Raw genomic sequence first — 142751 nt, 5'->3', positions numbered from 1 at the left:
AGCTCAAGGTGGGCTATTTTGCGAATATGGTGCCAATATGGTCCATAAGGACTCATACCGAAAATGGCATTACCATAACCCATGTATCTTGAGGCTGCAGAAGTAGGACGAGTTAAGAAAGCTTTGTCATTGGTACAAAAGCAATCCTTAACAGCTTCCCAGCAGCTCACAACTATTGCTCGTTTTCTTCCAAGCTTAATTGTGAAGATTGGGCCATGTTTGTCGGCAATGGCTCCTAGAGCTCGACAAACTGGTATTTGACTGCGGCTGAGACGGTGAAGGTGACCTATTAATGGCCAGGCACCCTCTGGTTCAGGCAATTCTTTCTTCTTCTTTATTTTGTTGTGGTGGTGGGGGCTGATTGGGCATATTTTTCGAAGAAGAATAAAAGCAAAGCAAATTGCTGCTATTGCTTTCAGGAGGGAAAAAGTTTCCATTTTTTTGAGATTCAAGCAAAATTTCCGGTCTTTATATAAGGATCCATAATTCCTTAATTATGGATATATGCATATGGTTTTAGCATTATAGATATATATTGGAAAGTCTATTGAGGCTGAAAATGCAAATGATTGCTACTTTCCTAATTAACTTTTAAATTTTATTTTAAAATTATATTAATTAAAATTTTACTATTTATGAACATTAATGATTATTAGTAGTTTATATGATAAATTTTAATTTGAAATATTTAATTTTATTATTTTTATATTAAAATTTTAAAAATAAATTTTTAATAATGATTATTTAAATTATTATTTGATATATAAATTTTTTTAATAATCATTCATTTATAATAATAAATAATATTTTTCTATTAATTAAGGTAATATTCACAGTTTTTACATTTTATGACGGAAAGTGGAAACATATTTGCCGCCTAATTAGTATTCAAAGTTTGGCTGTGGGCTGAATGAAATCCGACACTTTTTAAAATAAATTATGGATCTCTGAAAAAGAAAACCCAAAAAAAAAAAAACAAAAAACAAAAAACAAAAAAAACAAAAACGTCACCATTACGTACGTTGTTTATAAAGGACTATGATCCTTTCATGAGAAAAAAAGTCGGGAAGAACACGTCAACTACAGCTACCATATAACCCACGTGTTTTAAGAGTATTTTATTATTATTGTTTATTTTTTATTTTATGGATCCATATATGCAAAAATTCAAATCTTTTTTTTTTTTTTTTTGCTTTATTAGATCTCTTTTATGTTTTGAAATATATTTTCAAAGTAATTATAACTTTCTATATATTCATAATTTTTCTTAAAAATTTGGAAAGTAGAAATTCCATAACCAAATCTTGAATCAAAATCTTTTTCGAAACCTAAATTCATTAGTTTAGCTCGAATACATCTAGGTTTTGGATTCGAACATGTATAAAAGACAACAACAACAGCAACAACAAAAAAAACAAAAAAAAGGAAAAAAAGGTAATCATTATCTAAAAACTGCGATATTTAATCAGAGAAAAACACGTGTATGGCTAGCATGTATCCCACGTTTTTTAGAAATATTAATTTTTCAAATTCAAATCTTATTTATTAGCTGTCTTCACTCTTGACTGGCAGGGTTGCACGCAAGCCAACAGCTTAAATCCAGCAAAATGTTATCATATACGATAATATTGCTTGAATCTGTACGATCATTTACATGTTTAAATTATGATATTATATTAAGTTTATATAGTATCATCTAATATATATATTAGATTCATATTATAAAAATTTTATAATAATAAAATTATTTATTAAATACGTATTAATTTAGTTATTTTTAGTTTAATTTTAAAAAAATCTAAAACAAATAAAATTTTTTGTGAGATTTTAAAATAATTTATTTTATTATTTGAACATTAAGTTAAATGTTAAATTTTAAATTTTAAATTTATATATATTTTTTATGAGTTAATATATCATGTGATAAATTTTAAAATAATTTAATAAATAAATTCAAATTTATTTATTTTTATATGAAAACTTATTAAGTCATATTTAGATTAACTAAATTTCACATAAATATAATATAATACAATATTAATATGATTTAACATGATATATTGTTGTTGTTAATACAATAGCCATGTGTTTTTCTAATTAATACCATATTTGGATGGCCATTATTTAGTAACTTTTTTGTTAATTGTTTAATTGAAGGAATATTACAGATGATGCTAGTTGTGTTTAATTTATTACAAAGTATATGGAAGCAAAAATAATAATAATAATAATAATTATTACTAAGTATAAAAGTTATTCCATAATGCGTTGAAGCAAAACAATATGTATATATATATTCCGTAATATATTGGTACATGGTGATAATATTAATCTATTGCTTCAATTGTCGGCAGTTCTTTATCTTTCTTCTCAAGAAGCTAATAAAAGGGAAAAAGTGTACAATAGTGATGGTGAAGTGCACTTTTGAACTCCTCCTAGAATTAGTTTTTGTAAGATTAATATTGATACTGCTATAGATAAAGATGATTGTCGAAACGAAATTGAAGCGGCGATAAGGAATGATGCTGGATTATTAATGGCTGCTGCAACATGGAATTTTTCAAATCATTTTTCATGGCTATCGGCTTAGCTTTAGTTACTCGACAAGGTTTACTTTTTAGTTCTCAATCTAGACTTTTTCATATTGGATTAGAATGTGGTTTTTTGCAATCTATAGGCCTTTTGCATAATGATTCAAATTTTTTAGTTATTGATGTTTTTTGTAGTTGAGGAGATTGAGCAAATTATGACTGATAAGGGTTTTGTTTTGCGTAGTCATGTTCCAAAAGTTGTAAACCAAGTTGCACATATGATAGCTTGGAATGCTCTTTGTTTTTCTGGTTTTAATTCATTGATGGAATCAGGTCCAGAGTGGCTTGTTTCTTTAATGGAGGATGATTTATGTAAAATTGTTGCTTAATCAATAAAATATTACTTTTTTCAAAAAAAAAATAAAAAATTAACCTTTTAATAATAACTTATAATGTGACATCCCACTTACGTTTTAATTCCTTAATCCAGTGGATTGTCTTTTGTCCTCTAGTTGTACTTAGGCATGGGCATTGACCCAAACATTTACTAGCCGGCTAAGATTGTGAATTCTAATCTAACATAGTTTTTCGTTCGATATTATTTTTTAAAAAATTAATTGTTTTTCGTTCGATATTATTTTTTTAAAAATTAGATTTTTATAACAGTTTTTTTTTTTTATTTGGCTCCATTATTTTATAGCAGTTTACTAATAATTAGTCTCATTTTTTATGTTGAAAAATTTAACAAAAATAAAGTAACATTAGGTTGTTTATCAAACAAAATATCATTTGAGACCTTAGACTTGGTATTCCCGAAGGCTCTGTGAGAGTAAAGCATATGATGCTCTTGCTGTAATTTATTTGGGGTGGCTAAGGAATAAATCAATCGTTAAATTTTGGCTAATATATGGAAGATCATGAATTTATCTTGTTATTGTGGATGGAAACTTGTTTAGGCATATTGTTTCCCATCTTATATATACATCATATAGATAAGTCAGATCAATAATTTGCCTATGAGTTAAAAATCACTGTTTTATTTTTTTAACAATTATCCAAATTAAAATAGAGTAATCTATTTCTTATCATTTATGATTGTCAATAGTGAAATTCATTGTTAATGTGACAATTACTAAATAGTGGCTTTTTTTTTAATTTTTTAATATTAAAAAAATATTAAAGAAAAAGTTAAATTTTTTATTGATATTTAAGTAAATTTCCATCTTATATGTAAATTATAAGGTCGCTCTATCATCCATGATAATAAATAGCATTATTTGAGAAAAAGGTGCCTATCATTAATGTCTAAATTTACTAATTATTTTCTTTTTTTTTTTAGACAAATAATAAAGTTTAATAGAGTACACGAGCGAAGTGGGATAAAATTCTTGATAGTTCACGTTCTAATCAGTTTGTCGCCGGTACATGGAAGTTCTTGAAAAATAGGTTAATTTAAAAATATTTTCTAGGCAAAAGGAAAAATAATATTCTTCACCAATATGATATAATATCTTTGTACTTAAAAAGACTATCACTAGCTTATTAATATTTAGTTTATACTTAGAGATGTAAAATGAAACGTGCCGTGCTCACTTGGCCTATTGAAAGTTGGTTCATCTGTATTCGTGTTATGTTTGTATCTATTTATTCATTTTTCTGCATTGTGTTTATATCGATCCAATTAGTTTTTACTGTGGATCCAAGCATATATATGTCCGTTGCCCTGCACGTGCTGAGCACATGTTGTACTCATGTCAAAACATGGTTTGTTTTTATGTTCATGCCAAATATATTTTATATATTTTTAATAATATAAATTATAGTGGAATTAATATTATTTTTTTTTTCTTGTGTAAGATTTCTCGATCATTGCTTATTATTATTATTTTTTATTTTTGAAGAAATTCTCCAAATGATGTGAAAGTTATTATTACGAAATGCTAGACAACATTTTCATTATTATTTTTTTACAGAATGCTCGAAGTATCGACTTATTTTCCAAATTACATAAAAAATTTCAATTGGCATGGGCGATTGAATTTTGTTTCTCCATTTAAAAGTTACATCCTAACATGAATTTTCAATTAATTAATATAAAACTACATCATTTGACAAATAATTTGGTGTGATTTGCTCTATTGTTTTTTCTGATAAAATTACAAGTTGATCTATATATATGTTTATTATCAAATTTGTATACATATTTGCCTGAAAAGGAAATTCATTAATTAAAACCTGCGGATATGAAAATCGAAACTGGGAATCTGGGATACTTATATAGAGGTGTTATTATTTTAATAATTTTTATTTTGTTTCAATTACTTTTATAAATACGTAGGGTCTCATTTATTATTTATATTTAGATTAAGATATTTAGCACATTTAGAATTCAACATTTGATACTGATAACTCAAGTTTATATTAAAAAATCAAATACAATATATTTACCATCTATTAAGACGACAGGTACATTAGCTACGTATATATATGGTCATTTTGGATATTATATTAGATATTCATTTCCAAAACCATACTCCATAAATTATTCAAGATATTCATTTCCACAACCTTACTCGGTAAATTATTCAACCACTATACTATATTACGTACATACAAATTCTATATATTATGGCTCTATTTTGCTTCCAATCCAATCCCAAATCAAGCATATATAAAATTAACATACTCTAAATACCCAATATTATTATACTCTCCCAGCTTCAAAGTGATTCATAGAGCTCAAGAGGAAGGCGAGGGGAGAGAACAGCTTCCAATGGTGTAGCTTTAGGCAAGGCAATGCCTAATCCTTCACTCATATCAACCGGCTCACCATCTTTGGTTCTCATATCAAACCCCTGAATCAACCGAGCCAGCACCGACTGAACCACTGTCAAACCAAGAGTCGTAGCCGGGCAAGATCTCCTACCCAAACTAAATGGCATGTATTCGAAATTCTGACCCTTAAAACCCACATCCGCATGGGTCGTCAAGAACCTTTCGGGTCGGAACTCACATGGGTCGGACCAAATTCGCGGGTCTCTGTGCAATTTCCATATGTTGACTGTTAGGCGTGTGCCTTTTGGGACGAACTGGTTGGCGATGTAGCAATCTTCCATTGCCTCACGAGGCCCGGTAACTGGACCCGTTGGGTTTACTCTTAACGATTCTTTGAGAACGGCTTGGAGGTAGTGTAGTTTGGGAATATCTGATTCGTCAACCCATCTATTTCGTCCAACGTGGGTATCCATCTCTTCTTGGGCCGCTTTTAGAGCTTTCGGGTTGTTTAGTAGTAATGACAGGGTCCACGTTAGCGTGACAGCTGTGCTCTCTGTTCCTGTAAGTAAAAGAATCTGCCAACAAAAAGACAAACGAAAAAATATTTCAAAAAAAAAAACACAAACGAAACTATGGCAGAGTACGAGTAAAATTACACTCATAAATTTGTACCTTATCGAAAATTTGAAAATATCAAATAGATGTTTAAGCCAAAAAAAAATATATATATATATAAGATAGATGCCTTTTTATTCATTTTCTAGTAATATGAAATAATATATTGATTTTTTTAAATAAATAATATATTAAATTTAACATACATATATTTGATGATTTTCATATAAACTTTTAGCCAAAAAAAAAACAAGAATTCATCGTACCTTTTATATTTAAAAGATAAGTATTATTTATAACAGTGAAATATTTGATCAATTTTACAATTATCAAATAAAGTTTATTTTTGAAATTAATTTTTTAAAATATAAAGTTAATATATAATTAATACAATCAATAACAATTTTATATTAATAGTTATTTTGCAATAATCAAAATCAATAATGATAAATAATAAAATTATACATAAAAATGAGGAATGCGGATGTCTATCCCTGTTTTTAATTAATTATACATTTTTGTTTAACCAATGATAAAATTTATATCTCATTTTTTAAAATATATATATATATATATATATATATTTTTAAATGATTAACAAGGCATTGAAAGTTATTACATACCAGAGAGGTGGCTTTGATAACAGTATCAAGGGAAAATCCAGCAGACTTAAGGTCTTCATCAGAAAGTGTGGAAAGCATGACATCCATGAGATCTCTTTCAACACCAACATCAATAGAACCACAACACGCCCTCTTTCTTTCCTTATGTTCTTCCAGCCACTTACTAAGCACCGCATCAATCTCCTTAGAAGTCTTTTTCATAGATCTCACATGTCCATGAATATCCAACCATTCAAGCCAAGGGATAGCATCCGACCAAACAAACACGCCACTCAGATATAAAGCCTGTTTGATAGCGTTCTTGAATCGGCTCACCTCGCTGTCCTTCTCCTCGAACATGTGCTGGGAGAATCGCTTCCCGACGATCAACCTCAAGTTCAAATTAAACGTCAGGTGCTCCAGCATCTCACTCAGAGGCACCACCACCGCCTCCGACTTCGTCGACGTCGTACAGAGAGGGAACAATTCCTTTATGAAGGAATCAACCTCCAAGACGCGGACGCGTTTGAGATGCTCGAGGCGGTGGGCGGAGAAGAGCTCGAGAGTGGCCATTTTGCGAATGTCCCTCCAGTATTGTCCGTAAGGAGAGAGTGCGAAGCTAGCGCTGTTGTATCCGATGTATTTTCCAACCGCTATGCCCGGTCGGGTTGCGAAAATCCGATCGTTGGTGGTGAAGCATTCCTTCACCATTTCCCAATTACTCACGATCAAGGTTCTTTGCTGGCCGAGCCTAAGTGAGAAGATCGGTCCATATTTATCGGCCATGGCTCCGAGGATTCGAGCTACTGGTTTTTTAGCACCCAGAAGATGGAGGTGACCTATGAATGGTAAAGCACCTGATGGTTCCGGGAAGGGAAATTTAGTCTTCTTCTTGCTTTGTTTAGGATGCCCTGCAATTTTATATAAAGCTCGAAGAAGTAGCAGAGCTACAAAAGCAATAATAGGTTGGAAAGCTGAAGAAAAATCCATGGCTTTGTTGTTTGAAATGGTGTTGATGTGCTGATGAATATAGTAGGTAACCCGCATGGGCATTTATAGTGGTCGAGTTAATAGTACTCGGGTAATATTGGCGTATAAATGACGTAATTAATAATAGAGCATGAGTTTTAATTAGTAAGTAATTAAGCATATATACGTTAATTCATTAGCCAAAAAAAAAAAACCTTTTTGACCACCCGAATCAACTGTCAAAAAAAAAACAAACAAACAAACAAAAAAGATCACCAAATTAATTAAGCAAAGGCAGTAATATCCACCATACGGTCAGGAGTAAGCTGAATTATACACAGTCATGAAAAGAGAAGAAACTGAATGGTAGGCACTGTTTGATAACAATTTTATTTTTTAAATTATATGTAGCTTGTTTATTTCAATAGTTTGTTAATACTAGTCTATGATAAGTAAATAATTATATTAACTATTATTGCAAGGTGGAAAAAAAAACAACATAAACAAAAAATGAAACATAATTTAATATTGTGTTAGGTCTTTAGCTTTTATTTTTTCCCTTAATATTTAAAGCTAACTAATATATCTAATAAATTTTATCTATTGCCATCTAACATTGACAAATAAAATAAGTAAATTACTTATAATTTTAAAAAAATAAACTTGAATAAACTTATTATCAACCAAACTGATGAATAGCAGAATTATAAGGTAATTTAATACAAAGTTCAAAATTTTGATATTGATAGAAATATTAGAGGTTCAAATTATAAAAATTTCCATAAATATATATTAAAATATGAAAATTTCTATAAATATATCAGAAAGTATTGAATATCTACTAAAACTCACAAAAAAAAATGAAAATTTATTTTAAAAAATAAAAATATTTATTGAAATTTTAGAATTAGCTTATTTAATCAATCAATTATCAAATTGATTGTAAAAATTGCAAAAATATTAAATAGATACTATATTTTTTTAATCAATTTAATTTATAGTAAGTTATAATGATCATAAATAAATTATTATTAATAAAAATATAAAATATATATATATATATATATATTTGATCAAAATTGTTTATTAATTAAGATAAAATAACTATTCAAATTGTATTATATTTCATAAATATCTTAATACTCATAGAATTCTTAGGTGGTTTAAAATTGTTTGTCTCTTATTTGTTTTTATATTGAAATGTGAAATGTAAAAAATAATTATTAAAAGATATATTTTTTTAATAATTTTTCATGTAATTATTAATATATTAACCATAAGAATTTTGTACTAAATGTGGTTGTCCTTTATGTTTAGTATAATATATTTTACCATCTTTTTATTTTTATTTGCTTAATTTTATTAATTTAAATACTATCAATATCAATTCTACATAGTATTGTACTTTCATGTAATTATTTTATGTTATTATTTTCTATTATTATATAATCAACTATTAATTTATAATTATAGGATTCTAATGAATTCATCTTATATAAAATATATAGCAAATATATATATATATATATATTATCAATAATTAGAACCTATCAAGATTATTCAATTTAATTCACTCTTTCTTGTTTATATCATTAAATATTTGAAAGATAATTAAAAAGTCAAAAAAGAAAATGTACTAAATTTAATAAAGATAATTAAAAAAAAAACTATTACTAAATTTAATTTGGTAAAATAATTTATTAAACATTAATAATATTTATGAACTTTTAAAAAATAAAAAATAAAAAATTTTATAGATATTTTAAAATTTTCTATGAAATTTTTTTAATGGATATTATAGATTTTTTTAACCATATTACAAATATTTGATATGCAAATTTTGACAAAAAAATTTCATGAAAATTTAAAAATTTAAATATATATTATAAAAATTATATCCTTTAATATTTAATTTTTTTTTTAAACCCCTTAAAATTTCTACAAAAATATCAGATATATATGCGGTTGCAATCACCAGGTAAAGGAAGTCAGTTAGAGCTACCAATACCATCCAAGAATCAAAATTATATCAGCATGCCATCCGAACAGATTTTCTTTTTCTTTTTCTTTTTCTTTTTTTTTTGTGCGCCACAAAAGATCAGCTGTGTTGTGTGGCTGAAATTTATGTGCAGTACAGCTACTATCTCAATCAAATTTGTTTCTAACGTACATTGCATTAGATGTATGTTTCAATGCGTTTTTATCCCTTCTTTGTCGTCAGTGTGTGTCATCATTTATTGACTAAATCTTGTTCACGCATTTTTTTGTTTTTTCCAACACAAACAATTTTCTAAATTTAGACCTTTTTTTTTATTTGTTTGGTTGATTAATTTGTGTGATTAAGTGTGATTAATACGGCAGAAATTTTTGTTCTGACAAGCAGTTAAATTGTTTTAGACCAGGTGGATTTCAAATGAATCTTAGCATCCATCGTGATACACATTTGGGTCTTTTAGTTTTATAGAAAATTTAATATTTTTAATTTGAAATATTGCATACTCAAAATATATAGTCAAATTTAAATAAATTTTTTAATATAAAATATAATATGAGATTTTTTTTTATCATATCAAAAATTAAAATTTAAAATTATATTATAAAATTGGAATTGGATCATATTAAAAATATTGAAATTTAAAAATTAGATTATATTAAAAATTATATTAATAAACTGAGATCTTTATTATATTTATTAAATAAAATCCTCCTTTAATTATAATGAGTTTAACATTCTCCACTACTTACTCTAATTTATTAGAGTAACATTAATCTTATTTCATTAATGAATCAATTTAGCCAATTTGAAAACCAATTTTATTTCATCATTCAATAGATTAAGGTAATATTCAAAACGGTATAATATAGGTTGTTTTTTGGATTGTCGAATCCAATTCATTGTGCAAGAAAAATTAAATCCAATCTAATCCAACTTTAATAAGTTTTGATTGGTTATTTATATCGGTTTGGATTGGATCCAATTTTTACTCAATTTAATGGGATTTTCAATGTCAAAATTTTGATAAATCTTGTTCAAATAAAGAATATTAACTATAATTATCCATTCTAATATGAATAAATCATTAAAAAAAAACTATTAAGTACATAGCATATCAATAACAATATGCATCTCAACAACAATATAAATAAAAAAGATTACATAACTTTTGGGTCAATGTATCAATAATAAAGATATACTATAACATCAAAATTAAAGTACTTTGTTTCATAGAACATAAACTAATAATATGAAAAAGGTCCAAATAGGCTAAATTATAAACAACCAGCAAACATATCCAAACTTTCATATGACAATAATTCAAGTTCCAAAAAAGTAATTCAAAGACTTAAAAAACTTTTAACATATTATATATTTTTAGATAAAATTGGTTTAGATTGATTATTTTAAAATATCAAAATCGATAATTAATTTAATCTGATTAAATTTTAAAATTTAAAATCTAATTCAATTTGATTGATTTAAGAAATTGGATTAAGTTATATCTGTCAATTTCATTATATTGTTTATAATTTTTGTCCATTGGATCAACTAGGATTTTTTTTCTTTTTTTTTAATTTACCAATTAGCATCTTTTTTTTTTTTTTTTTTTTGGGTGAAATACCAATTAGCATCTTGTGGTCTAAATAGCCGAGCAAGTCAATGATAGAGTAGTAAGCATCGATTTGATTTTGATTTTTGGCCATAACATTCACCAGGTGGCTATTAAATACTGTTCACAATATGTGTGTGTGGGGGGGCCTGAAAATTGGTTTGTATTGCTTCATGTCCGGACGCACGTGTATTTCATTGCTGATTGGAGGAGCACCATTACATAATATTTTCTAGCTAATTTATAGTTTGAAGAGGCTTAAACATGTATAAAAATACAATTTTTTTTTTTGGTTATATTTTAATCTACTGTCTAGTTAATAATGATAGTAATAAAGCAGGGTAAAATTTTCTTTATTTTATGAAAAAATGGAGAAAATAATGATTTCAATCACAACAAATTCATTGCAAATTATTTAAAACTCCTCCAGGTAGAAGAAAATAAAAATGTTTTGGTTTTATTAGGAATTAATCAACAAAATAATAAATAAATAAATAATTTTGAAATTGAAACCAAAGAACTAACTAGTCAATTTATTTATAATTAGAACAAAAGAAATAGTAAAAGTAATATTATACTATGAATAAATATATATTTTTTTTAAATTAAATGTTTCTTTTACTATTAACTAATTATAATTATTAGTAAGTATACATTGAATAATTATTATATTACTATGGAATTTTAGATAAGTATAACAATTATATTAAATTATTCATACTAAGAGATAAACCAAAAATACACAAAAATAAGTGTAAAGTAGCTTAAAACTAGAAAAAGAAAAATTTAAAACTCATCCACAGGTATTTTAGAGAGAAAATGAATGGGTCACAGTTAGTATAACTTTATTTTAAAAGGATAAAATAATATATCGAAACAAAAGATATTAAAATTTTTCAGGAAAAAACAAAAAAAAAAAATTTGAGGGGGCACGTGGCCCTGTGTCCTATACTCTTTGACACGTTGTTTGTGTTGACTGGTTCTTCAAATTCTAATAAGCGAAAAATAAAAAACGAGGCGTACGTTTCTGGAATTTGTGATGCAAACTTAATTATATAAACGTACGATCAAAGCGAAACTCATTTTGCGCAATTAAAACCATGTCTTTCTTATGCGTGTCTTTTTTCGATGAAAGTCTTTGTTAAGCGTGTCCTGGGGTGCAATGGGAGGGCCAATAAAGATTCGGTTAGAGTAACACACGGTGACTCAGATTTTAGTCTTACATATATAAAAAAATATTGAGTGGCCAATATCAAATTCCAACAATGTTCGTGTTTCACGTTGCATAGATTACTGGCTCCCTAGATGGCTGTCTATCTCAGCGTGAGGGTGACCTTTTCGTCCCTATAGAAGGATAAGAATCCAATTCCGAATTTCCTACCATAATAATACAAATGATATTAATATATATATATATATATATATAAAATAAGCATTCTTATATATATAATTTTGTTATAAACTAGCATAGTCCATCTCTATTGTTTTTCTAATATTGCCAATACACTATATATATCTATCATTTTTCCAAAGAAAATATATATATATATATATATATATGTATATCATTTTTAAAATTCAATATAATTGGAATCCAAATGAGCAATTCAGTTATTAGCATATCAATTTTCTTAATACAAGCTTATTAACATATTTAATTTTCGTTTAATGAATAATTATTCTATTAATTTTATTTAAGCATTTTTAAAAGATTAGTAAACTTAAAAACAAACATATATACATTAAAAAAAAAAAAAACTCATTGAAAAACAAAAGCTAAAAAAGGGCATTATACATTGTTTTGAGCTTAACATATCGAGTATATAGGAACTTTTTTGGGCTTCTTTTAATGGTGGTATGCTACTTTTTTATATATAAAAAACGAGTGAGAAAAAATATTAGTATATAAATATATATCTACACTGATATATCCAAACAACTAAAAAATGATAAGAGTAAAAAATAAAATATGAAAATTTTAAAGAAAAAATAATAAAAATAATGTCTCTTTTGACAAAAAAATTTGTTTAAAAAATAAATGAATGACTTAATTATTTCCTAGAAAGAAAGTAAATATATTAATAAGCTTGTCGGGATTTTCTTTTTTTTTTTTTAATAAACTTAAGGGGATTGATATATAAACAAAGTAACTCATTAATTTAGATTTTAATTATATTGAATCTTAAAAATAACATTATATATATGTATATATGTTAAAAAAATGACATATTATTACTGGACAGGTTTAAAGTTGATATAGTAGATTCATCCTATAGAATAAAATATCATAATTATTGGCACACACATTAACATTGATATGCAAGGTTACTATAGTAAAATTGTTTATGTATATATATGCAATGATGGATTCATTATGTATTCTTATGCAAGATCATTATAGTAAAATTATATATATATATATATATATGTGGAATGATGGATCCATTATGTGGCTAGGAGCCCCTCAATTTTATTTTATTTTTTAATTTTCTTTACTAATTTAAAAGATGTAGTTTAATGGCAATATCCAAATTATTCCATGAGCCATCCTTAAATCGAACCTGTTCTCCTCTTTAATTAATTATTTTTTTCATTTTTTTTTTCTTGAATGTAGCTTTTTGATTTCTTCAATTTAATAATCTACATATCAAATGAGATTGATTAAGTTGACATTTTCATTCACATGTATACCTATAAAGTTATAAGTTTGAGACACATCTTCACTCATTTAGATTAGAAATTCATTGTAATGATCAAAAAAATAAAAATAAACATAATGGTTCACATGCCTTCTGCTAAGCTATTGAAATATAACTAAAGTATATTTTTCCATGTCAAACGAGGTAGGTTTAATTAATATATTTCTTATACTCAAATTTATGAGGTCATGTGTTTGAAATATTATAGGAAAAATTATTATAAATGATTAAACAAAATATCTATATTTCCATATCTTACACGATTATCATTTTACCTTAATTTAATTTCACTTGCTATACTTTAGTTTAGTTTAACATTATAGCTAACTACAATCTTAATTTCAAAAAATTTTATACACATATTTATTAACGTGATAATTTTTATATGTATCTAAAATAATAAAGTCAAACTATTAGTTGAGTTTTATAGATTTTTTTTGGCTAATTTTCCTTTTTAGTTTTTAGTTTTCTTAAAATTAAGTAATAGTTATTTCTATCCAATTAATTTTAATTTATAATTTACGTAGCATCATATATATTAATGAAAATATGCATTTAACCAGAAAGAGGAAAAAATCCCTATTTTACATTTATTTTAAACTAAAGGAATATCAATAATGTCAATTAATTTTTGTCTTATATTTCTTTGTTGAAAGCTTTTGTCAAACTCCTTGAAAAGTCCCGCACCTTCGTAAAATTCGTTGATCGATACTCTTGCTTTTTTGCACGAAAAAATGCTTTGAGTGTCAATGATATAATTACTAACATTATTAAGTATTAGCATGGTATTATTGTAGTTTCTAAAAAAATCAACTATAGTTGTGTTACAGGAATAATTAGCTATACCAAAAATCAACTAAGCATTTGGTAAATTATTACTTCATAATTGTTATAAAATTAAAAATCAATATTTGAATGTTTGGTAAATAATATTGTTTAATTATTGTTACAGTATATAATGATTAAAAAGTATATTAGTTATTATCATTTTTTTTTGTATTATTATTACATTTATTAAATATTAACATAGTTTTTTTTGTTTTTCATCACAACTATAACAAATGAAAAATAAATATATAAAAATAAAAAAAATTATTCATACATATTGCTTGATATCCGTCAATAGCCAATAACAATAGGAAAAATGGAAAATTATTTTTTAACATGAATCCGTGCACCAGCAAAACAGAAGATTTATAATGTTGTTTAATAAAATGCCAATAGATCTATAATAAAACTGATATTAACTTTTTAATAAGAATTAAAATTGATATTTTAATTATAGACAATTAGGGAAGTTAACATTAAAATCTGAAAAATTAGTATTTTACTGTTTCTCATAATTTTTGTAAAATCAAAATTTTTAAATTTTACCCAATACTTAAACTAATTTTAGATTATTTGATAATCAGTTTTAGAGTTCCAAATCAATCCCAGACATAGTCTAAGATTACCAATTAATAAATCTCCTAATATTAAGGATTGATATAAAAAAAATTCTTAAATTTACATACTAAACAGCTCATTAAACAAATATTGGTCAAATAAGTTATTTTTATATTTTAAGAGAGTATAGAAATTTTTATATTCAGTAAACCAATAAATGGAAAAGTAAAAATAAATAAATAAATAAATAAAATGGAGAAGCTTCTCGATTTATTAATTGCAAAGAACAATAATGTTATAATTGTGATTCACCCCAAAAAAAATAAAAAATAAAAACGTTATAAATGTGATTCTCACCGCATAATTAGAATCTAAATGTGTGTGATTGATAAAAGAAAAGTATTGCTAATTGACAGATACGTTGCATCAATGTTTGTTTTTTGGGAACCTCTTTCATTGTGTGTTTTTGAACTGGACGTGGAGCACGTGTAAGAATTCCTCTAACATGCTGGTAGACCTTGTATGTGAGGTTCATTGATGTATTAAAGTTTGTCTTGGATTTGTGTAGTACTAATTTTGACACCCTTTGTTCTGGTTGGCCCCCTAGAGCTACAAACGAGCTGGCTCACTTTTGTCTGCCAGGTTCCAAGTTTTCTGTTATGGCCTTGTGGGCTCTTTGTTTGGTTTAACACAGTTCCCTTAACCTTTTGTAGGTATTATGGAACAGAAGTGGGCTTGAAGCCGATCCCTGTTTCTTGGCTATCTCTTTCGGCCTTGTAGGTTTATAAAACACACATTTATCAGAAATAAATAAATAAAGTAATAATAATAATAGAAGAGTGGTAGTATTTTGAAAAATAGGATGGATTTTTTTCTGAAGGTAAATATTGTCACCAAGAGTGATGTGATTGCGGGTGGTAATTTAACAGAAGGACAAAAGGCTTAACTTTCATACTTATGGGTTTGGATTTGAAAATTGAAGCACGAGTTTGGATAAACTTCATTATTGTCCCGGACAATTTTTAAATTGTACGGTACAGGATTTCGGTCCAATGGCTATGACACTGCTAAGAAACATCAATTTTAATTAAAAAAAAAAAAAAAGTGATGTGATCGCCAATGTTTTTTGATAGATTTTATAATATGTGTGAGGCCACCAATGTATTAGAGGAGAGGGAGTGGAACTTCTAAATGATGTGACTGCTGCTGGTATAACAAAGCCTTTTGAAAATGAACATGTAAGAAAAGTATTTGTAGAATAGAAGTAATGCTGCTGATGCAAGAGCTCCATTGAAAGTCCTTAGTTGGACCCACATGCAATAATGAAGCCAATGGAATACGGATGAGATTTTATTTTTTTTTCTAATTTTTTTATTTTATGTTTTTTCAAAAACAATAAACTCATTGCAAGGAAAGGTAGGATTTTTGAAGGTATGTTTTAAATTAACTTTGCCATTCAGTCGAGGGTATAGATGCTTTAAATGTCTTTATTTTGCTTGATGAGTAATAGGATTTCACTTTATTTTCAAATTATATTTATTTATTTTTATTAGATTTGTTTTATTTTATTTGATTTTTGTTAATGTTTTAAATAAGATATGACATCCTGTTATTATTGATACAAAGGAATAGGAGGAACACAAAAACCAAAAAAAAAAGAAAAAAAAAAGACAGAGTGTCTCCAAAAAATACCAACTAAGTGTCACTAGTTCTATACTGCTAGCATTTTTTGTTTTTCACTCCTAAGTAACAAAGTTAAGCAATTTAATTACCAAAAAAAATATATTAAGCATTTTTTTGACAAGTAATTCATATTAAAAAAGAACAGATATTCTACCAAAATTAATTAATCTCACCTTAACATAGAACCTACTTTGAAAATGAAAGTAAAAATAAAATAATAATAATAACAATTTTCCACGATAAAAATCCAACCACCAAAAAACGATATCCATCAGCCCCGACTGACTTGTTGATTGCCAAGGTCACAAAATTCAACATCAGTGTGGTCCAGGGATTAACAACTCCGTGGAAATGGAAAAGTTCAGGTGAAGATCAAAGTCTTTAATTTTTTGTCTCCATCCATGTAAACCATTAACGCCATGGATTTTCTCTCTCACCTGCTAGCGATTACAGGTCTCCTGGTAGGCTTGCTTTTACTGTATCTATGGTGGGTGAAAAAAACTCACAACAACGAAATCAATGGCAGAAAATTAGCTCCAGAAGTGCCAGGTGGCCTTCCTATAATAGGTCATCTCCACCAACTGGGTGCTCAAAGCACCCTTTTCCGAACTTTAGCGGACATGGCTGACAAATACGGACCCATCTTCACCATCTATCTTGGAAAGAGCCCAGTGGTTGTGATCAGCAGCTACGACGCAGTCAAAGAGTGCTTCACCATAAACGACAAGACGTTCGCTTCCCGACCAAAGTCAGCCCACGGAATATACCTGGGCCACAACTATGCCGGTTTTGGGTTCGCTAGTTATGGTACATATTGGCGGGAGATGAGAAAGCTGGTCTTGATAGAGCTTCTCTCGAGCCGCAGATTAGAAACCCTGAAATTTGTGCAAATCTCCGAGGTTGAAATTTTTATCAGAGACTTATATGGGGTTTGCAAGAGCAATGAATTTGGTCCCACTAAGGTGGTGATGTGTAAGTGGCTTGAACACCTCACCTTGAACATAATCACTGAAATGGTAGCAGGGAAGAGGTACTTTGAGAGTTTTGATGGGGAAAAAAATAGTGGAAGTGATGGAGAGGCAGAGAGGGTTGGGAAGATTATAAAGGACTTCATGGCCATATCTGGGGCTCCGGTAATTTCCGATATGCTTCCGATTCCGAAATGGATTGATTCGGTTTTTGGGAAATTGGGAGTTATGAAGCGAATTGGCAAGGATTTAGATTGTCTAATGCAAAGCTGGATTGAAGAACATAAACAGAAGAGTAAAACTGATCAATCAATTCGCAACAAGCAGGACTTCATTGATGTTATGCTTTCTGTGATTGAGGATGATTTTGAGTTCGGATTTTCTCGGGAAACAATCATCAAGGGAACAATCACGGTATGATGGTCTTTTATCTCTTACTTGACTTGGTCATTTTTTTTTTTTGGGCAAAGACAGAGTAATGGTTAAATTTTTTTTTTTTTTTTTGGGTTTAATTGTTTAATCTGTGCAGAGTCTTATCATCGCGGGCTCGGACACCACAGCTATAAACCTGACATGGATCGTATCCTTATTGCTAAACAACAAACATGTTCTAAAGAAAGCCCAAGAAGAACTTGATCTCGTAGTTGGTAAAGAGAGATGGGTGGAAGACTCTGATATAAAAAACCTGGTTTATCTCCGAGCCATTGTTAAGGAAACATTGAGGTTATACCCACCAGGACCATTAGCAGTTCCACACGAAGCAATGGAAGATTGTAAGGTCTGCGGATACGACGTCGAGAAGGGTATGCGTTTGTTTGTGAATGTATGGAAACTGCATCGAGACCCAAGTTATTGGGAAGACCCTGAAGTGTTTTGCCCTGAGAGGTTTATCACGAAGCATTCAGGGATTGATGCTTCGGGTCTGCATTTTGAGTTTATACCATTTGGGTCTGGAAGACGATCTTGTCCAGGTATGAATTTCGCTTTGCAAGTCTCGCACTTGACACTTGGACGGCTTCTTCAAGGATTTGAATTGGAAACGCCATTGGATGGAGTACCAGTGGATATGAGTGAAGGAACGGGTGTGACATTGCCCAAAACAACCCCACTTGAACTCGTATTAACCCCGCGTCTGCCTCATCATCTTTATCAATAAGTAGTAGCACTGTGTTTCCTTGTTTTTTGTATTGTGTTTTCCGTTTCACTTTTTGTGCCTTCTGTTTTGATGAACAGTACTCTGTTTTTTAACATCTAAAAATTAAGATGGGGACGAAAGAAAGCGTCTTATTCCAGAAAAAAACATGTGCTATACATATATATCCAATATTTTTGACAGGAATAATCCTATTCTTATATTTCATGAACTCCCAATAGAAATATAAGGGGATTTGAGGATAAGCTCTTAAGAATAAACAGAGTAACCGTTCACTGGATTTAGGTTGGGGATGGATGACTTCAGGATATATCTCCTTCTAATTAATTGGCAATTCAATTAAACTGTTAAATTTGTTGTGGATATATCTCCTTTCAATTGGCAATTGAATTAAACCGTTAAATTTGTTGTCTTATTATTTTTGAACCAGAAAAGGAAGTAGACCTACTTGCAAATAGTAAAAAAAGATGGACTTATTGTTTCAGTTGGCAATTGGTAGCTTGTTGAGTCGTTGACACATTTACACATATACAATCAGTTTTTCAACGGACTGTACTAAAAAGAAGATGGATTGTTGTTTTAGACTTGGATAGGATTATAATCTATATGAGATAATTTAATTTCATAGTCGTACAAAATTTCAGACAGGCCTAAAGTAGAAAGACAATGGTTTAATAAGTTTAATAGTATTGACAAATTATATATATAAAAAAGAGAACTATAAATGGTATAATACAAAAATCTAAACAGCTCCAATTCTAAATATCCTCCTAGTCCTGGACTTCTGGTAGTGTCTTTTGTCGAGTTAGAATTTGTTCATTCTGTATGATAAAAATTAATCGCCTAGCCAACATGTAAAAGAAATTCAATAATCCCCACAAGAATGAAGAAAAACTACACCAGCAAATGAATCTAACCGAGAATTGTTGAAGGAGACAAGAAAGGTCAACCACCGATAACTTAAATTAAAATAATACCTTCCAAAAAAAAAAAAAAAAAAAAGTAGACACTCTTTAAAACAAATCCAGTACTCAAAACATTGTCCTTAAATGAGTAATGAGGTGGCGACACCTAATTGGTGGCAGTAATGGAACGAACATAAATGCCACGTCATATTCATCCAACTGCATGTCCTTTCTTGCTGTCTTTCCAAAACGGCTGCCTATGAGAGAGAGAGAGAGAGAGAATTTTTTTAATTTATTCCTCTGAAATCCAATCCGGCAATCCCTCATCAAAACGCACAGCATAGTGTGTTTTTGTGATTGTGTAAGATGGGGAGGAAAAGGAGCTCTCCGGCGACTGTGATGTTTGGATGGGTTAGGAGGCAGTCCATGAAGGTCAAGGTCTTTCTGGGAGCATTGCTTGGGCTTTGTGCTTTGGTGGCATTGAGAATTACCATCAAAGATCACAAATATTTCTACGTTGCCTCTGAAGCCATTCACGCTGCAGGAATTATTGTTCTCATTTACAAGCTCACCACCCAGAAGACATGCTCTGGTAATCTTCACAATTATTTCTTGCAGGTTTTTAATTTAAATAATGTGTACCTTGTCTTTTTTCAATTGGATGTTTAATTGTTTCAATTTTTTTAATTTGTTTTGTGAATTTTCAATCCTCATGTGGGAAATTAGGACAACTGTTTTATGTAGATATTATATTTTATTAGCTGTAAAACACTTTTTTTTTTTTTTTTTTTTTCTGAAAGGCTGTCAAAAACTTCTTTTATCTAATTGTTAGTATATTAAATATACAATGTAGGCGTGCAGGGATATAATTGAAATCCCGAAGTACGAATGTTCACCGTTTATTTATTTATTTTTCTTTAGAATAAGATGATGGACCACCTAGAATAAGATTAGTACGAATGATTCTATTATGTAAGACATTTTATGCTTTTCAATTGTATCGTACACTTTTTAAATTTCTCAGAATTCGAAACTATTCAAACGGAAGCTTGCATTTGGATATGTGCAATCTAATAGTTGGACTTTTTGGAATTGGAAAATTATTTCAATCTAATTTCTAAAAATCATGCCAACTGTAGCTAATTCAATATTTATTACACAAAATTTCATTGTTCATTTCAGCGGAAAAAGGAATTTCATTGCTCATTGAGATTGAGAAAAAAAGTCCAAAAGTTTCTCATTAAACCAAGCAAAACAGTTCTTCTGATCCGTTTAACTTGGATTATCGTTAAGGTTTTTATGCGGTTGTTTAGCATTGTTTATACTTGACTTTGGCTGATTTTTGAAACCTTTCCCTTTTTTTCTCTGTTCATGGTAAATCGTAATGTAGGCTTTTCCTACAAAAAGAAATGCATTAAATCCAGTCCTAGAAGGATTTGAGCTTTATGATCCAACCTTCCCAATTAGCTATGAAAAACTGCCACTCAAAAAGGCAAATTAAGCTTGCTTGTGTTAGAAGTTAAGTTGTAAATTGCTTAGAAGCAATTTATTGAATTTTGCAGCATAAGACCGACTACCCATCTTTATTTCGTCTTGTGCCAAAAATGTTTCAATGTGCTTTGGTAGATAGGGCTAACTGCTTTACATGCCTTTTCAAACAAACACCAAACCAGAGCTTGAGGAAATCTGAGTCAGCAGACACAGTTTAAACTATAAGTAACTTCTTCTTTGTTGAACCGACTTTCAGTTCGATTAGGATTTTCCTCTAATTCTACTTGCATAATCATATAACTTTTTCTTCTTTTTTTTTGGGTAATGTTTGTAATTGAAAGCTTGTGCAACTTTTGATAGTCCCAGCACTCTATGCATGTTTCATTTAATTTGTTCTGATTTCATTGGAACAATTTCCAATTGTTTGCTCATCACGGATAAGTTCTTATTGAAGACTCTAATTCTATCATGTCATGGAGATATTTCATACCATGGTTGCGACTTGTGAGAAACCTTAAGATTGATTCGGCAATTCTATAATCCATTCTCTTCAATATGTTAAAAATATTTCTCTAATAAAGTTTCAAACCTCTCAGGTCTTTCACTGAAGTCTCAAGAACTCACTGCTATGTTCTTAGCTGTAAGAATGTTCTGTAGTACCATAATGGAGGGTGATATTCACACATTCCTAGATCTAACTACCTTCCTTTCAACATTATGGGTTATATACATGATACGCTTCAAGTTAAAATCAACATACATTAAAGAGCTAGACAACTTTCCCTTATATTTTGTGGTAAATATCTTTTGCCTTGTTAGTTACTATTGATAAAGCTCAGAGAGTATTTTTGCTTGGAACATTTAAAACTTTTATTACATTTGTGGAAGAGTTCCAAATATAGCACGGATGCAAACTAGCAATTCATTACATTTTTTTTTTTTTTTCCATTTTTCATAACAGGTTGTTCCTTCTGCTATCCTTGCCTTCTTTATCCGCCCTTACACAGTAAATTCTCATCTACGTCGAATCTTTTGGGCATTTGGTGTTTACATGGAATCTGTTTCAGTGCTGCCTCAGCTCCGTTTGATGCAAAATGCTAAGGTTTAATTTAAGCTCCTTTCCATAATTCAAACCATGATTTCACAGTTTACCAAGTATTATTAATTGATTAATCTAAAATCAAATCTTTAATTCTGCTCCAAATCATGATATATTTTCAGATGATCGAACCATTCACAGCCCATTACGTATTTGCATTGGGTGTTTCAAGATTTCTGTCGTGTGCTCATTGGATTATTCAGGTTGGTTTAGGTATTTTGCTGGTTTATTATGTGTACATTAATCCGTCGAAATTCGCAACCACATTTTAGAAATGTTACTTTATAGTAGTATTCTACTTGTTTTAAAATCAGAGTTTATAAACTAAAAGTGCACTTTGGAAAATCTTGCAAATATATGTATATGCAAATGTATACAGATTTATGCGACTAGAGGGAGGTATCTATACATGTTTGGGAGTGGCAACTCCTGGGTACTCGCGGCATTCATTGCAGAAATGGTTCAAACATTCATATTGACCGACTTCTGTTACTATTACATAAGGAGGTACACATATAACCCTTATTGTTCACTCTATTTTGTTTTTATTTTTATTTTTTTAACTTCATAACACTCACTTCTCAAGCATAACACTCACTTCTCAAGCTTTTTGACTTTTCACTTCTCAATTTTCACTTTCTTTTTCTGTTGCAGTTTCATGCAAGGCCAGTTGATAATGAGAATGCCCATTTAGACTTCAATATCTCATGGTCTCTTACAGAGTGGATGTCCTCATTTCTGATCATCGATTGTCTTTCTTTTTCTCTAGTTTATCCTTCTTGTGTTTTTTGTTTATTTGAACTTGGAGGAACTGAAATACCCAAAATTTTGGTGGTATGTTTTTATATTACAGACAGTAATATAAAAACATGTACTTCATAATGTGGGAATACCATCTCCGTTATTCAAAATCTTAACTTTATCAACTTCTCTTATAATTTTACCCAAAATTACTTAAAAATAAAAATTGAAAACCGTATTTTTGATATTTTACAATTTGTTTCAAAAATTTAAAATATTATAGTGAATTTAATATGTATATCAAATATTGTTATTATTATTTTTTATTTATAAGTTATTTTGATCCTTATAAATATTAATTATTTTTAATGATTGATAATGTAATTTAAAGCTAAATATTTAAAATTTTGAACTTGGATACCATAAAATAGTAAATTAAAATAATCGAGTAATGTAACTTAACAAAGTTATAGAATAGTAAAAGCAATTAGGATAAGATGAAGCATGAAGTTGGTCAAATTCAATTACACAAGGAAAAAAAAAAAAAAGAAAAGGACATGATGCTTGTTTTTTTTTTTATTTTTCAAACGACAAGAAACAACTTATCAAAATAGCAGATCAATAAAATTAGAAAAATTATATGAAAGTTTATTACTCAAAGACCATTCAGAGCACCATTTCTTTTTTTTTTTTCTTTATTATTTTGAGGAATATTCAGATAAGAATTCAAAAAACTATTTTTATTATAAAAAAAAAAAAGTTATTCAAATTTTGATATTATCAGAGATAAATAATAAATAAATTGAACGGAGGCAGCTCTGGCGCTGTTCGAACCGACCATAATCACCAAACTGAGTCACCCCCACTTCCCTCGCCCGTGATTTCTCAACCCTTCCTAGTCTCCGACACGAACGCGTGTCTTCCATGCACCCATCCAAATCCATCGGTCTCCCACTTTTCAAACACCGGTCTCTGCGGACCCCATCTCACGCGCCCACCTTTCGCCCCACACACCCTCATCGCTTTATTCGACAACTCCTATTTTTCCCCCACCTCTTCCACGTGTCCCCTCTCCACCCTATCATAACCTATATTATCCATTCATATTCATCCACGTGTACAGAGCTCCACCTACGGACACCTCGGCACGTCTACATCACCCGTCCGAAAAGCTGAAGACGCAACTTGACACTCCTGCTGAGCTGTTCTTCTCCAACTTGCCTGACACGTGTCGTCTCCTTGCTCCTATCCTCCTCTGCCTCCCCAAGAAAACTCGGGTCCACTTTAAACTTACATTTACACGTGTCGCAGAGAAAAGCGGCTACGTAGCTTTCTAGGCCTTGGGATTCGTAGCTTGAAAAGGACGGTAGAGATTCGCGGGGACAGCAAGATCTGTCACCACGTGTCCGTATTCCTGAACAGAGTGTCTGGGCTCACCGCTTCCATGAACAGTCCGATAAATGGGCACGTGTCGATCGTTTACATCTTCATGCAATTGAAACACGTGGCGAGTCGGGAACCAGCAAGCGTGCACCGTGGCCTCGAAGAAAAACATTCTTATTAGACTTTCAGGGTTTAGCCAGAGATGAGAAAGAAAACGTTTCCCGCTAAATAAAGGAATTGATTAGGAAATCTAATTAGCGATTAATTAGGATTAGTGGTGAGACCTAGCTTAACGCATCCTCTAAATATAAATCCAAATCTCCTACGTGTAACCAACCGTCATTGTCCTCTTCTAGTATTTCGACACGTGGTGTTCTTCCTGGCTTCCCTCTCCTCTATTTCCCTGTTTTTTTCTTTTTTTCTTTCCCCGGAAAATCTGAATCCAAACCCTAGAAATTTTTGGAGAGAGATACGTTCTTCGTATTACTATGAAACTCTAGCTTCAAGTTTTTAGTTTTCTTTCAATTTTTTTTTTTTTTTTTTGGGAAGATTCAAAGTATATATTAAAGTTTGAAAACGAAAGCAATGGTGGAGGTTTCAGAGATTGGGCTAAAAGAGGACGAGATTGAACTGGATTTAGGGCTATCAATCGGAGGTAGTTTCAGAAATTCAGGCAAATGGAAGCCGGTGGAGAGAGAATCGCCGTCTCCGTTTGATTCGAGAACCAACGGCTTCGATGCAGATCTGAGGGAAAACCAAACGACATTCTCAAGATCCAGCACGTCAACGACGTCGTTGGAGGCTGAGACGACGCCTCTGGATCCACAGACGAAGCGCGAGATCCACGCGTTTAGGAGGCAAGAAGCGAAGAAGAAGCAGCAAGAGAAAAGGTGTCGAGGAAGGAACTCAGCAGCAGTACAACAACAAGACCATGGGAACGTGGAGATTCAGACAGAAGAAGAACGGCCAAGAAAGAGAGAGAAAACGGAAAGTAGTGTTGGATCGAAGAACAATGCCGCGAAGAGCGTGGTGAACCTGAGTTCGAGTAACGGCCAAACGGAGCGTTATCCGGTTCCGGAGGTACAGTACCATTTCCCACCGATGCAGTTCGTGCCCTACGAGAACGGGCTTGCATATCCGTACGTTATGCAGTGTTGGGCGCCCAGTGGTGGAAACGAGAAAAACGTGTTTCAACCGGTGCCCTGCAAGGGCTTCAGGCCGTTTGTGGCCCACCAGAACTTGGGGCTTAGTCTGCCACAGAATGGTGGTAGCGATTCGGACCAGAATGGTAGAAGAGAAGAAGGTAAATGCAAGAAATCGACGTCCAACGGGTCTCCTGTGTGCAGTTCTTCCACGATTTCGGATCATCGTAGCTCTTCCTATGAAGGTACTTTAATTATTTCTTTTAACAAAAAAATTACTCGCTTTTTAATTTGTGAATCGAATGGTTCTTGATTTTTCGTTTGTGATGTTCTTTTATTCTTTTGGAGTTTGTTTTCTTCTGTTTAAGAACTAATCGTATTTTTTAAAAATTATACGGCTTCCTATTTTCAAAAATCCAATTAAGAAAGCATTTGTAATAGAATTTAATATATATCTATATCTATATATATATATACACATATAAATCGTTCTTTTTTCTTCATCCATTATCTTTGCTGTGAAATTTAAACCGGTCCTCTCTTTCTGAAATTTCCAGTTAAAAGTCATTTGTCTTTATTTGGTACCCAATTACGAATGTACGAATGCGTATTATAATTTCCCAAAGTCGGTGGAATCATACTCCTGTTCCACTAACACAAAAACAAACTATCTGCATATTATTGATTTCTATTCTCTACGTTTCCTTGTAAAAAAAAAGAAAAGAAAATGTTTTTGGTTTGGTTTCATCGCTCCATTATTATATATATATATATATATATATCGCTTAGTGGAATATAAAAGAAAGTTATTTCTGATATAGGATTAATAAAGTTGACTGATCGAATTGATTATTTTTTGTATTTGTTTTAATAAAACCTTGATTTACTTTAGCTAAGTTTAACTTAGAAAAATGAATTTTGCCAGGATTCTGTCACCTGGTAGATGCTCGGGTAAAGAAATTGTAGCTGCTATGTATAATTTGAGAGGTTAGATTTGTCCTTGTAACATGCATGTGCGGATCGTGTACGTTAGGTAGACTAAGAGAAATTTAGATGATCAATTTCTTATAATAGGTGATTATTTGATCGTATCTTTTCGTTAGGATGGTACTCATTGTGTATAACTTCAATTTTTGAATATGGGTCAGTGCCTTGGGATCGATCAGATCACAAAAATATTATTTGTGCAGTTGGGCAGGTGTCTATATCAATGTGTGCCATTAAATTCTCTTGGTTGGAACCGTGTAAAATTGACAATTAAAGTTTGCCACCTAAACATAGTGGGTATTCACTATTTGGTTTTATTTAGCTCAATTGTCTTTTCTCTTGCCGACTTGTTTAGTTTGTTGGCTTTTTTAAATAGTTAATTTGGTAACTGTCCATCTTCCACGATGAGTCTAATCAAGTCCTTACTGTTCCTTTTTCTTAAATTTCAGGAAACGGTAGCAGTGACACTAGAACTCAATCAAGTCATTCTTTACCAGGACAATATCAAGTAAATGGTTCACAAGCAAATGATATCAAGGGCCATTCTGAACAGAGTGCTAGCTCTCATCCTAACCCTAATGATTCTGCCAAGCTTCATGAAGATGGAACAAGATCTAATGAGAAAGTGATCCCATCACACGTCACCCAGTCAAGCCCAGCGGCAGTTTTACACAAGGAAGAATCTCTGCCAGGAAGGAATCCAGTTCCAATTGAAAAACCCATTGTAACTGCGGAAAATTCGAATCGTTGTTCCTTGAAGGAAGCCAAGATGGAAAATGGAAAGTCTCCTAAACATCAACTGCAGAGCAACGATTCCCTTTGCCTTCCACAAATGCCTTATGTATCAGCAACGGGGAATGGTCCCAATGGAAAAACCATCAATGGGTTCTTGTACAGATATACTAAATCGGAGGTCAGCATCGTCTGTGTCTGTCATGGAAGCACATTCTCACCGGCTGAGTTCGTGCAGCATGCTGGAGGCACTGATGTTTCTCATCCTCTTAGACACATTACTGTAATTCCATCTGCTTTTGGATGATCCAAGTCTGAGCCTGTTTAATCTCTCAAATCTTCTCCCTTTGGTCTCTGACTTTTGTTTCTCGCCCATGGGAGAATCGCAGAGAAATTTTCTTCCAGAATTATTGCGGGTTATAAATAGTAGTTCTTCCTGTTAAAACAAATTGGGAAGGGTTATTTTGCGTTTTAGTAATACCTTTACTTAACTGCCACTAACACAGGGTTTGACCACATTATCTAAGCTTGGTTTCTTTTCTTCTTGGTTGAACATATTTGTTATATTTTGGCACGGTGGCTCGTGGTCCAACACGTCACAAATCCCTTTGTTTTTGCTTCACGGGTGATTTGTTGGATCCTGTTCTGCATAAATTTTTTAAAGCTTTTGGAAGAATTTTTATTTTAGCCGTTTTTGGCTTGATGATTTGTTTTGAGTTAAATATTTAACTGAATAAATATTAAACGATATTGCACTCACATTAATGCAAAGCATAGTGTACAATATCTTTAGTTAAGCGCGGGTTTATATTTCTTCTGTCCACAAGTTTGTCATTTTTATAGCAAACCGAGTGGATTTGTTGTATTCTATCAAAAAAAAAAAAAATGTGGATTTGTTGTAAAATTTATTGATAAAATAATAGTTACCATTCCTTCTTGGTACAAAAAAATTCTAAAACATTGGTCCTTGTGATAGAATAATGATACAAATTGATTTGTTCGTCCTTCGCATTGGTATGCAAAAGTCTCAAACATTATTCCCCTCTCCTTAATTGTTTATCTTTTTTCTCTTAAAAATACACTAATTGGTTTCATGATTGACCAAGAAACTAAAGGTCTATTTGACCATCTGTTGTTAAAACAGTTTTTTTTTTTTTTTTTCTGTAAAATAAATTTTTTTAAAAAATAAAAAAATATCTGTTTTGTTATCGGTTTTCAAAAATAATTTTAAAAAATAAATAAAAAAATAAAATTTAAAAAGTAATAAAATGATATTTTTTACATATTTTGAAAATAATAAAATTCAAATTATTTTAATCTGTTTTCTTTATCGTTTTTCTTTAGTCTATGTTTTTCTATCCTATAGAGAGAAAGTTGTAGATAAAAAATATTACTTTAATTTTTTAGAATATTTTAAAGAGAGAAAATTATAGAGAGAGAAAAATAGAATATTATGCTTGATAAATATATATAATTTTTTATTTTTTTATTTTATCTTTCTCTTTTTAAATTTTTTTTTAATAGAACAATTTAAAAAACTAGCTATTCCTCCTTTTTTAAATCATTTGTAAGTTATATCAATTATTTTTTATTTTCCTTTTCTTAGATACCTACTATTTTTTTTTTTTTTATATTGCTTCTTTGGACAAATATTTCTTATATCAATTATTTATTTTGCTATTTTGTTCTTTTTTCCTTATTTTCCTTATCAAATATTCTCTCTCTCTCTCTCTCTCTTCTATTTTGTTCTTTTTCCTAATTTTTCATTATTTTTTTTTCTTATTTTCCATTTCTATCAAATATTTTTTTTAATTTTTAAATTTTTACTTTTTCTTTTTCATTATTTTTTTTTGTTTTTCTATAAGTTAATTTTTTTTCTTCTTTATCTTCATTTTTTATTTCCCCTTATCTCCCATTGTATTTTTTTTTTCCCTTTTCATTGTTTAGTTTTGTTTTTTACCTTTCTTCTGCAACAGTATCAAAAAGTTCTAGATATGTGGTTTGACTATGTTGATAACATATAAAAGTTAGTAGTTTAATTATTACGCTAATATGAAATTTTATGGATGTTTATAGTTGGAAATATTATGTTAAACTTGTAAAATTTATTTTTTTAATTAATGAAACTGTAATCTTCATTTTTATTTTCTATTTCTATTATTTCATTCATACCCCTCAAAATAATTTCATCTACACCTTTTATAATAGTCCCGGTTGTAATTTTCAAAATCTGAAAGGCTAAATTAAAATTAATGCAAACTTGTGACTTTAGATGAATTATTCCTAAAAAAATATATATAACTACAAATATTATATATAATGTTAATTAATAATAATTAAGAAAAGTTCAATGAAAAATAAATGTTATATTATATTTTGATATATATTTTATACTTATAATTTATTAATATATATATATATATATATTATAGCTATATATATATTATATATATAAAGTTCCTTGTATGTAAAAAGAAAAAAAAAAGTATAATGAAAAAAAAATTTTAAAAAATTTAAAAATTATTTTCAAATATTAATAACCAAATATTTCTTGTTCTCATTAAATAGTAAAAAATAATTTTTTATTTTCTATTTTGAAAACAATATTTCGAAAATAATAAATAAAAAACATGATCAAACATATCCTAAATTTTAAACTGGTATTATCGACACCCCGTATTTATCTTTTTTTTAGTACTTTTAAACACAATGAAAATTGGGCCTGAAGTTTTATTTTTGTACGATAAATGGGCCTCAAAGCCGCCCATCTAATTAACAGACAAACAAGCAACCCAAACTACTATGCAAGTGGATTTTTTTCGCTTTTTTGGGTAAAAGCTAAGCTGACTGGTAGTAGAAAAAGAAATGGTTGATCTTTACTTTTATCTCACGTCCCTACGTGTTTCTCGTATTATTTGGAGAATGTTAAAATCTAGTTACAGAAAACAAATTAGATAAGAAAGCTTCTCCGTATAATCAAAAACAAAAAGCCTATATAAGAAGAAAGGGTAGGACCCGGTAGAGAAAATGGAAATTTCCTCCTTTTCGTTGCCACAAATCATAAAATATATAGAAAAATGGAAGGTGACAAAAGAAAATGGGTTCAAATACTTAATTGCCTCCAATACTTTTAAAGCTTACAAACTTTTTACATGTAAAATAAGTAAATTGGTTGTATCATAATTTAAGTATTAATTTAAAGTAGATGATACTTTAACAAAAATATAACATAGTGCTCCTCTACTTTTTTAATACAAAGAAAAAAAAAAACAATTATGCAGACAAAAAAAAAAAAAAAAGAATGACAGCATTGCAGACATAAATTAAATTGAATTCAAAATGCACATGAAACTAAGTACATAATGGAAGTTATGGAACAGCATTAGTAACCAAAAACAAATAAATAAATGGAACCGCATTGTTTGTCAGTACGGATGTCTGCAGTGCATAAATGCTCCTGGAAACAAGTAGAACATGAAGCAGGGGATTCAAACTACAAAGCTCACAGCACAGGCCGGTAGCACCAAAAAATATTGACACACAACCGTCATATGAGAGCTCCTCCTTGCCATATATAAATTAAAAAGGAATTGCCACGGAAACCCTTCCTCTCCCTCCTCCCCCTACACCATTGTTCTCGCGCCTCTTCAGGATCCAGTAACCCTACCAAAACCCTAGAAACCGCCATAGCTGTTAGAGGTGAGAGAAGTTGCTGTGAACCTCCCACCATTTTCCCCTTCTCTCACCTCATTTTCTACGATCCAACCTTACACTCACTCATTCAGGTACCTCCCTCTCTCTCTCTCTCTCTCTCTCTCACCAAATGTTCACCGGATTTCAACTTGTTAATACTTGCAAACTGAGAATTTATCTTGTAGATCAGCGTGGCTCTCGTGGCCGTTGTGATTTGCCTGTTTGTTTCCTGGGAATTTTTTTTAAAAAATTATTTACGTATTTTTTTTTCGCGGGAGTAGTACGTGAGATGAACAAATGAAGTCCTGAATTCTTGTATTCGTATTTTCTGGATCATTCGAATTGTTTAGAACCGTAAACTTGTTACTTTATGTATATTGTTGAGCGCCTGTTTGTATGTGTGTGTGTTTTTCTTTCTCTTTTTTATTTTTTATTTTTAAATTCTTCTGGAGAATCTTGTATATGAATTGAGAAAATTTGTTATGGTTGAGTTAGTAAATATCAAGCATGGTAAATATTATAAGGTTATCTCTTATTTTTCGTCAGTTAGATTGGATGCATTGAAATGAGAACGTTGATGCTCTTGAAAATTATTATTCTTTGAAAATATTTTTATTACCGCGTTTGTTTACTCTGTGGATACCGTGTTTGAATGGATTTTGGATTTTCAACAGTAATGGCATCTTCAGTTCAGCAAGCCCCAGCTGGGATTGTTCCTCCTACTGCTGATATTGTATGTATTGATATTATGTACAAAACTTCATTCTATTTCTAATTTTGTATTTATATTCTTATAGGGTTTTGATTGTGCATTTGGTTCAATTTAGGTCGGTAATGCCTTTGTTCATCAGTACTACCTTATTTTGCATCAATCCCCCGAGCTTGTTCACCGGTTTTACCAGGATATAAGTAAGCTTGGCCGTCCTGAAGAAAATGGGGTTATGAGTACTACATCCACCATGCAAGTGAGTTCCTAACTTGCCACCCTCCTTTATCTCTGAACTTTTTCTTCCCGTAAGTTCTGCGTTCAAAGATGTGCCGCTTCTATGCAAGCGTACATGTGTACTCTTGCATTACAAAGTCCAAAATCTTAGAACATGACACTAGTATTTATGTTTTTCCTATGCAATTTTTCAGCAATAAGCTATATTGGCATTAATAGAGATTGTTATTTTGAGATTGATTCTTTTTATATGGTCATGAATTTCCTTTGCAGGCAATCAATGAAAAGATACTTTCACTTGATTATGGAAAACTTAGTGCAGATATCACAACTGTGGATGCTCAAGATTCTTATAATGGGGGAGTCTTTGTCCTTGTAACTGGATATTTGACTGGAGAGGACAATTTGAGGAGAAAATTTACTCAGAGTTTCTTCCTAGCACCACAAGACAAAGGCTACTTTGTATTGAATGATGTTTTTAGATATGTAGATGAGCCCATTCATCAGAATGAGAACCAGGTTGTGGTTAATGATGTTGATGGTCCACTTGCTCCTGAACACGGTATTGTGACACTCTTTTTCTTATTTTGTATTGCAATCTTTTGTTGTGCTTTAGTTGACTTTGAGAATGTCTTTCTTGCAGAATCTTCTGCTGTGCAGGAGAATCATGTTTCTGAACATGCAACCGCAGTGCCTGATGATATTGATAAAGAGGAAGTATACAATACTGAAAATGTAGAAGTTTTAGTTGAAGAAGAGGAAGCTCCAGTACCTGTGGCTGTTGATGAAATTCCGGATGACGTGCAGGTGGTGGATGAATCTAATTCTAAATCTGAAGTGCCAAAGAAATCATATGCCTCAATTGTAAGTGGTTACCATACTATTTCAGAGGAAAAAAAAAAGTAGTTATCATGCAGTATCCATGGTGACTTTATTCTGATTTCTGAAGATTAAATTCTTTAGAATTGCTTTTTTTTTTTTTCACTCTGTTCAAAGAAACCAGATCGGGTAGAATTGTATTTTCTACGTGTATGAGTGTATCTGTTTCATTTTTCTTCTGGGCTAATTCTGTAATACCTCTTTGTTATATGTCTCCAGGTTAAGGTTATGAAGGAGAATGCTGTACCTTTTTCAGCTCCTAGCCCTTCTCCTGTGAGATCTGCTGTGCAAAAGAACCCAGAGCAGCATGTGAATGTGACAGCTACTCCAGCACCAACCCCAGCATTGATTTCCGAGACACTAACTTCCAGTGCAAATGTTAGCGAAAATGGAAACATTCAAGAGGCTGAAGGTGTGTTGTCCTTTGCATTGTTAGATGTGGTAGTTAAATTACAGTTTTGTTTCATGTTTGGTTGATTGTTAATCTTAAGATGAAGTACTTACTGATTTCTTCCTCTGGTTATGGACAGCTGATGGTTATTCCATCTATATTAAAGGTCTGCCTGTGAATGCTACAGTTGCAGTTCTTGAGAATGAATTCAAGAAATTTGGACCCATTAAAAGTGGTGGTGTACAAGTTAAAAGCCAAAAGGTATGCTTGTTTCTCATCGAATGTTTGTCTGTTGTTTAAAGTTGAAGCTTGTTTCTCATTGAACGTTTGTCTGTTGTTTCAAGTTGAAAGTCTTCTCAAATAATTGAATTGTCTATCTATTGATATGACAGGGATTTTGTTTTGGTTTTGTGGAATTTGAGGTGGCAAGTGCTGTACAAAGTGCAATAGAGGTATTAAGCAACTTGTTTCTGTTTTTCCTTATGTTTTGATCCTTTGGCGGTGAACAGAATGGTAGGCCATAACTTTTTCCAAATTTGGAATCACATCAAGAAATATTGATAATTAAGACTTCTTTTTGGAACAATCATTCATTTTTCTGTGTTGTACTGTCATGTCATCAGAAAAGGCATAGCATGTTTTGCCTTATGTTACACTGATACTTGTGGAGGTAAATCTGTTGGTTTTATTCTTTTTCCCCTGTAAAATACTACTGTTTGTTTGTTATTGTGATTGTTGAAATTTTTATCCCTTTCTGCTTCTGTGCATGAATATTTCTCATTGGTATATGTACATCTTGGGTTTCATCACCATAGTTGCTCTCAAGCTTGGTTATATCGTTTGTCATTGATGATGCGTTACCATAATTGGTTTCTGCTTGCTCAGAAGGAATGAATAATTAATGTTTTTGTCTGCATCTATAAATCTTTTTTGGAGATACATCAAGGGATTTTATCCGATTAAGTACTTATATTTCAACTTTCTCCCTTATTTGTGAAATTTCAAATTTAATTGTAGCAATTGCATTGTTCTTTTTTCAGAAAAAATCTGCACTGTTTTAATTACTTATGTCACCACTTCTCGATGTTTTGTCAATTCTTTGGGCTTCTTATCTAATCCTGTATTTCTATGTCTGGGGACAAATTAAATTTCTGGTTGTGCAATAGGCTTCACCCATTAGTATCAATGGACGTCCAGCTGTGGTCGAGGAGAAGAGGTCTACCAATCGAGGCAAGTTTGCATTTTATGCTTGAATTTCTCTTACATTAGTAAAGTCATGATACCTTTAAAATGAACATCTAATGGGCATTTTAAAAGTTAATTGGGTTAGTAGCTTGCTATGGGCAGATAGAGAGGTGCATATGTGTTTTCATCCAGTTCTGTTATAGAAACCCCCGTTTTGACATTTAGAATTAGATAGCTATTCTATGTTCTGCTAATTGCCAAAGGCACTGTTGACTATCAGTGATTTCTTTACTAAAAGCTTATTTATTGTTTTATTTATTATTTCCTTGCTATAATTCTGTCTAGTCAAACGTGCATAGCTGTTGGCTGGATTGGGGGGATTTGATTTATTATGCAGCTTAAAAATCTATTACTGTCATTTCATAGTTTGAAATTAATATAGTGTGAGATGGATTGTGGATTGTGGGCATGTTTGGGTCCTTGTATTTTCCTTATTTTATTTTCATATACATGTCTCTTTTCATACATGCAGGGAATAATAGGGGAAGATTTTCGTCTGCACGGAGTAATGGATACAGGAATGAGGGAACAAGAGGGCGTGGAAGTTATGGGAGTGGCAGAGGTTATGGTCGTGGTGGTGACTTTAATAGCAGGGCTGAATTTGGAAACAAGAATAACAACAGGGGAGGAATGGCAAACCGTGGAGGTGAAGGATATCAGAGGGCTGAAAATGGTGGACGTGTGAATCGTGCTGGTGGGCTAGGTGTGAATGCAACAGCCAAATCTACAGCACCACGAGTGTCAGCTTCTGCTTGAGAAGCTAAGCTTGGAGAGAGGTTGATTTTTTTTCCTTTTTCTTTTAGAATTGCGCGGATTACCAAGTTGTTGGATAGCATTCAGAGGGCTGTGTCTGATCATTCATAGATGAACTACCAGACATTTTCTTATAGGATTTTCTCCCAATCCTTTTGTCCCTTTTTCATTTGTTGATTGGTTTGGGATGGATAGCGTTCAAATTCATGCTTAGCATTGCAGTGTTCCCATCAAGTCTCCCTATGAAGTTTTGCTCATTTTGTTCCTTTTTTTTTTTTTTTTTTTTTTTTTCCAAAATTTTCTTTTGGAATTACATTTAGGTCTGTCAATCGTTATTTGCATGGGTAGTGATACATTGGTTAGGTTAGTGCTCATCTTCAGTATGGATTTTATGCTGAAACAAATCATCTGTAGTTCTCGTTATAATTGAGCAATTCTAAGTAAAGGAAATTATATTGTCTTGTATATTTCAATTTTTTCTGTTCAGGGTTTATATGCTTAATTGTTACCAAATTGATGATCCATTAACCTGCTGGTGGTAACTCATGAATGTTATCTGGCTTCATTGGTTTGTTTTATTAGGTCAATATCTGGCTTCATGTTTGTTAGACAACCTTTTAAGCGATCTTGTAGGTTGTGTTTGTATTTGGTTCTGTGCTAACTGTAATTTCGACGAGTTCAGTGGTCTGTGTCCGATAAATATATAAAAAGATCCCCAGCTAAGCTCTTTTATGGGATCTTTATTTATAATTTTGAACATCTTAACCTTCGAGGATACAAGAATTGACCCAAGCCAAAGCCTTCATGAACTTGTTCTTCGATTCAACTTAGGTAAGACGATCCATCGAAGTTTAAAATAATGTTATAGTCTCTGCACAAAACATGTGTGTGAATTTAAATGTATATAAAAGTCCATTTCTTACGTATCTTGACTATTGAAATTCATTGTATTGATGTAGCATAAATCAACAAAGCTATTCTGAATCTTCCCTTTATCAAAAATAGAAAGGATCCCGATTAATAACATGAAATTAATATATATATATATAGATAGATAGAAAGAAAGAGGGGATCCAAATTCACGAGGGCTTCATAAATCAACAAAGCTATTCTGAATCTTCCCTTTATCAAAAATAGAAATGATCCCGATTAACAACATAAAATTAAAATATATATATATATATATATGTACAAATGGGCAGATTATGTCTATCAAGACAGAATTACTATTCAAAAATTATTATTTATGAACAGGAAAAGTACCGAAAAGCAAGATGCTATTCATAGATATTGTTCACTGACATAATAAAAAAGAATCACAAGATCAACAGGACATGCAATTATTCAACCAGCCCTCCTTTGCCTATATAAAGGAGTCTCTCCACCCCAAGATGGGAGGAGCAATTGCAAGAGCAATTTTGAGAGCTCTTTTGGTAGATTTTAGAACCTCTCTACTTCTCATAGTTATTGTAATCAAATATTTGAGTGCTTAGTTTTCTGAGTGAACTAGTGCCTTTTTTTGCAATCAATTGAGATACCAATTTGTGGTACTCCTCTTTAATCAAGTAAGCATTTCATTATTTTAAATTTATATTCAATATATTTTCAATATTGCTTGGTTGGTTTTACCGCTTTCAATATATATTCTTTAATCATTAATTGTTCTTGGTTGGCTTTACCGCCTCCTCATATTTTACTTCCGCTCACACTCTCTGCTCTATATTCTTTACTTATTTAACACTCTCCATATTCTTTACTTGTTATCAGAGCCTCCTCATAAGTGTTCCGATCTGTATATTGCTACTTTCTTTAGCGCCCGTAGAGTGTTATATCTGCTTAATTTATTAAGCTTCATATTTACTTTCTGAATCTTTATTTTCTTCAATTTACTCTTGTTATATTGCTTCTTTCTTTTCCTTGATGAACTATAAATTCGAGTCTGAACTAGAAATCCCATGAGAGGTTTAGGAACAGGATGAAGTGATATATGCAAAAGTAAGTTTAGGATTATAAAGTTTTAGGATTTAAATTTTGAAAATGAATAGATTATTTAGATCTAATTCTTCTACTAGTTCTAAATTAAATAATAGTTCTATATTATCACTAAATGGAAATCAAATACCAGACATAATCAACAAAGAACATTATAGTTTTTCTTCTAATGAATCAATCAATCACCACTGGAGTATTCCTCCAATACTATATAGTGAAATTTATCATCACAAAACTTGGTCTTTATCTTCATTTAAAAGTGAATCACACATTAAAACAGTTGAACAAATTTACACAATCAACAAAGATCACGAAATCTGCAAACTACTTAGTAAAGATAATATTGAAAAACATAGACAAGATGGTCACCATTTCCTACACATAGATTTAGTTCAAATTAGAATCAAACCCCTTACCAAATTAGGAACCAATTCATCTATTCTATTATGTCTTAGAGACGCTAGTTTTCAAACCTTTAATGAAGGTGTCTTTGGAGTCATAGAAACAAATTTATGCAATGGTCCATTTCATTTTGACTGTTACCCAGATTTTCTTGTACGTTTATGAGATTCATGCATATTAAAAGTGTTAACTTTAAATATAAAAAACTCAGGATATAGGTTCGACGAAGGTCGACAATCCTTAGCTCTAATTTACAAAATTCATTATAAAGTCTCAGGAACTAACATGGACTTTAAAGCTAAAAAACATAATACTAGAAGTCATACAATGTTAATCCAGAGTCAATATCAAGATCTAAATATAAAAATTCCTAAAATGATCAAATGGTCCGATGTCACTTTACCTTCTGATTGGGTATTACCTGATGTCCGGTCTCCAACCCCTATTCAAAATATTTTAACAAATACTGAGTTCATCTCACAGTCCGTAGATGGGTCAGTGAGAATCACCTTTGATAGATAACCTAGATCTAATCAACTCTTAGGAGAAACCTCCTTAAAATGATCATTTACTAAGCTAATCATAGAATCCATATCTTCTGATAATATATCTAGAAGAGATCAAGAAATTGAAAAAGATTTACACAGAATTAAAATACAAGAATTAGAACATGAATTACATAAATTAAGATTAGAAAATGAAATCAATAATCTTAAATTAAAATCAATTCATAACATTAGACAAGTTAGTCAACCTCGTTACAGTGATGAAGAGATTCAATCAATTCAATCACCTACAGTTTTAGATTTCATAGATTACCAATTAAATACACTAAATAAACCATACAAACCCAATTGGAAATAATTAGATAAAGAAATGATGTCTGCTAAAAATCATGAAAAACTAATGACATATAGACAATCCCACACTAGAAATCAGAAAGAATACATCTGGCAAAGCTGGAAACATTTAATTTACAAGTCCAATCTGATATACAATTTTTTTGACTTTCTTGAAAAATATTATGATGAATTAAAAGATTTAAAAACATTGACTAAAGAAAAATGGATTAAATCAGATCAATCAACAGTTTTATCGAGTCATTCTCCAGTTGAAAAAATAATCATTCCTCATTTAAATAGCCAAATCATAACTTCACCATTTAAAACATTTACCCACAAACGCAAAGATTTAATTAATGAACTTAGAAAGGTTATTGAACAAAATAATTACACAAATCAAAGTATTATTATAGTAGGCAAACAACTAGATAAAATAGAAACCAAAATTGATAACTCCTCCAAAAATGACAATCAACCACAACCACAACCCCTCATAAAATTTTCAGATATTACAGAAATTCCAACCCTTCCAACAAAATCAAATCAACTCAATCAACTCTTAAAAGAATTACAATTAAAAGCTTAAATATCCAAAAATGAAGCCTCCTCGTCCAATCTCGCTACTATTAACAATCACTCTTCCTCTGATTCCGAATCCAATCAATCTTAAACACCTAATCACCTTTATAGGTTTAAAAATCAAAAACCAAGATTTAATAACTTTAAACAATGGAATAATAAACCCTTACCTCCCGAATTTCAAGAATCAAATCATAGAAATCAATTCTCTGTCAGTTCCGATAAATTATATGAATGGAATATTGATGGATTAAAAGAACAAGAAATATTAAACAAATTACATCATATGTCAATAGTTGCTAATAGATATTTTACCAATCCAAACCTTCCATAACTAGAAATTGTTGAATTATTAGTTATAGGCTTTACTAGTACATTACTGGTGGGAAAAATATTTAACAGATCAATCTAAATCAAAAATCATTTATGCCACTAAATTAGATGAAGAAGGATTTCCAATATTTAATGAAACCATAGGTCAAGGTGTCCTAGATGGAGTCAATACCTTGTTGCCACAATAATTAGACATTTTATAGGCACCCCCCTGCTGTAATAGAAAGAATACATAGTCAATTAACAAATTTATATTGTTCAACTCTTAGTGATTTCGAATGGTATGTGCAAACATTTACCACCGGAATTATGATGAGAGCTAACAGTAATCAACCTTTTTGGAAAGAAAAATTCATTAATGGATTACCCCAATTATTTGCTCAAAAAATCAGAAATGTCTTAAGTAATGATAGGGGTCACATAGATTACGATTCATTAACTTATGGCAACATAGTCTCAATAATAAAAATAGAACGATTAAAAATGTGTACTGATATGAAAATAGCAAATTATAAAAGAAAAACTAAGTATGAGTTAGGAAACTTTTGTCAACAATATGATCGATCTTCAATAGCACCATCTAGGAGAGATAAAATCAAAGAAAAATCAAATAGAACACATTTCCGAAACAATAAATATTCTATCAATAAAGCCTATTACAAGACCAATAAATTCAATAAATCCATCCTGATAAATTTTACAAATCAAATAAACATAGAAAATATTCAAAAGATAAAACTAAAATCAAATGTTTTAAATGTAATAAATTTGGTCATTTTGCTAATGAATGTAAAGTTAAGCAGATGATCAAATAATTAGAGATTCCAAAAGATCAAAAACAAAACTTAATCAATGTCTTAGGAATTCACAACTCAGATAGTGAACATAGTGAAAACATCATCTATACTAAATCAAGTTCTGATGAATCCAATAATCATTCTGCATCACCTAGTGACATAGATAATCCTAATATCACTTTAGGATGTTTAGATGCTTGTTGTCTCGATACTTGTTGCAATAAATCAATTAATGTCTTAACTAATTCTACTGAAGAAGAAGATATAATACTAGAATTACTTAGCAAACTAAATACTCGAGATGAACGAATAGAATACATGAAAAAATATAAAAAAATCATAACTGCTAATACCCAAGAAACCAATCAACTTAATAAAAGTACTAAAAAAATTTGTTTAACAGAAGCCTTACAAACATTTGATAAATCCAAAACTAAACAAATAACTGTCCAAAATTTACAAGTGGAAATCAAAACAATCAAGTCTAAGATTAAAGAATTAAAATTAGAAAACCATTTAATCAAATACCAATTAAAATTTATCTAAGAACATCCTAAAAAACTTCTTTGTAATGAACATAATCAAATAGTAGATGAATCTCTCGCACAGGAAGAAGGATCTTCCCATGAAAATTGTTTAGCTTCAATTCACAAAATCAAACTTAGAAAATGGCATATACAAATTACAATAATCATTAAAGATTTTCAATTATGTTCAAGAAAGTCTTATATCTAGTAAATATTATACTAAAACCAAAGAAAAATTAAATTATGCTAATGGAAGCAAAATGGATTTACAATATGAAATCAATCACGCACATATTTATCATAATAAAATTTATTACAAAACATCATTTGTCCTTGTTAGAAATATGACAGATCAAGTAATTTTAGGTATTTCGTTTCTTTCTTTATTATATCCATTCACCACCGAAAATGATGGAATAATTAGCCACCTTCTAGGAGAAAAAATTAAATTTGAATTTATCAAGAAATCACATAATATTCAAACATTAAAAGAAGATTCAATTTCAAAAACAATTAATTGTATTCAAAATAAAACTAAACATTTACATTTCCTACAGGAAAAAATTAAATATAAACAAATAGAAAATCAATTGTCTAACTCTTATCTCCAAAACAAAATCACCGATTTTCAACACCAATTAACCAAAGAAATTTGTGTCGAAATACCTAATGCTTTTTGGCATAGGGCAAAATACCTTGTTAAACTTCCTTATGAAAAAGATTTTGATGAACAGAATATTCCAACTAGGGCCCGAGCAATTCAAATGAATCAAGAATTAATGGAATATTGTAAAATGAAATTCAAGAACTCCTCGATAAAAAATTAATTCGTGCTAGTGAATCTCCTTGGTCTTGTTCAGCCTTTTACGTTCATAAAAACGCTGAATTAGAACGAGGATCCCCTCGGTTAGTAATCAATTATAAACCCTTAAATAAATTCCTACAATGGATTAGATACTCCATTCGTAATAAGAAAGATTTAATGAATCGACTTAATCAAGCCACTATTTTCTCAAAATTTGACATGAAATCAGGGTTCTGGCAAATAGAAATTAGTGAAAAAGATTGATACAAAACTGCATTTGTAACTCCATTTGGTCATTATGAATGGAATGTAATGCCCTTTGGCCTAAAAAGTGCCCCCAGTGAAGTCCAAAGAATAATGAATGATATCTTTAATAATTACAGTCGTTTTACAATTGTTTATATAGATGATGTCCTAGTTTATTTCCATCCATTGATCAACATTGGAAACACCTCTGAATGTTTTTAGATATTGTCAAAAAACATGGCTTAGTTGTTTCAGCTCCCAAATTAAAATTATTTCAAACCAAAATTCGGCTTTTAGGCTTCAATATTCACCAATCCCAGATTACTCCAATCAATAGAGCCATAGAAATTGCTGATAAATTTCCTGATGAAATTTTAGATAAAAATTAGTTACAACAATTTTCAGGATCACTAAATTACATTGCCAAATTCTATAATAACTTACGAATCAAATGTAAACCTTTGTTTGACAGATTAAAATCTGAACCTCCACCTTGGTCTTTAATTCACACCAAGCTTGTACAAGAAATCAAAACACATATTAAGACTCTTCCTTGTCTTGGCATTCCTTGACCTGATTTATTCAAAATTATTCAAACTAATGCCTCTGAAATTGGCTTTGGAGGAATTTTACTTCAAAAAATCACACCAAATTCCCCAGAACAAATAGTCCGTTTTCATTCTGCAACATTGACTTCTTCTCAATTAAATTATAGTACTATTTAAAAAGGAATTTTGTCCTTAGTACTATGTATATCTAAATTTCAAGATGATTTACTTAATCAAAAATTTTTAGTACGTATTGATTGCCAAAGTGCCAAATATGTTTTAGAAAAAGATGTTCAAAATATAGCATCAAAACAAATTTTTGCTTGATGGCAAGCTATACTAAGAATATTTGATTTTGACATTGCATACATTCAAGGAACACAAAATTGCATTCATGATTTCTTAACCCGTGAATTTCTGTAGGGAAACGTTTCTCACCCGAGGCCTAAACATGCCATGAAAACACCAAAAGGGGTCATCTACCCCTCACCCACATCCAAATCCTCCCAAACCATATCAAACCCAATCAACTAAGGCCCAAACTTCCAAATTTGATCATACCCACATAATCACAACTGAATCAACCCACTTATCTCACCCCATTCCAGTAAGCCAAATCAATTACCAAACAGCTCTCATCCAATCCTATAATCCTTATATTTTAGTTCCCAGCCAACCATTCACTCCAATCAATCAAACTTAAGCCAAGTCACCTCCCTATTTTGATATAGCTCGTCATTTATTATTTTATATTGAACCCTCTCTCTAAAAAATTCATACAATTACTCAAATAGTCACTCAATTTCTTCCACCAAACTTTCATTTCATTCCTAAAGCCCCAAGAACAAACCTAAAATATTATACTGCTATTTTCCAACACACCAAATCAGTCACAATTACCCCTTTTTTTGACAAACAAGATAATCAAACCATTATTTCCCATAAATTTTGGATTCAAAAAATTATTGCTCTTGAAAAATGGAACCAACCCCCTTATAAATCAATATAGATTACCACTCCTGGACCTACCAATATGATTAATTACTCTTTCAATTATTTTGATTATACTGATGCTTGGGAAAATATCTTTTTGCATCAAAACGAATCATATTCCCACTCATGGTTTATTAGTTGGGATTCAAAATTTCATCACAATTTTCCCAGTTGGTTTTATCAATGGTGGTGTGCTCATGGTCCAGTTAAAACCCACTTGCCACCCCAAATTCAACATTTAATTTCACATTTTGAAAAAAACTATAAAATCAACAGACACGAATCTGGCTTTCCTATTGAACTCATATTCATGTCCAAATACAAAGACTCCTAGATATTCAAGTGGCAGTATCATCGAGACTCTGATATTGTCTACCGGATTTATTCAATCAAATGATGGGACAAATGGAATTCAAACCGTACCCACAAATGGTCATGGAAGAATTTCCTATTCTCCCCATTCAGAAAATTAAACTCGTTTCAGTCAAACATTGGTCAGCTCAACAAAATCAAAGAAAAAACTGCTTGCTTATATTTAGAAATTGATAGCAGAAGTAGATCAATTATCTGATGCTTTTGACACATCTGATGATGCTTCTAGCTAGCTAAAACCATAATCAAGCAGCAGCCAATCAAAACATGTAATTGAATCATCCACCAAATGGGCAGACTTTGTCTAGCAAGGTAGTCAAAACCCCTATGTTTTTAGTCAGATCCCAAATCATAAGGGTCTTGACTGTCTTGATAAACGAAGTCTGCCCATTTGGTAGATGATTCAGCTATATGTTTTGATTGAGTGCTGCTTGATTTTGCTTTTAGCCAGCTAGAAGCATCATCAGATGTGTCAGAATCATTAGATAATTGATCTACTTCTGCAATTAATTTCTGAATATGAGCAAGCCGCTCTTTCTTTCATTTTGTTAAGCTGATCGATGTTTGATTGGAAATGGGTTTAATTTTCTGAATGGGGAGAATAGGAAATTCTTCCATAACCATTTTGTGGGTACGGTCTGAATTCCATTTGTACCACCATTTGATTGAATAAATCTGGTAGACAATATCAGTGTCTCGATGATACTGACACTTGAATATCCAAGAGACTTTGTATTTGGACATGAATATGAGCTCAAGAGGAAAGCTAGATTCGTGTCTTTTGATTTTATAGTTTTTTTCAAAATGTGAAATTAAATGTTGAATTTGGGGAGGAATGTGGGTTTTGGCTGGACCATGATCACACTACCATTGATAAAACCAACTGGGAAAATTGTGTTGAAATTTTGAATCCCAACTAATAAACCATGAGTGGGAATATGATTCGTTTTGATGCAAAAATGTATTTTCCCAAGCATCAATATAATCAAAATAATTGAAAGAGTAATTAATCATATTGGTAGGTCCAGGAGTGGTAATCTGTTTTGATTGATAAGGGGGTTGGTTCCATTCTTCAAGAGTAATAACTTTTTGAATCCAAAATTTATGGGAAATAATGGTTTGATTATCTTATTTATCAAAAAGAGGGGTAATTGTGACTGATTTGGTATGTTGGAGAATAGTATTATAATATGTAACACCCCATCCCGAACCATGTCGGAATTTTTGCACGTTGACCGAGGTTGACTGTTGACTGTTGACTTTGACCGTTGACCGAAGGGGTCAAAAGTTGACTTTTTGATTTGGATGGAACTCTAGGTTGACTGAGGTACCTTTACGAAGTACACGTTGGCACGAGTTCTTAGACTAGTAGCACGTTGAAAACGGAGCTACGCTTTGAAAGTTATGAGCAAAACAAGTTGAGGTCCAAACTGTCCAAGGGGTGCCGGAGTTGACTTTTTATTCATGCAAAGTTGAGCTTTGACTCATGCATGGTTGTGAAATACTAGTCGATACGAGTCCATAGACTAGCGGCACGTCCGATTTGGACATGTGGTTTGAAAGTTGTGGACCTGTAGAGTTTTTCAAATACTGTATTATTTTAATATTATTTTTTAAACGCGTAACGATGTGCCACGTGTGACTTAATAAATGTGACCATGTGTCACCATGTTGAGATGCCACATGCCAACCATGCTTAATACCATATTATTTTATTGTTATTTTATATAATAATATTATTTTTTAATATTATTTAATGAATTTTTAATTTATTTCTTTTATTTCTTTTTCTTTTCTTTTTTCCTTTTTTTCTTTTCCCCACGTGGAAAAACACCTTTCTCCTTTTCTTTTCCTTTCCTTCCCTTCTCCTTCTTCCCCGAGCCCATCAAAAAAAACAGTAAGGAATTCTCTCTCTCTCTCTCTCTCTCTCTCTCTCTCCTTTGACTCTCTCCCCCTCTTTCTTTGACCGACTGTTTGGCCGGATTTCAGTCGCCGGACGGCCACACGCGCCGGCCACCGGTGAAGCCCAGCTCCCCGCGACCCCAACCTCCAATTTTCCCGGCCAGTCGCCGCCGGACGCGCCCAAATCGGGCCGGTGAAGTCGGCGGCGGCAGGTTAAGTTTTTTCGGCAATTCTCGCCGTTTCCGGCCAACCCAGCTCGACACATACCTCTATTCCATAATTTTTGACCTCTCTGAATCCATTTCCGGGGTTAGATTTCCCAAAATCCCCACCGTTTGAGAGATCCCTCAAGTTTAAATTCGGCCGAATCTTTCCGACCAAATTCCGGCCACCGCCGGTCGAATTGAACTCAATGGAGGTCGGTAATGTGATCCTCATCTCACAAGCTTTCCATAGACATATAATTTGTCAATTTTGGATAACGTTTGTGTTTAACCCCCCGGGTACCGGGTATTATTTACCCGAATAAAATATTAATTTATTTGACTGTGTGTGAATTGTGTTCTAGGAGCACGGGTGAGTCGTGGAATTGATCCCATGGTGGATCTTAGGTTAATTGCGTGCTCCAGGTGAGTGACCCACCTTTAAAAATGTTTTGGGGTAATTAATTATATTTATTGGTGTTTAATTGATATCTGCAATTATGCTCATGTGGTGAAATTTAATTATAATTATGAAAAAATATTATTTTATACGTACGTGTATGTTATTGGTGCTAAATGGAATTTTTGGGTTATTAAGAAATCCCCGATTTTTATTATTGTGAGTTAATTGTATTTATTACACATGAGCAAGTATTTTCAGTAATTAATTGTGTCTGGATTTTATATTATTTTTGGGCATAATTGGTTTGAATATTTTAAGGAAATTATTTGTTTAATTGGTGGTTTAAATTTTACAATTATGTCCACGGTATTTTATTTGTTGAACCTCGTGTTACGAGAAAAATTATTTGTTTATTCGTTACCGATGTTTTCGTACCGGGTTGTTAAATGAAAATATGTGGGATGGTAAATGTGAAAATTGGTATATTTTCCACGGTAATTTTGGAAAGAACGGTACGGTTATAATTGATTTAATAATTATTTTAGACGCATTCACACAGTATTGGTGTTCTGGTGTATATATATGGTTAGTGCGCAAGTATTATGTCTCCCGTGAGTTGCCATTGGACCGAGGGCAGGCAAGTCTTATATATTGCGCATCAGCCGCCCCCCTTCTTGGCCGGGATGAAGGTTTCAGCAGCGGTACTGTCGGGACGCCGAAGTGCCGTTTGCAAGTTTCTCTCTTTAATCTCCCCGCCAGTCGGTGCTCGGGACGCTGGGTATCAGAGGGCATCACCGGTATATGGTGTGGTGCGTCAAGTGTGAATTTTCAGATAAGATTTCAAACCCCAAAGAGTACAAAAATTATTTATTATATGTATTCACATTTTAATTACATTTGGGGTATTTATTTATTTGTTGTTTATTAAATTGTTTGATCCCTTGGTTTTCTGGAAGTACGAATAATCGGGTTTTGTGAAAATGTTTTAAAAAGGGGAACATTTCCAACGAGTGAATAGTGAGGGTTTTGAGAGAAATTATTACCTTCAAATGTTTATTTATTTATTTATTTAATTGTTCGGTATTGATTAATTAAATCCCTTTATTTGGTATATTATTAATATTAAAGGTGTTTAGTAGATAGGGTCACTCACTGAGATGATTAGCATCTCACGTTTTTAAATTCCGTTCCCCTAGGTCCAGGTTGGGAGACATTGATCGTCCGGGGTGAGCCCAACGTCTCAGTTCGTTGCCGAAAGTCCAAGAAGTATTTCTTCCCTTTTTCCTCTCCATCTTGTATTGCTTCATCTGTCATTTTATTAATTCTACATTTATTTGTATAATGTTCCGTATACTGTATTGGACATGTAGTTATTAATTATGCATTGATTTGCTGTTCTTTGAAGTGCTGTAAAATTGTGGAAACAAATTGTAGTAATGTGGGAGGAATAAGGGGATGTTTTTAGAAGTGTGTTTTCAGTGCAGAAAATTTTTGGTTAGTCCTACCCTTAGGGGAGGTGCTGCCGGATTTTTCGTTGGAAGGTTCGGTGGTATTTCCCTGGGATCAGGGCTTGTCTAGGGTTCCGGGGAGGAATCTTGGACGGGTCCTGACATAATATTTTAGGTTTGTTCCCAGGGCTTTGGGAATGAAATGAAAGTTTGGTGGAATAAATTGAGTGACTATTTGAGTAACTGTAGGAATTTTTCAGAGAGAGGGTTCAATATAAAATAATAGATGATGAGCTATATCAAAATAGGGAGATGACTTGGCTTGAGTTTGATTGATTGGAGTGAATGGTTGGCTGTGAACTAAACTACAAGGATTATGGGATTGGACGAGAGCTGTTTGGTAATTGATTTGGCTTACTGGAATGGGGTGAGATAAGTGGGTTAATTCAATTGTGATTACATGGGTATGATCAGATTTGGAAGTTTGGGCCTTAGTTGATTGGGTTTGATATGATTTGGGAGGATTTGGATGTGGGTGAGGGTAGATGACCCTTTTTGGTGTTTTCAAGGCATGGTTAGGCCTTGGGTGAGAAACCTTTCCGTGCAAAAATTCACGGGTTAAGAAATCAGGAATGCAATTGTGTGTTCCTTGAATGTATGCAATGTCAAGATCAAATATGCTTAGTATAGCTTGCCATCGGACAAAAATATGTTTTGATGCAATATTTTGAACATCTTTTTCTAAAACATATTTGGCACTTTGGCAATCAATATGTACTAAAAAATTTTGATTAAGTAAATCATCTTGAAATTTAGATATACATAGTACTATGGACAAAATTTATTTTTTAATAGTACTATAATTTAATTGAGAAGAAGTGATGTGAATCTGCCCATGCCTGCACAATCGACAACCCGCAGGGGTACCGACCCGATACGGATGAAAACCGGGATGATCACTAAGGCTCAAGGTAAGTGGTTTAGGAATAACCTTGCTGCCTTTATCCAGGGAGTAAGTCATTCTTAAGAGCACTTGTCCATACCCAAAGAACCAAGACCTGTTTTGAGCATACAAGTGGTGGAAGCCAATACGGGCCCGGATAGCGGTTTTGGTACTTTTAAGGCGTTCGAGCAGCATGAAATGAGTCCAATGCTTCATGGATTCAATACATATGTCTAAGAGGCCATGGAATCAAGCCAAGGCAGTTTCAAAGGTACACAAAAAGGGCTTGTGCGCATGGCATAAAGTTTGGCTGGTTTTTACCGTATTTTGTGCTGACTTTATTGTATTTTGCTGAGTTGGCTTTTTCTCTTTCTTCCAAGCAAGGACAACGTGTGGGAATTCATGATCAGCTTATTTGGCATCCTAAAAAGCATATTGAAACTGATTTGGAGCTTAAATTGGTCAAAAACGGGTCAAAGTTAACTTAGTCAAAAAAAAAGTTAGTAGTTTCCTAATTTGATTCTACTTTTTATTTTAGGAAATTACCATTACTATTTGGTTTTTCTTTATTTATTTTCTGGACAAATAAGTTTAGAAAATTTATTATTTTATTATTTTCATTGTAAATTAATTAATTCCTAATTCAAAATAAAGAAATTAATTAATCCAAGTTAGATTAGGAAAGAAGTGAGAAATTCGGCCACTATAGGAAACCACATGTATGGCAGGTATTTCTCTTTTGTTTTTTGGGTTTTATTTTGTTTCCTTTAACCTATATAAGGGCTTGTTTTTTAGGAAGAAAACACCATTAATAATATTCAGAATTTATTTTGTGAGATTGAATTTCTCCTTATTCTTTTGAACACCTAAAACACCATTAGAAAGTGGGTATTTTAGTTTGACTTGTCAATAGGACTTCCATCAACTATTGTGGCGTCTTCATTATATACCAATGTTTCTAATCACAGGTTGGTTAGGGGTCAATGTAACCATTAGAACTTGAACAAAATTAGATCCGGGCTAATATAATACAGATTTAGGAGCATGTCATCATAGGTTCGTATCATTTAATGATATGAATCCGTCCGTGCCCGTTCAACCAACTACCCGTTGGGGTACAGGTCCTATACAAATGAAGATGGGGCCAATCACTAGGGTACAAGTTAAGAGATTTGAGGACAACTTGGCTTGCTTTATTCATGGAGTGATTCAATCTCAAGAAGGCATGACAATACCTGAAGATACAAGACCCGTTTTAATCCTCCAAGTGGTGGAGACCAATACGGACCCGGGTAGCCATTTTCGTGCAAATTTGGACTCCGGGCAGCAAGTGATGGTTCTAACACCTCATGAAATCAATGAATATCATTAAGAGGACATGGAATCCAGCCAATGCAGAATCAAAAGCATCTAAAAAGGAATTGTACGGACAGCTTCTCAATTTGGTCGAAAATGTGCTGTTTTACCGTCGGCTTTGACTTTTCTTATTGTTTGACTTATTCCAATCAAGGGGCAATGTGTGGGAATCATTATTAATCATATTTGGCATCCTACATCGCATATGGTAGCTGATTTGGAGCCCAAACAAGCTGGAGATTGGTTAAAAAAAAAAACTTAGTAGTCAAACAAGTCAACTAGTTTCCTAATTTGATTTTGACTTTTCATTTTAGGAAATTAGTCTTTTACTTTGATTTTTATTTATTTATTTTCTGGACAAATAAGTTTAGGAAAGTTATTATTTTAGTATTTCAATTGTAAAGTAATTAATTCCTAATTCAAAATAAAGGAATTAATTAATCCAAATTAGTTTAGGAAACTAAGAAAAATTAGGCACTTTCCTTTTCTCTACTTTCTTTTTCTCAACACTTTGTATCCAGTTTTGAATTAATTTTTTAGGGCTTTTGCTTTGTAATCTTAGCCTATTTAAAGGTTTATTTTCAATGAGAAATCAAGCTTGTATTTTATACAGAAAATTATTTGTGAGATTGAATTCTCTTTATTCTTTTAAACACCTAAAGCACCATTAGTGAATGAGTGTTTTAGTTTGACTTATCGATAGGCCTTCCATCACCTATTGTAGCATCTTCATTATATACCAAGGTTTCTAATCACAGGTTGGTTAGAGGTTAAGGTGATCATTAGAACTTGAATATAATTAGATTTGGGCTAATATAATATGGATTTAGGAGCAGGTCGTCCTAGGTTCATATCATTTGGTATCAGAGTCGAATTTCGTTCAAGTTTGATCTATCTTTATTTGATTTATTTTTTTTGTTTGTCTTATTATACAATTTTGACATTAGGTTAAGGTTGCTTCTATCATCATACACGTTTTGCATCCTTTTAAAAAAAAAATAAAAATTCATTCCTAATTGAATTAGGATTTTCTAGTTTTACCGTATTTTTGTTTCCTAGTTTGTTGGTTGTTTTTCATCATTGTTCTTGTTAATTTTGGTTTTTGTTGATTTTTATTTTCTATTTTAGTCTTAAATATTTGCATTCATATATTAAAAAAAAAAAAAAAAGAAAGAAAAGCCTAACAAATAAAAAAAAAAATTGCACTTTTGTATATTGTTGGAGGTCACGGGTTTGGTGATTATTTAGTGTTGGAATTGCAATTTAGGTGTTGACTCTTGCTACTGCAGTTGTTTTATATCCTGTGAGTGAAAAAAAAAAAACAAGGAAGAAGAAAAAGCCGAATAAAAAAAAAATTCAGTTTGTTGGAGTTTGATTTGTTTGCTGGAAATTATTGGAACTGCTGTTTAATTGATTATTTATTCAATATTTTGAGTTGTTGGAGAATTATTTTTGTGCTGGATATTTGAATTATTGGGTGTTTAAATTATTTGGATTAAAATTAGTTGAAGGATTTGATACAAAACTTGAATTACAAGGACAACAACCAACACTATTCTATATTTTTGTTCGAATTGATTCTTGTTCGTGTTTGGAATTCTTTTCTAAATTTTTATTCTTGACTCTTTACTTACTTACCATCTGGTCCAGTTCTTAAAAATTCCAAAATTTTCCTTAGTATTTTGCTCAATTTTGCCTAGAAAGCCGAAAATTAGGTTTTGTTAAATTCCTTCGGTATTACTTGCTTTTCGCTACCCTTTGATTGATAAGTTTAGTTAAAACATACTTGTGACCTAATTGTTGTTTTGTGGGTGTTTTAATTAGAACTTTGAGATAATTCATTGAGTGAAAAAAGGCAAAAGTATGTGAGCTTAAAAAGGATAAAAGTTAAAACTAGTGTGAAAACACGAGTGTCGAGACATTGATTGAGTGAAACACGTGAGGGAGTGATATTTGGTGAGAATTTATTTCATTTTGCATTATTTATACTAACATGGCTGATTCAAGGTTAAGGAGAGGAGATCCACCACTAAGAATCAATGAAGAAGAATTCGTAGGATTCCATGGTGATTCATGCTGTAACAGCCCAGACCACCCACATGCGATATTATCCTCTTTGGGTCTGGGGAATCCTCTTATAATCCAGCCCTCAAGGTTTTGTCAAAATGCATCGTATGGGAAAGGTATCCGTACCAACTTATAAGGCGTGCTTCGTTCCCTTTTCCAACCGATGTGGGACTTCATAATCCTCCCCCCTTGGGGCCCAGCGTCCTCGCTGGCACACCGATTCAAGTACTGGCTCTGATACCAACTGTAACAGCCCAGACCACCCACATATGATATTATCCTCTTTGGGCCTGGGAAATCCTCTTACAACCCAGCCCTCAAGGTTTTATCAAAATGTATTGTACGAAAAATGTATCCGCACCACCTTATAAGGCATGTTTCGTTCCCATTTCCAACCGATGTGGGACTTCACACCCACGCTATTGGGAGTGGTGAGCAAACGGACATGAGGGCTGTCTTGGAACAATTGCAGCGAATGAATGCTCAATTTGACCACATAAATCAAAGGATGGATAGAATAGAAACATCTTATGGTGGACCAAATTTGAGGTAAGAGTTCCATGGAGGTCGAGGTCGAGGTCGAGGTCGAGGAGGCCAGGGATGACCTAAAGAGGAGTTTGAAGAGGAATATTTTGGAGATGATTTTGAGGAAGGAATCGATGAAACATTTGCTGTCCAAGAGAGGCTAGGCTGTGGGAGGCATAGTAGAGAGGAGGTAGATGATGATCTTGGCAACATCAAGGTAAACATACCACCTTTCATAGAGAAAAGTGATCTGGAGGCTTACTTGGAATGGAAGGAACGTATGGAGATAATTTTTTATTGTCACAATTATTCGGAGGTCAAGAAAGTTAAATTGGCAGCAATGGAATTTGGTCATTATGCACTCCAATGGTGGACCAATGAGCAAAATACCCAAAGGAGAGTTGGTGATGATTTGGTCACTACATGGTGACAAATGAAAGGAGCCATGAGGAAGTGGTTCATACCATCACACTATCATAGGTTGCTGCATCAAGAACTTCAATCTTTATCTCAAGGAACTAGGTCCATAGAGGATTATTACAAAGAGATGGAGATGCTTATGATGACGTTAAGTATGAATGAAGATAGAGAAGAAACCATGGCAAGGTTCCTTGGTGGTTTGAATCGTGAGATAGCCAATCAACTAGAATTGCAACAATATGTGGAATTGGAGGAGATGTTGCATGTGGCTATTAAATTAGAACATCAATTCAAGAGGAGGGGTGTAAGCTCATGGTTTGGAGGAGTTACAAATAGCGGGAGGTCAAATCCAAGTGCTTGGAGAAGCAATCCCGTTTATGATTCAAAGCCAATACCGAAACTAGGTGAAGAAAGTTCAAATCGGCCAAAAAGGGAGTCCAAAGCCGAATCTGTTCAAGCACCAAAGAATGAGGTAAAATCTTATCCTAAACCTTCTAGAACTCATGATGTTGTGTGTTTTAAATGCCAAGAAAGAGGACACATTGCTAGTTAATACCCGAATAGGAGGATTATGGTGCTGAAAGGTAATGGCGAACTAGAATATGAAAGTGAAGAAAGTGATGCTAAAACCGAAATTGATGGTGAAGAAGTTGGAGATGATAGGCATGTAGGGCTGATTTAAGTTTAGTAGCAAGGAGGGTTCTAACCATATATAAAGATGAGGACCAAATTCAAAGAGAGAACATCTTCCATACCCGATGTGAAATTCAAGGTAAGATTTATAGTATGATAATTGATAGTGAGAGTCGTACAAATGTAATTAGTAATATTATGGTAGATAAATTAGGCTTAACAATTATTAAACATCCAGAACCTTATAGAGTACAATGGTTTAATTATAGTAGTGAGATGAAAGTGAATAAACAAGCCAAAGTAAAATTTAGCATAGATAAATATATGGATGTTGTTTTTTGTGATGTTGTGCCCATGCATGCCGGACATATTCTATTAGGTAGACCATGGCAATTTGATAAAGATGTTACTCATTATGGTCAAGAGAATTGTATTGTTTTTATATTTAAAGGTAAGAAGGTCAAGCTGGAGCCATTGACCCCGAATAAGGTTTTTGGATACCAACTACAAATGTAACAAAGAAAGGACTATTTGTTCTGGGGAATCTAGTGTGATTTTTTGAAGTAAAATTCCTCCAAAGACAATTTCAGAGGCATCAGTTTGAACAATTTTGAATAAATCAGGTCAAGGAATGCCAAGACAAGGCAGAGTCTTAACATGTGTTTTGATTTCTTGGACAAGCTTGGTGTGAATTAAAGACCAAGGTGGAGGTTCAGATTTTAATCTGTCAAACAAACGTTTACGTTTAAGTCGTAAGTTATTATTTAATGATCCTAAAAATCGTTGGTGATTGGAGTAATCTGGGATTGGTGAATATTGAAGCCTAAAAACCGAATTTTGGCTTGAAAGAACTTTAATTTGGGAGCAAAAACAATTAAGCCATGTTTTTTGACAATATCTAAAAGCATTCGAGGTGTTTCCAATGTTGATCAATGGATTGGGAATAAACTAGGACATTATCTAGATAAACAATTGTTAAATGACTGTAATTATTAAAGATATCATTCATCATTCTTTGGAATTCACTGGGGGCATTTTTTAGGCCAAAGGGCATTACATTCCATTCATAATGACCAAATGGAATTACAAATGCAGTTTTGTATCGATCTTTTTCACTAATTTCTATTTGCTAGAAGCCTGATTTTATGTTAAATTTTGAGATGACTTGATTAAGTCGATTGATTAAATATTTCTTATTAGGAATAGGATATCTAATCCATTGTAGGCATTTATTTAAGGGTTTATAATTAATTACTAGTCGAGGGGATTCTCGTTCTAATTCAGCATTTTTCTGAACGTAAAAGGCTGAACAAGACCAAGGAGATTCACTAGTACGAATTATTTTTTTATCGAGGAGTTCTTGAATTTTGATTTTACAATATTCCATTAATTCTTGATTCATTTGAATTGCTCGAGCCCTAGTTGGAATATTTCATTCGTCAAAATCTTTTTCATAAGGAAGCTTAACTAGGTATTTTGCCCTATGCCAAAAAACATTAGGTATTTCGACACAAATTTCTTTGGTTAATTGGTGTTGAATATCTGTGATTTTGTTTTGGAGATAAGAGTTAGACAATTGATTTTCTATCTGTTTATATTTAATTTCTTCTTGTAGGAAATGTAAGTGTTTAGTTTTATTTTGAATGCTATTAATTGTTTTTGAAATTGAATCTTCTTTTAATGTTTGAATATAATGTGATTTATGGATAAATTCAAATTTAACTTTTTTTTCCTAAATGGTGGCTAATTATTCCATCATTTTCGGTGGTGAATGGATATAATAAAGAAAGAAATGGAATACCTAAAATTACTTGATCTGTCATGTTTTTAACAAGGGCAAATGATATTTTGAAACTAATTTTATTATGACAAATATGTGCGTGATTGATTGCATATTGTAAATCCATTTTGCTTCCATTACCAGAATTTAATTTTTCTTTGGTTTTAGTATAATATTTACTAGGTATAAAACCTTCTTAAACACAATTTAAATCTGCACCTGAATCTAAAAATGTAATTGTGGTGAATTGAAAATCTTTAATGATTATTGTAATTTGTATATGCCATTTTCTAAACTTGATTTTGTGAATTGAAGCTAAACAATTTTCATGCAAAGATCCTTCTTCTTGTGCGAGAGAGTCATCTACTATTTGATTATGTTCATTATGAATAAGTTTTTTAGGATGTTCTTGGATAAATGTAATTGGTGTTTGATTAAGTGGTTTTCTAATTTTAATTCTTTAATCTCAGACTTAATTGTTTTGATTTCCACTTATAAATCTTAGACAGTTATTTGTTTAGTTTTAGATTTATTAAATGTTTGTAAGGCTTCTGTTAAACAGATTTTTTGAGTACTTTTATTAAGTTGATTGGTTTCTTGGGTATTAGCAGTTATGATCTTTTTGTATTTTTTCATGTATTCTATTCGTTCATCTGGATTATTTAGTTTGCTAAGTAATTCTAATATTATATCTTCTTCTTCAGTAGAATTAGTTAAGACATTAATTGATTTATTGCAGTGATTATCAAGACAACAAGCATCTAAACATCCTAAAGTGATATTAGGATTATCTATGTTACTAGGTGATGCAGAATGATTATTGGATTCATCAGAACTTGATTCAGTGCATATGTTGTTTTCACTATATTCACTATCTGTGTTGTGAATTCCTAAGACATTGATTAAATTTTGTGTTTGATATTCTGGAATCTCTATTTGTTTGATTGTTTGCTTAACTTTACATTCATTAGCAAAATGACCAAATTTATTACATTTAAAACATTTGATTTTAGTTTTATCTTTTGAATCTTTTCTATGTTTATTTGATTTGTAAAATTTATCAGGATTGGATTTATTGAATTTACTGGTTTTGTAATAGGCTTTATTGATAGAATATTTATTGTTTCGGAAATGTATTCTATTTGATTTTTCTTTGATTTTATTTCTCCTAGAGGGTGCTATTGAAGATAGATCATATTGTTGATAAAAGTTTCCTAATTCATACTTAGTTTTTATTTTATCATTATTTAATTGATTTTTTATTTTCATATCAGTACACGTTTTTAGTCCTTCTTTTTTTACTATTGAGACTATGTCGTCATAAGTTAATGAATCATAATTATGTGACTACTATTATTACTTAAGACATTTCTGATTTTTCGAGTAAATAATTAGGGTAATCCATTAATGGATTTTTCTTTCCAAAAAGGTTGATTACTGTCATCTCTCATCTTAATTCAGGTGGTAAATGTTTGCACATACCATTCGAAATCACTAAGAGTTGGATAATGTAAATTTGTTAATTGACTATGTATTCTTTCTGTTACAAGAGTGGGGGTGCCTATAAAATGTCTAATTATTGTGGCTAACAAGATATTGACTCCATCTGTGACACCTTGACCTATGGTTTCATTAAATATTGGAAATCCTTCTTCATCTAATTTAGTGGCGTAAATGATTTCCGATTTAGATTGATCTGTTAAATGTTTTTCCCACTAGTAATGCAATGTACCGGTAAGGCCTGTAACTAATAATTCAACAATTTCTGGTTGTGGAAGGTTTTGATTGGTAAAATATCTATTAGCAACCATTGACATATGATGTAATTTGTTTAATATTTCTTATTCTTTTAATCCATCGATATTCCATTCATATAATTTATCGGAATTGATAGAGAATTGATTTCTGTGATTTGATTCTTGAAATTCGGGAGATAATGGTTTATTATTCCATTGTTTAAAGTTATTAAATCTTGGGTTTTGATTTTTAAGCCTATGAAGGTGATTAGGTGTTGAAGATTGATTGGATTCGGAATCAGAGGAAGAGTGATTGTTAATAGTAGTGAGATTGGAAGAGGAGGCTTCATTTTTGGACGTTGAAACTTTTAATTGTAATTCTTTTAAGAGTTGACTGAGTTGATTTGTTTTGGTTGGAAGGGTTGAAATTTTTGTAATATCTGAAAATTTTATGAGGGGTTGTGGTTGATTGTCCTTTTTGGAGGAGTTATTAATTTTGGTTTCTATTTTATCTAGTTGTTTGCCTACTGTAATAATACTTTGATTTGTGTAATTATTTTGTTCAATAACCTTTCTAAGTTCATTAATTAAATCTTTGCTTTCATGATAAATGTTTTAAATGGTGAAGCTATGATTTGGCTATTTAAATGAGGAATGATTATTTTTTCAACTGGAGGATGACTCGATAGAACTATTGATTGATCTGATTTAATCCATATTTCTTTAGTTAATGTTTTTAAATCTTTTAATTCGTCATAATACTTTTCAAAAAAGTCAAAAAAATTGTATATCAGATTGGACTTGTAACATTAAATGTTTCCAGCTTTGCCAGATGTGTTCTTTCTGATTTCTAGTGTGGGATTGTCTATTCATTAGTTTTTCATGATTTTTAGCAGACATCATTTATTTATCTAATTGTTTCCAATTGGATTTGTATGGTTTATTTAGTGTATTTAATTGGTGATCTATAAAATATGAAGCTATAGGTAATTGATTGAATCTTTTCATCACTGTAACAAGGTTGACTAACCTGTCCATTGTTATGAATTGATTTTAATTTAAGATTTTTGATTTCATTTTCTAATTTTAATTTATGTAATTTGTGTTCTAATTCTTGTATAAGAACACACACACTCTCTCTCTCTCTCTCTCTCTCTCTATATATATATATAGATATAGATAGATAGAAAGAAAGAGGGGATCCAAATTCACGAGGGCTTCATAAATCAACAAAGCTATTTTGAATCTTCCCTTTATCAAAAATTGAAAGGATCCCGATTAATAACATAAAATTAAAAAAAAAATATATATATATATATATATATATATATAGAAAGAAAGAGGGGATCCAAATTCACGAGGGTTCAAAACAAAAAACAATTATAGATCCCTTGGATTGCTCATATGGGTGATCATGACACTCTACCAGGGGGACAGACCGAAAGCCATAGTTATACAAACTTTTAGATTGCATATTCAGCAATCAAACAACAAAAATCGTATCACGAATACCATCAGCTATGCTTGTTACTTGACTTATATTATATGCGTGGAAATAAAACATAAGTTCTCTGAAGTCTCAAGGTGTCACAAAAAGCAAAAGATAGCTTAAAACACCTTTTTTCTGTAGATTTCCATCAATATATCTTAATGATTAACATGTTCAAAATGAATTTAACCCATATAGACACGTTGAAGAGAAACCTATAATTAATATACGAAATAAGTATGCTACACTTGGATTGACGCAAATTTCTTCTATGCTGGATGAGAGTGTACTTGTCTAACGTGAAGGAAGTAGCAATGGAACCCACAAAAAGAAAACTAGCTGCTGGACTAGGCATTGAGCAGATCCTCCAACTAGATTGTTTTAACTAGTTCTATCATTTTAAAGACCGAAATTGCAGGCCTGAACGAACTCCAAATCATAGTCAACATATTTTGTCCAAAGTGGCTTGAACTGATTCATTGCAATATCAAGCCAAGGTTTCATATTTCCGTTGAAATGCACCACTGCAGCGTTTCTAATCTCGTCCATGCCAATACTAGGGTTGTATCCGAGTCCCAGAACATGCCATGACTTGTCCAATGGCTTTGTTGTTGAGTAAAATGTGATCAAACCTGGTGGCAATGTCCCCAGTTTCCACAAGGTTCGGTTCTCATTCTGCATTTAAGATGAGCATTCATATGTTACTAATTAGCAGTGAAAACAGTGTTAAAAAAAAAAAAAAAAAAAAAAAAAGGGGTATACTATGCAGAGTGGGACCCTAGCAATCAAAGAATGTAACACTTTTAGTCTTTCCATTTTGTTTCAGATACCATAAATAGCTTCTACTCTCTAGCAGTGTAACGAGTCCCACAGAATTTGATTACTAAATAGCAAATGCATCACATCATAGAAGCCAAAACCAATATTAGAAAAATTTCAGAAAAGAAATTATATCTTACCAGATTTTGCCAGTAATGATACTGTTCTGTGCACTTTTCCCTTCTCCAGGCATCCAAATCAAAGAAGTTCATTCCATAAGCCCATGCACATGCCTTGGGATTAAACTTCTCCTTGATCAAAGGATGGGAGAAATTCATGTACTGTGCATACCGATGGAATGAACCAAAACATGTCTCAACTGCCCCATTCACCTTTCCATCCATATCAATCTTCCACAACCCTGTCAAGTCCTTCTGGACCACTATATCATCATCCAAAAACAGAATCCTATGCAATTTCGGGTACATTTCCGGCAAATAAAACCTCAGATGGTTCAAGATTGACAGATATTTCGGGTTCCTAAACTTCATATTGGTCGTATCCTTGGTTGCATTCTCGAGCTTATTCTCAAAGTAGAACTTTTGCAAGTTTGCAGATTCAAGCTGCCTGAGCACTGGCACGTAAGAAGAGTTCAAGAACTTGTAATCCTCCACCGCCTTCACTTCAATGTGCGACCCATTATAGTCCTTTAGTTTGAATATCACTTGCATTGCTCCAAGATTCATCTTATCCGTCACTACATGGAAAACATGCTTCCATGGCTCCTTTGCATTCTTCACAGCAGAATTCACCACCACCGAAGCTGCAATCACATTATCTGAGAATATAGCATAATGATAAAGGTTTGGATCTTCAAAAGCAGGCGGGGTTGGCTTTCCTTCATCTACATACTTTTCAGGGTGGGCAATTCGCTCCTCCATCAACCTCATTGCAAGGCAATGCACGCTTTTCGGGATTGATTTCGCAGCAATCAAGCTTGAGAAAGCTCCTTGCTTCTTGGCTTTCGTCAATTGCTCATTCACTTGGAAAATCGTGTCCTTCAGCTTCTGGATTTTGAGCTGATTATCGAAAGATTCTTTGGCTTCGGAAATCACCTGTCTGGTGACTTTGATGCGCTCTTTTACCTCTTTCTCGAATTGGCGCAACAAAGACTCGTCGATGGAGAGCGCGTCGGATTCCAGCAGTGCGCGATACGAGGGTTTGTTCATGAGATCGGTGTAGTTGCGCGAGAGCTCGGCGAAGATCCTGACGAGCTTCGAGTTCTCAAGCTTGAGCTTTCGCGCAAAGACAGAGTAGGCGACCGCCAAGGCACGGTGATCGTCGGCTTGCTTTCGGATCTGGTCTAGACGGGGCTTGAGAGGATCCGATTTGAGCGCCAGCACGGTCCTTCTCGTGGATCCAACTCTCAGAGAACTAGTACTCAAAACCTAATCCATCAAATTACACCAAAGAAACTTGGTTTATTGCCGTTCAGACCATGAATGCATATCTAAAATCTAGAAATTTACCCAATTTTCGCATTCACATTGAATTATTTCCTTCTAAAAAAAATTTAAAAAAAAAGTTCGTTTGTTTACCGGGAAAATTTTTCCTATAGTTAAAAAAATAAACAAATGAATAAAAACACATCAACAAATTTGGATCTAGTTACAGCACGGCTCTTCCCACGGATCCAAGTTGATTAAAAGCATAAATTCCAACAATTCTCGGTCCGTTACAAAGGAAACATTTATCAAACTGTAAATTCACAAACTAAAAACTACCTTCTTTTTTCCCCCAAAAAAAAATAATTAAAATAAAAAAATTAATTCGTAAGCGCAAATTAATTAAGGATCCAAATGGAGAGAAAGAGCAACACTCACAAAGTTAGAGAGATCAGAAGAATCTGTGCGAGCAGTGAAGAGGCAAGAGAAGGAGAAGAAGATGAGAATGGCGAGTGCCGTGGTGAAAGCCAAGGACTTGAAGGAGAAGCAGAAGAAGCTCCGAGGTGAAGTACGCGAAGAAGCTCTGAGGTTCGCCATTGTTTTGGTTCTGGTTTTTTTTTTCTTTCGCAAATTCAGCGAGAGAGATCTCTCACTCCCTTTTTCTTACCCCTTCACTCTCACACTCTGCCTTTTTTTCCTTTTCTTTTTTTTTTCTTTTTTTTTTTAAATTTGACTAAAAACAAATTGACTGACATTTAATTAATTATTTATTTATTGAATAAGAAAATATTAATTTAATTTGTATTGGATGTTGATCTTAACTGGCAGCTAGTGACGGCAACGCGGGTTTGGCCACCACCGTCGGTGCACTTCAATAATCATGTGGACCCCACCACATAAATTTTTTTATTTTTTTGATAATTTTCTTTTCCTGATTAAATGGATTTTTTTGATAGGCCAGAAATTTAGATTGTCCTATTCATTTCGTACTTTTTTTTTTTTTTCTTTTAAGTTTTTAATTTTTAATAATTTTTTCATGTCTTATGGATTTTCATCCAACTCCACTAATTGTATCATCTAATTGGTAATGTATCTAAACTAAATTTTCTTAAAATTCATCTTTGGAATAAGGAGGATTCACACTTGATACACTTAAATTTTTTGTATATGTACATTAATTAATTAGATTTAGAGAATAGATCAATATTATAGAGTTGGATCATAATCAAATTTGGTTTTTAGTTTTTTTTTTTTTTAAATCTTATTATTGTTATTTAAAAATGGCTGAAATTATAAACCTACATATTGGAATGCATGCCAAATTCGCAAATTGTAATTTACATTTCCTCAACCATGAAAGTTGAAGCAAAAACTAAATAATTAATTGTCACTGGAACAATTCCTTAGTGATGCAAATACTTTGGATACATAGAAAATGTCTATGGAAATTCATTTACCAATTAAACCCAAAAATAAATTAACACATTTGTTGAAAAGTCACCCAAAAAAAAAAAAAAAAGTAATTCTCTACAACTCATCATTTAATTCATTGTCTTCAAAAATCAAAATCAGCTCATTATGTTGCAGCTGTTTTTGATTCTCTCTACAATTGATCATTATTTAATCTTTCATCTGCAAATTTTCTCTATACAGTAAATTTCCCGCATTTTCTTTGCCTAACCTTCATTTAATATTGTACCACGTTGATGTTGTCCATCATCCTATTATACATACATACATACATATATATAAATATAATATATTATATTACATTTAATATATATATATATATATATACTTGGAGTAATTAAACATATTAATTACTGCTTTTGATTGTGAGATTGCAGCATATTATTGTAGCCAAAGGACCAAAAGTGATAGGATAAAAAAAAAACTATTATTTTTCATAAGTGTTTTCACAGTTCGTATAAAATTGCCTTGGCTTTAATTTAATTCCCTTCATAACTAATGAATTCACCTTCAATTATGCAGCTCCAACGGGAACAATCTCTTCAGGTTGAGACCCTTAAGTGGCTCACTGGCTGTTGCACCTTACTAATTTGTGTACTTTCTCCCAACTAACACAATATCATGGATTTCTCTGATTGCTTTACCCTGAATCTTTCAAAACCTTCTTCACCAATATTGTCATAGTGTTCTCAAACAAATCCATATTCAACTCTTCAAATTCAGACTGATCAAACTCCATTCGTCCTAAGTGTTGGTAACTTAATAGCATTGTTGATATATAACTCAATTCTCTCTTTGCTCTCTCACATTCTATTTGAAGCTTTTCAAGGGCCTTGTTACCATTGCTGACAACTTTATTGTACTTTTCTTCAATCAAATGGACGAAGTAGTACTCTACCACCCTTTGATTAAAATCCACTCCCAAATGGGGTATCAACATTTTTGGAGACAACTTCAATTAGATTTAAATTTGCTGCTCTAAAAGGTTCGTTTTTTTTATTTGCTAGATTTATAGTATAAAAATCAATACATAATTAAATTCATCGAATTAATTACATGTATCACTTTAGTATAAATACAATATTGTTTATCACCGACTGAGATAAATAATAAAAAAAAATTTTATTTATCGTCAAATTTTTAATGATATTCTTATCATTAGAAAATTATTTGAATAGTCAAATTGATAACTTTGTAGAGATTCTAAAAAATGATAGATATAGATTAAATTGAAAATAATTATAAAATAGATTATGAAAAATTTAAATTTGTACTCTATTTTTTATCTAATGAATCTCCATCAATATTTAATTTAAGATTGAATAGAGGGACTTTTTATGAGCTTCTCTCCAGCCTACCAGATTTCAATTTTGATTTCAAACTGCTCTAAAAAAATTTTCAGTTATTACCATGCAAACACAACTATTATGAAAACATTTAAAAATTCGAGCAACTAAACAAGCATAAGAATTTTCAAGAGTATAAAGAAATACATTCACATCATGTAAAATGTAAAGCGGTTTCTAATTCATGTTCATCCTCACATATGAACACTAATCTAAATGAAAGAGAGTAATGGTAATCGGTAGGAGGTGGGAAGTAATTGTTAACAAAATATTTTACCAAAGATCATTCAATCCAAGCCAAAGGTCATCCAGTCAAAACCTATCTATTGACAATATTTAGATATGTAGTTGGAAGAAATTTGAAATTCCTTGCATTATTAAATATTATTAAAAAATAGGATAAATTTTAAAATTATACTATAATAGATAAAACATTATTAAATATCTAAATTACAAATTTTTAGAGTAATTTTCTTAGTATATATATATTGAAACAAACTATCCTTTCCTTCACAAACTCCAAAAGTAAAAACAAATTTGTCACTGCTTTGCACAGCACTGAAATAGACCCTACGTCAGCTGGATTTTATAAGTGAAATCCTTTAATAGTATTTATTGGTAATAAATATGTTGCTCAGAAGTGATCATCAGTTTTGGTTACTCAAAATCTATTCTATCAACAAGAACATATAGAACATACATATATTGCACATACTATCTGCTTCTCTCTCTCAAAAACAATATCAGCACGTCACATGACAATGTTTAACACAATATCCTTACTCCATTATCAGAAAAGGATATGTCAATGGTTTCTGTTATATTGCTAGGTATAAAAGATTGCCCTTGATACTAAGATTCTATATACTCCAATAATTATCATTTTCACATTTGGGAGGACATCAGTTTTTGCATTGATTGTTAATGAACAAGTATCTGGAAAGTTAGTTACCAATTATGCTCAAAATATAAAATAATACAACTATTGAAAAAATTAACAGATCAATAAGATCACTTCAGAAAATAAATCTAAAAAAATAAACTTTTAATTCTCTTTATAGCTCGTCATTTGATTCTTCATCTTCAAAATCGGAATCACCATTTGGGTATTCGTCTTCAAAATCAAAGTTAGCTTACCATTTGCAACTGCTTCTGATCCTTTCTAAAGTTGATCATCATTTAATAATTTAATTCTTGATCTTCAAAATCTCTCTGTAATTGTGAATTTCGTGTATTTTCTTTGCCTCCATTTAGTATTGCACCACATCGATACTGTCCACCATAATTCTAGCAATGTAGCACACTATCTAATATATATATATATATATGTACATATGGTTGGAGTAAACTTATTAGTTACTGATTTTGATTGTGAATTTGCAACATGTTATTATAACCAAAGTAACCAAAAGTTATAGGATAAAAAAATAATAAAAAAAGAACTATTATTTCTCACAAATTTTGTCACAATATGTATAAAATTGCCATGGCTTCGATTCAATTAATTCTTTAAGCCTAATGATTTCACCTTTAGCTGCCACTCCTATGGCAACAACCTCCTCAGGGGTACCCTTGCACGGCAGTCTCCGGTTGAAGAATTCTATCAAAAGAGATTGCACTTACTAATTCGTGTACTCCCTGCAATTAAACCAGAATATATAATCTCATGAATGTCTGATTTTTTCATACATGCATCTTCCAAAACCTTCTTCGCCATGTCGAAGTCTTCTCATACAAGTCGTTATTCAACTGTTCAATTCTAGCCATTGTTAATAATTCTGAGAAATTAATATATATATATATATATACACCATCAAAGAAAGACTGATCAATCTCCACTCTTGCATACAGTTTTTTTCCAAGTGATCATGGCTGTCTTTGCTCTTTCACATTCCATTCGAAGTTTTTCCAGGGCCTGTTATCATTGCTAATATCTTTATTATTTAAGAAGGATGTAATTGTTTATAACCTCTGAGTCTGTACAATTGGTCTTGTAAACACTTGGGTACGAATTTTATAGTCCCTAGCTAGGTCCGGCCCTTATTATCATCATCACAAAGAAAGTTTACTAAAATAAAAAGGTAATTGAAAGCCATATATGTATAACAAAGAGGACCAGAATTGCTAACTTCATACTTGTATAAATGCTTTTTACCAAACCCTATAGGGCCCTTTCGGATTAAACTAGTTGGAAAAAGAATTTCCATAACTAGTTTGGTCCGATTCAAATTAAAATGATAATGTCTTCAATCCAAACATGACATGCCACGTCATCCATAATATGCCAACTTATATACCAGTCAAATAGTAGTTTTTATTTTGTCCAAAAAATAAAAGAAAATAATAAAATATTAGTTTTTCTTCTTACATATTTTAGAATGTCTATGTTTTATTTTTTTTGCCATCATATGCATATATGTTTTTACCTCAACTGAAGTTCTTCAATTTCAAAATTTAAATTGGGAAAATTCAGAAAAATAACTGATTGAAAAGGAAATTTTATAAAATTTAATTAAACCGGAACTATAAAACAATAAACCTTAAATGATATCATAAAACGGGGATGGAATATTGAATAATATAATCAAATAAGGGTGACTTAGTTAGTAAATTATTTATAATTATAATTGTGAAATTATAAATTTAAAGTATGGAAATAGAAGAATGAAAAAATATTGTAAATGTGCAAAAAAAAAAAATGATATTAATAATTCAGTATCTAACTGTGTCATAATTTGTTGGGAAAAAAAAAAAAAAGTTAGTACAATTTGGAAACAATAATAAATTCAGTAATTAATTTCCTTCATCTTTCGGTCTTAATTCATCCGTTCGGTAACTCCTTACGTAGACTCTCGGCGCCTAAATATTGGATTCATTACCAGTCCACTCTATGCGTAATTTTTCAAAGAAAATTAGGCTTAGCCCAATTTTGCACTTAAAAAAGGAATCAAAATCATTTCCACCAAAAGAGGATAAAACTCGACTATATATGTTTTTAATATAATAATAATAATAAAACTGTGTGGTAACAATCACTAACATTCTTGTTACAAATTAGGACTTTTGTACCTACCGAATTTTTCAGCTAATATCATTAATTTTATTATTATTATAATTCATCCTCATATCCCTTTACTTATATAAATGCCAATTTGGTTCCCAAAAAAATAATGATAAAAAAATCAATTATTTAACTAGCCAAGTCAAAGCCTCCTTCAGCACGCCAATAACTGACGTACTATGACTAATCTCACTAAGTGAGATCAGTTCGTGCCAATTTAAGTTAAATGTATAACTATTTATTTATCTAAATTCTAGCATTCAATCTTGTCATTAAGAACAATGGCTGTATCAATAATCAAATTGATAATTTTACATGGTAGATTAGCCTAAAGAAGCTTATATAAATTGAAGAATTGAAATTTTTGCTCCCTTTTTTTTCTTTTTCTTTTTTTTTCCCCCCAGTGAATCTAAATGTTCATTTTCGACCTTTGCTGGGTCTTATAAGTGCATCCTTTGGTGTTAATCAATATGATGCTGAGAAAATGGTAATAAGTTTTGGTTACTCAAGATCTGCTCCATAAGACTCTTCAATCATGAACAGACTAGTAAATGACAGCATAAATATTTAATGAAGGTTGCAAAAATCATCATCCTCTTGTTGTTGGTTACACCTACTATCTGTTGTTCCCTAAAAAACATTAATAGCACACTACATGGAAATGTTTAATACAATTTCCGTAACTCCATTATCAGAAAACAATATCATCATCCAATCCAAATGTATAATTCACATTGGATTTGAGCAGTTTTTACTGTGTCATTTGGTATGATAGAAGCTGTTTATATACACCCATAATTATCAGTTTCACCTTTAGAGATGGACTATCATCTTTTGCAGTTTTAGAAACTTTCTCTTTTCTTCTTCTTCTTCTTCTTCTTTTTTTTATTTTTTATTTTTTATTTTTTTCTCATTTTTCTGGTAAAAGCATGTGAGAAATGGCTCAACTAGTCTTTGTGATATTTAGCTCAGCTTATTCTATCAATGCTACAACTCTCTCCATCAGTGTTTTCGTTGACCAAGATTATCTCCTAATTACAGAACACTTAATAGCATTTCATGCAAAAACAAAGAGGTTATATATTTACTTTGAAACTTAAACAAATACATGTTGTTATACCAATTTAACATAAACAAAAATGTAACATTTTAATTCAATGGTAAACCTTCTTCCCTCTGCTCACATGGTGAAGCCACCCAATACCCTTCAATGCCTTGGAAATCTTCATAAGATAAGCCCTTCCCAGTCCCAAATTCATCTTCCCAGCTGAGAATTTCAATGCCTGTAAGCAGCAAAGTTGCCCATTACCATCTTTTATATGGTCCTTATCATGGTCACTGTAATCCGGTACTCCACCTTTCTTTCCCTCCTTTGTGTTGCTTTTGGTCAGTGACATGTGAGATTCAGTCTCATAGTCATATGTCTCCCAAAGCATATCCATTCCTTCACCTCCATCTACATTGCGTCTCTCTTCGACAAGATAACTTGCCAATGTCCTCCTCCACGCCTCCTCTTTCCTCGTGGAACCAAAGCTTCCAAGATTTGAAGCCAATGTCCGAGAATCCTCCATAGCTTTCATGGAGTGCTCCACACTATCATCAGAACTTTCAACATTTTCTCTAAATGGCGAAGAATTCACCATCCCGCTAGAAGTATATAATATAGCTTGGCTTGCAATATTTTGTTGGTTTTCCTTTACATAGTATGTAATTGTTCCACTCTTTAGCCATAAATGTTGAAAACGGCTTGGTATATTAGTTAATAAATACTTTGGTTTCTATAACAACTTGGTGAAATATATTTTCTTTACACTTGCATATTATTTGGTAAACAATTTAATATATGTAATACTACTAAAATATATAAACTTAAATAATACTGCATGCATCAAATGATGTAACATAATAATATGTCAATATATAATTAATTGAAATATTAATATAAAATAAAGATGGATCGGTAAATTCGATAAATGAATAAAAAGTAAGCCACATAAATATTATCAGATGATTACCATATCATGGCAAAGAAATTTAATGGCTCTTGTATCGTTGATAAATATATATATACATATATATATATATACATATATATAAATATATATATATATATATATATATATATATATATTTATATATATATATATGTTTCTTTTTTCTTTTCTGTTCCCTTTTTTTTTTTTTTTTTTTTTTTTGGGGTCCTTATATGTATGTGGTTTACTCCAATTGAAGTATAGAATTGCTAAACATGCTCTGTTTGTTGAGGGTTTTAGTTCCTGGATGGAAGAAGGCTTGTGTTGGCTTTCTAATGCTATTAAGAATGATTTATGTACTTCTGTTTCTTCTTGAATATAATTTTTCTTTTTAAAAAAAATATCTTCAAATTTAATGTGGAAAACTGGGAAAAATAACCCCATCGGAGAGGGAATTTCATAAAATTGAATTAAACCTAAATTCTAACCAAATAAACCTTTTTAAAAAAAAATAATAAATAAATAACACTACATAAGTCACCCTCCCCATGATCTGTATTGGGTGTGAAAGGCATATATATTATTGAACCAATCTCACTTCCCATTCTATAATAAAAGTTGTTGAGATGATAGTGATATTGATAATTCAGTAATCAGTTGTTCTGATTGGTTAGAAATTTTGAATGATATTATTCAATTTTTAAAACGATTTCAAAACTAATAAATTAATGGACGTTCAGTCTTAATTCAAATTTCGTACGGTGACTCCCATCTAAAATGGATTCAGTACCACTCCACTTTATGCATCACAGATGTGGCAAAAAAAAAAAATAAATAAAAGAAAAAGATTATGCTTATCTCATTTTGCACTTGCCAAGAATTTTAAAATAAGAGAAAAATAAATTTAAAAATAAAATAAAATAACTGTATGGTGACAATCACTATCATTCTTCATAGAAATTATGACTTCTGTACCTGTCGAATTGTTCAGCTAAATATCCATTAATTCTTATTATTATTATTATTATTATTATTATTATTATAATTTCATCATCCTATCCCTTCGTTCATAGAAATGCAAATAGATGTAAAAAATAAATGATAAAATGGCCAATTATTTAACTAGCAAGCAAAACCAAAGGCCTCCTTTAGCATGCCAATTATGACCTATAATGACTAATCACAGTTAGTGGGATTAAGTCGTGTCAATTAAGTTGAATACATAATTGTAATTTCATCAAAAATCTAGCGTTCCATCTTGAAATTGAGAAAAATGGCTGTCTCAATAATCAAATTGATTGTTTTACAGAGATTCTACGGAATGGTAGATTAGCCATTAAATGTTTATAAATTAAAGAAGTGAAATTTTGTGTTGTGTTTTTTTTTTTTTTTTCCCTAATGGATATATATTGGTTTCCAAAGCACTCAAATCACGTGCTACTTCCACCTATAAGTGAATCCATTGAGGCATTGATTATTAATGAATATTTTCCTGAGGAAGTGGTAATAAGTTTTGGAGGTTACTCAAATCTACAACATAAGAGTAAGACTTTTCAATCAGTGAACAGAGTACTTACAGGGGACAAAACAGAATATATATATATATATATATATATATAGAACAGGCTCTTACTCTGCCTTTTCCTTGGATGCTCTTAAATGATAACATAACTATGTAATAAAGGTTGCAAAAATCATCATCCTCTAGCTGTTGGTTGCACCTACTATCTGCTTTTCTCTCAAAAATAATAACAGCACATCACATGACAATGTTTAATACCATTTATGTAACTCCATCATTAGAAAAAGATATAGTCTATATGCACCTATAATTATCATTTTCATCATCTGAGATAAACACCAGTTTTTGTATTGATTGTTAGTTAACATGTCTCTGGAAAGTTAGTTACCAATTAAACCTCAAAAACAAAATAAAAAAACATCTATTCAAAAGTTAACAAATTAATGACATCATATAAAATAAATTGAAGAATTTTTTTTTTTTTTCAATTTTCCCTATAGCTCATCATTTGAATCTTCGTCTTCGGAATCAAAATCATTATTCGAGTCTTCTGTCTTCAAAATCAAAATTAGCTCATCATGTTGCAAATGCTTTTGATTCTCTCTAGAAGTGAACATCATTTAATTCTTTGTCTTCAAAATATCTCTTTATATTTTAAATTTCTTGCATTTCCCTTGCCCCCATACAATATTGCTCCATGTCGATGTTGTCCACCATAATGATAACAATGCAGCACACTATTTGTATAGTTGGAGGAAACATATGAATTACTGCTTTTGATTTTGAATTTTCAAAACATGTTATTGTAACCAAAGGGACAAAAAGCGATAGGATAAAAAAAAAAAATCAGTATTATTTCTCACAAATGATGTCAAAAATCTGTATGAAAATTGCCTTGGCTTTGATTTTCTTCTTTTCTGCTAATGTTTTCACCTTCAACTGCAGCGCCAAAGGCACAAACATGATCAGGCATGAGACCTTTACATGGCACTTTCCCATCGAAGAAGTCTTTCAAAAGCCTTCTTACCATACCGATTTCTGTACTCCCTCCAGACAGAACAATCTCATGGATATCTGATTTCTTCATACCTGAATCTTCCAAAGCCTTCTTCACCCTTGTCATAGTCTTCTCAATCAAGTCCTGGTTCAACTCCTCATATTTAGCCAGTGTCAATTCTTCTGTGAAATCAATACCATCAATCTTCACTCGTATATCATCTTTGTACTTCCGAAAGTAAAATGTCCTCATTCTTTTCTTTGCTCTTTCACATTCCATTCCAAGCTTTTCGAGGACCGTGTCTTCGTTGCTAATATCTTTATTGTGCTTTTCCTTCATCAGATGGATAAAATAATCCATCAGCCTACCATTAATATCCACACCTCCCAAATGGGTGTCACCATTTTTGGAGACAACTTCATTCTCATGAATGCCTGATTTCTTCATAACTGACTCTTCCAAAACCTTCTTAGCCGTTGTCATATTCTTTCCTAACAAGTCATTCAACTCCTCAAATTTATCCAGTGTTAATACTTCTGAGAAACAAATACCATCAAGATAAATCTTCACTCGTGTAAAGTACTCGAGCTTTTGTTTGATACTGAATAATCTCTTTGTTCTTTCACATTCATTTCGTAGCTCTTCAAGGGCCTTGTTATTGTCTATGATATCTTTGTTGTGCTTTTCCTTAATCAGATGGATTAAATAGTCCATCATTCTGTCATTAATATCCTCTCCTCCCAAACGTGTGTCAACATTCTCGGAGACAACCTCAATTACTCCATTTTTTATAGTCAAGACGCTAACCTCGAATGTACGACCACCAAAGTGATATACCAAAACGTTGATATTTCCTTTCAATTTTAGATAATAGCCAATGGCTGCAGCCGTGGACTTATTGATCATTCGAGCCACATTAAGCCCTGCAATTTTGGCTGCAACTTTTGTAGCCTGCCTCTGTGCATCATTGAAATAAGCTACAGATCGAAATGAGAAAAGGTAACAAAAAAAAAAAAATTAAGCAAGAAAATTTAGGGAAATTAGAGTCAAGTAAATAACAATTTAGACAACTTGACTTGTATATAAGTTATACTCTAGCCGGGTTATATATCAATAATAATGTTATATGCCATCTTGATGTAGCATATCATATGTCTATATCATCTGTTTGTATTAAATTTCTTTACTTATCAATATTTAATTTATATTCAATTCTAAATTAACAATGTTGTGTTATATACAGATACCAGGAACAGTGATGACAGCATTTTTGATTCTGTGCCCTAGATGAGCTTCGGCCACGAGCTTCATGTGGCGCAGTATCAACGCAATGATTTGCTCAGGACTAAACAGCTTGTAGTGATCTTTAACCTTCACGTTGATGTAAGGTTTGCCATACTTGTTAACCACTTTATATGGCAAAAATTTGATATCTTTGTGAAGTTGTGGATCATCAAACTTCCTTCCAATGAGAAGATTAATGTTGAAAATGGTTCTGTTTGCATTGACAGGTGCTTGATTCTTGGCGTCCAGTCCTACAAGTCGCTCAGAATCGGTGAAAGAAACCCAAGATGGGAAGCCCCACTTCCACATGTAGTCGTCGTTTAGTCGCTCTTCTGAGCAATAGGTCTTGTTGTTGTTAGCACTCATGTAGGATATAGTATTGGTACTACCTAGATCGATTCCGATAATGGTCCTGACTTTGTTGCCATCATCACTTGCTACCAATAGTATTAGTGCTATTCCTAACGTAATTACTGAACAAAAAACAGACAAACAACAACAACAACAATTTAGTCAAATTTTTTTAACTAGTTTTAGACAAAGTTTCAGCTTTTAGCAGATATATACAACAAAGCAAGCTAAATAGTTAATGTATTATATGTTTAATTTAATAGTAGTTTCCTTGCCCTGTTTCTCTGATCTGACTAATCAAACAAAGAAAGAGTAGCAAAATTAAATGGAAATTGAGAAAATATATATATATATATATAAAATAAAGCTAATAGACGAAAAAAAATTACCTAAAACGAAGACGATCAGAACTGCTATGGTCTTGTTGCAATTCATTTTTTTTTTTTTTTTTTGGCTTTTTCGTATATAGTGTCTTTTTTGGTTAACTTTGCTCTGCGTTATTTCAATGCAAGAAAAAGAGAGTAAATAGTGTTTATATAGACATTTGCTTTTGCTGTTTCGGTTTTGACGTGTGCACATGAAACTGTATAGGATTTGGAAAAAATAATTTCTACAAGTGGTTTAGTACCATTAAAATTACAGAGTGATAATATTGTTCAATCCAATCACAACATGCCATGTCAACCAAAACATGACCAACATATCTTGATATCAAATAAGTTTTTTTATTATTTTTTATTTATTATATATAAATATATATATATATATATATATTTTGTCCACATGAATGAGTGTTTTTACTCGAATTGGAGTGCTCCAATAAATTCTCAAATTTACAAATGCGTAAACGATTGATCAAGGAGGAAATTTCAGAAAATTTAATTAAACCCAAATTCTAACCATATAAACCTTTTTTTTTAAGGTATTGCATATAACAAGGTGGAATATTGAGATCATAATATTATTAATCATTTAGTAATTAATTGTTTATCTTAGACTCCCGTCTCCTAAATACTAGATTCAATACTAGTCCACTCTATGCATAGATTTTCCAATAAGGCTAGCTTGGCCCAAATTTGCAGTTACCAAGAATAAAAAAATCAACATTATATATACATATATAATAACATAAAAAGAAAAACTGTGTGGTAACAATCACTATTACTTTTTCTCTCTCTCGAAAAACAAAAACAAAAAAAACAAAAAAAAAAAAGACAATCACTAGATTATTCTGTTTTAGAAATTATGACTTTCGTACCTACCGAAATTTCCATCCATATATCCATTATTATTATTATCCTAATTCATCATCATATTGCCTTACTCGTCCTAAAAAACAAAACTAATAATAATAATAATAATGTCTAATAATAATAATGTCAATTATTTAACTAGCTAAGCCAAAAGCCTTTTTAAGCCCAAAAAAAAAAAAAAAAAAAGAACCCAACAGCCTTCTTCAGCATGCCAATGATGACCTATATTAATGGCTAACTTCAGTGAGTGAGATTAAGTCATGTCAGTTAAAGTTCAAGATATAAATGAAATTTAATCGAATTCCTAGCATTCCATCTTGTCATTAAGAAATGGCTGTTTGGATAATCAAATTGATAATCATACACAGATTCTGCAAAATGGTAGATTAGACTGAAGATGGTTATAAATTGGAGAATTGAAATTTGTGCTCTGTTTTTCTGATGAATCTAAATGGTTTCCAGAGCATACAAATCATAATCTACCTCTGTGAGTCGTATACGTATATCCTTTGGTGCATTGACCGTTAATGAATATGTTGCCGAGAAAACGGTAACAAGTTTTGGTGACTAAAATATACTTCCTCAATCGGTGAACAGTCTATAGAACATGCATATATGGAACAGGTTCTTACTCTGCCTTTCCTTGGATGCTCTTAAATGACAACATAAATATGTAAAAAAGGTCGAATCATCATCATCTTGCTGTTGGATGCACCTCCTATCTGCTTCTCTCAAAAACAATAACAGTGCATCACATGGAATTGTTAGATATCACTATCATCCGTAGCTCCATTATGAGAGTCGAGTTGAACAATTTTGATTACGTAATTCCTATTAGAGTAGAGAATAATGCCATCACAGCTAGAGTAGAGTCTATATACACCTATAATTTATCGTTTTCACCATTTGAAATGGACATCGGCTTTTAAGACCTTTTTCTCCCCCTCGATTTTTATAGTAATAGCATGTGAGATATAGCTCACGTTTAGTCTCTGATATTTTTCCACCTTATTGTCTCTATGCTACAACTGACCAAAATTATCTCCTAATTGCATAAGCTAAAAAGCATTTCCTGCAAAAACAAAGAGCATATATATTTACTTTTGATACTTAAACAAATACATATTGTTATGCCAATTTAACATAAACAAAATGTAACATCTTAATTCAATGGTACATTTCCTTAATTCAATGGTACACTTTCTTCCCTCTGCTCACATGGTGAAGCCATCCAATACCCTTCAATGCCTTGGAAATCTTCGTAAGATTAGGCCTTCCCATTCCCAAATTCATCTTCCCAGCTGAGAACTTCAATGCCTGCAAGCAGCAAAGTTGGCCATCACCGTCGTCTATATCATCGTCATCATCGTCATTGTAATCCAGTAATCCACCTTTCTTTCCCTTCTTTGTGTTGCTTTTGGTCAGTGCTGCTCTGTTAGATTCAGTCTCATGCGTCTCCCAAAGCATATCCATTCCTTCGCCTCCATCTGCATTGTGTCTCTCTTCGAAAAGCTTACAAGCCAATGTCCTCCTCCACTCCTTCTCTTTCCTCATGGAACCAAAGCTTCCAAGATTTGAAGCCAATGTTTGAGGATTCTCCATAACTTTCATGGAGTATTCCAAACCACCATAAGAACCTGTAAGGTTTTCTCTGAATCGTGGAGAACTCACCATCCCTTTTGGAGTATAATATCCTTCACCACTTTCACCATTCACTTTATCATCCTTTATTTTATTACCTGTTATTGCCTTGGATTCGCTTCCCATGAATAAATTTTCTTTTGGTTTTTCAACTTTGTCTGACTCTTCGACCTCGGGCTTGACTTTTCTGTCTTCCTTTTCGCATGGAATATCTTCAAACTCAATCTGTTCTTCCAAGCTCCATTTCGATCTCTCTACTTCAACAACTCCGGAAATCTCAACTGGGTTTTGCTTCAACTTGCTGATTCGATCTTCTTCTGCACAAACAGCATTTCCCAGTTCATGAGTCAAATGCTTGTCGACTGGTGCTTCAGTGGCTTCAGAACAAGTTTTTTTCACCACCAACTCCATGACTTCAACAGGGTCTTCTCGGATTTCGAACGTTGAAGACTCAAAAACAATCTTATAGACATCAAGCTCCTCAAAACGTTGAAACTCTTCCTCATCACCACAATTGTCAAATTTCGATCTTAATCTCTCCAAAACAGTTTGGTAAGAAGAAGCAAGGAAATCCATCTTAGATTCGGACAATTCGGCAAGAGAATTATCTTGGACAATACTTGGAGAGACAGTGGTGAGCAGAGCAAGTAGGAAAAGAGTGGTAGTGATGAAGAGAGGGGAGAGAAAAGAGAAGAGTTTGAAAAGATAAGGTGAGAAGAAGATGAAGTAAGAAAAGTAGAGAGGGTGTGAGAACATGAAGAAACAACAATGGAGCGCATCAGAGAGAAGAAGACTAGAGAAGCAAGTTTTCTTGGTGGTGCTCGAGAAAGAAAATTCAGACATCTTTTTCTTGATCTCGAACAGAGAATGTAAGAAGGAAATAGAAACTGTGGGTGGAAAAAAATAGCTTCGAATTTTTGTTATTTTCTTGCGGCAGTGGTGACGGAAATGTTGGGAGTGAGATGAGGGAAAGTTCGTTTACTGTTTTTGTCTTGGAGATTGAAGAGAAAAAGTGTGAAAGGTAGAAGTGAGAGCGGCGTGAATAAAGGGGAAGAGACTGAGGGAGACAAAGAAGAGAGAGAAAGAGACTAACTAACATTGAGTTTGACAATAAAAAAGCAACTTTAGAATTAATTCACAAAAAATAAAAATAAAAAAGAAGAGGAAAAAAGAAAAGAAAATAAACAAGCACCTTTAAACATGTCACTTTTTCTATCAACAACCAACCCATTTGCCTTTCCTTTCTAATCCAGATTTACCAAACACCCTCTCTATGAAGCTCTAAGGGTGATCTGCACAAAATACATATTACCATTTCGATTGAAGAAAAATAAATGTATTCATCAAATACTCTTCTTTAGGGGACCCTCAATACCCAAATTTGCATATCCAAACTGGTGGGTTAATTCGTTAACCATCATCTTTTATTACCTTGAAAGCCAATAATTATTGAACTATAAATGCATAGAGAGATAGCTATTAAAAAGAACAGATGGATCAGAGCCTCGTTGCAACGGTATCTAGTGTTTATTTTTTTAATTTTTTATTTTTGTTTTTAATAATCCCTCTCAAAATGTTACTGTGTAGAAGTGTCTGAATAAGATATATAATCTTAGCTGAAGAAAAACATGTCCCATTTGCTTGCTTCAACTTGCCAAATAATGCACCAAAGTTTCTAACATATCTGGCAAATGTTCCCTTATTCGTCTGCAGAACGTATTAAAGAACGTAAAGAGACAAAGCCTCTGAATCTATTAAGCAGTAGTTTCTTCGAGAAAGGGAGACTATGTTTTGAACATGCTCGGTTTTCGAAGGTTTTTGTCGTAATGCAGAGGTGGAAGATGGTAGTCAACTATGACAAAGTTATTACCCAAAAAACTATGACAATACACGGTCCCTTTGAAACCAATGGTCATAACCTCGAGGTTTTGTTCAGAATCCCCGTGCTAAAATCCCTCACTCTATAATTTATCAAAATAAATAACATATGACAATACAAGCATATGCCATGCACAAACATGGAAATCTGCTAAAATGATCTGGAATTTTATATGATAAATACAATATATTTGGTATCCAGCTTCAGATTTAATAATGTACAACCAAATGCCCCAGAGAAAACCTCTTCAACCAAGTATTATTTGTATTTTGCCCCAAAGGAATTGTGCATATGGGATAAAACGTTTGGTACAAATCTTATGGGCCCTTTTCAAGGCTATGAAATCAATTCAATGTGGAAGAAGCAAATTATACAAACAAGAAGGAAAAAAAAAAAAAAAAAAAAGACGTTATGTGGGTTCAGAGTTGATTGAGGGGGTTGGGGAGGTTACTCGGAGAGCACATGGGAAACCACTCATGGACACTCAAGTGCATTGCCATGCATGCACTCCATAGGTCCCATGCTTTTTCACCTCCCAAATGGGACCCTCATGTCTCTTGTTTACTCTTTTTTAGTTTGGGATTAGGTACCTGTTGATAATTGATAGATTTTCTTTTCCATGTTTTGACTACTCGAAGTTTTCTTGCTTTGAGCTGAAGCATTCCAGCCTTCACATTGTTTCATGGGAAATTACCTAGGATTTTATCCTACTAGTTATAGATTTGTTCCGGTTCTAGACAGGAAAAAGACAATTCATAGTTCATAAAAATTTCTTCAACCCTAATTTGTTGGGAAAGGAAGGAAAGTTCAGTGGCCGAAATTTAACTATCATGCCTGTTTAAATTTAAAGGAAAAAATAGTGATCGAACAGAACCTCCTGAATTACATGGCTAAAGGCAAATTATTATTGGATGGAAATTTCTATTACTTTTTGGTTCCATACAACGGCCTTTGCAATTAGAGGTTAAGTTTTCCTTTGCCAGTCCAGTGCTCAAAAGTTAGATTTGATAATTCAAAAAACAAAAAGGGGATAAAAACTACATAATCATGATTTTACTTCGATAAAAGTTAAATTAATCACGACCAACTTCAATTTAACCATTGGAAGATATAATTAACAAATATCATTACACAAGTTTCACTTTGTTTTATATTATTGCCCGACCAATCCACAACTCCAGAGGCCATAAGAACCGAACTTGATTGGAAAGACTTACGTAATAATATTTATAGCCTAAAAGAAATCCCCAAAGGCACAACCCATCACCGACATAGACAGATTCCACTCGAGACATGAATTCCTATATTACAAGCAAAACTATTATTGATTAAACCACCCTCGTTAACACAGTTACTATAAGTTGGATGTAAATCATGGTGTTTTCGACTCAGAGACTACTGAACAGAGAGATGCTTCTCTGATGCCTCATATTGTGTTGGTAATAATGACTTCTAATAATCATGCTTAAAGGGTCCCTCAGGGTTGACAATGTTGTTTACATGTCCCATTGAAAGAAAAAGTTCAGCCACTGACCAACTCAAAAGAAAAACATGGTCCCCTTCGTTTCCAATCACTAGAGAGAGGTAGGAATACAAAATGCGACCATACATAGACATTATAATTTTTTTAGATCTTCCAAAAAGCACACGAGCCAACAAAGACTAAAGAGTAATCTATAGACCTAAAAGTTATATTGACCAAAGACCATTCCATTACTGGAGTGGTTTCCATGGATTAGGCGTGTGGTTGAACCACTTCGTGTACCTTCAACCAACTCACATCACTATAAAACTGAAAATATTGGCTCATCGAATTAATGTGGCTTCCATGATAGTCATGTATAAGAATGTTGGCTTAACCGTAATGCAGCACTTCAAGAGTATTTTCTGCATCCTTATCCTCTGTTTAGGCCCCACATGCTAGAACCAGTGGAAACTGTTAAAAGACACTAGGTGCAAAGATCCGTTGCATAGCATTCAGACTTGAGGCCTCTTTTTTCTCAACCTTTCTTTTTTCCTTTTTTCTATCTTTTCACACTTGTTTTCCAAAATTACTAGAAGCAGATAAAATTAGATGCAACAAGCTCACTTAACATAAAACTCATATGAAAATAGATAATATTACCAGCTCAAAACATGATATAGTAGCAAGGTCACTTCAAACAAGTTTCTCACTCACATTAACAACAGCAGTTAAAAAGTCTACATCCTATCCCATTCTAATGCTGATATCCCAGACTGCTGTCACTCTGTCATAACAGGCTTATTCTCACTGGCTTTAGGTCTCTGATCCTTGGGCTTCTGCTCCTCCAGTTTCCTGGAGATAAAGAGATGAGGAAAAAGCAAAAGCACATCATATCATATTCCAAGAACATTTCAATAAAACAAGATTAAACAAGTGAAAGGGTAAAAAACGTAACATCGAAGAACAAAATCTTAAATAAAAATTTATTCAAACAGTTTAAGAATCTGAAAAAAGCAGACTCAGTTTTATCAGCAGTAACCAGTAGAGCCACATTGACAATCCGAAAGAGGAATATAGAGCAGGCCATTCATACATACGTTTTCAATATATTAAAATTTTGAGTCTACATCAGGTGTTCAGCAAAACCAAAGTTACACATACAATGCATGTAACATTGAAAGCTACAATTGTTATCAGTGCTTTCTTTTATCTTTAAGTAGCCTATATGTTTCAAAATCGCAGTCTCTCTACAAACTGCATGTTCAGGTATGTCCAAGTGGTAACAATATAAGCAATGTAAACACAATCTGTTTATCTTGTTTATTTCCTTGCGCACTTATTATTGTTCATTTTGTCATCCACTTATTATTCTCAACATTGCTTTAATTTTTTCACAATACAGAATGGGAACACCAAGTCGAGCCACTATGGTCTAATTTAGATCTAACCTGATATCTTGTCAGTCTTTGAGTCCTTATAGAAATAAGATTGCATCAAAAACAGCGGACATAAAACTATACTAGTAGGGGTTTAATTGGTGGTGGATTCAAAAAGCCTAACTAATCCACAACCAAACCAGGCGAAAACAGCTAGAAATCAACTTAAAAATATTGCAGATATGAGAGAAGGCTCGGGCCAAAAATAACTTTTCTTTTATGAACATATAAATATGATCTCTAGCTTTATTGATTGCAAACTTTCTATCAAAAATAAAATCACAAACTACAAATTACAAATTCAACAAGCACATATGTAACAGCATTTACATGCTTTTAAATCTTTTAAACAACTTTCTCGACAGAACATAAATCCAAATATGCTAAAACCACAAAGACTAAGTTACTGAGAAGAAGTTCTACTTGCAAACTCAGCTTCAGTTGCTACCTTAAACCATGCATGAAATACCATAGAAAATTTCAATATTTCCAACAAGATGAATATGTTAAAACTGTTTAGAAGCTTCCAAACCAGAAATGATCATGCCAATGATGAGAGAGTAATTTAAAACTATCCAAAATACACGGTGACATGCCAAGTGGAAAATATATTAGCAAAACTGCAAAAACACCAAGAAAAGCAATTGCATCCAATTAGAATTAAATTCACCCCAAATTATATACTAGCAGAAGAGCGTCCAACCTCAACCGCAATAAAAATCGGATATAAAAAGAGCAATTTACACAAATGAAGCCATACCAACTTAATTAAAAACGAAAATTAGACCGACGACAACCTCTTATCGGGAGGTGGGTTTGAAGGAAAGGAAAGGAATACCTCTTATCGGAGGCCGAACCTCCCTTCTGGCTGAGGAAGGATCGGAAGAGGGGTGAGTTGACGTCGTAGATCATCGTCTCGATCACTGGGTTGGCTAATTAAAGTTGTCAATGTCTGCCTCAGAAAACCCTAACCCTAAAATTCCTATTCTTCGCGCAGCTTCTGCAACTTCTTGCTCGGATTGCCATGTCCGCGACAATTTTATATTTTGGTACGGAGACGGGGCGGGTTAGCCGGTATCCGGATCCATAGTAACCATAATATTGATGGCCCATTTTACCGAATTACATCAATAGAATATAATGCATGGTTATTCCAATACATATATATATATATATATATATATACATACACATATACATATACATATTCATATCTATATATTTTATTTAATGCATGGTTTCTTAAAAGTTAATATTATTCATTAACATATGGAAAGTTTGAAACTTCCTCCAAAAAAAAAAAAAAAAAAAATCTTTTTTTATGGAAACAAACAATTGTTTTTATATATAAAAAGGAAATATTTTACAATGTATATTGACAACGTCTTCTGTACTTTCAAAATTGGACTCAAAATGTTTCTTTCATGATTACTTTTTTTCATAATTACTATCCAATGAGATGTTTCTTTCCTCTTTTTTTTTTTTTTTTTTTTTTTAATCTTGCATGAGATGTCTCTTTCCAAACAATTTAAATATTGAACATGCTTTAATTATCAAAGTTGGGTATATTGAGCATGATTTAAGGCTTACAATTTTTTCATGACAAAAAATAAAAAAACTATTTCCATATAAGTATTTCAACCATGATCATTTAATTTGATGTAAAAAAGTACCAATTTAATTTGGTTAGAATGCATAAATATCTTCGTCGATTGCCTTCTGAAAATGTAACCTTTAGAGCCAATTCACTCAATATATTTTACCTGAATAAACAAATTCCTCAGAAATCAGACTATTTGAAACCGAGAACAAAGAGTGTAAGTAGGAGGTGGAGATGTAGATGAAATCCGAATAAATGTTTTGTTTCTTAAATATTCAAGCTTTTTCTGTCAATCAGTCATTATTTGTATTTTCGAACAAAAAAAAGAAAAAATGAAAAAATGAAGTTATGTTTTAAGGATAAATTTTGTAAAAAATTTCATAATTCATAAAACAACAACATATTTCATGTTGTATGAAAAAGACAAAATTGGTTACGTTTGCTGAGAAATCTCGTTAAAAATAGATTAATTCATATGTCATTGAAAGAAATGCATTTTTGTGTGTGTTGGGCCTGTTGGAGAAGTTTGCTCTCGTACTGGCCCAGCCAAGTCCACCGAATAACTCAGATACAATGCTTTATGTGATCCAGATCCACTTAAACGATCACTCTTATCGCTCTTTAAACTGCATTTGATATGAAATTCCAAAAATATATTTATCTATTTTTTTTAAAAAAAATTATATTATTAAACATTGTTTAATAATATTCTCAAACATTGTTTCAATGCCAACAATAGTAAAATGTTGAATTGCATACAACTAAAACTATCCATTTATGTTTGACTAACCAAAAATGAACATGCCTTAAACATTGAAAAATAACTTCACTTTTATGGCTAAACAAAAAGTTTTATTATGTTCAAATATATTCATTTTCCTCATAAACATGATTTAATAATTTTAAATCTAATTGTGTTTTATCATGGTGGCTTAATTAGCTTAAAAAAAATTGAAAAACATTGTCCACCACCAAGTAAAGCGATCAATAAGGTGCAGCCTCCATTTTTTTCATTCATTTTCTTTAATAGAAATAGTGAAATTCATGGAAATTAATTGCAATTTTTGACGAGACTTACTTTTCTCATCCATGGAGATTGATTGCAAGTTGTCTTCTTCTTCTTTTTTTCATTATTTTTGTACGTATCCGTGCTCTTAATGCAATGTTGTTTCATGATCTAAAACTTTGATTATATGGCAGCTATTAGATTTGAATTTTGTTGCTGACAATTTCTTTTTCTTTCTAATTGTTTGACCAGAATTGGAGAATGAGAACGATAATGGACATTTTTGGAATTTTAATAAAATATCCTTATAAAGAGTAAAGAGACATGACCAGAATTGGAGAATGAGAACGATAATGGACATTTTTGGAATTTTAATAAAATATCCTTATAAAGAGTAAAAAGACAGAGTAAATAGAAGAAACCTTCTACAGAAAGAAATTTTTTATTAGTTTTGATTAAAAGCTTTTCTATAGAAAATCATAAAATATTTATTTAGCTATTTTGTCTTTACTAGATATTTTTCCTTCTAACAATTCCCTCCACATTGAAAAGATTGTTTTGAATGAAAAATTCATCTCCTAATTTTTCATCTATCTTTTTCTTATTCCTAACCAAACAAGCAACATATTTTTCCTTTCTTCAATTTTTCCATCCATCTTTTTTATTTTTATTTTTTTCACTTTTCTATCATGACAAAAAAAAAAAAAATCAAAAATTGTATAAACATTTTCAAAAGCAGCTTTTGAACCTTAAATCTACTTTTAGTTTCTCCTTACCATATTTCATGTAAATCAATAACAATTGGAAATTATTTTCTATGTTATTTTATTGAGTCTTCGGGTATTTGAGGGGACTAAAAATCATATTATAGAACCATGGATTATCAGCTGGCTATATGATCAACTTTTATAGGCAAACATTTCTATTTAATATAATTATATATATATATTTTTAAAGATTATGGATAATATATATTTATTGTTTCCACTGTTTCACAACCTATAAATTTAGGTTCCAATCCCCACTATCGTAATAAAAATAATAAAAATAATTAATATTTTATGTGAATCAAATTTAAAAGGGTAATGAAAAATTTTCACCTCATTCCTCGTGTTATGGATCACCCCATTTTCTTCTTCCTCCTTTTATTAGATGTATTATAATTATTACCTTTTTTGGTGAATTAGTATAATGATTAATTATTATTCTTTTCATAATAATTCTTTAATAGGTAGAGACAATGCCGAAAAATTTCATGTTAAAAGTCTAAAATGAGAGGTTTCTTATATTGTATTGCATTTGGTATGGAGGGACTTGAATAAAAAATGTGATCATGTGGCACGTGACATGCTTGTTAGTCAAATATTTAATACTATTATAATTAGAAATTTAAAATCACATGATTTTATTAAATAATTTACCTGATTTTTACGAGGTCAGCTACATGATTCCTAATATATGTATGTATATACGTATATTATATACATAAGTTATATTAGCCAAAAAAAAATATATATATATATATATATATATATAAATATATTCTGACATATTGAAGTTGTACACATCTAATCCAAAGTAAACATTAATTAACCTATGATTGGATCATTTCATATGAATTATACATTAGTCTTAGCTTTGAAGTTTGGAGCTATAGACAACTTTATCCCTGTATACGCTTTTCTCTGAAAAGGAAGGATCTGATAATATCAATGACTAGCATTAAATCAGACGTACAAAATCTGGTTATGAAGTCGGCTTCACAAATACGAGATAAGTGGGCCCAGTGTACAAAATGCGTGGCACCAGAAAAAGGCCCCTGCTCGTATCGTAGCTCATGGATCGTCCAAACTACACGATTAGCCCTTCCAACTGTAATTGTTAGCCAAAAATCCTTCGTAAGTTGGCCTAAGCACATGGATCTGAAAAGTCAACGAGTAAAAGGCAAAATTCATTGAACTTTTTTCAATTTTATTACAATTAAACTTGGCATTTTTATATTTTTAAACAAATCATCATTAATTTTTTTAAATTTTTATATTTATCAAAATAAATTTATTATTTTTATAGGTTAATTTTAATAGTTAAAGATTAAAATAATATTTTATATTTGAATAATATTGTTAAAATATTATTTTTTATTTTTTATTTTTAAAATTAATCTATAAAAATTGAGAAATAGATGATAGTGATAAAATTTCAAAAATACAAAATCTAATGTAATTTAATTAGGATGAAATTTAAAAAATATTTAAAAAAAAAATCTTATATATTTAAAAAGAAAAAAAAATAGACAGAGAGAAAAATATAGGAAGTAAATGTGTAATAAGGGCCAGGTTGGGGCTGGGGCTGGGGCTGGGGCTGGCGGGACATTATCTAGAAAGGGGGTGTAAAAGGCAGGCCGCCCATCCAATCACCGTTTCGTCGGTGCCTCTTTCTCTCGTCGCTCGCTACCAACCAACTTAACAGTATTAATAATTTTCCCCAACCAAACCAATTTTTTTTTTTTTTTTCCCCTATCCTCCTATATTTTCTTCCATTGACCATTTTGTCCCTCCCCCTTCTCATCGAATTACGCCTCTCCTTCCGTGCCGCGTTTTGGATCTTTGGTCCACGCTGACATTATTACCCTTATCAAATCAAGAATACCATTTTATCATATCAAAAGCATATGGAAAACTATTTTTATTTTATTTTTGGGCAGTCTCAAATTTTGTAAGTAAAAAAAAAATGAAGATATGGAATTTGATGTGTGCTGCTGCCACATTATTGTTAATATGATAAAGATAGGTCTTAGAACCAAGTAAAATGACCAACTAATATTGTAATAAGCCAGTGGCTAGTTTTTTACGTAACGGTGGTTGCTAACCCAAAAGTGGTTATTCAAATATTTCCTGTTTATGTTTGGAGAAACAAGTGGGGTGTACCTAAAATGGTAATTTCGATTCTAATGCATTATTGTTGAAATGTTACTTTGGATTTTTTTTGAAACAATACTATGTAAACTATTGAAAAACCCAATGTTTTATGTTTATAGTAAGGAGAGAGGCAAATTTACTGATGGTGATTTTGCAATTAAAGGGGCTAATTAATTGAATGTGACGTTCCTCACCAAATCCGATAAGCAGAGGTGAGAAGTTGAAGGTAGCTTGAATGGGTCAAAAGGTCTATCTCTCAAGCTATCTTCCCAAATAATTGGTGTTTAATCTATATTTTATGCATGCATTAGTGTTTTAATCTATTTGTTTCGCATAATTAGTGCAGCTACTTATTTTCAACGCTAAAGTCATAATTAAAAAGTTGGTAAACCCAATTAAGTGGTTTTTGGCAGGATATGATTGAAGGAAAAAATAAAAGAAAAAATAAAAATAATAATAATAATAATTGATAATACTAATAATGTACTATTAGGTTAAAGTGTCGAGTGTCAATGGAGTTTAATTTATGGAAAACCGTTAACAGGTCGTCTTGTTTGTATGGTTGAGATATTCACTAAATGCATTCTTCAATGCACCAACAAACGTTAGTGAAACAAACAGTAGCCCGAAAAGGAAAAAAAACACAGTAGCCCAAAAATAAAAAATAAAAACACAATAGCCAAAAACATTAATGAATTTGGTTACACAAATTCTGAATCTTTATCAGAAAAAAATATAAACTTTACCACAAGGTTATCTCTATTGGAAATATGGCAATGACCTTGATCCTTGAATGTTCAATAGTTGTTGTTGTTGTTCTTATTTTCCTATTTTCTTTTTAAATAAAGTTTTTTTTTTTTTCGTTTCTTCAAAAATGATAAGTAATAATGGATATAGTGCATTAAATTCATAGAGATCCATACTTATAAATTAACATAAAGCAATCTTGTGAAAATTAAAGAGAGGGAGAGAATACAGTCTAGTGCATGATTTAACAATATTATTAGTACTTTTTGATACGCTCTAAAACCACCTGAATATTGATTTCTCAAATATTAAGGAAAGAAAAAAATAAAATAAAAATGGAGACAAATTTAAATGTTATATATTCATTTGTACGGGAATATTAATAATACTAATTTAATATAAAGTATTCAAGCAAAAAAAAAAAAAAATATATATATATATATATATAAAGTACTATATGGTATATATAATAGTAATCGTACTTAATTGTTGTACGATCAAAAGGACTAATAAACGGATCAACTGTATATATTTCCAGGAAAAAAAAAACAAAAAGAAAAAAAAAAAAAAACCCGAAAGATCAACTGTATATATAATAGTAGTCGTACATTTCAAAATAACAAACGTTGAGCTTTAAAGCTCAACTGTATTTTTTATTTTATTTTTTATTTTGGTTGGTAAATTAAAGCTCAACTGTTTTAAGATCACGAATTGGATTTAAACTGATAAAATCACATTAATAATTTCTTTTTAAATAAATCACGTCAACATATTTAAAAAAAAAAAAAATTGTACACAACTTTCCTGTTTTATGCACCTTTTTAGTTTAGTCTATTTCTTTTTTTTGGTAAATAGTTTAGCCTATTTCAATGCCAAACAAAACGATTCATCAAATATTTTACTTCCCTTTGTTTCCAAATAATAATAATACTAATAATAAAGATATTAAGAATCTAGTCGAACCCATTGTTGGTTGAGATTCTTATGTCTTGCTTATCCGTTTCTGGGCAGCATCTTTATCATATTGCGCCTACCTTCGGCTTTGAATAGCTTTTTGTAACATCACACAGGATTCTAAAGGAATTTTTTTCCTTTTTTTTTTCTTTCATAATTATTGGATTTATATTGAAACATAGAATTATAAATTCATATAAGATTGATATAATGATTTTATTATTGAATTTTTTTTATCATTTCAATCGTTTAACAATTGATATTTTTTAATTACTATACCAATTATTTTATTTAAAATTTTAGTATGTTATTAAATTTATATTAGTTTATTTATTAATTTTAAAATTTTAATAAATAACTATGAATTTATAAAAGAATATTTGTCTTAAAATCACCGCATTACTATGATCAATCTTTGTTTAAAAAAAAAAAAAAAAAAGAAAGAAAGAGAGAGACCTATATATCTATTCAAATATGCATTATATACTGGGAATAAGAATGGCTTATCATTCATGATAAATTACAAATGTTATATAGAAGCTATCCCATAGAGCCTAGGAGATGATTTGTGTATACATACATATCATAGGTGGACTTTTTATTTATTTTTTTATTTTTAAAAGGATGTATGTGGACTTGTAAATAATATAAAGTAAAACTACCAAAAGGTTTTAGTAATTTTCCGATTTCCACTTTGAAAACTATTTTAAAACCAACAAAATAGAAACAAAAAAACAGAAATAATTAGGGGCAATTGTGTAAACCAACAATGCTTAAAGATACCTAGCTTCCAAGGTATTTGCGAAGATTCAAAGGGGCAGTGCTGAAATTTCAACCAAGTAAAGTACAAAGAAGCCTACGTGCCCTTTCTCTTATTCAACTTTCTCTCTCCAAAAGACCATCCTCTCTCTCTCTCTCTCTCTCTCTCTCTCTCTCTCTTTCTCTAATTCCATAATACCACCACCAGTCCACCACCACCCTCTTCTCCAAACACAAACAAAAAGGAAAAAAAAAAAAAAAAAAAGGGATGGAAAAAAGAGAGAAAATAGAAAAACAAAAGGTGGTAGATGCATGAGCCACAATACACACAATCTCTCTTTTTACATCCCCACCACCTTCCCTTCCTGAAATCCGACGCCTTTTTCTTGCTTTGCCTGCATATCTTTGCTAATAACCCCCTTCTGCTCTGATTCTTCTCCTCGGTCTCCACGCACCAACCCATACCAGCCGCCACCTTCTTCTCTCTGCCTCTTCAGGTACAAAAACACAATGACCTGCTCTTTTTTCTAATGCGTTGTTTTGGTCCTTGCTTTGGTCCATGCTTAGCTTTGCTTTTTGTTTTTACTGAGTCTATGGCAATGGGCATTTTGCGTTGACGGGCTTTTGAGCTTCGAAAACTGTTCTTTTTCTCTTGTTGGTTTAATGGGTTCCTCTTAATTTTCGTGTTTTGGGATGTTTTGACTGTGTTTTCTTGGTGTCTATTTTGTATCTGGGCATCTGGGTTTGTGGCCCTTTGAGAAAGGTGGTAGGTTGGTATGGTTGACTTAACACGCAAAGGACAGAGATTAGTAAGTTCTTGTAAATGAGATGTTTTGGTGTGTATGTTGGTTCTTGGAAATCTAATTTCGCTTATCATGATGTGTGATTTGGACTTTCTGAGTGTGGACTGTAAAAGGGAATCGTCAATATGCAAGTTGAAGATGGCTGCTCTGCTTGCTAACCCAGAATTGACGCCATTGAAGCAGGTCTTGGGTTGTTGGTGCTAATTTGTTTCTATTCTTCTTCCGTGATGGTCTTGGATTATGTAGTTAAATAATCAATGACGTTGTTTCTTTTGTAACTTAATTTAAATCGCAAGTTGATTGGTATGGTTGTAGGAAGGTTTAAGGGGAAAAAAGTCAATCTTGCTTTCTTTCTTTTTCCTTAATGTTTTCTTGCTACAGTGGGAGTAGTAAGATGTTGTTACTCAGGCAATGGAACCGTGGCCAACCGTGAATACCAATTTTCTCAGTCCTTTACAGTCTGTTGTAGGATATGGGATCGAAAATTTACTGTTAGACGGATAATCTTTTATTCTATAGATCATATATATTTTCTTTAAAAAAACCTTATATAATTTATATTGTTTGAGAATTTTTCTGTCGAGCATTGTCAGCTGTCACATTGTAGTAACAGTTCATTCCTGTCAGTTTGTTTCCATGGCTGTCTTTCGGTGGTTTATTCTTTTCAAAAAGAAAACAGCTTTGAAGGCTATGGTTTATAGGAAGATCTGATTGATGAAGGTGGTATTTGCATTACTGGAACAGTCCTAGGCAGACTTTACCACCAGCCAGCCTTCACCCTTTTTCCGTGCAGGCTTAGAGAGGCATGTGCAGAGTAGATGCTGTCAGTGTTAGGAATTAGGATGTTCCAATTGACTACATGAGTAGGTCCACTTAGCTTAACTGGAAGAGACTTGTAAGCGTTGTATAACCTTAGAAGAGGTAGTTTGTTTATCTTCTATGTCTTTAGTTTCGTGATATTCATATTCCTATTATTTATTGCAATGGTATATTGTTTATTCCTTTTTATATTTGCTTCTACTTTTAATTTATGTGTAAACTTAATGTGAGAATATATTGAAGTGTTATATCCAAGATTCTGTTTCTTCATGATGGTTTTAATCGTATAGTGTTTGCCATCTAAAAATTTTATTTTATAAGTACCTCACTAAAAAGGCTCCTGCTTCTTGTATCCAGGAGTAAGGTGATATATAGAAAGACTATAAAGTGACTGTTTTGCATTGCCAAGAAAATTGCATACAACTATGGTGAGCTTAAGAAGGCGCAAACTCTTGGGACTATGCTCTGGTAAACATCAGTCGAAGATATTTGTAACAAGAATAATTCATAGAATCTTATTAAGCTCATCTTATCTGTCCTTCATGTCATTGCTTCTTGATAAGACGGGTTCTGGTGAATCGCAATCTATTGCAATAGGTTTTGCTTTATAACCAAATGTTATCATTTACCAACTTGGTGTGTCTTTTCAGGAAGAAGTTCTTTCCTAGATCCACTTCCTAGGTTTTCTAGCAATGGAATTGCTCCTGCAAATTCCCAATACACCAGACCTGTCAGTGTGCATCCCATGCCTTCAGATGATGCTGACCATCTAGAGCTTGTAAGGATGGATTATAGCCTTGATAATTAAATCTCATACGTCTGAGGGAGCAATATTTTCTTTGAAGACATTGCATATAGTATTTGTTGTTCTTCCTTCACATGAGTCTATTATGTTCTGTTATGAACATTTGGTTATTTAGATACTCATCGACCTATATTGTTGCTAATTTCCTAGTCAATCATTGCTTGCATCTTATGGTCACGTTAACTGGCATACATGCACAAATAATTACACTTGTACATTCTTTGCAACTAGTGCCTTGAGCACATAAGAATTACGTGTTTACTAAATATAATATAAAGTGACTGATACTGATACTGTTTTTTAATATGTAATATTTATGTTATATACTTACATCTGTTTGATTCTTTGGTCCATTAGCAGAAAATGAGTGCAAAAGTAGGACCTGGATCATCAAATGTATCTGGTTCTAGTTTCTCTAGCATATCCAAAGATCAGCATAACCAGCCAGTTGCAGGTAACAATTTCAAATAAATTTGTGATGTATGCTTGAGCTGAAACCAATCAACTGGAGTTGAAAGTCTATATGGAATGTCTCTACAAGAAGCGAATATGCATTTCTGTTATTTTCTTTAATTTATTATCAGTATGATTGTACAATGCTGGGAGAAATCAAGTATTAAAAGAAGAAGAAGCTGAGATAGAACTAAGTAATGTAGAAAGAATGGGACAAGAAGACATGTAATTATGGTAATTGTTATGGATGAAGATGATGAAAATGGTTTTTAATTAGACTACTGTAACTCCAAATGAATGCCTTCAAGTCATTGACTTCATTGATTTCCAGATTAATATTGTTTTATGCAATTTTGTTGTGTGAGCAATTCTTATGTAAGGAAACTTAGAGATCTCTTGATGAAGAATAGGTAGTTCCTATAATGATTATGACTCTTTCTATGCAGTATCTGCACACTCTTTTCATCCACAGGATAGATCCTTCTATAACTCAACATTACCATTGTGTGTGTGTGTTCATAGATGAATTTCAGGATGGAGATATCTCCTATATATACTAAAGCATTGATCCTAAACTCTTTATTGGCTGTGGTTGCTATGAAATTCTTAATAGAGATGCCATAGTACTACTTTAGATGTGATCCAATATTCAAGTTATCTTTTAAGTTTAGCTAACAACAATGTATATAGATTGTATAATTTGATTTTAAGGGTAACTAACATCGAGAAAGGAGTTGTTTTATACTATTTCTTATAACTGTGCTCAGGTAGCAGAATACTATACATGTCACCAATCTTAGTATTGATGTAAGTTTCCCTTTTGTTGACATTCATCAATCTCTTCTTTTGCTGCTATCAGTGTACCTTAGAATTGAGTCTATGGAAGCCCTTATTGACATAATGCTGGTTCTATGTTTTTACCATTATATTACAACATAAATCTCCAAATCATAAAGATCTAATTTTCATGAGTCAGAAAGCCACAATTAGATATTGGAGTTTCAGGGATATGCATATGGCAAAACTAATATTTTCCGCATGAAAATTGTAAATGGTCCTTTAATAAAAAATTTATATAGCATATGTTGCTTCTGCAGGAAAGTTCCTGTATTCAATAGCTTCCTATCATGAGGATTTTGTACTCCCTCTTTGCATATTAAACCAATTTTTAATGTGGTAGTCTGTTCTTCAAAAATCAAAAGATACAGATTCCAAATTTCCTAATCTTTATATATCCTTATAAATTGATTGTTTTTATTGTGAAGGAACTATTCCAATTTCTTCTTGAAGGTGATGGGCATAGATGATTATGGTCACTTTTCCATTTTTTTGCACACTTTGATGAACATGGTTTTACAAATCCTCTTTGATGCTATCAGTAAAGATTTTAGGTGTGTATGAGCGTTTATGAAGATATTTCTTTGAAATAGTTTCATAGTTGGACTGCTAGAAAATATGTTTGTAAGTGCAATATTTTGGATTCTGTCTGTGCTGCATTTTGAGTTCTGTTACAATGTGGTATTTCTATTTTATAGGCCCACCAATAAAGCGCAGAAAGCGACACAGGAGAAAGCATTTTCAGAACCAAGAACCATGCCTGATGAGAGGTGTCTATTTCAAAAATATGAAATGGCAGGCTGCAATAAAAGTTGACAAGAAACAAATCCATTTGGGTACTGTTGGTTCACAAGAAGAGGCTGCACACCTGTATGACAGGTAACTTACACCTCATTTATACTGACAATTTATATTCCTTTACCAAATTATTGTTCGAAATATGCAGAATAAAGATCTTGTTTCATTAGATGATAGACAAATGAGTGTTCCACAAATTCTTTATGCAAATGCTGATGTGCAAGATTAAACCTCTTAATAAGTCAATTAGTGCAGTGGAAATTGTAATCAAGTGACTTGTTTTCAAACAAGCTGATTTTACTGCTCTGTTGAACGAGAAAACACTAAAAAGTGAGAACAGGCTGATTTTACTAATTTGACCATACGGTTAGAAATTAACCAGCAAGATTAAGAGATGTACAACATATTACCTAAAATAAGTATGCATTAGAAAGAGAAATATTGAGGCTGGGACTTGGGAGGAAGAAGTCAGTTAAGCGGTAGTTTTTATAGTGTTTCGGCATAGAATTTAACATCTTTTGGTGGAGATAAATTAGTTTTCTTAGATGTAGATGTTAAGCTACCATGATACTCGTTATTATAAACATCAAATGCTTATTTCTTCTGCTTCAATCTTTGTTTGAGCTTTATAGAGTTGGGAAGGCTTCTTGTGTCTGTGTGTTCTGTTATAGGGCCCTATTATGTCTTTCATTTCTGATGTGTTAATAGAAATAAATCTTTCCCACATGCTAAATTAAGTTTATGTAAGATTGCGGCATTTTAAAACAAGTGCAACTCACTGATCCTATTTGTTTGCAGAGCTGCTTTCATGTGTGGGAGGGAGCCGAACTTCGAGCTATCAGAGGAAGAGAAACAAGAACTGAGGAAATTCAAATGGGAAGAGTTCTTAGCAATGACTCGCCATGCAATAACAAATAAAAGTAAACTTTCCTCTCGAGGCTGTCATTATTATTATTTTTATTATTATTATTATTTATTATTTTTTTTCCTCTTTTTGCATAATTTATATACTTGTACCTTTAATGGGTTTGCCTAAATTAATTTAATATTTCAGAACATAGAAGAAGGCTTGGGGCAGAGTCACAGAAGAGGTCTGAGCCTTCTCGATTGCAAAATGGTGATTGGGAAGGAAAGAATGAAGTCAATGATCTCTCGGCTTCAGAAGATATGGAGCCAGATACCTCAGCCTCTTGAAATAATTACGGTTCAAGCACAAGGCTGAAATTTTCAGTTCTAACAGTTAAGTTTCTAGTTTATAGGCCTCCAATTTTTTGGTGTATAAAGGTCCATATTAGGGCCAATGATGGTAGATTAATTAACTTCTAGTAATCAAATTCCAATAAAAGAGTTATATATATATATATATATATATATATTATTCATAATAGTCAATAATCATTTCGTAATTATCTTGTTGGCTTCAGAAAACTTGCTAGTCTACAACTTTTTTCTGCCCATTGCAAACTTTCTAACTCCTTATATGCAGTTTTTATGTACATGAAGAATGCTTTAGAATTTGGTTCCATCAAAAGAAATAGTCCCTCTTGGCTGTGATTTACTTATAATTTTTTTTTTTTTTCCAAACCTTTTGTGAATTCCTAGGAAAACTTGGCAATGCAAATTACCTTTGAGCGTAAGCTTTACCAATTTGTTAATCCATAATGACCTAGTATAATATAAAGCAATGTGAACAGAAGAGGCATAATTTCTGTCTACTCAACGGGTCTCACAAATCAAAACCAAACAAGTAAACAAATTAAATGTTATACAACGATTAATTATCCCAGTTGTCATGTTACTTAGTTAAATATTCTCTTGAAAAATTTTCTAATATAAGCAAAATTAAATCTCTTAGTTTGTATGAAATTAAATATATATATATATATATATATATATATATATATTTTTTTTTTTTTGGAATAAATGTATAAATTGGTTGCAAGCTCGTGTGTGTGAAGGTTTGTATATAGCAAAATTTTTAGCTTACAATTTTGGTGAAAATTCTATCAACAAAAGAATATATATATATATATATATATATTTATTTATATATGTATATTTTTAATATATAAATGGAAACTTTTTGAGTTTGGAAGTGAATAGAAGTTTTACAAAAATCATTGATATAGCCTCTCGTGTGCAGCCTTGTATCTCTTTAAAAATAATTATCAACTTATTTAACAAATTTAATAATTTAATTAATTTGTTTGTTATTCTTGTTGTACTTCGAGGGAAAATTGGAATTAAAAAATATTTTTTTTGTTTTGTGTACGCAAGATTGGTTTGCTACTTTTGCTTTTTGATTTGGGATTTTTGTAATTAATTAATTCAATCACAATTTGTTTGTAAATTGTATTAATTTAATATATATATATATATATGTTTATTTAAACGTTTCGCAGCCTGAACTTTTCAAGACTGCTTCCGGGGCAAAACGCAATTTACCTAATTTACATAAAAGTAGCGGCCGCCTCCCGTCTCCCGCCTCCATCTCATCGTCTTCTTCATCTTCTTTTTCTTTCAACCTCTCGCCGGCGGCTATTTCGACGATCTCTGCCTCCGGCCGAAGCTCAAAGGTAAACTCTCTTTCTTTCTTTTCTCTGCGCATTTCTGACCAAAATTGCTTAATTTTTACAAATCTAAGAGTTTAATCCTTTACTTGGAATATCTTATATATTCCCTATTCTTAGTGCATTAGTATATTAGTTTCCTTCCATCGTTGAATCGAACAGTAGTTGGAATCCCATTTTCCTCCAACTATTCATTTATTTATTTTTTGGTTTGAAATTGTTTGATGAGTTAATTTTTGCGCATGTTAAGGAAAACCCCGAAGTTTTAAGCTTCATTCTTTTTTTTTTTTTTTAATTAAAATTTTCTATGCGCTTTGATGCATCTTTGTTATTCGGTTAGTGGTGTTTGCTAAATGATTAATATTTGGAGAATCTAGTGATAAGTAGCTCAATACTAAGATATAGGAGATTTCCCAATTTGTATTTCCAAATGATGATTGGACATTGCGCATGGGCTTTGATTTCCACTTCACTGTTATGTTGAAATGGATGAATGAAATTAATCTCATTTTGACTCGTCCCATCTGATGGATGTAGTTGATTCCTCATTGATTCTTAAGCAATTATTGGGACGTATTTATTTGGACTATGAAATTCATCTTAATTATCTTTTACCATGATGTTGTTAATAGGCCTAAACCCTTCAATTCAGCATTTTGATATTACGTCAAAATACATGAGCTTTTCACCTGACATGATGCATTCTTTTGGGACTTTTATGCACGTACACACACATGTATATATCTATATATATATATATATATGATGTTACCCATTGATTTTCATAGATTATCTTTTAGACTTGAATTTGATATTTCAGGGTTATATCCTCACATCATTAGTTATTTTAAAAATTTTATTCTGGGTTTTGTGTCATTTTTGTGGAGCACTCTTATTGTTGTGTATCATTTTTACTTGTCTATGGGGGATCTAGAGCCCTATATAATATATATATATATATATATATATATTTCTGTTTGTTACAATTGCTGGGCTCACAGGATGTAGCCTCCTCTTTCCTTAACCCCTCCTGCTTTGGGTTGGGGATTAAACTGCTCATGTAAAAGTAAGCTATGTGCCATTTCCTATAGGGGAGGGGAGACATAACTTTATGTTGTAGTTATTGATCTACTTTGTAATTTGTGCTTTCATATTTAAGCAGCTTAGGTTTAAGAAGGGGGTGATTCCAATTTCAAACTGAAACTGCCAAATGATGCTGGGGTATTGCGCATGGGCTTTGAATTCCAGTATGCTATTATTGTGCACTGGAACAATGAAATAATTTCATGATCCTTCCCTTTTGATGGCAGCTTTTATACATAAGATCTATGTTGCTTGGACTCGTGTGTGGGTGTTGGGTATGGGTAGATATAAGTGTCGGATTCGTTAATTTTCAAAATTTAGAATACGGGAATACGGATGATAAGTATCCAAAATTTTGGGTATGGGTAGATATAAGTGTCGGATTCGTTAATTTTCAAAATTTAGAATACGGAAATACGGATGATAAGTATCCAAAATTTGGATACGGGTTGGGGAATGCGTTTGACAAAAATAAAATAAATTTATATAAATTTTTATCTTCATATGAATCATATCTATGGACAAGTATTAACTACATAATAATATATAGAAAACTCGTAATATGAAAATTCAACATATTTGATTGGAGGCATATTAAATATGTAAAATTATAGCAGAAAACAAAAATATAAAATATATTATTTATTAAAAAATTAATAATTTATTTAGCTGTCATTTTCTATATTTCTATTAGAAAATTAATATTTTATTTAATTTTGATTTTTATATTTATGTTTTTTTTTTTTGGTATAGAATTCTATTATATTTTGTTAAAATTTAGGAGTTCCCAATAATATCCGAACGATAGAAATTTTATTTCTTCTCCGCACTGATGATTAAAATAATAATAATAATAATAATAGTAATAATAATAAAATTAAAAATAATAATTTTTTATCTAATTTTGTAATTAATATGTTACGTATACACATTGGTAAGTGTATAGAAGACAGATCCACTGCCTGATGCTTCTTTTCTCTATGCTTTTCTTCAATACTTTCTCCTCCCTCATCTCTTTTCAGTTCTCTCATCTCTTTTCAATTCCACCATGGAAACTGAGCCAGCAAGAATCTCTGTTCTCTTTTTATGCCAATTTGGATATTTTTTGTTTTTTATCTTTTTGTCCATTTCTTTCTTCTTTCTTCTTTCCCCTCTTTACAGATGCTTTTCTCTCTTTTCTCTCCATGGATGGATTTTTTATTTTTTCCATGAAAGTTTTGTAAATGTTGATTGTATGAAATAGCTGCATCCATTTTTTCCATGGTGTATCCATAACGGATTCTGCATTGGTATCCATGTCGTGTCATGTCGACACGGCTGCTTCGATGATTTTGAAGAATCCGAGTATCACAGCATAAGATTACATTCTGTTTTTACGTGAAGATAAAGATGCATGTGAATCCAAAAGCATTATATTATATTTGTTTTGAAGATATTCCCAAAGTTCATGATCATCGGTTGATTTGAAAGTACAACATATAGGTGTCTAATTTTGGGATGAGCACTATTATAGAATTTTTACCTTATTTGGAGCTGTGATGCTCGAACTCTTCAAAATCATCGAAGCATCCGTGTTGACACGGATACGGGTCCGAAATCCATTTCGGATACACCATGAGAAAAATGGATATGGCTGTTTCGTACAATCAACATTTACAGAGCTTCCATGGAGAAAATAAAGAATCCAGAAAAATGAGAGAAAAGAGAGAGAAAAGCATCTGTAAAGAGGGGAAAGAAGAAAGAAGAAAGAGATAGGAAAAAAAAAAAAAAGAAAAGTATCCGAGTTGGCATAAAAAGAGAGAACAGAGATTCTTGCTGGTTTAGTTCTATGATGAAATTGAAAAGAGATGAGAGAGGAAAAATGATTGAAGAAAAGCATAGGGAAGAGAAGCATCGGGCAGTGGGATCTGTCTTACTAGTGTGACTTTAAAAGCTTTGAGAAGAAAACATACACCTAATCTATTAATTACAAAATTAGATAAAAATTTGTTGTTTTTAATTTTATTATTATTATTATTATTTAATCATCAGCAAAGAAGAGATGAGATTCCCATCTTTTGAATATTATTGGGAACTCTTAAATTTTAACAAAATATAATAGAATTCTATCCAAAAAAAAATAAATATTAATTTAAATATGGAAAATGACAGTTAAATAAATTATTAATTTTTTAATAAATAATATATTTTATAATTTTTTTCTGCTACAATTTTACATATTTAATATACCTTCAATCAAATATGTTGAATTTTCATATTATAAGTTTTCTATATATTATTATATAGTTAATATTTGCCCATAGATATAATTCATATGAAGATAAAAAATTTATATAAAATTTCTTTATTTTTGTCAAATGCATCCCCACATCGGTATCCAAATTTTGGATATTTATTATTCGGATGCTATATTCTAAACTTTGAGAATTAACAAATCTGACTCTTAAATATATATCCGTACCCAACACCCGCACCCGAGTTCGAGCAACATAGATTTGGAGACTAGAATTAGATAGTGATACACCTTGAGGCTTTTATATTTTTATTATTCTATCCTTCTTCTTTTTATTTTTATTTATTTTTTTCTCACTTTTCACGAAGTTATTTTATCTTATGCAGAAGTCAGGATCTTTATTATAAAACAATGAAGCATATCATAAAAATAATTACATTGCTGGTGGCCATATCCGCCTTTTGGATAGGCCTCTTGCAGGCATCTGTTATTCCAAGCAGTCATACTTGGTTGGTGAGTTATATCATCTTCCGGTTGGTTTATTTTGCCACTAGTTTGCTTGTTTTTATTTTTTTTGTTTTTTAGATAATGATTACCGTGTATTGTTTTCATGTTCTCCCAGCTACCAATATATTTTATTGTGTCTCTAGGATGCTATGGTCTTTTAATGGTTGGAGTTGGTCTCATGCGATTTCCAACTTGTCCTCAAGAAGCACTGCTGTTACAGCAGGTATGTAACTTATAATTTTCACATTGCTGGATCATCTTTGATCTTTAAAGGAGGGCCGTGAATCTTTTCAGCTATATATCGCGTTTATGGTTTTTCTTGCGTTTATTCAAGATTCAATTTGCCAAGTATCCAAATATAATTAAGGAATGAAAACAGGCTGCTAAAAAAAACATTATAGGGAATAAAAAAGGAAAAAAGAAAAAGAAATTTCTTTCAAGCTTTTTTTTTTTTTGTTTTGGTTCCTTATTAATTAAGATTCATTTCAATGTGATTTATGAATTTATTTTTAAATGTGTCTTGTAGGACATAGTGGAGGCCAAGGATTTTCTGAAGCAAAAAGGTGTTGATGTGGGTGGCAGCGATTGACGCTATGAGCAGATGTCGGTTGTTTGGTGATGTAGAATTTCATATAATGACAGGGCTTGTTGTGAACGTTTCTCATTTTTTGAGTCGGCAAATTTACTACCACCTGATTGAAAATTGGAATTTGGGAAAGATGTGGTGGATTAGGCAGTAAAATCCTTTCGGGTGTTTCCAACTTTTTACAGTAAATATACATGTGAGGAGAAAATTTGACTGACGGCTGATTTTGATATGCTACACGTTAAGAGTAGAGAATAGTGATGGGTTCTTCGCGTTTCCTGTTCTCTCTTAAAAGGAAAAACAAAACTTATATTCAGTTCTTAGTGTCAAACCAAATGGGATTAACGTCACTCCTTTTATGTCACGGAAAGCCAGCTTAACAAATTAGACGAAGAAGATCGACAAAAAAATTAAAATTAACCAACGAAGAGATATTTTCAACAAGTCTCTTTTCACAGGTTAAACAAAGGCAGCCGTATTGTTTATATCATTAACCGTCTTAAAATACTTTTAATCCAAAAAAAAAAAAAAAAAAAACCTTCTAAGTATTGCGAGAACATTTTTTATTCCATAAATAGAAATATTATGCATATCTTTAAAAAAATAGAAATATTATGATATTTCGATGAAAAATATATGTAAATTTATTGAATGCAGTTGGTGAATATATATGGAAATTCCAACCATAATTGTAAGGTAAGGACCGTTTGAAGGGTTTTTCCCATGAATAGCCACCTTACAACTCCATTTTAGAAAAATAGCAAAATTTTTTTTTTTTTTTAAAACTAGCCACTTTGGGACAAAAATACCCTTGATAAAATTGAAAATTACACAAAAGCTTTCCTTTCTTCTACACAGCCGTTCGTTCGTGGGGGTGGGGTTTATACAAAACTGTTCGTGAGGTTTCTCTAAACTCTTTGCATCTCATCGCCTCTCACTCTCATTTTTTTGTATTTTCTCATATCTCAAACTAAAATCAGGTAAAAATTTTATCTTTTTTCTTATTAGATGAAAGTAAGGAAATATGTTTTGTTTTTTCTCTTTCTATTTTTTCTTGTAAGTTTTATTAGTTTAGGGTTTTTTAAGCTTTTTATTTGATATGGGTATGCAAGAAATTGATTTATGAGATGTTCTATGTGATTTTAAAGATACTTTAGGTGGCATATGGTTTGAAAATGGGAGAAATTTTGTGTAAAACTGAAAAATCGCGAAAAACAGTAAAAACGGAGGAAATTTGGCGAAAAAGATGAATTTCCGCCAATTTCCTCCAGTTTGTCAGTTTTCGCAAATTTCCGCCATTTTTCCGCCAGTTTTCCGCCAGTTTTCGGCCAATTTTCCATCAGTTTTCCGCCAGTAGGAAAAAGCTATATTTGGCCCCAAAAAAAAAACAGAATCAACTTTTTTAATACAGTTAATATGTTTGTTTAATATTATTCAAAATTTTATATATTTATTGATTTAGTTTAACGTTATTCATTTAATTTTGTAGTCAAATGGAAGATGATGACATTGTAATTGCGGTTTTATACAATGGAACATTGGTACAAAATGATAGTGGTGATTGGGAATATCGAAATGGTAAAAATGTAATGGTTTCCGTCGGCAAGAGATGCACAAAATCAGAGTTAGAGGATGAGATTTTCAATTGTATTGAGATAGATCGAAATGAATATTTGCTAAAGCTAAAATGGATATATGGACGATGTGCAGAAAAGTTGGATCCTACAGAAATACGATGTGATAGGGATGTGAAATGCCTTCTTCAAGAAGTGAGGAATGGAGGGATGACAATGATGCGGCCTCCATTGTATGTTGAGGTGATTTCAAAAGTTGAACATGTATGTAGAAATGTTCATCAAACAGCATTTGCTTCGGATAGTGGGAGTAATCTTCATTCTTTTTCTTGTCCTCCAATTGGCGGTCGTCTACCACAAGCTTCCGGTACTGAACCAATTCAGGCTACATCTCAGGAAATTATGGTTCAAGAAACTCAGTTTAGAGATAAAGTTGATGTTCGTGGGGGGGCCTGGACATCATTTAACATTCACGAAGGAGTTGATGTTGGAGGTAACTATGCTGAACGGTTTCCTAACGACGAGGAGTATGAGCAGTTGCATCATATTGATCATGATGAGAATTACAATGCAGCAGGGGATGATGTTGGTCATAATGATGTAGATTTTGATCATGAGTTACCGGATAATGATAATGATATGCATCCTGAAATGAACAATGAAGGAGTTGATGATGTTAGGGTTCATCGTGCTACAAGTGACCACATATCATCGAGCAACAGAAGTGGTTCTATGGCCATATTTTCGTCAAAGTTCACTGGCTGTGAGAGCATAGTAGTTGGACAATTATTTCGCAACAAACGTGACCTACAGAATAAACTGAGTATCTATTGCATGCGAGAAAATAAGGAGTTCAAGGTGACACGATCAACTACACAACGGTATGAGGTTGTATGCTTGGAAAATACTTGTAAATGGCGACTACGTGCAACCACATTTAAAAATGGAGAAATATTTATTGTGAGAATTTTTGATAATGTACACAGTTGCTCGTTAGATATCGTGCATCGAGAACACAAGCAAGCCAGTAGCCGGGTTATCGGGCAATGTATCAAATCTAAATATGAAGGTATTGCACGTGTTTACAAACCCAAAGAAATTCAACATGATTTTTTGCAGAAATATGGGGTGAATATAAGCTACAACAAAGCATGGAGAGGTAAAGAGTATGCACTTAACAGTGTTAGGGGATCTCCAGAGGAGAATTTTGCTAAGTTACCTGCCTACTGTTTTGAGTTAGTGTCGAAGAACCCTGGGACTGTTACACGTATCAAAACAGACGATAATAACAATTTTGTATATTTCTTTATGGCGATTGGAGCAAGCATTAGGGGATTTAAATCCCACATAAGACCCGTATTGGCTGTTGATGCAACTACATTGAAAGGGAAATACAAAGGGTACATGTATATTGCATCGGGCATGGATGGCAATAAGCAAATATATCCTTTGGCTTTCGGCATTGGAGATGGAGAGAACGAGCAAGCATATACATGGTTTTTCCAAAACCTGAAGGATGCCATCAGAGATTTTCCAGATTTGGTGTTTGTGAGTGATAGACACCCCGCTATTGAAAGGGCATTACGCAAAGTTTTTCCCAATGCATACCATGCGTTGTGCACGTACCATATAAGCAGAAATATTAAAGCAAATGGACATGCGAAAGATGAATCAATAATACAATGTTTCATGCTCGCAGCTAGTGCATATTTGGTTGAAGATTTTGAGTTTTATATGGGGCAAATTGAGGCAAAAAACAGTAGGGCTGCCCAGTACATTCGATCATGTGACCCTACAAGGTGGGCACGTTTTCTTTGTCCATGTAGAAGGTACACTATCATGACCACCAATATTGCAGAAAGCTTGAATGGCATTCTGCTAGATGCTAGAGAGATGCCAATAGTAGCATTAATAGAGCACATACGGGATTTACTGCAAAGGTGGTTTTATGAGCGACGTACTGCAGGTGCAAAATTGACAATGCCTGTGACTGACCATATGGAAGAGCAACTCACACTACGAAATTTGGAGTCCATCGGACTACGTGTGAAAGCCATTAATATGCATGAATTTCTTGTGGAAGGTGGGAGTTTGAGGGGTACAGCTAATCTCCAATCAAAAACATGCTCATGCAAAGTCTTCGATCTTGATCAATATCCTTGTGATCATTGTATTGCCGCTTGCAGAGACCGAAAAATTGCTCCTTATGGCATGTGTTCTCATTACTACACCGCGGATGCATATCGTGCAGCTTATGCTGAGTCCATTTATCCTTTGTTAGATGAAAAACAGTGGCATGTCCCGAATGACGTGGCAAGTCGCATTGTTCTTCCACCAAGATGGACACGTAGGCGAGCCGGTAGACCGAGGATGCAACGCATACCATCCGAAGGTGAAGATGTTATTGGACGTAGATGTAGCCGATGCGGTGGTGTTGGACATTATAAGCAGAGATGTACGAATCCATTGTCTTATGCTTCGAATTAAAAAGTTTTAATTTAGTGTTATGGTTTAATATGTTTTGATAATTATTTCATATCTTTTTTTTTTTTTGAATTTAATCCTAAATGAAAAGATGCTTTCTGGAATTGATTTTCAATCTTTAGTTTACATATCATTTTATGAAATGTCCAAATGATTTTGAAAATAAAAACAAACATATATCAATTTTATTTTTATTTAAAATGGTTATTGATTTTAAATGTCACTACATTTTTTGTTAATTCCATCTTCATCTTATATAATATTTGTCTCCACTCCCATACAATTAGTTATGTCTAACCAGTCATAAGCCAGATCTCAACATGAACACCAAGAAAAACAACTAACACTCCAGTTAAACTAACACATTCTCAAAAACACATAAAACCTTCAACAAATATATAGATATACATATAGATATTTCAGATACCCGCGTTATTTTTTATAACGCATTTATTTAAAAGAGTGACAAAGATCGAACCGGAGAGGACTTCTGGTCAATTTAACGAGCAACTTCTGCAGTAAAAGTCAAGTCCTCCACAAGACGAAAGACTCTTTATATCTGAACCAACCAACCAGCAAACCTTAAGATAAAAGAATACACTTTATTATACATAGTATGTGAAAAAAAAAAAGAAAAAAAAAAAAGAAAATTACAAAAAAAAGAAAAAAAGGAAAAAAAGGACGGGTGGTTGTTCTTCCACAGACCACTAAAGATCGATAAACACAGAATATGGTAAAGTGTCAAAAACACTATCACACATTAACTCGCCAATTTAAACATCTAAAACTGTAATAAAAAAGCACGCAGCTATCTTTTTCAAAAAAATTAAATAAAATCATTATTTTTCGTACGGTTCTAACACTGGTCTTTTGGAGTATTTCCCACGGCCATGGGTGAACTTCAAAGATTTATATAACCTCCGCAATCGGGCTGTGCAATACCTCCTGTGAATTAACGAGAATCAACCTATTAACATAATAAATTAATATTGACTCACAAAGTAGTAATACAATAACAGTCACAATATATCACTAACACTGAAATCGAAACTTATCCCTGAAATGGGATCACAAAGTACTGATAATAACACTAGCAATGACAACAAAAATAAACCACAACAGTATTGCAAAATATTATTAACACTATCAATGAGGAAAATAAAAAATAAACGAAAACAGCAACATAAAAGACTAATAGTAGTAGCAATAGTGCCAGTAATTAAAGGCTTAGGCTCAACAATGCTTAACAAAACAGAATGAGCAATAATTTCAATCTGACCGGAATCCATAGAGATCAGCTTCGACCAAGCATCGAAGGATGCATTTTCTACGTCGTCAGGCAAATTCAAAATGGAATTGAAGCTTGAGATAATAGGATGATCAACAGGAAGAAGCAGGACGAGCTTGACCTCAATGTGATCATCCAACGCTTTGAAACTCACAGGGGATTCGGAATCGACCAAAACGCTTGGTATTGGAACCCTAAGCGAGATTTGGGTTTCTTGGCACCAGCTGACCAAAACCGAGGACTGTGAGAGACTTACACCGACCTTGAGGTTCTAACACTGAGTCGAAGGGTTAGTGTGCGAATCGAAGAGGAACAATCGGAGGGTTGGGATGTAGACTGGACTTCCCAAGCGAAACGCCATTTTCTAGGGTTTTCACCGGTGTGAAGCTTCAACGACATCCTTCTTCCTCTACTCAGTTCGCTGCACCTTCCTGTGTTTCAAAAAAGAATAGGGAAAGGGAAAGCAGAAAAAGTGTTTTGGTCGACGAAAAGAGATAAAAAATAAAATAAAAAGAAAAAGAAAAATTAGTAATAGAGGGTATTTTAGTCCGAATACTTTAAAAGTGGGTTACTTTTAAAAAAAAAAAAAAAATTTGCTATTCTTCAACAAATGATTTATAAGGTGGTTATTTTTGAAAAAAACCCCGTTTGAAACTAGCTAGTTAACAGGCCAGTCCATATAGGAATCGGACCAAGCCCATTTAGAAAGCTGTTATTTTCTTCTGGGCTTGGTTGGTTATATACACGCCTTCAAGACTCTCAAAGGTCGTAGCGGCTTGTAGTTTTCTCAGTCTACAAAAGAGAGAGAGAGAGAGAGAGAGAGGGAGAGAGAGCTGTAGAACAACCATCAAGATGATCATCCCTGTTCGCTGTTTCACTTGCGGCAAGGTATTTCCTCGTGTTTTTCTGTTTACCTTTATTTGCTAGCGTCCCTATGATTCAAAGCTACTTCGTTTCGTTTTATCTTTTGTCCGATTGTCTAGGGTTTTCTAATTTTCTATAACCTACAATAAATTGCTGCTTTAGCTTGCGTCAAGATTTTGTAACAAGTTAGTTAAAATCTTATTTCGTTACTTATTGAAATTTATTTTGTTGAAGAAATTTCATGGACCATGGAACAGAACAGACTCATAATGGTTAAACTTTGTTTGTTTAGCTGGAAAAAAAAAAAAAATGAAGAAGAGGTTTCTTGGAAAGAAAATTAGTTTTACTAACGTGTATTTTGGCTTGAGTTGGAATGTCAGATTTTTATTGATTTTGCAGTTACTATTGTTTTCTCATGGGCATTGTTTTTTTTTTATTTTTTATTTTTTAATTTATTTTTTGTTCTTGCAAATTTTGTGTTGTTGTAGGTAATTGGGAACAAATGGGATACGTACCTTGATCTTCTCCAGGCGGACTACGCTGAAGGGTGGGTAAAACTTTAATTTGGTTGATACAAAGCCTCTAATTCTGCTGCTCTTTGAGATGGGAGAAAATCCTAGAAACCATTTTGCTGGAAAATATTAGAATTGCTATCTTCAATTGTGGAGCTGGGACTATAAGTTTTGAAACCATCTTCCTTCCTTTTCTGGAGTGAAATGTCTTAGGTTGCATTATTACATGTCAAAGTTTTGTAATTATTTATCTTATGTCTTTTTAAGTCAGAATTGTCCATGGTATTATTGTAGCTTCATACCTTTAATCTTTTTATAGTTGTAAGATTATGAAAGTTTGTAACCGTAACACTGATATAGTCTCGTCAAGGACATTGTTAAGTTCCTGTGGTGACCTTTATTGGTTGATATGTAGAGATGCTCTGGATGCACTGGGTCTGGTTCGTTACTGCTGTAGACGGATGCTCATGACTCATGTTGACCTCATTGAGAAGCTTCTGAACTACAATAGTAATCTCTCTCTCTCTCTCTCTCTCTCTCTCTGTGGCAAAATAATTTTATTTTAAATTTTTAAATTTATTTTGGCTCTGGGATTATTTTGCTACTATAATATCGTCTCAAAATAAAATCCACTCTTTGGTTGATCTATCTAGATAGATCTTTGATTATATCTATTGACCACATGATATCGAGAACACATTCCTTTTCTCAGTTTTTTCCACCATAAATGAAGGGGTTAGAAAGTTGGAAATCATAAAAATCCGTACTTGCTTTATGTAATATAGCCTAATAATTTGGAACAATAGATTCTTTCTAATTTTCACTTTAAGTTAGCTTAGGAACAGATGATACATTTTCTGGTGCATGGCAGAGTGGAGTTTTTGTTTCAATATTTTCACTTCTCTTTTATGTGTTTATGATGGAGTTATTGCCCTGACATGAATTCTGTTACAGCTCTGGATAAAAGTGAGGGCAGTTGAGGAAACACTACGGAGTGGAGTTATGAAGGGTTAGAAGTTGCTTGTTTTGCATGATCTGTTGGAGGTGTCTTCGCATGAACACTGTTTCCATTTGTTCGGGTGGTCGCTGCAGTCACATTCATGGTTAAAATGGTGGATCAATTTGGTTGTGTAAAACATAACAAAGTACTGATGTAGCAAAACGAAAATACTTTTGATGGTGTTTTTTGTGGAATGGTTTTATATATACATATGCAGCCTATCCATCTAATTTTAGTTTTCTAGTGTTGGAAGATTTTATGATATTAATTATTTTTGTTAGATATGGTCCATGGATGATGTTTCTGATTGTTTACCTACTTCTCTGTGAAGTCCTAAGTTCGAATCTTGGGCGTTAAGAATCTGGCTGAATTCGGATAGTAACTGCATTGCTAAACAATATATATTTATTGATAAACAGCACTAAACAATATTGAATACGGTTTTGTAGCGTATTTAAGTGAAATCTATATTTGTAATTTCACCGAAGTCTAGTGGGTGTGACTTGGGAGAAAGTCGAAATGATCCATACAATGCGGGACTTGCAAATCCCGGCAAATCCCATTTCTAGCTTTTCAAGCAATTATTAAATAGTAATACGAGCATGTTATAATGCTGCGGAATATCATTATCAATTTATCCAATTTTTTTATTTGGAAAAAAAAAAAAATCAACAACAACAAAAACAAAAACAATATGTCATGGCCATGGGTTCCCAAATATTTTGTTCTCAATGTTGAAAGGTCTCTGCCAAATTATAATGTCTAATAATATGAGATAAAAGTGAAGAGAACTCAATCTAAAGTCCTTTCTCTGACCCAAAAATCATAGGGGATAATCTCTCTTAAAGATTGGTGGCAATGGAAGATAATTCATTGAAATGATTGAGCCAAGCATGTATGAAGAAGGGTTTGCCGTCAATTAGAAATTGAAGGTTTAACATCAGTCATCAATCATAATAGGTGTTAGGGGTCCCATTATCCATGTGCCTTTCTGTACAATTATTTTGTCAACATGATTTCTCCACTCATATTTCTATTCAAAAACACACATGCGACACTACGATGTTACAAAAAATATCCCTCTCATTCTCACTCTCCTTCGGTCGTATGCATAAAATATATTTTCCTGCTCGTCCACCATAGAACTTCGATGTGTCTGTGTCGGTGAGTTTTTTGCAATGATTTATTTATTTTACTTGTTTTGGTCAATTTAACACCCGGACAAAATGAAACTTGTCAAGGTCGAAATGATAAAATGAAACCCAAAAAAACAAAAGTGGTGAAAAGGTTGAATGGGATAGTATGTAAACTTTATTGTCAAATGGTTACAGTCATTTGGTTGGCACATTTATGCATAGGAATAGCTCTCACAAATAAAAGCAATATCATTATGGTAGATAGATGCTTTTGACTATTACAAAAATTTGTCTTACTACTCATTTATCTCATAAGTACCATTTTCAATATATTCAACGGAACACTTCGTGAGGTGAGAAAAAAGGATTAAAGGAATGGCTCAAGAGTCAACAAAGTATAGAGAAAGAAGTAACATCAAGCTGGTCTTTTAAAAATTTTACCTACTTAACCGGTGATAATTACCCTATTTTTGTCTTATATAGCATTATCGTCCTCTAAACTTAGTACAATATGGACAGTTATGAATCTATTGTCCATTCAATTCTTTCGTTATATTTCTACTTGAAATGATTGCATTTATTTATTGTGAAATTATTTGTTTTAACCTTTGCGCTTATCACATGCACTTGAACCATCAAGGCATTCAACACTTTATTATATTTTGTCTTTGAATATATACATATATAGTTTTATTACAATTCGTTTGCATGTTTATTTTATGCTTGACCACCTCTTTGCTAATGAAATTCTATATATATATATATATATATGTATTATAAGATAAAAAAAAATTTCTAATTAAACGAATTTTCAGAACTTAAAAAATAAATAAAATTAACTCGTTTGGAGCCCAGTTGACAACGGCCATTTGATAATTCTTGATCTTGAATTCAATCAGTTTGGTGTTAAAATCTCTTTACTAAATTTATAAAAATAATAATAAAAAATAAGTATTGGTTTCAAATTTAACACGTGTAGGATCCATATTAAATGGTATGGAAATTCCATCACACTGAAAGTGATCCAAGAGAGTCTTCTCAGTAGGCGAATTCTAAAATCTTGAAAAAAAGAAAAAGAAAAAAAAGGCACAGCTTCAGGCAGTGAGTCACTCACACACACTCTCTCAGACAGAGAATTTCTCTTAAGGCCTAAATTACAGCTCACACAAAAAACCCAGTCTCCTTTACTCATTGCACGACCATCTCGTCCTTCTGTCTTTCCTCATTTCCTTTCCTGCATTCGTCGGAGGAGACAAAAAAAAAAGAAAAAGAAAACAATGCGAACCCATTTGAGAATGAAGGAAAGCTAGAATGCCATTCTTTTTGTAGATCCAAATTTCATACGCAAGAAAGTTCATTCAAACCGCACGCTTTTTCCCCACAATAAAAATGGGTGGTCTGAGGGAATCATGGTGTTTCTGCAAGGGAGTAAGCAAGTCTGAGAGAATGAAAGCTGCCATCTTCTCTGGAAAAGCTACGGCAATGGCCAGAATCTCCGGTTCCGGGACTGGGTTTTTAATACACAGGAATCTTCTTTTGACTACCCATGTCAACCTTCCGTCGATAGCTGCCGCCGAAAGTTCCGAGATCCGGCTGCAAAATGGGGTCGCTGCTAGTCTCGTTCCTCACAGGTATTCAATGTTGGGCATATTTTGATTGCTTTAAGTTTTTTGTGGGTTTCTTTCTTTTGGTCGCTCAGAAAATGTGAGAAAAAAATAATAATAATAAATGAAAGTAGGTTCTGGGTTTGGTTTTGTTTTGATTCAAGAGTTTGTATTCTCAGCTTTCATATACCATTTATTCTCTTTGCTCCAATATATGGTGCACCAAGAGAGTGACATTGATGGCTGAATTTAAGAAATACAACTTTTCTTTGTCACCGCTAGAAGTCTACTAGACCTTCACCGTTAGACTGGCGCGTTGCTAATGTGTTAAGTACATGATGATGATGCAAACTCCTTCAGTTTTATTGCTTGGATTGGATATTAGAGAGAAAAAGGAAACAAAGATCTTTGGATCTCTGATATTACAAACGAAGATATTTTTTTTTTTCTTTTTTTTTGAAATGATCTTAGATACTGTAGTTGAATAAAAAGGGGGTAATTGTGATTGATCCTATTCAAATCTGTTCACATTGGCATAAATGCACATTTGATGTGAGTTATGGACCATTCACTATCCGACAGGCAGGTCGGAAACCTCAGAATAACCTTTATCTATCAGTAATGTTGTTTCATTATTGATAACAATGTTCTATCAAAATTGAATATTGTTGCCTTTTAAAGCTGGTTCTTTTTTATTTCTGCCATCGATAGTGCTAATGGAGTTCGCTTCAAAATTGGAGATTTTTCTGATCTACTGTTTATATAGTCTGGGACAATTGGAATTATCTTTACCAATTTCAATGATGACTCTGGGCCCCCGGGAGACGGGAAAATATATGCGGAGCACAAGGCAGATTCAATTGATATTCCTTTTATATTTCAGATCCTATTTTAGCATGTTTATGGCGTTGATATGTCATAGTATGGTCTAGAAGACTGAATAATATGTACCCCATTTTACCCACTTTTGATTTCACATAAAACATTCAAACCCGGACGGGTATTGCTAGATAAACTAGAATTTATTAGTTATAAGCTAGATTAACTAGAATAACACATTAATTAGAATAAACGTCTTAAATATAAGCTACTAGGGTAATTCATAATATTGTACATTATATATCTTTATTGATGCCATGCATTCTGGGTAATAGGCCTGGTGTTGCATGCTTGATTGTTTAGAAAAGGAGCCTCTATCTAGTTGGAGAATTTTGCTTCTGTGCCTTTAAAAGGTTAGTTGTTGAAAACACTGATCAGTTTTCTTCTGGAGTCCTTGAAATGATTGCTTGGATGCTGATAGAGAGATCTTGTGAATCAGAGTTTCAGATTTTCTTACTTCTTTCATCTGGTTGCAGGTTTTTCGTCACCAGCTCCGTTTTAGATCTTACAATAGTGGGTTTGGATTCAATGGATGGAGACTCAAATGTGCAGGGGCAACATCCTCACTACTTGAAGACCCATTCTAAACCTAATCTGGATCTGGGCAGTGTAGTCTTCCTTTTAGGATACACGGAGAACAAGGATTTAACAGTGGGTGAAGGAAAGGTGGTGATAGCCACTGACAATCTGATAAAACTGTCCACTGATGGAATAACGTGGAGCCCTGGGTCAGCTGGATTTGACATACAAGGCAATCTTGCTTTCATGATCTGTGATCCTATGAAACTGGCCACATCTCCAAACAACAAATCATCATCAACCTCTTCATTGTCATCTTCATCGTGGAAGAAGGATCTTCCTATGCAGTTTGGTATCCCCATTCCCATAATCTGTGATTGGTTAAACCAGCACTGGGAAGGTAGCCTTGATGATCTTAACAAACCCAAACTACCACTCATTCGATTAATGTCTACGGGCCAGAAGAGTGAGCATTCTTGTGCTTCTTTCACACTGCGGCCAGTATTTAAGTCAACAGAGGCTGACAATGACGGAACACCATCTTCATCAAATACCATCTCAAAAACTAGGGATCAGCCTGCACCTAGTTGTTCTGCTGCAGCAAAGAATGTTGAAGAAGAAAACCTAAGTGATCCACATGCTACCCATGTTCAGGGTATTCCTACACCTGAAATATATGAATCCCCAAAGTTAACAGCTGTTCCTATTCGGAAAAAAGAAAGTGCTCAACTTCAGCTGTTGGATATTAATTTTCCTCCAAGGGTTGCTAAGCCCGCAGTTTTATCACATCGAGCCAAAGGATTGGCCCTAGATTCTGATGAGAATTTCATCAAGGAACCTCCTCCTTCAGGGAGCCCACTAAGAGAAGAACAAATTATCCATAGAGGACTAGACAATCCTGGTGTAGATGCAGAAGAAGGTTCAACAGGTTCCGTAAATGGGGCTCGGAGTGAGGTTCAATCAAGCTCATCGCCAGTTGGAGTTTCAGAGATGCAGAATGGGTATAGCAGTGAGGGAGAAACTATGTACTCAGCAGAAACTGCCGAGAGCCGAAACTATACAAGTCCTAGAGAGGGCAAGTTTCAGCAAGTGGGACGGAGCCAGAGTTGTGTGAGCTACAATAGATGGGGAGCCGTACAAAGGAACCCAGTGGCTCGCAGAGCTTTGCTTGAAAAGCAAAGGAGCATCATCCATGGAAGGAAGATGTATTCTCAAGGAGCGACTTCTCAAAGGAGTAATGACTACTTCAGCCCAACTGTTTCCTCAATCATGAAGAAGCGGAACAACTCAGAGCAGCAACAAAACAGAACTCCCTACCAAAGTGCAGTTCATTCCTCTCCTAGATGGATGTTTTGAATAAATCTTAAGCGGTGTAACATCGGAAAAAGTAATTAATCAACAAAGAAATATATAGTTTTTCTTTACTGTGTTTGAATTTAATGCCCGTTTAATTTAATTTCCACCATACTATAGTGTAACGAAAATTGTTACGACTGTTCTGCCACGGACCTGAGGTAAATAAGAAAATTCAACGAAGTTGTAATTTTTCTCCCCCTGAGCCATGTAGTTACCAGTTACATGTGGAAGTACAAAAATATCGCGTAGTTGGACATAAAAGTACAGAAAATTTGTATCATTGGAAAGTTCGTCAGTTTGATTATTTTGGAGAATTAGAAGCTAATTTTATTAAGCTTGTGTTATCTTTATTTATTTATTTTTTTCCGTGGACCTACTTTGCGATCTCTTTTGGAGGTCAAATTTTCTTTAGAGCAAGTTTGGTTTGCCGAGTAGATGTGGCAATAAGATAGCCGAGTCTGCTTCGAGAGGCAGGCGAGTTTGGAAAATTGTTTTACATTATTATTATTATTATTATTACTGTTATTTATTTATTATTGTTAGCTTGGTTATCTAATTTATTAATGTGATTGTTGTTTAGGAGAAAATCCTGTATAAAGCGGTGTTACCAGCTCAGCAGGTACCAGTACCACTTCAACTTATTAAAGGCCATATGTTAAAAAATATGCCATGTCATCTAAAAGAAACTAGCTCACCACCCTTTTTTTTTTTTTTTTTAAATAAAATTTGCAGCCTCGTTTTCTACGCCCTTTTGGAGCGCCGTTTCTTCTTCTTCCTTTGCTTGGGGTCTGTCTACTCCATCACCATTGTGGATAAAAATAAACATTTGCAACGCTGTACTCGATAGATATATATATATTTAGATTCTTTTCAAAATATAAAACATTGATTTTTTTTTAATTCTTTTTTTTTTCGCCATTTAAAAGATAAAAATATGAGACTTTTTGAAAGAACTTGGTTAAAATAAACTTATGTGATTGAGTCAATCCGAGGATGAATTTGAAAATCGATTTTTATTCTCCATGATTCCTACAAATTCATAATACCTAACTACAAGATCTCTCTTAAGTAAAGCTATCAATGCGAAATTTCAAATCCACTTCATTATAGCTATCTGCAACCAAGAATGTCTTCCATCGATAAAAAAAATCTTAGGCCACTTCCATCTAAACACCTCTCTATGCAACAACTGAAATGACAGAAGCTTTTGTTGTTAAGCAGTGAACAAAATATTAATATCAAAAATATAAATTTAAAAAAATATCGATAGAAATGTCGATATCGATGGAAATATCGATAAGGTTACAAAAATTATAAATTTTTAATTTAAAATACAAATTTTAAAATATAAAATAATTAATATAATAAAATAATATAAAAATTTAATAATTAAAATACAATAATAATAAAATATAATAAAATATTTATCCAATTAAACATATATACTAAAATTTTATATAATATATAAAAAAAATTAACAATATTATTTATTTATTTTTAAATAGATAAAATCAAATTTATTAAAAAAATAAATAAAATTAAATTAAACACTAAAATAAAAAAATAAAAAAATTAAAATTAAAATAAAACATATAAAAAAATCATATATTATTCTTTATATAATATAATATTATTATATTATTATTTTATTATAAATTATTATCATATTTTATTTATTTATTTATTTTTTCTTTCTCTTTCCTTCCCCCTCTTCCCCCTCACGTGGAAATTTCTTTCTTATCCTTTCTTCATTCTTCCTCTCTTCCCTTCGTCTTCTTCCTTCCTCTCTTCTCTGCCAGATCACAATCAATCCACATCACAGTCGCCGACATCTTCCCAAAAAATCTACCGAAATCTGATGATTTCTCACCGACTTCTTCACCGGAATTTCCACCATATCCACCCAAAAAATGAAATTCCGACCGACTCTGCATTTTCAGGTGAAACCCATCGAATTCGGCGACATTCTGGTAACATCCATGACAGAAACTCTTTCCCTCCTTTCGGTATCGGCGACTTTTCACGGGTGTGGTCCACATTTTCTTCACTGTTGTGGAGAAGCCAGCCACAGTGAACGAAAGAAGAAAAGGAGTTGCAAACGGCGAAGTGTACCACTGCTTCGTACAAGATTTTCTCGTGTTACGAGGTGACGTGGACTTTTGAATTTGGTGATGGATGGGTAAAACGTGAACCTTCTTAAAGAAAGAATGACAAGGAACCCATATAATTTTAATCTAGAATTCGTCAACCTCATATTCTACAGCATAAAGCTATTTTCTTTTTTTCTTATTCATTTTTCACGCACCAAACTACATTATTATTATTATTATTTAAAAAAAATAAAGATATGTCATCTTTTTTTTCTTCGTTTTTTTCCTGAAAATCTGTCTATCTTATTTTAAAACACAAAGTCTGGACTTTTGTCTGCATAAAAAAGGGAGACAAAAAAGAGAGAATACACTTTTTATTACGTATCTAATTGGAAACAAACCATCCAATTTATTTTATTTTATTTCATTTTTTATTTTTATTACATGGAACTTTCTTACATTGCCCAACTATCTCGAACTACCATGGCTAACTTTTGTGCTATAAACAGCTGAAAAAAAGATCCAAACGGAAATTGGTACTGCTGAAGTAGGACTTGAACTTCAAAGACTCACACTAGAAAATTTCCACAATTGTAATTAATATACTTGAAGGATTCCGGTGTAAGGCTTCAACGTAACCATCACATGGACATAAACTGGGGAAGGGGAAAAGTCTTATCTCCATGCGTCTGCTGGAACCAGCCAAGCTGCTCCAATAATCTGTCAAGCAAGTCACCGGCCACATAAGAGGCAACTGAGACCCCGATTCCGACGCCAACATATTGAACAACCGTTAGGATATACTTGGGATTGCTCTGAGTGCGAGCCTTTGCAAGCGCAAGTAATATGATGCATATCAGAGACGCTCCTGCAACTGCTGCAATCTTTAGGTCCTTGTCATCACTCTCACGGAACGTGAAGCCATAGACAACAGGCGGCACTAATCCAAAAATAAGGAAAGATAATATAGCAGCTGTTGCATGAAGACAGAAATTCTCTTTCCTCCCCAGTATTTCCTGGTAACGATCCACTTGTAAGCCAGTGTCTTCCGATTTCACAGTTGAGTCGTCATTTTTGAATTCCCAAAGCTGCAAATTTTGCATATCATTTTCCAAGATGCTAAGAATATTGGAAAACATCAGAATGAAGACAAAGGTTTTTCAAATATATATCAACTAGAATTGTAATGTGATCTACACAACACATCTTCGACCGTAAAATGTGGGATCAATTGTATAATATTCGTGGAGCATTCAACATGTTGTGGTCATTGATATTGCAATTTATATATATATCTATATATATATATATATATATATAATATTCATTTGCCCAGATAGAAATGGAATAATTACTCACATTATGTATAATGGTGACTAGTCCACCAATCAGATTTGCCAATGCTAAAGCCATTATATTCACTGCAAGGACAGAATGCAATATATTTGCCGAACAGTCAAATTCCAGTAATGTGTTGCCTAGAAGCATATTACTAGTTAAGGATCGGTGAACAAGATATTAATTAGTTGGCCAAAACTATCATTGTCTGCTATAAATCAAGAAATCATTAAAACATGTAGCAATTAGTCGTACTTACATGTGGCAGCATCAGCACTAGCTGCGGAAGTCACAATGCCTAAGCTTGTAATTGATTCAGCTAAACCACCATATACAATGCTTTTTAGAATCTGCCATGATTTACTACTACGTGGTTCAGCTCTCGCTGGTTGTTGTTCATCTGGAGGCATGATGGAATTTCTGTTAATGGAGCTTGAGAGATTGTATATTATGGATGATGATAGCTTGAGAGAGAGAGAAGTTAGGAGAGCAAAAAAACGTGTATATATTTCTGGTGTATATGACAGAGAGATGAGAGTATATTTTTGCTTACATAATGAAAAAAATGTAAATGATTACAATTCTGTTATATAAAAAGCATAAATCTGTATTTTCTCTCTCTCACACTTTCATGCACTCATTTTCTCATTCTTCTAGTTAGTTCCATAACACGTGGCATATAAGCCACTGTGAAATACACCTGTATGATCTCATTTTAATATTTGCTTTAGCCTCCACGTCAGCACAGCAGGTTATATTCCAACACTCCCCTGTAACCTCTGTGCTGAGACAACTCCAAGCTTTTCCCTCAAATAATTGAATCTGTCCCTTGGTAATGATTTGGTAAATATATCTGCAATTTGTTCTTTGGAAGCACAAAATGTCAAATCTACAACTCCATTCTGCAAGGCCTCTTTGATGAAATGATATCTTCTGTCTATGTGTTTAGTTTTCTGGTGAAAGACTGGATTCCTTGTGATGGCAATGGCTGAGGTATTATCACAGTGTAGAGGTGTAGCTCTCACTTGCATTTCACCAAAATCTTCCAACACAAACCGAAGCCAAATTGCCTGTGCAGTTGCTTCTGAGGCACTTATATATTCTGCCTCAGCTGTAGAGAGTGCTACACAATGTTGTTTAACCGAAGCCCATGAGAATACACCACTACCAAAGCTAAATGCATATCCAGATGTGCTTTTCATATCATCCACAGAACCACTCCAGTCACTGTCACAGTACCCTACTAAAACAGCTTGTTGTCCCTTGACATATTCTATTCCATAATCTAAGGTACCTTTGACATACCTTAATACTCTTTTTGCTATACCAAGATGCTTCTTTGTGGGACAATGCATGAACCTTGCCAGTAAACTTGCAGCAAACATAATATCTGGTCTTGTTGCTGTCAGATATAGAAGACTTCCCACTACCTTTCGATAAATCTCTTCATCTGCAGTTCCACTTCCATCTTCCTTGCTGAGTTTCTCATTTGCAATTAATGGTGTAAGAACTGGATTACAATCAGTTAAGCCAAACTTGTTCAGCAATGTAGAAGCATATTTTTTCTGGTGCACGAAAATGCTGGAACTTGTTTGTATTACTCCCATTCCAAGAAAATGATGTAACAAACCCAAATCTGTCATTTCATATCTTTTCATCATATCTGCCTTAAACCAATGCAACATTTCATCATCATTTCCTGTATACACTATGTCATCAACATATATGGCTGCAATGAGTATTCCTTTTTCTCCCCTGGTCTTTGTATAAAGAGTGGCCTCACTTTGACTCTTTTGAAAACCACCCTCACTGAAATATGCATCAATCTCACTATACCAGGCTCGAGGGGCCTGTTTCAATCCATATAATGCCTTATGCAGCTTGTATACTTTATCCTCATGCCCTTTAATGACAAAACCATCTGGTTGTTCTACATAGACCTCTTCCTGCAGCACACCATTTAAAAAGGCTGACTTAACATCAAGCTGGTACAATTTCCAGCTTTTGTGAGCTGCTAAAGCAATTAAGGTCCTAATTGTGTCAAGTCTTGCAACAGGGGCAAAAGTTTCATTAAAATCCACTCCTGGTTTCTGTGCATATCCTTTAGCCACTAACCTTGCTTTGTTTTTCTGAATTGAGCCATCAAGATTAAGTTTTGTCTTGTATACCCATTTAACCCCAATTACAGGCTTATCTGCTGGTCTACTCACCAACTCCCAAGTTTTATTTTTCTCAATCATCCTCAACTCATCTGTCATTGCATTGATCCAAGACTGATTTTGTGCTGCTTCATTGTAGTCTTCGGGTTCAATGATGCAATTGTTGCATTTTGCCAGAATATCAGTCAAATTCCTCCATTTTACTGGTGTATGATCATATTCAGCATGCTTTCCACCTGTTTCAGTGTGTGTAGGGTCAGTGCTAGTACCCCTAGGTGCATATGAACTGTCCCTGCTGCTACTTGTAGTCTCCCTTGAATTTTGCACAATTTGAGCTGATTTTTCTGGTGTATAGTAAGTGTCTTTGAATGCTGGATTCACTTCTTCTGAGACTTTACAACCATCCTTGGTTGCTGTAATTATCCTTCCTCCATTATTTCTCTCATCTTCCTTCCAATTCCATGAGCTTTCTTCATCAAATATAACATCCCTTGATAAAATCAATTTTTTAGCTATAGGATCAAATATCCTATACCCCTTCTCACAGGTTCCATAGCCAACAAAAATTCCTTTCACACTTTTTGAATCCAATTTCTGCCTTGTTTCAGCTGGTACATGAACATAACAAATGGATCCAAAAATTTTCAAATGTCCTACACCAGGTTTTCTTCCACTATAGGCTTCGAAAGGTGTCACCCCATTCAAGGCTTTAGTAGGACATCTATTTAGCAGATAGACAGCTGTGTGAACAGCTTCTCCCCACAAGTAGTAGGGCATTTGTTTATCATGTAGCATGGCCTTGGCCATTTCAATGACTACCCGATTCTTCCTTTCAACTACCCCATTCTGTTGAGGAGTGTAAGCCACTGTTATTTGTCTTTGAATTCCCTCAGATTCACAGAATTTTATAAACTCTGCAGACAGAAATTCTCCTCCTCTATCACTTCTTAGACACTTAAGTTTAAAACCACTTTGCAACTCAACCATTGCTTTAAATTTCTTAAAACAGATAAGAGCTTCAGATTTGTTTCTTAAAAAATACACCCAAACCATGCGTGTGCAGTCATCTACAAACAGCATAAAATACCTGTTTCCAGCAAGTGTCTCTGTTTGCATTGGTCCACACAAATCTGTATGAACTAATTGCAGTGGCTGATCTGCTCTCCATGCACCATTCTTTTGGAAAACTTCTCTATGTTGCTTTCCAAATTGGCAGCCTTCACAGACCTTCATCGTTTCTCCAAGCTTTGGCAATCCCACAACCATATCCTTCCTTTTTAATTCAAGCAAAGCATTTGAATGAAGATGTCCCATTCTTTTATGCCAAATTTCCATACTCAGCTCAGTTTGAACTGTTAATGCAACCTGCTCACACGATGTCATAGTCAACGGATAGCATCGATTTGTTTTTGCTTTGACTTGCACAATCAGATTCTCAAGCGTAGGTCCATCATACACATGACACATTCCACCACCAAATGTCAGATAATAGCCATGCTCATCCATTTGACCAACACTCAACAGGTTTTCTTTCAAGCCAGGTAAATATAGTACCTCTTTGATATGTCTTTTTCCCTTGTCAGTGTCAATCACCAATGTTCCTTTCCCAGCAATATTCTCTAGTGTTCCATTAGGCATTTGAACCCTTCCAAACATATTTCTCTTCACATCAGTCAATAAACTGATATTTCCTGTCATATGGTTGCTGCAGCCACTGTCTATGTACCATTCACTGTTTTTGCTTGAGTCATGAGTCTCACTTGCTGCATAAAACATATTCCCTGTCATTTCCATCTGATTTGTACAATTGGCTTTCTGCACATTTCTTCCAATTGTACATTCTCTTGCCCAATGTCCAAACCTGTCACAATTATAGCATTTTGGCTTGCCTTTAAATCTACATTCTCCAAAATGATACTTGCCACAGGTTCTGCATTGTGGTTTTGAATTATCTTGACTGCTTCCAACCTGCCATCTACTCCCTCCGTGAACAGTGTTTGCAGCATGTGTGTTTGTCATTTGAGCTCCATGAAACCTTTGCTGAAATTTTTGTTTAGGTTCCCATTTCTTCTCTTTTGAGGACCATGACTTCTGAAACTTAGCTACATTAGATTGTGACACTCCTTTGTTTTGTATTTTGGAATTCACAGACAATGTAGAGAATGCTTTCTCTGTGGAATCAGTAACTTGCTGGTCAAGTCTCTGCTCTTGACTCTTCAAAATCGCAATTACTTCTTGAAATTCCACTGATGTCAAATCCTTAGTATTTTCTATCACCAAACAGATTGGTTCATATGCTTTTGTTAAGCTAATTAATACCTTTTGAACCATTCTTTCATTTGACAGTGTCTCTCCAAACGTTTTCATCTGGTTTACTAGATCATTTAGTCTTGTAAGATAATTGGACAGTGTTTCATCATCCTTCATCCTAGTGTATTCGAAATCTCTCCTTAAACTTTGCAATTTCACAGATCTTACCTGATCTCCACCGTGAAATTCTTTGTACAAGAGCTCCCAAGCTTCTTTTGCAGTCTCTGCATTTGCTATCCTTGGAAAAATTTGATCAGAAACAGCACCTTGAATAATCCCCAAAGCTTTTGCATCCTTCATGTAAGACTCCATCATCTGTTCATCATCTTCACTTGCTGAGCTTCCTTCAGCCTCTTCGATTTTCCCCTTTAGCTTCCCAGCAGAAACTGGAATTCCTTTCTCCACAAATTTCCAAAGCCCGAAGGATTTGAAAATGGTGACCATCTTGATTCTCCAAAATTCATAGTTCTCTCCTGAAAATATAGGAGCCCTTACTTCAGATCCAGCCATTGATGCTTCAGATCTGTAATACTAGCCTACACTCTTCAATCGAGCTCAGAATTGCTCGAGCTCTGTTTCTATTTTTTTTTTTTTTTTTTTTTTTTAGAGCACAGTATTTACTCCCAACGCAAATTCAACCAGCTCTGATACCATGTTAATGGAGCTTGAGAGATTGTATATTATGGATGATGATAGCTTGAGAGAGAGAGAAGTTAGGAGAGCAAAAAAACGTGTATATATTTCTGGTGTATATGACAGAGAGATGAGAGTATATTTTTGCTTACATAATGAAAAAAATGTAAATGATTACAATTCTGTTATATAAAAAGCATAAATCTGTATTTTCTCTCTCTCACACTTTCATGCACTCATTTTCTCATTCTTCTAGTTAGTTCCATAACACGTGGCATATAAGCCACTGTGAAATACACCTGTATGATCTCATTTTAATATTTGCTTTAGCCTCCACGTCAGCACAGCAGGTTATATTCCAACAATTTCGAAGCTCCCATCAGTTCGGTTGATATTGCTTTAAAAAGTAGTATCACATTGTAATGACTTGCATGTTATTAAGATATCTGATACAATAGACAAATAAAATATCATTTATTTTATTTGTAAGTGGTTAAGTAGTACTTAACCACTTACATGTGGCCGCATCGGCAGCAGTGCAGAAGCCACAATGCCTAAGCTTGTAATTGATTCAGCAAAACCACCGTACACAATGCTTTTTAGAATCTGCCATGATTTACTACTACGTGGTTCAGCTCCTGCTGGCGGTTCGTAAGTGGGCATAGGGATTCCTACGCTTTTTTTTTTCCCCGCTGCTATATAACTCATCCTTTCCTCCTTCATAGGTCTCTCATATGTAAGCAGAGGTATTTGTAAGCAGAAATTCAAAGAATTTGCAAATTATTTTGGTGCATGGAATTGAATACATAATTAAAGAGAGAAGTATTTGACCACCGAGAAGTGCTCTTCAAGTCTGGTTACTGTATCTGGATTTCTGTATCGAAACATCAAGCAGGATCTAGGCATATACCAAGATAATCAAGAGGAGAAAACTTTTATATGTAAGACGGTATTTGTGTCTCAGAGAATTTTAGTTGCTAGCTAAAGAAACCAATCATTTTTTACGCGAATGATTTAATTCCTGAGGTAGTGTGTTTCTGGTTGCAGAGAAAGTACTACAAGTCTATTGATGTCTATAACATCGCACGTAAAATAGGCATGAATTCAATTCATAAAAAAAAAAAAAAAATACTTGGATGTCTATAGAATCATTCTAGTCCTAATTTCAAGACAGGTTAGTGCAACAAATCCTTGCAGTATTTGAAAGAGATAAGACAACCATCACCTGTCCTTTTAATTTAACAACCATGTTAATGATAAGATCCATAATTAGAAACTTTTAGCAACGACATGTAAATATATAGTGAAGATTCTTACAAACAGCACATTTTATCAAAATTTCTTATAGAAATTACCTTCCAGAAGCTTGAAGGAAAACATATATTGGATAAATTACCTTGTTTTCTTGATCGAAATATGTTGCATAAACAATTGCCTGTTAAATTGAAACAAATACTTCAAGTCAATCGCAACAAAATTAATATCATTTATTTGACGGATCAGCCAAACATCAAAGAAATAACAAATACCAGATCCTGCCGAAGTATACATGAAAGCATCATAGGAGTGTAAAACTCTAACGAAAGATAAGTTCAATAGCAATCAGTTCATATACCATGTTAGTGATACTCCATGCATGCAAGACTCATAGTAATGGTCTAGTCTATCTCATCCGTTCACTGTAATCACACATCTACTGAAGCGAATGGATGAGAAAAACTTATAAACAACAGATAATAAGACCTATACTCTTGATATGCAAACAGTCGATCAACATATCAACCAATGAGGTTTAACAAATCCAGTGAGTTTTTGAATTTTATACAGTTATTAGAGAAAAGTACCTCCAGGGATGAGGAAAGCGAAGCAGTTTGTGCATCTAAATATATCTTCTTCAGGAGGTTTTATTAGTACTTTTTTGATGCGGGTATTACAACGAGGACAATAGAATTCTTGTGACTCCTGCTGTTGATATAAATTTTCAAGGCATAATTCTATGGTTCCCTCAGCAGTTCTGCTTCCCAAGGTTTCTATTCCATTTCCACTTGTACTCCCTTTTTCTAAGTCAGTATAAGTTCCATTTTGCTCCTGAATGTTTTGAGTTGAAGAACTAAAACCTTTAAAGTGCTTGTTTCCAGTGTAGGATGTTCCATCTACATGAGATTGTTGGACAGGTACATCAACAGGTGGACTATTCACCACAGGATACAAAATTGAGGGTACGGTATCTGAAACTAGACAACAAGTTAAACAGGATTTCAGCAGAAAGCTCCCCATCAGACTGTGCGAACACAATTAATCCGATAATTGTAACAGCTGTAAAGAACCTTGTTGTAGTTACCGAGTTCATTTGTATACATGAAAGGTGGCAAAACATGGTAAAGACTCGGTACTAAACAAAGTTGATTGAATTCAATATGCGAAAATCTCGTTGAGAAATTAATTCACAGGTATTGGAACAGAAAGAATTCTTTTACCTCCAATTTTGGAAGAGTGACAAGCCAATGCTCCGAGAATGAAAGTTTTTACTGGTTCTATCTTCTCCTCCACATCTTTCTTCACCTTCATAAACGCCTCTTTCTTATTCTCTACCTCATCAAACACCTTCATCAGTGCTTCCTCTGTATTTGCCTCTACGCCTTCCTTCACCATCATCAATGCATCCTTTTTGTTCGCCTCTGCCACTTCCATCACCTTCATAAACGCCTCTTTCTTCGCCTCTACGTCTTCCTTCACCTTCATAAACGCATCTCTCTTCGCCTCTAACTCTTTCATCAGCTTCATCAATGCTTCCTCAGCCTTCGCCTCTAAACCTTCCTTCGCCATCATCGATGCTTCCCTTTTCATCGCATCTACCTCTTCCTTCACCTTCATAAACGTATCTCTCTTCGCCTCCACATCTTCCTTCACCTTCATAAACTCGTCTTTCTTCTCCTCTACCTCAGCCATTACCGTCATCAATGCTTCCTCTGTCTTTGCCCCTAGACCTTCCTTAACCTTCCTCAATGCTTCCTCTGTCTTTGCCTGTACACCTTCCTTCACCTTCATAATGGCCTCTTTCTTCGCCTCTACCTCTTCCTTCACCATCGTCAATGCTTCATTTTTTTTAGCCTCCACCCCTCCCTTCATCTTCTTAATTACTTCCATTTCAATCCTCTTAAACAAACAAAGCACACTCAAAACTCACTCAGAGAGAGCTAAAGTAGCTAGCAAACCCTTTCTTCTCTTTTTTGCCTTTGCTCTTTCAACTCCCTTTGCCTCTCCCAACATGAAGGAGGCCATGTCTATATATAGCCTTAGCTAGCTCTTTATTTTTTATTTTTATGGGAAAAATTAGACTTCTTTGATGGACAAGGAATCAAAATAGGTGATTTTAGTCGTATAAGAGTATCTCCAATGAACCTTCAAGGTAAAAAAATATATAATAAAGAGTAGGTTTTAAAATAACTATTAAGATTTAAAAATGCTTTCTAACAAAATTCTATATTTAAACTTTTTATTTTTTATTTTTTCTATAAATATTTATTGTTTTGCATGTAATTTTTTTATTTTATATGAGTCATGTACATTTTAAATATTATAATATTGACATAGAAAAATATGTTATATTTAAATAAATTATATATTATTGAAATAAATAGTGGTTTTGGCTCTCTATATTTAGAAAGCCAAACCAATTCTTTATATCAAAAAGTCAAAATAAAAAGCCCATTAAAATTCTTTTTTAAATATTATCTTTTTAAAATAAAAAATAAAACACATATAAAAAGTTCTTTTGAGATGCTCTAAGAAAGAAAATTGACTTATTGTAATAAAAATACAAAGAATGCACGATCTATTGCGGGTCATCCATATCTTTGGCATAATGCTGATAGTATACAATACAAGGACTTACTACTTGGTAAATCTAATTAGTATTTGAGGTGTGGATGTCCATCATTAGATCGATATAGTGATGAATTTCTTAGCTCACATCTAATCGGCACAAATATGTCAACATTAGGGACTCATCAAACGGTGAGCATCTTCCCATATCGTAGTATTTCTATAATTTTATAAGGTTTATTTCATACACATATTTGAAAATTGACTTAAATATAAATTAATTCGTTTAATTTTAAAAATATTATTAACCTTTGCTTAGGTTAAAAGGTTATTATCTTTCATTTCAATTGTTTCTTCACATTATTTAAAATAATATTATCTATACCATTTAGAGGTGTTAATTATAACTTTAAATCTGAAAGATTAAATTATAATTAATGCAAACTTTAGAAATTTTTTATGTAATATTCCCTTTTATATATGTAAAGCAATGGGTCCTTGTTCAATTGGTCTTCTTCATTCATTAATTCTTGAGAATATTTCATTTAGATATGTTCAGATTTGCATTAATTTCAATTTAATCTTCGAGACTTAAAAAGTGTAACTCCTTTTAGGGTTCAAACAATTTTTATTTTTCTTCTATGTTATTTTATTTATACTTTTCAAAATAACTTCATATACATCTTTTATAATTCAATCTACTTACGAGGATATCAATTATAATTTTTCAATATCTAAAAGATTAAATTTATAATTCAATCTACTTACGAGGATATCAATTATAATTTTTCAATATCTAAAAGATTAAATTAAAATTAATGCAAATTTAAAGGGATATGGAAGAAATATTCCCTTAATCATTTCACTTTTGGTACCGAACTTTTTTTTCTCTTGATTGACCCCAAACGAGAAGGAGATTGGTAGGTTGTTTTTGTGATCATCTAGGCAAAACTAGGGATATAAGGTTTCTTTTGACAAGTTGTAGTGCGGAAAGACAGGCCAACAACCAACTGACATTATCACCTTCCTAGGTGATGGAAATCTAATTTGTTGTATTTTTTTAAAGGAGTCGAAAAGGATAGTCCTTAAATTTTTATTTCTTTGAAAATAGATATATATTTAATTTCTTTAGAAATAATTTTATGTCCCTTTGGAAACTTTTGAAAGCATTAATTGATTTGGATGTCTATTTACTTTACTACTAATATTAATTCGGTATGTTGGGGTTGATAGGAACTTCATTGATTTTGTAATCAAGCAGTCAATTAAACATCCATATATAAAATTACGAGAGATTATTTATTCATCCCTGTTTTTTACTAATAAATGCCAATTCATTGACTTTGAATATGTTATATTTAATTTCCTCGTCTTTATTAATTTTTTCAATTGATGAGATGTCGCTTGGACCCATATAAGTTACATGAAGACTTAGTGCCTATTTGGTAGAATTTTTTTTTTGGGTTAAAAGCTCTATTTGAAGGTCCAAAATTTTTTTGTTTAAAAATAAAAATATTTAGCAAAAGTCAACAAACACTTGTTAACCATAAAAATAGTTTTTTTTTAAACTGTTTTAGAGAAGTCTAAATTTTATACATTTTTAGATTTTTTTTTTAATTTATATGAAAATTTAATGAGTATTTGATAGAACTATTTTAGCTTATATGGAAACTCATTAAGTATTTAATATAATTTTTTTATTTATAGCCAAACACCTATTTAACTTTTTAATAATAGTTTTTTTTCAAAAAAAATTATTATGTAAAACTTTACAGACTAAAGCTCTATTTTTATAGGTATATCAACCTTAAATTTTGTGACTTTTATTTTAGTTTGTAATTTTATAAGGTGGAATTAGTAAATTTCAGTTTTAAGGGAGAGTTCACTGTGATTCTAAATAGATTTTTGTTTTCCCCACAATGTAATGTATTGAGTATGTTTCTTTATTTGTAAAAGTAAGTAAACACCTGTCCATTAAAAAAAGTTATCCTTTTTTTCCCCACAATAAGGACATAAATGGTTTCCAAAGACAGATACCCAACCATACATTAATTCTTGAGTAAATTAGTACAAAGTTCACACTCTTGTTATTTTATTTTATTTTATTTTATTTTTTTCCCTTCTTTTGTGAATCTTTATATATATATATATATACATATATAATATATTTTATTCTCTTTCCTTTTGTTGGTGGAGGAAGATCCATTATATATTTCGTAGCAAAGATGAACGAGGATACAAAGTTATACGACATTGGAAATATATTTTCAACATAAACATACAGAAAACCTTTCATATGGCAGATATAAAAGTAGCACATTTAATTAATAGTTTAATTTACTATTTTATTTGCACAAATCACAACAAGTAGTATTTACCACATTAATAGGTTTTCAATCTAAAATCAAACTAGTTTGCTAAGATATTAAAATAAATCTTGAGGATATATACATACATATAGAGTAAATTGTATTTTGATATCCATTTTAATTTAAAAATATTGCAATGTTGATGTATACTATTTTAAAATTCATCATATTGAGTCCTCACTTTTCAAGTTATTACAAATTGGATAATATGCTTGACTCATCCTATGCGAGTTGTATATGGATATAAAAATACAATTTTTTGAGAAATAAATAATATTTTAAAAAATATATTATAAAATTGGGCCAAAAAATTGGGATATTTTTATAATTTTATATTTTAAATTATGTAAAAAATGTAGAATTTTTAATGTAGTTTAAAATTTTACACTTTTATTTAATTACTTTAAAAGATTGCATTTTGATACCAAATGTGCAACTCATATGGGATAATTGTTATCTTTCTGTTAATCAAAAATCAATCATGGTCTAATTTTGCAACAAATCGAAAATTGAATCTCAATATGGTTAGTTTTAAAACAGATAATCAAAATTGCAATATTATCAAACCAAAAGGTACCAAAATACTTTATTAATCCTAAATATTATCATCACAGCCCTGTTATGATAAAGGGGGAGCCAATGGATAAATAAATGAAGGTAACCAACCACATGTAAATTTTGCAAACCTCCTTGTATTCTCGTATTGTATGAACAACAAGAGACTTAACAAACCATAAGACAAACAAAAGGAAAAAGGAATGCTTAATTTATGTTTCAAATAAAGTATCGATTTTGAAGTTATATTTCAACTGATGCTCAGTATAATCAATTCAGTTGATTAGCACACCCAAGGGGGTGGATCAGCGGTAGGAAGCCAGTTTAACCCCTCACACTTGCTTGCATAGAGTTGCGGGTTTGAACCTTAACAAGCCCCACTTGAGTCTTGATGTGGGATGTGGGTTCCACGTGCTACGCATTGTGGGAGAGGACGGTAGAAACAGGTGTATGGTGGTGGCACAGGTGATATGAGAACTTTTATTCGGGTTATCTAGCCCCACATGCTAATAGTCCACAATTTCACAATCACTAGAAAGCTCATTTTTCATTCACCACACAAAAAAAAAAAAAAAAAAATTCGGTCGATTAGCAAGGAAATTGAAATGGGTACATAGATTCAACCAAATAAATGGTGGCAGAATATTGTATTACCATAATGTTTATTTAATTTGTTTGGTTTATATACATTTCTTCATCTGAATATTAAGTTTTGAATACTTATTTTCATTGTCAGTAATTATAATTTCGGATAATTTATGATAATAAAAAATTACTTAATGTCTAACATGGAAAATATACACCCAATAATTGAATGACAAGCACATAACTATATTTTCTTGGCAGTCCTACTCCTCCTACCTAAAGCTCAATAATGTCACGGACTACGTATATACATATGAACTACCCTAGCGGTCAAATCTATAACAAAATTTAATGTGCACACATGACACATGTTACATATGGGTTCGTTTATTTGTTTTGTTGTTTTTTATTTCTTATTATTATTATTACTATTATTATTATATTTTGCTGAAGATGTTACACATGAGTTATGACAACTGGATTGACATTGACAATATAATTATTGACTTTGAAAAGTAATAGTCAATTAGTGATCCATTCTATCAATCATTGTTTAAAGTCATGACGAGATCCATTTCTGAATTTTCATTCACCTCCAATCCGTCCACACCGCTTATGTTTACCCCTTTTTTTTTTTTTTTTTTTTAACCATACAGCATAATCATATTAGTGCTCTATACGATAAACCTTTTAGTGTTTTTAGAAAAATAAAAATAAAAATTAAAAAAATTTTAAAACTATAGGTTTGTCGAGGTAAGCTCATATGTTCAATGTGATGGTTTTAATTAGTATCGGATTTTTATTGTTAATATTTAGATTATTTAATAAATTCAAATTTAAAAATACATGAACAGAATAATACAAATTAAGTTGGATATTAAAATTTTATTAGAACAAAATAAATTTTATATAAATTAAGAGAACCATTAATTTTTTTTAATAAATATTAGCCATTTAAATTAATGAATCAAAAACTAATAAAGAAAATTATAATAGTAAAATTATCAATTAGATTTGTTAATTTTGAATGGAAAGTACAGTAAATTTGTATCATTGGAAAGTTTAGTTATACAAATTATACTAAAAGCGACAATTGCGGTTTTGGCAGCATCTTCCAGACAAGTTCGTCAGTACTTTTGATTACTCTGGAGATATAGAAGCTATTTTTTCTGAGCTTGTGTTATCTTGAAACCCCCGCTTTTTATTTTTTATTTTTTTATTTATTTTTGTCCTGGGACCTACTTCGCGATCTCTTCTTGGGGGCAAAAGTTTCTTTAGGTATATATATACATATCAGAGTCTGCTTCAAGAGGCAGAGGAGCTGAGAAAATGGCTTAAAAATTATTATTGTTTTTATTTATTAACTTGATCATCTAAGTAACTTGTTAATGTTATCGTTCTTTAAGGCCTGAAAACGATGCCTATAGCTGTTACTTGTGACATTGACATTTGAGTTTGGTGATGGATGGGGAAAAGTTGAAAAAGAAAGACAAGGAACGCATACAATTTTAATCTAGAATTCTTCAACCTCATAATTAAAATGCACGGACAGAATTTTTTTTTTTCCCTTCATAGACTAGACTAGATTGTTTTTTTTTTTTTTTTTTTTTTTTTTTTTTTTTTTTTTTATAATAAAGATATGTCATCTTATTTTATTTTTATTTTTTGCTGAAAATCTGTATAACTTATTTTAGAACACGTAGTTTCAGGACTTAGATATCGTATTTAATTTATTTTTCCCTCTCTTATTGTAAAAAAAAAAAAAAAGAAAAAAGAAAAGATTACACCATTTTTGCGAGAATAAAAAGCCTTTTTTTTTTTTGGTTCAGATTTATATAGCAAATGTCAGCGACGGAGGCATCGTAAATTGGTGCCGCGACAACCTTTACCAAGTCTAGCAAGCCATATAAAACTGCATAAAAGTAAAGGGACATAAAAGAGAGAGGTCACACTTTTTATTACACATCTAATCGGAAACAAACCATCTTTTTTTTTTTTTTTTTTTTTTTTAAACTTGAAAGAAGATCCAAATGAAAATTGGTACTAATGAAGTGGGACTTGGATTTAAAGACTTTGCTAATATACTTAGAAGGATTCCCATGCATGCTTGATTATAACCATCACATGAACTGGGGAAGCGAAAAGTTTTATCTCCAGCCGTCAGCTAGAACCAGCCAAGCTTCTCCAATAATTTGTCAAGCAAGTCGCCTGCTACGTAAGAAGCGCCTGAGACCCCAAATCCAACACCAACATATTGAACAACCGTTAGGATATACTTGGGATTGCTCAGAGTTCGAGCCTTTGCAAGCGCAAGTAATGTGATGCATATAAGTTGTGCTCCTGCAACTGCTGCAATATAAGTGGTGCTATCCAGTACTCTTGGTACCGATTCACTTGTTCACCAGTCCCTTCAGATTTCACAGTTGAGTCATCTTTTGTGAATTCCCAAAGCTGTTAAGTTACATATCAGATCCCAAGATGCAAGAATATATTGAAAAACTACATATGAACTGAAGACAATGGTTTTGAAGAATTAACTATACAAATGTAGTTTCATCTACAACACATGCTCAACCGTAAATGTCGGCATCAAATGTGGAATGGTGGAGCATTCAACAAGTTCTAGTTACTGATGATATTGCAATTTATATATATATATATATATATATATATATATCTATATATATAATATTCATTTGTGAAGATAAAAATGGAATTGTTACTTACATTATGGACAATGATGAATATTCAACTCATCTTTTTCTTCTCAGAGGTCTCTCATAAGTAGTATACTTACACGCACCAGTTTCCCATTCAGCATCTGTATTAAGGTTTGATTAAAATAATCAAGTAGATATTTCATATATATGCCACTTAGCTATAAGAATTTCAATCTTTTCAGATATGCTGTTTATCTAGATTAGAAATTACATGGACTTAACACTCTTCCTTTTAGATTAAGAGTTTGTTATAATACTGAAAAGAAAAAAAGAAAAGAAAAAAACTCCTTTCTTTTTAAATTAGAAATTTATTGTAATAATCAACACATATATATATATATATATATATATAGACATATTTATATACATATTAATAGTAGTTAGTCTACTATGCATCTCAATAAACTATAAAATCTAAGCAAAAAGGCCATAAAAACCAAATGGAACACATTGATTTTATGTTTTTACTTTTTCTTCAAATTTATAGTAATTTGAAATGTCTAAATACCATTAACTAATATTACAAGCTTTTGAAATAATTAATTACATATAATCAAACAGAAAAAAAAAAAGAAAAAAAAAAAAAGAGGTTATCAAAACAAACCTTATATAATTTTGTTTAGAAAGTCTGACACTTTTCTATATATTACTATGAAATTTTCTCCAGTTCCACAATATAAAATTAGGAATATAGATTCATTTTTTGAAGATTTTTTTTTTTTTTAGTATTCCACGGGAAATTTTGTTTTGCCGGATGGGGTTGGGTGCAACCGTGCTCAGAGTGTCTTCATCAAAAAAAAAAAAAAAAAAAAAAAAAAAAAAAAACGAGCTCAGAGTGTCAGATTTTTCAACCGATGTAGGAGGTAGGGTGCAACCATGCTAAGAATTGGTAGTACGTGTATTTGTGGTGGTTCTACAGCAGTTTAAGTAACTTTAAGTTGCTTTCTGTTATCAAAGTCACCATTTATCTCCCTTTTAATGTAGCTTTCAAGGCAATTTTAGAACCTTTTGTCTCTAACAATCATGAAATCTTAATTTTTCTGAAGATATAATATTGGTGCAACCTTCCTTGCTGATAAGTTTTCTGTTATCTAGTCCTCAAGAACTAATCATTTGTTAATTTGAAGATAACAATTGAAGGAGTTTCCGAACATATATTGCAAATCTGATTCCTACTTGTCAGATTACTTTAATACGTGTTGTCTAATTTCAAATATCTTAGTTTGAGAGATATTATTCTAAAAGGTTCCTAAATCCACTGTATGGTTTCAGTAAGAGGGTGATGATGAACCAGGAACCAGAAGACTTCAAAAAGTATGTTTTTTTCAGCCAAAAAAAAAAAAAAAAAGGTTAAATGATGAGTGATCGAGAAGAGTACTTTTTTTTCTTTTTTTCTTTTTTTCTTTTTTGGCTAAAAGATCGAGAAGAGTCCTTTATGTTTTGTTGTTGGCACCTTTTTCTCTTTGAGATTGACACTATAGTTTGTTATAAATATTTCACTAGCTTGATTAAAAATAAATGCCATTACAATCATATGCTCTTGTAGCTCAGAGTTACAGGATTGTATACTTTTGATCCTTTATTGGTGTCTTTGGCACTTCTTGTCAAATTTTTATAGCAAGATCTTTGATGTCCTTTTGTCAGCTTTCATGAAATGAAAGAACTACTGCACCAGTACTTGAAGTTGAAGACTAACTTGAAAAACTCCATAAATTTTCCTAATACGCTTGAAGGATTCCCCATGCAGGCTTTCACCGTACCCATCACATGAACTGGGGAAGGGGAAAAGTCTTATCTACATGAGTCTGCTGGAACCAGCCAAGCTTCTCCATTAATCTGTCAAGCAAGTTGCCAGCTACATAAGAAGCGCCTGAGACCCCGAATCCAACAGCAACATATTGGAGAACCGTTTTCATATACTTGGGATTCCTCTGTGTGCGAGCCTTTGCAAGCGCCAGTAATGTGATGCATAGCAGAGAGGCTCCTGCAACTGCTGCAAGCTTTAGGTCCTTGTCATCACTCTCATGGAATGAGAAGCCATAGACAACAGGAGGCACTAATCCGAAAATGAGGAAAGCTAATATAGCAGCTGGCACATGAAAAATGAAATTCGTTTTTTGCCCCAATACTTCTTCATATCGATCCACTTGTTGACCAGTCTCTTTAGAGGTCACAGTTGATTCATCATTTTTGAATTCCCAAAGCTGTAACATTATAAATAAGTTCCAAGATGTAAAAATATTAGAAAACATACAAGCATTCAACAAGTTCAACGAGTATTAACTAGATTCAAACATGATCCATGATATATCTTCAACTGTAAATGTGGGAAATGTGGAATGATGGAGCATTCAACAAGTTCTTGTTACTAATACTGCAATTTACATATATATATACAAATTAATACTCAATTTATATATGATATTCATTGTGAAGGCGGAAATAGAACAATTACTCACATTATGACAAATAACGAATAGTCCACCAATCAGATTTGCCAATGCTAAAGCTATGACGTTCACTGCAAGGACAGAGTGCAATATATATTTGCAACATAGTGAAAATCCAGTAATATAGTCTAGAAGCATAAAACAAGCTAAAAAAATAAATAAATAAATAAAGGGGCTTTTAAAACAGTGTATACAATAAATTAGTTCACAGAAACTATCATTTCTGCTATAAATCGAGCAGTCATTAAACCTGCAGTAATTAATCACTTACATGTTGCAGCATCAGCACTAGCTGCAGAAGTCACAATGCCCAAGCTTGTAATTGATTCAGTTAAACCACCGTATACAATGCTTTTTAGAATCTCCCACGATTTAGTACTTCGTGGTTCAGTTCCCAGCAGCTGTTCATTTGGTGGGGGCATAAGGATTGAAATGCCATCGCCAGGTTCTGTTACAGTTGATCCTGCTTCGGAAAATGGTATCACACTGTAATGACTTGCATGGGATTAAGATATTTGATACAATGGACATAAAATATCATATGACAGAAATTAAATTCCTATTGGAAGGAGGATGAATTCTATTTTACTTTTTTTTTTTTTTTTAATTACTCTGCTATTTAACTCCTCTTTTTCTTCTTCAGAGGTCTCTAATATATAGTTCATTTTCACATACTAGTTTCTCATTCAGTATCAATATCAAAGCTTCACTAAAATAATCTAGTCGATATTAATATAACAATTATAAGAATATCAATCTTTTAGATTTGCTGTGTGCATAGATTAGCAGTTACATGGACTCAGACAGAGGTACTTGTACGCAACAATATACCGATGATCTATGCAATACAAACAATTTGCAAATTATTTTGCTGCATGCAATTGAATGCAAAATTAAAGATATGGGTAGAAGTTATAGCTAATGTATTGAAATTTGTGTTACATGCTTCAACTATTATAAATTGGTCAATGCACCCCAGTACCAGTTCTCAAGATGTGCTGTCTAGTGTTTCCACATTCTAAAGTGACTACAGGGTCCTTAAAAATGACATGAATGTTTTGCTCATACCTACACCACTGTTTTCCACTGCACCATGTGGTGGATTGCCTCCAGAATGGTGAATAATATGTTTTGAGGGTTCAGTTGCCACAGGAGCATTATTTCCAACGGTCTGAGGCTCTCTAGATATTTGATCACCTAGACCTTTATCTGAATAATATGGTAGAAGTGGTTCTTCAAGTCCAGCATTATTCCCAGAATTACTTGGCAAGGGTTTAGGTGTTGGAGTTAATGTAGCTGCATTTCCTGCATCAAAACTTCAGGTAAGAAATAGGCCTACTAACATAATGATGAGAAGAAAATTAAATTCCACTAAATTAATGTCCATCTAACAGCAAAAGTTGTTGAACATCACTTAACTTAGCGGGGCAAGTTTTCTATTATTTCTGAGAAGTTAGAACTACCATCTGAGAGTTAATGATACGATGTTTATGAAAAGAAAAAGAAAAAAAGGGAGAAAACAAAAGGAAAAGCATAAAAAGTAGGACAAAAGACAAAGAATAAAGAGAAAAGCAATCGAGAAGTTCTGATCTGATCCTGGTTCAACAGTCAACCACAGAGCTATTTGTGTTTTGTTTTTCTTTTCTTTTTTCCTTTTTTGTTTTTTCTTCTAATAAGCAAAATATAAAGTGAATAGGATCTGAAAATAAAAACAAAATTAATATCTTACAGTATTTCCTGCTTCAGAAAATGATATCACGCTAATGACTTGCATGGGATTAAGCTATCTCATACAATGGACATATAAAATAACATATGACAGAAATGGAACTCCTATTGGAAGGAGGAAAATTTCCCCTGCTATTTAACTCCTCTTTTTCTTCTTCAGAGGTCTCTCTTATGTAGCTCATTTTCACATACTAGTTTCTCATTCAGCATCACTATTAAAGCTTCATTAAAATAATCAAGTAGATATTTCATATTCCACCGATAAGAATATCAATGTTTCAGATTTGCTCCATGTAGATTAGCAGTTACATGGACTCAGACAGAGGTATTTGTAAGCAACAATATACAGATGATATATGCAATACAAATAATTTGCAAATTATTTTGGTGCATGTAATTGAATACAAAATTAAAGATATGGGTACAAGTTATAGCTAGTGATGTTTTGAAATTTGCATTAAATGCTTTGACTATTATAAATTGGTCAATGCACCCCAGTTCTCAAGATGTAGTGTCTGGTGCTTCTACATTGTAAAGTGACTTCCAAGGACCTTATAAATGAGATGAATGTTTTGCTCATACCTGCACCGCTGTTTTCCACTGCACCATGTGGCGCATTGTCTCCAAGATGGTGGATAATATGTTTCGGGTCAGTTCCCTCAGGAACATGATGTCCAACAGTCTGAGGCTCTCTAGGAATTTGATCACCTAAATCTTTATCTGAATAATGTGGTAGAAGTGGTTCTTCAAGTCCAGCACTGCTCACAGGATTACTTGGCAAGGGTTTAGGTGTTGGAGTTAACGTAGCTGCAATTCCTGCATCAAAACTTCAGGTAAGAAATAGGCCTACCAACATTACGACGAGGAGAAAATTATATTCCACTAAATTAATGTCCGTCTAACAGCAAAAGAAGTTGCCAACCACTCAACTTATAGAGGCAAGTTTTCTATTATTTCTTCGAAGTTAGAACCACCATCTAAGAGTTAATAATACAATGTTTCCCAAAAAAAAAAAAAAAAAAAAAGGAAAAGCATAAAATGATAAAACAAAAGACAAAAAAAGACACAGAAGTTCTGACCTGATTCTGGTTCAACAGTCAACCACAGAGCTATTTGTGATTTATTTTTTCCTTTTTTGTTTTTTCTTTTAATAAGCAAACTATAAGTGTAAAGGATCTAGAAAATAAATACAAAATAAATAAAAGCACGGACTTACAATAAAAATATCTCAAGTTAAATCCTGCTTTCAGAAGTTCTCACAATTCTTACCCGCCAGATCACATATTTCATAAAGGAAATGCCTTTAGGAAGTAAGATGGTATTGTATGTTCGAGAGAAGTCTAGTTGCTAGCTAGAGAAACCAATTATTTTTTACTCAAATGAATCAATTCCTTAAGTAGTGTATTTCTTGTTGCAGAAAATTTCAAACCCTATTAGTCAATGGAGGTCTATATAATCATTCTGGTTTTAATTCCAGACAGGCTAATGCAAGTAACTGATAAATCTTTGCACTATTTGAAAGACATATGACATCGTAATCACCTTTCCTTTTAAAAAGGCATCATTATGATAAGATCCATAATTATAAACTTTTAGCAACTATATGTAATATATATTCGAGATTCACACAAATAGCATTTTATTAAAATTTCTTATGAAATCACCCTCAAGAAGCTTAAAGAGAAACATAAAATAGATTACCTTGGCCAGCGGGGTTTTTAGATGCAAATATGTTGCGTATCCAATTGCCTGATAAATTGAAACAAATACTTAAAAGTCAGTCACAACCAAATTAAAGTCATGGATATGACAGATCAGCTAAACATCAAAGAAATAACAAATGCCAGATCCTACCAAAGTACACATGAAAGCATCATATGAGGACATAACTCCAGCTATAAAAATAAAAAATAAAAAAAATAAATAAATAAAAAAACAAAAGTTCAATAGCAATCAGCTTATGCATATATCATGTTAGTGATAACCAATGCATGCAAGACTCATAGTAATACTATTATCTCATCCATGCACAGTTTGGATATGCTCACATAGTAAAATCTAGTGAGCTTTTGTTTTTAATACAGATTGAAGAAAATTACCTACAGGAATGAGGAAAGCAAAGCAATTTGAGCACCTCAAATCCTCTTTATTAGGATGTGCGACATTAGGTGCAGCTTCTAAATATCTCTCACGAATAATAAGTACCTTTGTGATGCAGGTCTTACAGTTAGGACAGTAAAACTCATGTGACTCCGGCTTTTGATATAACTTTTCAAGGTATATTTCAGTGACTTCCTCTGAAATTTTGTTTCCCAAGTTAACTATCCTATTTTCGCTTGTGCTCCCTTCTTCAAAAGAAGTATACGTTCCATTTTGGTCCAGAATCTTGTGAGCTGAAGGACTAAAACCGTTTAAGCCCTTCTTCGCGACGTTGTCCTTGCCCTGATGGTTGTTTAGAGCACTCTCTTGGACTCCCGAATACTTCACTCCAGGATAGAATATCTGTTCTCCATGAGATTGGTGGACAACAACATTGAGAGGTGGACTATTCACTGCTGGGTATGATGTAATTAACGATGCAGTATCTGAAACCATACAACAAATAAATCAGTATTTCAGCAAAAAGCTCTCCTTGAGCTTGTGCAAACACAATTAATCTGATCAATATAACAGCAATAGGAAAACGATTGACCCAAGAAAATCAATGAATCTTGTTGTAGTTACAGAGGGAGTACCAAAAGTGCCATTAGTTTTCTAGAACTTCCATATACTTATATTCAGAAACTTCATTAGCCTATATATGGAAGCTTGAAATCCACTAAAGAAATCAAAGATAAAAATTATAGGATGTTCTATATATTTTCTCTAATTCCCCCACTCATAGAAGGAAGCAATTTTATTGATTTTGATTCTTTGACTTTCTACTCTGTAAATGGAAATAACACAATGTCAGCAAACCAAGCTGAAAAATTGTGAAAATATACATTAGTTTATATAAGAAAGGTGAAACATGGTAAAGACTCAGAACTAAACAAAAGTTGATTGATTTCCAAATGCAAACCCATTAATATTTTCGAACATTAAAATTCTCAATGAGGAATTAATTCAAACATATGGAAAACAGAATTTTTTTACCTCCATTTCTGTGAGAATGTCGTTTTCTTGACTTGCCATTTACTTTCTCATCATTGAGAGATTCAGCTGACCCCTTAGAAGAATCAGAGGAATCACTGTCATACTCAATAGCAGAGGCAGGAGGCACAGCAGTGTTAATGGTGGACAAAGTAGAAACAATATTGGTGGTGTTAATGCCTGAAATTGGACCTACCATTCTTCCTCTAAAAAACATTTTCACAGGCTCTATCTTCTCCTCCACATCTTCCTTCAAATTCATCAAAGCCTCTTTCTTCTCCTCCACCTCTTCCTTCACCTTCCTCACTGCTTCCATTTTCTTCTCCTCCACATCTTCCTTCACCTTCATTAAAGCCTCTTTCTTCTCATTCACCTTGTTCAATGCTTCCTCTTTCTTTGCTTCCATATTTTCCTTCACCTTAATCAAAGCCTCTTTCTTCTCCTCCACCTTCATCAATGCTTCTTCTTTCTTAGCCTCTATCCCTTCTTTCATCTTCCTCAATGCATCCATTTTTTTTTTTTTCTGTTTAATTCTCTCAAACAAAAACAACAACAACAACAACCAGAACTACTCAAAAAAATCTTAAAAGAGAGCTAAGCAGAGCTACCACACCCCTTTTCTTCCCTTTTTTGCCTTCAACTCTCTTAGCCTTTACCAACCTGACAGAGGCTGTATATATACTATATATAAACAAATATGGCTTAGTTCCTTCCCTCTAATAGTATGGCCATTGTTTTTTTCCTTGGAAATCTGACTTTTTTATTTCCATATTTTTTTATATGGAAATATGAGACTTCTTTAATGGACCAGAAAACAAAAATGGGTGATTTTAATCACATGAAAGCAAGTTGGCTTAAATTGTAATAAAAAAATGCACGATTTATATCTTTTCTTTCTCCATAACTTTTTGCATGCTGCTTCTGCTCTCCATCTGTATTGCCAGGCATTCGATTCCCAGTACCTTGTTTTTTTCTTTTTCATTTGTAATATTAAATTGTATATATAATAATAGTTTTATATATCTTAGCAGTATGTACTTGACTTGTGGGCCTTAAAAGCTGGGTCGTTGTTCTATTGGGATTCATCATTAAATTCTTCCACAATTCTCTGATTGACAAAATTGACCTCAAACACGACAAGGGTTTGGTAGGTTTGTCAAATTGTGATTGCTGTTTTTGTCCAAGAAAAACTAGGGGTATAATGGTTCTTTTGAGAGGTTGTAGTGCAGAAAGACAGGCCAACATACAAGTGACAATATCACCATCCCAGGAGATGGACATCTATTTTCTTGTATTTTTCTAAGGAGTTGGAATTTGGAAATGAGATTCATAAAATTTTGTTTTCTTTTAAAAGGGTTTTCTGTCCCTTTGGATACTCTTGAAAGCATTTAATGATTTAGATCTTTATTTATTTTACTACTATTATAAATTCCATATATTGGGGTGTTGGATAGAAACTTCTTGATTTATTAATTGGTTTTTAAGATAAATGGTCAATTTGCAGCTAAGCAGCCAATTAAAAAAAAAAAAAAAACTATGATCCACAATTATATTCATCCTTGTTTTTTAGCTTATAAATATCAGACTCATTGACTTCGTAATTTATTAATGTCCATATTTTTATTAAATTTTTTAAAATTGATGAGGTCTTGATCGGACCCATATATGTTTAAATTGAGAATTAGACTTCGAAACTTCCTTTTAAAAAAAAAAAAAAAAAAGTTAATTGTAGTTTGTAATTTTATGAGGAGAAGTTTGTAAAGTTGAATTTTTGGGAGAGTTCATAATGACTCTAAATTAGATTGTTATGTCTTTTTCACAATGTATTAAATAATATTTATTTCTTAATCAATGTAACTTAACACCCGTCCATTAAAAAAAAGTTAACTTAACATCAAAGACTAATTAATAACTGAGTAGAGATCTTGATCGAATTTTTTTATTCACAGGTCATTTTATTAAGAATGAAGAAAAAACATCAAAAGGGAGTGTATACAAAAATTAGGTGTCTACCCCACCTAACACAAATTATGGAGAAATTAATTTGTATCGGTGCATAGACATTCAATCCTAGCTGATCTAATGCTGCATTTAATATAACAGTTGAGGCAGATCAAAATTTTCTACTTGGATAACTTACATTTTCCTGCATCTAGATTAAAACACAATATCCCCATGTATAAAATATGTATTTAATATTTTTTTTTAAAAAAAAAAATTATCGAGAATGACAAGCAGCCAAGGGTACAATTAGTGTTGAAGAATAAACATATATTTATATAGGTGTGGAAGTGACTGTATGTATGATCTTTCCACGACAAGGACATGAATGGATTTAAAGGAAGATACATGTGTGCCACAACCATTTCTTGACCCAAAAAAAAAAAAAAAAAGGTCCATACTGTTTTTTTTTTTTTTTTTGGGGGGGAAGAAAACCCTTTCTCTTTTTTTTTTTTTTTTTTTGGTAATAAAAACTAAAAGTTTGAATGAGGATATGCAAAAATGCCATATTAACAAAACGTATCAAAATTGCATGTATATTATCATCATTGGCTAGCCTCGTTAAAAATAGAAAACTGAGAGGCACTGGACAAATAAATAGAGGTAATCCCCACATGAAAATTGTATAAGCCTTGTGGTTTTTATTTTTTTGTTTTATTTTTTGTTTTGCTATAAAGCTTTATGGTATCTATGAACAGCAAGTGACAAACCATCTACTAAACAAACAAAAAGGGAATGATTTGTTTCTTTTTCTCATCGTTTTCCTTATTGGATTTACTTGGGCTGAAGTAGTATTCCATGTCAGCGAATGCTCAAGCTCTAGCTCAACCTTGACTTTGTTTCAAATAAAAGTATCCTTAAACATTCAAAGACGATCTTTTAGTAATGAAAATGAAATAGATCCATGGATTTACCCTCATAAAATGGAGATATAATATTCTAATATTACACTGTTTATTTTAATTACTTTGGTCTACATATATATACAATTTGTCATGTGAATCGTGTTTTGAATTCTTAATAATTGCCGGTCATTTATAGCATGGACAATAAATTTTGTTTAACACCTAACATGAAAAGCACGTACAACCAATTATTGAATGACAAACGTACAACTTTTTTTCATTACCAAAAAAAACGTACAACATTTTTTATTTATTTATTTATTTTTATTTTTTTTAATTTTTGCTTGAAGAATGACAAAGATACAACTTTTTTATTACATGGGCGAGATGAAAGTAATTCCTGGCGGTCCTACAAATCCTGCCCAACCTCAAATGTAATGACTTGGACTGTATATACATGTGAACTAGATCTAGGGGTCAAATATGCATGGATTTTTAATTTGTACACACATGTTACACATGACAACTGGAATAACATTGACAAATAATATAAATATTGACTTGGAAAAATAATAGTCAATCAGTGATTATCCTCTCATATTCCATTCCATTAATCATTGTGTCAAGTTTTCGGGAGGGGAAAAAAAAAGTCATGACAGCACTTAACCTATTTTTTGAATTATCATTAATCATTAATCATTTTTTATTTTTTACCATTATA

The 142751-nt window shown here is 32.3% G+C and overlaps 16 protein-coding genes across 21 annotated transcripts in view; 8 read left to right on the top strand and 8 right to left on the bottom strand.

Moving 5' to 3' along the window:
• LOC107426622 (xanthotoxin 5-hydroxylase CYP82C4) overlaps window positions 1–502 on the bottom strand; it is a 2015-nt gene extending 1513 nt beyond the window's left edge. The window contains exon 1 of the mRNA XM_016036850.4: window positions 1–502. This exon is cut by the window's left edge and continues 514 nt beyond it. Within this exon, the coding sequence (XP_015892336.3) occupies window positions 1–437 (437 nt within the window). The 5' untranslated portion in view covers window positions 438–502.
• A 4548-nt stretch (window positions 503–5050) lies between these two features.
• On the bottom strand, window positions 5051–7585 carry LOC107426783 (dimethylnonatriene synthase). Its single transcript, XM_016037065.3, has 2 exons — window positions 6545–7585; window positions 5051–5881 (listed from the first exon to the last, which is right to left on the bottom strand). Exons 1-2 carry the CDS (start codon window positions 7574–7576, stop codon window positions 5252–5254), a joined length of 1662 nt encoding a protein of 553 aa, XP_015892551.3. The 5' UTR covers window positions 7577–7585; the 3' UTR covers window positions 5051–5251.
• Window positions 7586–17119: 9534 nt separating this feature from the next.
• On the top strand, window positions 17120–19194 carry LOC107426534 (cytochrome P450 CYP82J17). The gene is made up of 2 exons (XM_016036730.4): window positions 17120–18250; window positions 18366–19194. Exons 1-2 carry the CDS (start codon window positions 17288–17290, stop codon window positions 18990–18992), a joined length of 1590 nt encoding a protein of 529 aa, XP_015892216.3. The 5' UTR covers window positions 17120–17287; the 3' UTR covers window positions 18993–19194.
• Window positions 19195–19988: 794 nt separating this feature from the next.
• On the top strand, window positions 19989–23421 carry LOC107426644 (uncharacterized). Its single transcript, XM_016036880.4, has 6 exons — window positions 19989–20486; window positions 21982–22181; window positions 22347–22487; window positions 22607–22687; window positions 22864–22991; window positions 23139–23421. Exons 1-6 carry the CDS (start codon window positions 20261–20263, stop codon window positions 23176–23178), a joined length of 816 nt encoding a protein of 271 aa, XP_015892366.3. The 5' UTR covers window positions 19989–20260; the 3' UTR covers window positions 23179–23421.
• A 1364-nt stretch (window positions 23422–24785) lies between these two features.
• LOC107426548 (uncharacterized) lies at window positions 24786–28175 on the top strand. Its single transcript, XM_016036753.4, has 2 exons — window positions 24786–25995; window positions 27187–28175. The coding sequence occupies exons 1-2, from the start codon at window positions 25194–25196 to the stop codon at window positions 27774–27776; spliced, it is 1392 nt and encodes a 463-aa protein (XP_015892239.3). The 5' UTR covers window positions 24786–25193; the 3' UTR covers window positions 27777–28175.
• A 2813-nt stretch (window positions 28176–30988) lies between these two features.
• Window positions 30989–35838, top strand: LOC107426794 (nuclear transport factor 2). Of its 2 annotated transcripts, XM_016037079.4 has the most exons (10): window positions 30989–31254; window positions 31837–31895; window positions 31990–32127; window positions 32379–32667; window positions 32749–32969; window positions 33204–33396; window positions 33515–33636; window positions 33768–33827; window positions 34542–34605; window positions 35093–35838. In XM_016037079.4, the coding sequence occupies exons 2-10, from the start codon at window positions 31839–31841 to the stop codon at window positions 35374–35376; spliced, it is 1428 nt and encodes a 475-aa protein (XP_015892565.1). In that variant the 5' UTR covers window positions 30989–31254; window positions 31837–31838; the 3' UTR covers window positions 35377–35838. The 2 variants fall into 2 exon arrangements, with proteins under 2 accessions (XP_015892565.1, XP_060676482.1); XM_060820499.1 differs by lacking the exon at window positions 31837–31895 and having other exon boundaries at window positions 31960–32127.
• A 22887-nt stretch (window positions 35839–58725) lies between these two features.
• On the bottom strand, window positions 58726–61631 carry LOC107426770 (galacturonosyltransferase 8). Its single transcript, XM_016037043.4, has 3 exons — window positions 61357–61631; window positions 59674–60921; window positions 58726–59389 (listed from the first exon to the last, which is right to left on the bottom strand). The coding sequence occupies exons 1-3, from the start codon at window positions 61513–61515 to the stop codon at window positions 59114–59116; spliced, it is 1683 nt and encodes a 560-aa protein (XP_015892529.3). The 5' UTR covers window positions 61516–61631; the 3' UTR covers window positions 58726–59113.
• Window positions 61632–70802: 9171 nt separating this feature from the next.
• On the bottom strand, window positions 70803–73408 carry LOC107426507 (heat shock 70 kDa protein BIP3). The gene is made up of 3 exons (XM_025077813.3): window positions 73312–73408; window positions 72535–73044; window positions 70803–72264 (listed from the first exon to the last, which is right to left on the bottom strand). The coding sequence occupies exons 1-3, from the start codon at window positions 73355–73357 to the stop codon at window positions 71162–71164; spliced, it is 1659 nt and encodes a 552-aa protein (XP_024933581.3). The 5' UTR covers window positions 73358–73408; the 3' UTR covers window positions 70803–71161.
• A 1835-nt stretch (window positions 73409–75243) lies between these two features.
• LOC107426801 (uncharacterized) lies at window positions 75244–77315 on the bottom strand. The gene has a single exon (XM_016037088.4). The coding sequence runs from the start codon at window positions 76657–76659 to the stop codon at window positions 75364–75366; it is 1296 nt and encodes a 431-aa protein (XP_015892574.3). The 5' UTR covers window positions 76660–77315; the 3' UTR covers window positions 75244–75363.
• Window positions 77316–79784: 2469 nt separating this feature from the next.
• LOC107426802 (wound-induced basic protein) lies at window positions 79785–81666 on the bottom strand. The gene is made up of 2 exons (XM_016037089.4): window positions 81435–81666; window positions 79785–80012 (listed from the first exon to the last, which is right to left on the bottom strand). The coding sequence occupies exons 1-2, from the start codon at window positions 81506–81508 to the stop codon at window positions 79940–79942; spliced, it is 147 nt and encodes a 48-aa protein (XP_015892575.1). The 5' UTR covers window positions 81509–81666; the 3' UTR covers window positions 79785–79939.
• A 7095-nt stretch (window positions 81667–88761) lies between these two features.
• LOC107426473 (ethylene-responsive transcription factor-like protein At4g13040) lies at window positions 88762–94504 on the top strand. Of its 4 annotated transcripts, none has more exons than XM_016036671.4 (7): window positions 88762–89077; window positions 90560–90670; window positions 90853–90980; window positions 91365–91461; window positions 92996–93176; window positions 93894–94015; window positions 94150–94504. In XM_016036671.4, exons 2-7 carry the CDS (start codon window positions 90628–90630, stop codon window positions 94287–94289), a joined length of 711 nt encoding a protein of 236 aa, XP_015892157.3. In that variant the 5' UTR covers window positions 88762–89077; window positions 90560–90627; the 3' UTR covers window positions 94290–94504. The 4 variants fall into 4 exon arrangements, with proteins under 4 accessions (XP_015892157.3, XP_015892159.3, XP_024933624.3 ...); XM_016036673.4 differs by having other exon boundaries at window positions 88763–89077; window positions 91368–91461; XM_025077856.3 differs by lacking the exon at window positions 88762–89077 and adding an exon at window positions 89096–89566.
• Window positions 94505–95497: 993 nt separating this feature from the next.
• Window positions 95498–100291, top strand: LOC107426580 (dolichol-phosphate mannose synthase subunit 3). Its single transcript, XM_016036802.4, has 4 exons — window positions 95498–95671; window positions 99368–99494; window positions 99604–99711; window positions 100015–100291. Exons 2-4 carry the CDS (start codon window positions 99393–99395, stop codon window positions 100075–100077), a joined length of 273 nt encoding a protein of 90 aa, XP_015892288.3. The 5' UTR covers window positions 95498–95671; window positions 99368–99392; the 3' UTR covers window positions 100078–100291.
• A 5858-nt stretch (window positions 100292–106149) lies between these two features.
• Window positions 106150–108076, top strand: LOC107426616 (DNA-directed RNA polymerase subunit 10-like protein). Its single transcript, XM_016036842.4, has 4 exons — window positions 106150–106308; window positions 106773–106831; window positions 107212–107306; window positions 107751–108076. The coding sequence occupies exons 1-4, from the start codon at window positions 106273–106275 to the stop codon at window positions 107774–107776; spliced, it is 216 nt and encodes a 71-aa protein (XP_015892328.1). The 5' UTR covers window positions 106150–106272; the 3' UTR covers window positions 107777–108076.
• Window positions 108077–110006: 1930 nt separating this feature from the next.
• LOC107426605 (uncharacterized) lies at window positions 110007–113486 on the top strand. The gene is made up of 2 exons (XM_016036831.4): window positions 110007–110563; window positions 111892–113486. Exons 1-2 carry the CDS (start codon window positions 110322–110324, stop codon window positions 113288–113290), a joined length of 1641 nt encoding a protein of 546 aa, XP_015892317.3. The 5' UTR covers window positions 110007–110321; the 3' UTR covers window positions 113291–113486.
• A 2316-nt stretch (window positions 113487–115802) lies between these two features.
• On the bottom strand, window positions 115803–125079 carry LOC112492856 (uncharacterized). The gene is made up of 6 exons (XM_048480502.2): window positions 124298–125079; window positions 123665–124048; window positions 123217–123255; window positions 116978–117118; window positions 116740–116801; window positions 115803–116468 (listed from the first exon to the last, which is right to left on the bottom strand). Exons 1-6 carry the CDS (start codon window positions 124965–124967, stop codon window positions 116022–116024), a joined length of 1743 nt encoding a protein of 580 aa, XP_048336459.2. The 5' UTR covers window positions 124968–125079; the 3' UTR covers window positions 115803–116021.
• Window positions 125080–133355: 8276 nt separating this feature from the next.
• Window positions 133356–140169, bottom strand: LOC107426478 (membrane protein of ER body-like protein). Of its 2 annotated transcripts, XM_016036677.4 has the most exons (8): window positions 139188–140168; window positions 138152–138637; window positions 137754–137801; window positions 136635–136868; window positions 135393–135629; window positions 134596–134787; window positions 134334–134395; window positions 133356–134078 (listed from the first exon to the last, which is right to left on the bottom strand). In XM_016036677.4, exons 1-8 carry the CDS (start codon window positions 139693–139695, stop codon window positions 133638–133640), a joined length of 2208 nt encoding a protein of 735 aa, XP_015892163.3. In that variant the 5' UTR covers window positions 139696–140168; the 3' UTR covers window positions 133356–133637. The 2 variants fall into 2 exon arrangements, with proteins under 2 accessions (XP_015892163.3, XP_048336448.2); XM_048480491.2 differs by lacking the exon at window positions 136635–136868 and having other exon boundaries at window positions 139188–140169.
• Between the last annotated feature and the right edge of the window lie 2582 nt (window positions 140170–142751).

This window comes from Ziziphus jujuba, chromosome 9 (genome assembly GCF_031755915.1).
Source record: "Ziziphus jujuba cultivar Dongzao chromosome 9, ASM3175591v1".
In the NCBI taxonomy this organism is placed as follows: Eukaryota; Viridiplantae; Streptophyta; class Magnoliopsida; order Rosales; family Rhamnaceae; genus Ziziphus; species Ziziphus jujuba.
Note: the sequence above shows the minus strand (reverse complement) of the source record. Positions and strands in the feature narration are given on the sequence as shown.

Bases quoted from the DNA above. Each gene is read 5' to 3' on its own strand.
- LOC107426783 (XM_016037065.3), bottom strand. From the start codon at position 7,576: ATGCCCATGCGGGTTACCTACTATATTCATCAGCACATCAACACCATT. The intron at 5,882-6,544 runs GTATGTAATAAC...TTTTGTTGGCAG, and splicing joins TTATCAAAGCCACCTCTCTG to ATTCTTTTACTTACAGGAAC.
- LOC107426534 (XM_016036730.4), top strand. From the start codon at position 17,288: ATGGATTTTCTCTCTCACCTGCTAGCGATTACAGGTCTCCTGGTAGGC. The intron at 18,251-18,365 runs GTATGATGGTCT...TAATCTGTGCAG, and splicing joins TCATCAAGGGAACAATCACG to AGTCTTATCATCGCGGGCTC.
- LOC107426644 (XM_016036880.4), top strand. From the start codon at position 20,261: ATGGGGAGGAAAAGGAGCTCTCCGGCGACTGTGATGTTTGGATGGGTT. The intron at 20,487-21,981 runs GTAATCTTCACA...CAAACCTCTCAG, and splicing joins CACCCAGAAGACATGCTCTG to GTCTTTCACTGAAGTCTCAA. The intron at 22,182-22,346 runs GTAAATATCTTT...TTTTCATAACAG, and splicing joins ACTTTCCCTTATATTTTGTG to GTTGTTCCTTCTGCTATCCT.
- LOC107426548 (XM_016036753.4), top strand. From the start codon at position 25,194: ATGGTGGAGGTTTCAGAGATTGGGCTAAAAGAGGACGAGATTGAACTG. The intron at 25,996-27,186 runs GTACTTTAATTA...CTTAAATTTCAG, and splicing joins TCGTAGCTCTTCCTATGAAG to GAAACGGTAGCAGTGACACT.
- LOC107426794 (XM_016037079.4), top strand. From the start codon at position 31,839: ATGGCATCTTCAGTTCAGCAAGCCCCAGCTGGGATTGTTCCTCCTACT. The intron at 32,970-33,203 runs GTAAGTGGTTAC...ATATGTCTCCAG, and splicing joins AGAAATCATATGCCTCAATT to GTTAAGGTTATGAAGGAGAA. The intron at 33,637-33,767 runs GTATGCTTGTTT...TTGATATGACAG, and splicing joins TACAAGTTAAAAGCCAAAAG to GGATTTTGTTTTGGTTTTGT.
- LOC107426770 (XM_016037043.4), bottom strand. From the start codon at position 61,515: ATGGCGAACCTCAGAGCTTCTTCGCGTACTTCACCTCGGAGCTTCTTC. The intron at 60,922-61,356 runs GTGAGTGTTGCT...TTGATGGATTAG, and splicing joins CTTCTGATCTCTCTAACTTT to GTTTTGAGTACTAGTTCTCT. The intron at 59,390-59,673 runs GTAAGATATAAT...TCTTAAATGCAG, and splicing joins ATCATTACTGGCAAAATCTG to AATGAGAACCGAACCTTGTG.
- LOC107426507 (XM_025077813.3), bottom strand. From the start codon at position 73,357: ATGAATTGCAACAAGACCATAGCAGTTCTGATCGTCTTCGTTTTAG. The intron at 73,045-73,311 runs GTAATTTTTTTT...TTTTTTGTTCAG, and splicing joins TCTGATCGTCTTCGTTTTAG to TAATTACGTTAGGAATAGCA. The intron at 72,265-72,534 runs GTATCTGTATAT...TTCGATCTGTAG, and splicing joins TGCTGTCATCACTGTTCCTG to CTTATTTCAATGATGCACAG.
- LOC107426801 (XM_016037088.4), bottom strand. From the start codon at position 76,659: ATGTCTGAATTTTCTTTCTCGAGCACCACCAAGAAAACTTGCTTCTCT.
- LOC107426802 (XM_016037089.4), bottom strand. From the start codon at position 81,508: ATGATCTACGACGTCAACTCACCCCTCTTCCGATCCTTCCTCAGCCAG. The intron at 80,013-81,434 runs GTATTCCTTTCC...CTTTATCTCCAG, and splicing joins GGTTCGGCCTCCGATAAGAG to GAAACTGGAGGAGCAGAAGC.
- LOC107426473 (XM_016036671.4), top strand. From the start codon at position 90,628: ATGGTGAGCTTAAGAAGGCGCAAACTCTTGGGACTATGCTCTG. The intron at 90,671-90,852 runs GTAAACATCAGT...GTGTCTTTTCAG, and splicing joins ACTCTTGGGACTATGCTCTG to GAAGAAGTTCTTTCCTAGAT. The intron at 91,462-92,995 runs GTAACAATTTCA...TCTATTTTATAG, and splicing joins GCATAACCAGCCAGTTGCAG to GCCCACCAATAAAGCGCAGA.
- LOC107426580 (XM_016036802.4), top strand. From the start codon at position 99,393: ATGAAGCATATCATAAAAATAATTACATTGCTGGTGGCCATATCCGCC. The intron at 99,495-99,603 runs GTGAGTTATATC...ATGTTCTCCCAG, and splicing joins CAAGCAGTCATACTTGGTTG to CTACCAATATATTTTATTGT. The intron at 99,712-100,014 runs GTATGTAACTTA...TGTGTCTTGTAG, and splicing joins AAGCACTGCTGTTACAGCAG to GACATAGTGGAGGCCAAGGA.
- LOC107426616 (XM_016036842.4), top strand. From the start codon at position 106,273: ATGATCATCCCTGTTCGCTGTTTCACTTGCGGCAAG. The intron at 106,832-107,211 runs GTGGGTAAAACT...GTTGATATGTAG, and splicing joins CAGGCGGACTACGCTGAAGG to AGATGCTCTGGATGCACTGG. The intron at 107,307-107,750 runs GTAATCTCTCTC...ATTCTGTTACAG, and splicing joins GAAGCTTCTGAACTACAATA to CTCTGGATAAAAGTGAGGGC.
- LOC107426605 (XM_016036831.4), top strand. From the start codon at position 110,322: ATGGGTGGTCTGAGGGAATCATGGTGTTTCTGCAAGGGAGTAAGCAAG. The intron at 110,564-111,891 runs GTATTCAATGTT...ATCTGGTTGCAG, and splicing joins GCTAGTCTCGTTCCTCACAG to GTTTTTCGTCACCAGCTCCG.
- LOC112492856 (XM_048480502.2), bottom strand. From the start codon at position 124,967: ATGGAAGTAATTAAGAAGATGAAGGGAGGGGTGGAGGCTAAAAAAAAT. The intron at 116,802-116,977 runs GTAAGTACGACT...CTGTCCTTGCAG, and splicing joins TAGTGCTGATGCTGCCACAT to TGAATATAATGGCTTTAGCA. The intron at 116,469-116,739 runs GTGAGTAATTAT...CAAAATTTGCAG, and splicing joins TAGTCACCATTATACATAAT to CTTTGGGAATTCAAAAATGA.
- LOC107426478 (XM_016036677.4), bottom strand. From the start codon at position 139,695: ATGGATGCATTGAGGAAGATGAAAGAAGGGATAGAGGCTAAGAAAGAA. The intron at 138,638-139,187 runs GTAAAAAAATTC...GTATGGTTTCAG, and splicing joins ACATTCTCACAGAAATGGAG to ATACTGCATCGTTAATTACA. The intron at 137,802-138,151 runs GTAATTTTCTTC...TCAATTTATCAG, and splicing joins TGCTTTCCTCATTCCTGTAG to GCAATTGGATACGCAACATA.